At 39.3% G+C, this 144,179-nt stretch overlaps 4 protein-coding genes and 2 pseudogenes across 6 annotated transcripts; 3 read left to right on the top strand and 3 right to left on the bottom strand.

The window, feature by feature from the left end:
* Window positions 1-124: 124 nt before the first annotated feature.
* Window positions 125-426, bottom strand: LOC148365049 (U2 spliceosomal RNA; annotated as a pseudogene).
* A 31-nt stretch (window positions 427-457) lies between these two features.
* On the bottom strand, window positions 458-617 carry LOC148365048 (U2 spliceosomal RNA; annotated as a pseudogene).
* Window positions 618-40,770: 40,153 nt separating this feature from the next.
* On the top strand, window positions 40,771-42,076 carry LOC148365047 (immediate early response gene 5-like protein). The gene has a single exon (XM_088335014.1). The coding sequence runs from the start codon at window positions 41,111-41,113 to the stop codon at window positions 42,008-42,010; it is 900 nt and encodes a 299-aa protein (XP_088191140.1). The 5' UTR covers window positions 40,771-41,110; the 3' UTR covers window positions 42,011-42,076.
* A 5,930-nt stretch (window positions 42,077-48,006) lies between these two features.
* On the top strand, window positions 48,007-75,475 carry LOC148365046 (carnitine O-acetyltransferase). Its single transcript, XM_088335428.1, has 14 exons — window positions 48,007-48,316; window positions 61,120-61,389; window positions 63,997-64,115; window positions 65,275-65,328; window positions 66,793-66,958; window positions 67,036-67,210; window positions 69,951-70,129; window positions 70,220-70,320; window positions 70,406-70,525; window positions 71,329-71,451; window positions 71,524-71,659; window positions 73,286-73,348; window positions 73,415-73,552; window positions 75,023-75,475. The coding sequence occupies exons 1-14, from the start codon at window positions 48,290-48,292 to the stop codon at window positions 75,236-75,238; spliced, it is 1,887 nt and encodes a 628-aa protein (XP_088191554.1). The 5' UTR covers window positions 48,007-48,289; the 3' UTR covers window positions 75,239-75,475.
* On the bottom strand, window positions 73,236-110,482 carry adamts13 (ADAM metallopeptidase with thrombospondin type 1 motif, 13). Its single transcript, XM_088335427.1, has 29 exons — window positions 110,254-110,482; window positions 109,974-110,037; window positions 109,180-109,313; window positions 106,145-106,228; window positions 105,945-106,069; window positions 105,722-105,868; window positions 102,050-102,184; window positions 101,630-101,780; window positions 100,143-100,247; window positions 99,919-100,070; window positions 99,788-99,851; window positions 98,428-98,554; window positions 98,218-98,366; window positions 98,028-98,148; window positions 96,286-96,366; window positions 96,016-96,197; window positions 95,751-95,907; window positions 94,807-94,933; window positions 91,860-92,039; window positions 91,574-91,772; window positions 90,444-90,546; window positions 90,240-90,369; window positions 86,705-86,881; window positions 86,435-86,639; window positions 82,775-83,078; window positions 82,555-82,698; window positions 81,409-81,588; window positions 80,502-80,677; window positions 73,236-78,594 (listed from the first exon to the last, which is right to left on the bottom strand). Exons 1-29 carry the CDS (start codon window positions 110,353-110,355, stop codon window positions 78,439-78,441), a joined length of 4,161 nt encoding a protein of 1,386 aa, XP_088191553.1. The 5' UTR covers window positions 110,356-110,482; the 3' UTR covers window positions 73,236-78,438.
* A 13,011-nt stretch (window positions 110,483-123,493) lies between these two features.
* On the top strand, window positions 123,494-142,709 carry ncs1b (neuronal calcium sensor 1b). Of its 3 annotated transcripts, none has more exons than XM_088335426.1 (10): window positions 123,494-123,649; window positions 125,732-125,841; window positions 127,054-127,175; window positions 132,668-132,692; window positions 136,938-137,076; window positions 138,846-138,924; window positions 139,270-139,358; window positions 140,104-140,181; window positions 141,240-141,347; window positions 141,520-142,709. In XM_088335426.1, exons 3-9 carry the CDS (start codon window positions 127,112-127,114, stop codon window positions 141,336-141,338), a joined length of 573 nt encoding a protein of 190 aa, XP_088191552.1. In that variant the 5' UTR covers window positions 123,494-123,649; window positions 125,732-125,841; window positions 127,054-127,111; the 3' UTR covers window positions 141,339-141,347; window positions 141,520-142,709. The 3 variants fall into 3 exon arrangements, with proteins under 3 accessions (XP_088191552.1, XP_088191550.1, XP_088191551.1); XM_088335425.1 differs by adding an exon at window positions 125,617-125,643 and having other exon boundaries at window positions 123,526-123,649; window positions 141,240-142,709; XM_088335424.1 differs by having other exon boundaries at window positions 141,240-142,709.
* Window positions 142,710-144,179: the final 1,470 nt, after the last annotated feature.

The raw sequence follows: 144,179 nt of genomic DNA, 5'->3' as shown, positions 1-144,179 counted from the left end.
ATTCATTATCCATTATCCGTTATCGGTCAGTTCATAATACGCTACAAAGCCTAGGAGCCGGGACACTTACTCTCAGCCAAAAGGCCAAGCTAAGGTCCTAGTCCTAAAGCCATGCTGCGATCATTGCGAATGCACCGTTCCCGGAGGTACTGCAATACCGGGCCGATGCGTGGAGTGGACAGAGCAAGCTCATATTCCATCTCCGAAATGCAAAAATCAAAGATGGTGACTTCATAGAAAGTACACAAAAGGGCCAAGCTAAGAGGCTGCTTTTGCATCGTTCCTGGTGGTACTGCAGGGGGGGTTTTTAAGGGTTATTGATCTATCTTCGTTATTCATTATCCATTATCCGTTATCGGTCAGTTCATAATACGCTACAAAGCCTAGGAGCCGGGACACTTACTCTCAGCCAAAAGGCCAAGCTAAGGTCCTAGCCCTAAAGCCTTGCTGCGATCATTGCGAATGCACCGTTCCCGGAGGTACTGCAATACCGGGCCGATGCGTGGAGTGGACAGAACAAGCTCTTATTCCATCTCCGGATTGCAAAAATCAAAGGCCAAGCTATGGACCTAGCATCAAAGCCTTGCTACGACCATTGTTAATGCACCGAAAGATTTATTCGAAATGAAGAGAAACTACGCTGACGGTGATCCATGTTCACCCCCTTGACGTCACGAGCACAATGGTGTGCTCGGCAAATCGCGCTGTATATACGCGGAGAAAGGCGTTTGACTGTCACACGCGTAACACGCTAATTTCACGTAATAACACCGCGATACAGGCGCAGAACATGCTATTACCATGCTCCGCCCACGATTACCCGCTGAAATTTCCCGTCCTACCCATGTGTAACTACGCCCTGGCCGCGGCCAGAGCACGTCGTTCCGCGTCATTTCCGCGTCATTACCTCGTGTTGACCACGTGTGCGGCACGCGGTTTAACACGTGCTCAAACTTTTGAGCAGCTCAAAAGTTTTGAACGCGGCCAACCACGTGAAAATTTCCGACCGCGAGTAAAGCACTGCTCTATCTCGTCTATATGGCGGTCTCAAAACATCAAACAGCGACCAACGACATCTGCTTCACGGCCAGAAGCTTACGGCCGCGGTCCAGCCTCGATACACTCTTGAAAGGCTGTGTCGACGCACTCTCAAGAATTGAACAGCGCAAAATTTTTTCGCGCTGCCACCCGCGCGCAAATTTCCGACTGCGTGTTAAGCACCGCTGTATCTCGTCTGAATGGCGATCTTAATGCGTCCAACGACGTCCGCCTCAAAGGCAGACATTTCTGGCCGTGAATCAGCCGCAAATGTCTGTGTGACCGGCCCCTTACATCAATGTCCAGATATTTTTCGATACCCCCCAATAAATGTTCAAATTGTTAGGAATTAAATATTAAAATGTATCGTTTACCAAATCTTTCGAATTAGTTATCTGACTCGATTAACCAAACACAACTTACATTCACCTAACAATGCATGCTCGTTTCTTGATGGAATTTAATCGTATAAAATCCTTTACAGTAAAATGTATAAAATCCTTCAGTATCTACCGTTTTTCGTAACTCGAATGTTCGTAAGTAGTGAAGCGTCTGTATAGGATGAAATGCGGGACTAAAAATATGATGCTGGGTGCCAGAATTATTTGTCAGTGCTACAGGAGGGCACATATCCTAATAAGAAGTATTAATGATGTGATTTTTGAGTTAATGATGAAATACAGTGAACCAAATAGTATCTTAACCTAGTTGTATTTGCAAATCTGTAGATGTTAATTCCAACTTCATCTCTGATGAAATGCAAGTCCAACATTCATACCCAATTCATCCATCCATTAATTCAACACCGTTAAAGCATATAGAGCTGCACAACTGCAATAAAAATGGTATACCAATGCAGTTCAATTCTGAAAATCTTTAGCTGTTATTATTAACTGGGCCATCAAAAGCTGTGATTATGTGATTCTTTGTGTTGTCTGGTCGGGTGATAAAGCTAACAATCAAGCGCATCAAAGCCTTTATACATGTTTGGAACATCCATCCATCCATTATCTGCACCGCTTATCCTCAGTAGGGTTGCGGGAGCCCATCCCATCTTTTTTTCAGACAGTGGGCAGGTGACGCCCTGAACTGCTTGCCAGCCAGCCACAGGGCACACAGAGACAGACAACTCACTCGCTCATTCACACCTTGGGACAATTTGGACCGCCCAATTAACCTAACATGCATGTACTTGGAGTGCGGGAGCGAACCCGAGTGCCTGGAGGAAAGCCACGCAAGCACGGGGAGGACATGCAAACTCCACACAGGAGGTTCGATCTCATGACCTCAAAACTGTGCCGCATACGTGCTAACCACTGCGCCGGCGAGCTGCCCATGTTTGGAACATATCCTTGTTTTTTGTTTACATACTACAAATCACATTCATCTCAAAATGAGGGTTTTATTAGTCTGTCTGTGAAAGACCCTGATGTTGTTGACGAATTATGATATGCATACCTGTCAACCTCCAGGGCCCCACGCCCGTACAAACTGTCGTATTTTCCACTACAAAATAATCTTACACCATATTTTTTTATTCGGAATGATGCATGATGGGAAATCCCCAGGCGGCAGACGCATGTGCGCAGTAGCATCAAACCGCTCGCTTCGTTTGCAACGAAAAAAACGATACCGCGGCTTAGACTTGATTGATTTGCCGTTTCGTGATAGTCGGTGTTTACCGGATGGTACCCATAATTGACAAATTTGCGTTTTTCCGTACAGATATTCTTGTACGTTGTACACGTCTTAAAATGCATAATAAACGTACTTTGTACGGCAAAAACGTACAGGTTGACAGGTATGGATATGGCTAATCATAAGGAGCAATAATTACTCTACAATTAAATGGTTAACTTGATTAAAATATTAATGTGACGATTTCAAGTAATAAAAAGGATATACAGAAAACTCACTTGTCGTGGGGGTTCTAATAAAAACCCTTGATCTGTGAAATCCGTAAAGTACAAGCGTTTTCCTTCTATAATTATACAATTAAATTCTCTAGTAATGTATATGAAATTAAATGAAAGAACAAACCTCATTGTACAGGCCCAAGCATTCGTTTTACAAATAAAAGTACTGTATACTATACATGTAACAATGTGTTTATTTGATGCTTAAGGATTTTGTATTTTATACGATTAAATACAAGTTACATTTATCGAGTGCAAGGAAGATTTTCACTGAGTGAGCTTCAGGTCAGGCCTTTCCAAAAGCGGAATGTTTTGGCTGGGGAATTTTGATAACAGGACTCTGACGGAGAAGCCCAGACGCACAAGGACAGGCATCGCGACGCTCATCTCCGAGATGGTGGGGTCACGTGGGGGCTTTTTCCTGGCACGCCCATGGGAGGAGCCGGCGAGCCAGCTTGCTGGTAAAAACTTGGGCCGAGGGAGAGAAAGAAGTTCGAGAGAGGGAGAATCGAGAGAGAGAAGGCTTGACGGAGACTCGAGCGACACTAATTCGACTAATTCGATTGAGTTCACTTAGTTAAATACTTTAAATCTACCCCCGTGTGGAAATGCCGGTCTCTTGTCCATCTTTTCACATCAACGAACAAGGACATATTGTTGCAGAATGCAGGTTGTGTTTGGTTAATGGAGTCAGATAACTAATTCAAACAATTTGGTAAACGGTACATTTTAACATTTAATTCCAAACAATGCGAACGCCCACTCTCTTAGGGACTGTTTAGCTGTACAGAACACGATGCATTTCGAAAATCCATGAAGCAGCAAGACTGTGAAACGAGAACTGCGTTATAGCGAGGGGATAACTATAACAGGAAAACTCTCATAATTATGACTATGTCGTGTGACACATTTTAGCATTTTGACAAAGGCTAGCAAATTTTGTAAAGCGGTAATGCATAACTTTCCAATGCAAATGCTTAGAAACAATGATCTGGCGTTGTAAATTATTACACTCTGTCTCTTAAAAGAAGCAAGACTCGTGTAGCCACAATATGTCAGAGGTATATTTTTAATCAACATCTCAAATATTTCCTTTTATTTTCAGGTTCTACAGGTTTTGTCACAACAATAGGGGAACTTTTTTTATATATACCGCTCAGAGCCGTAATTTCAACAGTGGGTGGTAAATATGGGATGGTATATTGAAAACTATACTACTACTGCAACGTGTGCAGCTGTGAGACATCGTGTTCTACAGCGCCCCCAAACCCCCTCCCCCTTCCCCCTACCAGACACTCACATACACATTGCTTCATTTTTGTCTCAGCAACCTTATTTTTTCACAATCCCATACCTGTCAACTTGTACGTTTTCCCTTTATTTTATAGGTATTTTTAATCATTTTAAATTGTGGATGATACGTTTTAGATTTGAGGGACCCGTGTGAAGGAGCCAAAAACTGGATGCAGGGGTGATCAAAAAGAGGGATTGCATTTAATAGCGGGATGAAGTACAAAACAAGGAAATGTCCGAACAAAACAAAACCTGACAAAGTCCGAATCAGAAACAAAGACCAAAAATGGAAATGGGAAATGCAAAGTAACAAGGAAACCGAGAAAAAAAGTGTGATGGTGCAAATTACAAGAAAATGACCCGACGTCATATGATGTTCAAAATGTCCTTACAAAAGGGTTCAGGAGAGTTGGGCACACCAGTGCCCAGTTCGAACATCTTTGGGGGCCCTCTGGTTGTAGGAGTTGTATTAAACCCTAACAGTGTATCCTGTGTGCAATTTTTTGTACGGGACTTCTTTGATTAATAGAAATTATTTTTTTTGTTAGACCGACTGCGTCTTGCCCATTTTGGCTCTAATCCGGAAGACGACATTGTATATGTTTGTGTGTGTATGTGTGTGTGTGTTATTCTCAATCAAGCATTTATATTTTGCTTGTGATATGGCTTTTTTGATATAACGTGATACGCGTGTGCGCAGCACTTTATATCCATTTCTATTTTTTTTTTTTCAAGTCAGGCATTTGTGTTACAATGGAAGAATCAACCAGTTACAATCTTGAAACTAAGCATGGAAAAAGCGACTAGTAAGAAGAACTCAGGGATCGGTTTGACACAAAAAAATAATGGGAATCTTTCCAACGCGACTATGCTCGAAGAATTGTCAAAAAAGGACCTTGTTTTTTGTTCCATATTAAAAGGATGCAAAAATTGCTGCTATTGTAATAAGCTAGCGCCGTCAGCATAACAAGCAACACTACATTTGCTGCAAGTGGGGAAATAACTGAGAAAATATGCTGAAAGAATTGTGTTGTGAATCTGATAAATAAAATACACTTATTTACACAAATGATCTTAGTTGTTTGTTTTTGTTTAGTTTTGTTTGTTTTACATCAGGAGTCTCAAAGATGACGGCCGATCACGTCCCCCAGGATGATAGTTTTGGGCCCCCGCCTTAATATGATAGAGAGACGGTGTGCATTATTTTCCCACTAGAATTTTGTGAATTCTGTCGTGCCACCGAAAAAGAACGGTAAAAGCACAACGAAAGGAGACAAACTACAGAGACTCAAAGTGACTAAAACGCACCTTATTACTTTTGAAAAGAAGACACATAAGAAAAGAAAAAAAGACACAAAACAAAAGAGAAAAATGAAAAAGAAATAAGAGAAAAAGAAAAACTCAAGAAAAATAGGAAAATGGAGATGAAATAAAAAAGAGAATAAGAAAAAATGAAAAGAAAAAGGAGAAAATTGCATTTTTTGGTCTTTTCTTCTTTTAGTTTATCTTCTTTTTTTGCTTTTTCTCCATTTTCCTTTCCAGGCTTTCAATTCCACTACTTTTCTTTTTATTCCCATTTTCCTTTTTTTGCATCTTTTTTCTTCTTTCACCTTTCTTATTTTTTATTCCTTTTATTCCTTCCAGTCTCCGTAGTTTGTAGCCTTCCCACTACGCATTGCAGCGACACCTACTGGACCAATATAAAACACTGTCCCTTTAAGAACAGCAGAATGTTTTTATTAGCGCTGTATTTGTGGAAAACCCCATTTGGCCCATCCTCACCTGGATCCTAGCTTCAGTGACCCCCAACTCAATTGAGTTTGAAATCGCTGTTTTACAGTCTGACTTGCTGTGACCAAGTAGGTGCTGTGTTGCGTACGTAACGTTTATTACTGATTAATTAGAATTGTAATTGTAATTAATAAGGGGAGCAATTGGCTGAGGTTGACAGGTATGCGATCCCTTTGACTGTCTTTACCTTGGATCGTAAGTAACAATGCAGCTTGAAGCAATCGTTCATTTTTAAGTTTGTGTTTTCTCTTCGAGGGGGAGACTGAAAACGTTGGGCTCCAACTCCTATTTTAGTAGCATACAAACCCAAGTGACGCCATTTCACAAATTCCAGACAACTGGCGCCTGACTTCTGCCTCCGAGAAGCACATGATGAATAGGACACACCCTTGGTATGCTAGTGGGCGCTAGACTATAAGGCGCACTGCAGTGTTTCCAGCCCCACATTCATTACACCTTCTTATCGTAGCTTGCAGCTCTTAGGAATTGAATTTTCAGCACTTTTTCTCTTTCCCTCGCCTATTTTTTTCAAGCTCTGAATGTGACTGAAATGCTCTCAGGCACCAGAAAGGCAAACCACAGCAGCTCTTTCCAGCTTCTGACAGGTCGTTCAAGAACGATTTGGCTCGATGAGCCAGCTCTTTAAAGTGAAAGAGCGCCGGCTACCATTAATCTCCTTGACTCTTTTTTTCTCTGTCTTTCTCCCTCACCTTGTCTCCCTCTCAATCTTCTCTATTATCTATAGTTCTTGTTCTCTTGTTTCGTTTCTCTCTCTCTCTCTCTCTCTCTCTCTCTCTCTCTCTCTCTCTCTCTCTCTCTCTCTCTCTCTCTCTCTCTCTCTCTCTCTCTCTCTCTCTCTCTCTCTCTCTCTCTCTCTCTCTCTCTATCAGTATTTATCTCTCTTACTCTGTTCCCCTCTCATTTGCTCCTCTCTTTCTTTCTATCTCTCTCTTTCTCACTCATTTTTTCTATATCCCCTTTTCTCTATTTATTAATCTCTATCTCCTTGACTCTCTTTTCTCTGCCTTCCCCCTCGCTTTCTCCCTCTTGTCATCTTTTTTCTCTATCTATATTTCACTTTCTTAGTCTTTTTCCCTTTTTTGTTTTCTTATTTTGTTTCTCTTTGTAATCTTTCCTTTCTTTCTCTACCCCTCTCTCTCCCTTCGTTTCTCTCTCTATTTCATTCTTTTTCTTTCTTTCTCACCTACAATCTTTGTCCTTATTTCTCTATCTTTCTCTTTCTCTCTGTGTCCTTCTCTTTCTCCTTTTCCAACTGTCTCTCTTACTTCCCCCCTTTCTGTCTATCTCTCTTTTTGTGTTTAATTTTCTTTCCATCTCTCTTTCTCCCTCTATTTCTCCATCTATATTTGTCTCTCTCTCTCTCTCTCTCTGTTTTTCTACTTCTCTCTTTCTCTCTCTGTTTCTCTCTTTTGTTGTTTTTGTATCCTCTTTTTTTCTTTACGTACTTTGGTTTCTCTCTCTCTCTCTCTCTCTCCCTCTCGAAAGTGCTTGTGAATAGTTAATATGGGTGGCGTTATTTCTGTTGTTCGCTGAGCATAAACAAGTTGAATGCGTAAATAAGGTAAAAGTTCACTCTTGATCTAAAACAACAAAAGCTAATTTATCAACTTTGGTGCATCATTCTTCATTATTATTCTTCCTACTGTATATCATTCAAAACCAAAAACCTGAATAGCCGCTTGGGAGCCTAAAAAGCCAGCATTTTAGTGAGTCAAGCCGAAAAGGCCGTTTCTCTAAAAGGGGCTGGAATTTCCATCACCAGCTCTTTCCAGCGCTGGTTCCTGATCCTCCCCTTTGTTGTGGTCTATGCATGCCTGCTCCGGTCACATGACTGCGTTTCTATGGTAACTCGGGTTTGAGTAATCATTTGCGTTACGACCTTTATTCCCTTGAGGAAAAAAAGGGGAGGGGGAGAAAGGAAAGGGGAGGGGGAGCTGAGCCTGACTGGAAAAGGAAAGACAGGCGGGAGGGGAGCGGCGTTCAAGCGCACAGAGAGAAATGTGGGGGGGTGGGGAGGCGGGTGACCACGCGTTCTCCCTTTTGCCTTTAAATTTCGTCCTTGATGTTGTTTTCGACAACGCATATGGAGACTAAGAAAGAAAAGGAATAGCACTATAAAGCCTGAGTGACTCACTGGGCGACATTTGGTTAGGGGAAGCGGTTGGCATGCATGTTTCATAAGGCGCGCACACGCATGCGCAAACGCACGGCCCCTTCGCTTCTCAGAGGAATAGTGAAGAGAATTCCGGCTCCAATTAGAGAACTGGCTTTTTCAGCTCGGCTTACTGAAAAGAGACGGCTCCCGAACGGTTCATCAGTTTGTTTGTCTTCTAATGATATATTAATTGTAATAATCAAACACTATGCACCAGATAAATGAATTTTGAGTATGTATCATTAAACTGTATTATAATAGACCCTATTGGTTCAATATACAGTAAATGTTTACCCAATTTAAAGTTTTTGTTTAAACTAAGCAAACAACAGACAGATGACGCCACTTATACTGACCAGTCACGAGGGCCTTTGGGAGTGAGAGAAATAGAGAAGAGAGAATGAAAGAGAGAGAGGTGAAGAGAGAACGGTAAAGATAGGGAGAAACAGAGAGAACAAGACTGGTGAGGGGGAATTGGAGGAGAAATAAAGAGAGAGAGAGAGAGAGATGTAAAGAGAGACAATGAGACAAACAAAGAGAAAAAAAGACACAGGAAGAAAGAAATATGAAAAAAAGAGATGGAATAGTGAAATTGAGAGTGAAAGAGAGAAAGTGACAGAGAGCGCGCTAAATAAAGAGACATGAGAGGCTGAGGAAGAAAGAAATATAGAGGTAGAAGACAAGATAAATATATATCGAAAGAGAGAAAGATAGAGTTGGAAAAAGAAAGCTGGTGAGAGAAAAAAATAGAGAAAAGGAAAGCAAGGACGGGAGAGAAAATAGAGATTAAGAGAGAGGTAGAAAAAGACAGAGAAAGAGAGAGAAATAGATATATAGATAGCAAAAGAGATAAGGTGAGAAGGGAGAAATAATGATTGGAAAAGAGAAATAAATTGAAAGAGCCAAAGAAAGTGAGAGGAATGACAATATTGGCAAAGAAAGAGAGCATTGAATAAAGAGAGGGGCAGCGAAAGAAAGAAAAGAGATATGATATAGAGGGGGGAATAGAGATAGATAGACAGAGAGAGAGAGAGAGAGAGAGAGAGAGAGAGAGAGAGAGAGAGAGAGAGAGAGAGAGATAGATAGATAGATAGATAGATAGATAGATAGATAGATAGATAGATAGATAGATAGATAGATAGATAGATAGATAGATAGATAGATAGATAGATAGATAGATAGATAGATAGATAGATAGATAGATAGATAGATAGATAGATAGATAGATAGATAGATAGATAGATGAATGAATGAAATACAGAAAGAGAGATCGAATTTTGATGGGAGCTGTCTCTAAGAGACAAAAAGACAAAAAGAAAGAAAGAAAAAATGAATAAAAGAAAGAAAGTAAGAATGAACGAAATACAGAAAGAGAGATAGAATTTCGATGGGAGCTGTCTCTAAGAGACAAAAAGACAGAAAGAAAGAAAGACAGGAAGAAAGAATGAATGAAAGACAGAAAGAAAGAAAGAATTAATAAAAGAAAGAAAGAATGAATAATAAAAAGAAAGAAAGAAAGAAAGAAATAATCAAATAATTAAGTTCAGAGAGATAGAATTTCGATGGAAGCTGTTTCTAAGAGCCGTTTTGTTCGCGAACGATACATCAACACAGAGGAAAAACAGCACTGCGCCACATGTGCAAGTCTCAGCAGAAAGCGATTGTGTATGTTCCTGTTTCTCGCTCTCCCGGCTGTGTTGTCATGGTTACCGGGCTAGTTCACCAAAGGCAAGCTCTCTCTTGCTCTCTCCCTCCTCCTCCTCCTCCTTCCATCCTCCCTGGGCTGATTCAACCCATCACTTGGGTTGTGTCACCGCCTAGGTGAGGTTTGAAGCTCCAACATCTCTTACGTTCCATTCTGGGATTGTGGGCTTCAAACAAAATCTTATCTTGGGAAGGAAACGGGTATTGAGTTAGAGGGGGCTCGTGATATGGTAGGGGGTTGCTACCGTGGAGATGCTAGTGACGCGTTGCAAAGGATCTCAATTATTTTTCTCGGTAACGAGAACTCTTAAATGTATTATTAAAATCTTTTTGTAACACATCCGTCATTACGACATGGCGCGTTGCTACCTTTGAAGCAGTGAAGCCTTCACATTTGTTGGCTTGATTTCGTTGTTTCTGCATACGGCGCCCTCATCCATCCGCTGCCTACAATTTTCTACTAGTGACATAAAATCAAATATGCAAATAAAAACTTACCTCTGATGCCAGAATTGTATTTAATAGTTGTAAATACGACTTAGATGCAAGTATGTATGGTGAGATAATATCTCCATGAGGAGATATTCAGCGTACTCATACTCTGTCCTTAAGACGGCTCCACCACAACTTTATTCAATTGTACTTTGCACATAAATATAAATAAATAGTAAAATTTAAATATAATTTTACAAATCAAACACTCTTATCGTAAATTATATGCTCACATTTATCCCATTGATTTTGTTGTTCCTGTATAAGCCACACCCCATCCCCATGCACTGCCTACCATTGGCTAGTGTAACAAACTATCAAGTACGTGCATATAATCTGACCCCTTGATTTCATTGTTTTGTGGTATATTTGTAAATACAGTGCAGCTCAGATGTAAATTTAAATGATGTGTATTTATATAGTGCTTTTCAAGTCAATGAAGACCTCCCAAAGCGCTTTACAATGCGCTTCACACTTTTCCCTTTTACACACTAAATAACCGACAGCAGCGTTAGCCATGCAGGGCAACTACCTGCTATTGGGGGGCTTTAGGGATTCAGTGTCTTGCCCAAGGACACTTTGACATGTAAGTCGGAGGAGCCGGGAATCGAACCATGCGACCTCTTGATCCCAAGACGAGCGCTTTACTTCTTGAGCCAATATAAATATATACCGTATGGAGAATTTTAGAAATCTTAATTGGGAGCAGTTAAGTGACCTGATTTTGTAGGTACGTATATACAAGCCCATCTCCCTTGACAATTTCCAGTGATGTGTTGCTGGCGGATAGAGGGATGGATATACTGTAGCACTATGGAGAAAGACAAACCATCAAAGAACTGAAGTCAAAGAAATTTGTGGTCCGCTAAAGAAAAAAAAAAAGGAATGTACGACGTTTTCACGGCAGTAGAGGAACAAAATTGTATTGATAATGCATCACAGCACTCACTACTAATAAAAGTAGTTGCTTTCCAGGAATGCATTACTCCCAACTCTGTATATTACAATCTTTTTTGGGTAGGCGTGTTTATATTTACCCACAAAATACAACTGAATACAGTTACCGTGGTGAGTACGAGGACACATAACTTGTCCCTACTGATATTCTGATGTTCTTTCGAAAGTATATACTCACATCCAAGCCGTATTTACAACTATAAAATAAAAAACTGAAACCAGTTGATACGTTTATATGTGGATATTTGGTTGTGTGTCACAAGTAGCGAATGGTAGGCAATGTGTGGGGAAAGGTGTCTTATACAGGTAGAACAAGACCAATGAAGCAAATTTGAGCACATAATTTATATTAATGAAGTTCAATTTCTTCAATGTCTTTTTATTTGTAAAAAAAAATTGTTCGATACACCATGCCCGTAGAACAAAAAAAAACATCTTGGATATGACCCAGAAATGGAGAAGGAAATATTTGAGTGGTTCCAAAACAAATGACCAAATGCATATGAAGTTTCTCTGTTGTGTTAGTTTGTAAGCTCTCAAGGTTGCACGAACCAAGAAACAACGGGTTTACTGCTTCCACAGGTTGGTGTACAAGTTTTCTCCTTAGTTTTTATTGTATCGTGTGGCTATTGTCAAGCAGTTTTAGGTAGGGGCGGGCATTAATTTTGGTATTGTTCAGTTTCAAGGAAATACAGGGCAGTATTGATACTGATGGGATCTCATCTCATCTCATCTCATTAGCCGTACCGCTTATCCTCATTAGGGTCGCGGGGGGGCTGGAGCCCATACCAGCAATCTTCGGGCAGTGGGCAGGGGACACCCTGAACTGGTTGCCAACAAATCGCAGGGCACACAGGGACAGACAATTCGCTCGGTCATTCACACCTAGGGACAATTAGGACCGGCCAATTAACCTAACATGCATGTTTTTGGAATGTAGGAGGAAACCAGAGTGCCCGGAGGAAACCCACGCAAGCACGGGGAGAACATGCAAACTCAACACAGGAAGGTCTCATGACCTCAGAACTGTGCCGCACACGCGCTGACCACTGTGCTGCCGTGCAGGGGGCACCCTAGGAAATATCTTTAAATCATTGAATTTATGAACCCTTCCCCCATTTAGTTAGTTTATAATTACGATAATCAGCACACAAAAGTATTTAAAAACATAGAAAGATTTATATTACAACTGTTTAGAGAACAAAAGCCAGGAGAGTCAAAACAAAAAGCGGCAATGTCACAAAAGTACAAAGTGAAATAACTAAAATATATTCCACTGCACAATATTTTGAAAGTAAAGTCAGTAATGCAAATAAAGTGTGAATTGTCTCTCACTGACTATGTTGCTATACTGACCACTCATTTACAGGATTTTGTTCAGGAACAGTCACATCTTTATATTTTGGGTGAAGCTCGTTGCACTCTGCAGGGGAAGATTGTAAATTAGCCAAAGTAGCGGACCACGGCGGCGCAGTGGTTAGCGCATGTGCGGCACAGTTCATGTCTTGGGAACCTCCTGCGTGGGTTCAAATCCAGCTCCAGACTTCCTGTGCAGAGTTTGTATGTTCTCCCCGTGCTTGCGTGGGTTTCCTCCGGGCACTCCGGTTCCCTCCCACATTCCAAAAACATGCATTTCAGGTGAATTGGCCGGTCCAAATTGTCCCTAGGTGTGAATGAGCGAGTGAGTTGTCTGTCCCCATGTGCCCTGCGATTGGCTGGCAACCAATTCAGGGTGTCCCCTGCCCACTGCCCGATGATTGCTGGGATGGGCTCCAGCACCCCCGCGACCCTACTGAGGATAAGCGGTGTAGCTAATGAGATGAGATGAGCGGACCACTTTACCACACTAGGGACACCTGGTATTGTACTTTTCTGTAGTTGGGGAAAAAAGTCCATACTGTGCTGCGATTCCTGTTTGCCTCTGTCATTTTTAGCTTCTGGTAGGGTGTGTAAGCATAAATGTGGCAGTCTCTTCTGCCTGGTAGGCAGGACTCAGGCATAAATTTAGTGAGTGACTGAGCACGCTGGGTGAGCAAGTGGTGTCTTAAAGGGACAGTGTGTAATATTTAGTGCCTTTTAGTGGCACAAAAAAACAACATTGGTCTGAATATTGGGCAAAAATACACAAACTATCATACCAATGTTATTTTTATATTACAAAAAAAATCATAGGTTGAGAAATTTGCTTTTCTTTTTCACCATGGAAACCCTTCTTGGATTAGCGGCACGTTCTTCTGGCATCCTGCTGCCACGCTCCGCCGTGTATCACTGGCCCTCGATCGTACCAGACAATACAGTGCGATCTAGTGGTCAACAGGGTTTATACGGGTGCTTGAAATCCTTTAAAATGCTTAAATTTTAATGCCGTGTTTTCAAAGTTGAAAAAGTGCTTGGATCTTAGGTGAAGTGCTTGTTAATGATTTAATTTCTTGCTATGTATCTTAGGTTAGATGTTGAGGTAGTGTTTGGGCTTCAGATAAAGCTTTAAAACATATTTTATGCTTCCAAAATAGGATTGGAGCTAGGGTTTACAGCTTGAGGTAGGTGCAGGTTATGGTCAGGAAATATGGTTTGAGCTCCATGTGGGGTTTTAAACTAAACGTAGGGTTTCAGAATAGGTTCAAAGCTCAGGTTACGGTTCAAACAGGGTTAGAGCTAAGATCCAGGGTTTGAGCTCCATGTTAGGCTTCTAAACTGAACATAGGGCTCCAAAATAGGCTAAGAGCTAGGGTTACAATTTAAAACAGGATAAATGCTAGGGTTACAGCTAGGGTTAGATGTAGGGCTAGGGTTTGGGCTGCAAGTTCTGGTTTCAAACCGATTTTAGGGTTCCAAAATAAGGGTTGCTACAGTTGGAGTTTGAAACTAATGTTTAAGCTCTCGTTCTTTTGATATGTGCTGGAGTTCTTCCATTAATGCTACTGGAAAAAAATGAATATTTCCTTGATAATCCTTCAAATGAGCTTGATTTTAGCCATGAAAAAGGTGTATGAACCCTGGGTCAAATTTTACACAATGGCGCTTCAAAGGAAATTTGTGGGGGACTTGAGTATCGATTCCAGGACAATAGTATCGATTCGATCCAAGTACTTGCGTAGTATCGCTAATATCAATATTTGGATCGATCCGCCCATCCCTTGTTTTAGGTTTCAATGCAAGTATATACAGTAATTTGTTACTAGTTTCCTCCACTACTTTTTGCGTGTCAATAATCTGGACAATAGGGCAATTCTGTTTTAAATGAAGTAACTAGTAACTGTATCTAATGACTTTTTTTCAGTAACACACCCAACACCGATGCTAGCTGCTTCCAGGTGCCCGTGACTGGGGCTGAATATGAATGAATGGCTTCGGTTCTCCAGAGATGGCAGTTGGTGGAGAGAGCCGCTCAAACCAGGGACCGAAGAAGTCTGGCTGGCTGGCTTAGAGGCCCCCACAAGCTGCTGACAGGAGCTGGAGCTAGCCATCACGTTAATTAGCGTTTTTTTTCCCTCTCAACTCCAAAAGCAGCGAATAGCGGGAGTGGGTCAGAGAGATGTGGGGGTGGTATATGACTCATAGACACAGTATGGTTTATTCATGATGGAGGAAGGGGTGTGTGTATGCGAGCGAGAGAGAGAGGGAGAGAACATTTGATTTGCACACAGTCCAGTTTGTGTGCTTTTGTGTGTGTGCTGATTTGGTGGATTACTGATTGGCACCAACCCAAGCTATTATTAAGGTTCGAATATAATAACAATACTGTATGAAAGTTTAATCAACTGTTTTATATAGTTCCACATCCGGAAAAATGGTGATGTTATATCCTTTCACCTTTGTGCAGTTAAAGAACGCGCTTGATCCGTGGGCCTGCACATCCCATCTGGGGACCATTGGACTGATGAAACTGGTTTAAAGTAGAGTTGGGCGATACCGGGAAATTCAATATCAATCAGATACAATTAAATACAGGGTAGTATCGATTTATACCGATAGTTTTTGTTTGGAAATGTCATGGTCAATAATTGAGTATCCTCTCCCCTGAGTTAGTTTAGTATACAGACATTACAATCTTTCAAATTTAGGAGAAATTCCCAGTTTTGAAGTCAAAAAGGGTGACCTATGTGAATTGTATGCGTCCGAGGAGAAAATGTTTGAAGGTGTTGTGCGATATCTCAGAGTTTATCGGCCGTTAGAGGTGGTGTGTCCCATTCAAAATCTGGCAGGAGAACTGTATTTATTTGTGTGTAACACACATTAGATTTTATGTCATTAACACTTTCTTTTCATTCACAGTACCAGAGACGAATGTTAGCAACTGGAAAAAAATGAAGCTGTCCTGAGAGATGTAAATAAAGGCAAACAGTATGACAGGGTAAACAACTCTCTAGTGTATTTGATGATGAATCAGAATTCGAAGGACATGAAATAAATACATTGTAAGTTGTATGTTGGAATTGTGTTCATAGTTGTTCATAAAATAAATTAGAACATGGCCGTACACATTCAACAATGTTGGTCACTTGCAATGCCTAGTTTGAGCTGAGAAAATCCCAAAAAGTTTTATAACGATAGCGATTATGATGTAATAGTCAAAACAACGAACAATATTGAACAATAATGGTCAAAATGTGGAACTGAAATGTTTTTTGCTTTCGTCCAATATTAAAAACTGAATAAACTTATCATCCTTCCAGTGCACAATATTTTGAAGATAAAGTCAGAAAGTAAGAATAATGCACAAAATACAATGTAAAAAAAACCTTTGACACGATAAAAAAATAAAATACTTAGTTTAAACACCTGATTTAGCACAATAGTTAAGAGTCAAACCAGAAAAAAAAATGCAATGTAATGAAAATATAAATATTGTATAACAAATTCAGAAAGACAACTAAAATGAGCATTATTTTGAAAATAAAGTGAGCAGTGGAAATAAAGTATTTACACAATAGGTTTAATTTTGAAACTTAAAGTGTATGTATAGTCATAAAATCCACTTACATCATTAATATTGTGCTAATAAAAATGGGAAGACAGTATCGATCTCAGGACAATAGTATCTGTTCGATCCAAGTTCTTGCTCAGTATCAATGATATTGAAATTTGGATGGATTCGTGCACCCCAAGTTAAGAGGGCTACTCCCATTTGTGACCTGACGTTGTCGTCTCCGCCTGGGTCCCTGACAGTGATCCTTTACCCCCAAGAGATGCAAATTGATTAATAGTTCTGTCTTTGACTAGAACCGATTGGTAAAGGGTTTCCAATCCACGTCCACAAAATATAATGAGCCAAGGCAGCACTCACAAACCAGCATCTCGTCTTTTTTAATCTGTCCCTGATATTGGTTCAAGGGCGTAGTTTTGTCATGGAGGGCAGGGACGTGCCCCCACCAATGTCGAGCAATCATTGTTTTGTCCCCACCATTATTATGTGATCACTTTAAGGCAGTGTGTCTAAATAGTGTGGCGGGCCCTCCTGGAGGGGGGGCGCGATTCTCCTTCAAGGGGGCGCGTTTGACTTTGGAGATGTTTTTTTTTAACTGTCTAAGAATAAGGTGTTATTGCACATCCACTACACTCGGGGGCAGTGGAACACCTTTGGAAGGCGTAAGAGGTTACCGTCTTCCTAGAGGGGGCATGACAGAAAATAACTGAAAACCACTGCTTCGAGGTAATCCCAAATACTTAAAAACAAGCTAAATGAAAGGAAGGAGTACATGTTTTTGCATAAATTCTATTTACAGTATATATTCATCGGTATATTCCAATTTTTTTCTGAGATAATGCTTTTGAAGACAACCTGTCTTGGAGGGCAAGTCGGGCAGCCAGGACAGGAGACAGAGCGTGGTCGGAGATCGGAACAAGTCGGGTAGCCGGGACGGGAGAACGGAGCGTGGTTGGATATCGGAACAAGTCAGTTAACCGGAGATGATTGGGAAGCCAGGGACAGACGAGCAGGATACAGGAACAGATAAGAACAGAATGGGAGCCAGGGTCAAAAATGCTTGCCTTGCATGTGCAGAGGTTCGCTGACAGACTGACAAGGAGTGAACGAGAATGACGTGCGTAAATAGGAAGAGGACTAATTACGGAATGAGTGGCAGCTGGGGCTGAACAAGTGAGCGCAGGTTAGGGCAATTGGCAAATCATGACAACACCCACAGTTGTTTGTGCAAACTCGATGCCTGCACCATCACTAAAATATGATTTTTGTGCTAAAGTGAATTGCAAATACACTTAAAACCGCAGAATGCAGTTTAATAACACAAAATACATCTAGACAATGTTTGTGTGATTTTTGAGGTGCAACATCTTCGGTATATTTTACTGCAGTAAATATACAGTATTCACTCCGTCCGTCTTTTCTTCAGCCCATTACAAACCTGTGAACCTGTGACCCTGCAAATTGCGCTTCATAAAAAAACATTGCAAAATTACCTCCATAAAAAAGGGATAGAAACTTGTATTTAGATCGTGAACAACCGACCAATCATTTTCTAACATATTTACATAATTGTGAGGAGGAACACCGCACGTTCTGTGCCTAGTCTAAAAAAAAAAAAATCTGTTTGGGAATGCCTTTAATAAAATGCGCTATGTCCCCACCAATATCAAGCATTCACATTTTTCCTATGGTTCTTACAGGTGCTTGAAATCCTTGAAAACACTTCAAATATAATGCTGTGTTTTCAAGTCTTGAAAAGTGCTTGCATTTTGGGTGAAGTGCTTGTAAATCTTGAAATCGTTGCCATGTTTCACAATAAGTCTGCTGCTTAAAAATGTCGACACTGCTCAACACCTATTTGGGGAGAGATTTGTCTCCAAAATATTTACACACATTTTGTTCGGGTCAACAAATATATTCACAATTTACTCAAGATGTAAAAATCATGTACGTTAAATGTACACACAAGATTGAAAAATCCCATATGTAAATTGCAGATATATTTGTGGTTCCGCAAGATAAATGATTCACGCCGGATTTCTTCTAATGGTACTGCAGAAAAAAAAAATGGCTCTGAAAGTCCTTAAAAAGTGCTTGAATTTGGCCATGAAAAAGGTGTACTTTATAACTTTATATCATATTTATATTATAACCAAACCTACACCCTTGTGTCGGCAGAGGGAGATTCAGGCTGGTGGATGCGGCTGAGTGTGCCCAAAGAGGGTGTGCGGGGAGGTTACATTATATTCTAATTGTCTCTTCTTAACATTAGTGACAAGCATGACCTCTGTTATTGGCATATCTGCATTTCGCCTGCACTGCAGAGCCTCCACCACACGACGTGCTGCATTTTTCTCCCAAGAGCGGCAAGGCCCGTGCCTCATAAATACAAACACAATCTCTCCTACACCTCCTGACTGCAGGACAGGGCTCCACACATATCTGCCCGTGGAGCCGAACCCATTTGCATACATATTAAAGTGACGCCTCAGAAAAAAGGAAGAGAGAGAAAGGAGGGGGATGATGGGGGGAAGAAGGGGGAGAGAGAGAACGGGTATATGCAAACAAGGCTTTCATCTAATATGCAAGAACCAGCATTGCTCCAGCATAAATCTGCATCTGAGCTCAGGCAGAGAGCGCAGAGCCCATTTGACAATGAATGAGCTGGGAATGGCTGACAGATGCACTGCGCCCCTCAGAGGCCTGCCCCATTGATCAGTATGGTGTGCCGCATATAGCTGCCACTATGTGCTAGTGACAATAGAACAATAGGTTCAACGGATCAACATGATGACACAGACTAAGTTATGAATACGAGTGTTTTTGATCCTTTTTCTGGTTAAGGTTGATGTGGGTCAAGTACATGAAAGTTGTCTGTTTGTGTAGTACCCTATTTTCTGGACTATAAGACACACCCAAAATTCATTTGATGTGCGCCTTATAATCCTAGTGCGCCTTACATGCGGACAAAACTGGAAATGCATTATCATATTTGTAAAATTATTGATCCATCTGTAAATTGTATCGCTCACCGCGATTGCATAACAAATGATGGCATCGGGGATCGTACCGAATAGCAATGGTAAAAGCACAGAACCGAGCACTGAATTATAACCCCCAAACAGCTACGTACATGGAGGGTTTTTCCTTAATGCACAACATTGGATGCAACCGGAATCGAACCCGGATCCACTTGACCGGGGGTCGGCTCATGCGCTGCGGAGTGTCTCCCCGGCACTTTCCCCCAAAATTCTAATACATTTTTAAAAAATGGTGGAGGGAAATATATTTTGTTTTAATATAGTTTCTGTAGGATGACAAAATGACACAAACTAACTTTTTTTCAACGCTGTAGAAATGTGTACAATTGATTTAATATATTAACTACGTAACCATGAGACGAGAGGGAAGTTAGCTCCCTTGCTTGTTTGCCTTCCTCTCATCTTTACTGTTAAAGCCGATCGCAAGCTCCGCCCCATTTAAAGCGACAGCGTCACAATTTAATGCTGCTCTCCTAATTTCAACGCAGAAGTCGCATTCAACTGGTAAGAGTACAATGTTGTCATAAGCACATTTGAGTAACAAATTTGCTGTTTTTATGAAGTGATTTCAGATTTTTTTCACGATGTAATTTAAATGACACTTGGGGATACATTTTGTTTTGTTGTTCAGTCCAGAGGTTGGTATCAAAATTCAAAATTGCATAAACTAAAATTGTAGGAGACAAATGTTTTGAATGCATGTGACAATGTATTTATTTATATAATTCAGGACAAGCAAATTACTTCTCACAGTTTTTTCCCTTCACTTAGATCAGTACAAGAAAATTACTTCCCACGATGTCTTTCTCTGCATTTAAGCATTCAAGCCTGTGGGTGTTATCAATGCTCGATGAAGCTTGGTACAGTACTCTTTGGTGAGTTAAATGTACTAAAAAACAGTAGTATGTTACAGTTACTTGTTACTTAATTTATAACGTTATTCTGTTATTCCCCCAGGATACAAGCACCCAAAAGTAGTGTGTTATTCCAGTTACAAATTACCATATATACTCAAGGCCGACACCCCAAAACTGCTCAGTCACATAATAAAAGACATATTGTATAAAAAAACTGTACACAAACCTGTGGAAGCGGTTTTCTTGGCTTGTGCAATCTTGAGAGCTTCCAAATTGACACTTGGCTGAGACACTCCATACCCATTTTGTCTCTGTGATCCAAACAACTTGAAGATTTCCTTTTCCGTTTCTTGACAATGTCCAAAATGTTTTCATCTTTTATCTGAAGTCATGATGTTTGGTGAAAAATGGCCGAGTAGCGCACCATGTTGTAATGACAGTTGAGTAACAAGGTTACATTACTATCGCGTTAAAGTATTCGTTACCGCAAAAAGTAATTGTGTTCTGGGGCTTATTTCTTGTGACGTCAAGCCCGCTAAACCCAATATTTAATACTCTTATACCTTGTGTTCAATACGATGCCTTTTCTCATAAAATAAAAGTTTTGGTGGGGATGATTTTCACCCAGAAGTAAGACACTCGTGTTATGAGAACCACACCTCTCCTGGGAGAAGCAGCCCATCAAGTTCTGTGTTGCAATTGCAGTGTTTTTAAAGACCAAAAAACGTAGTAGAAAAGACAAAAGAAAACCTCTGGCATCTGAATGCTTGTTCTTTTAGTTATGTTTCAGACATTTAAATTTTAAGTGGATTTTTACATTACATGTTTTTCTCAAATGAGCTTCACTTGATAAACGTTACATGCCTAGCCGTTTTTACAAGATGGGAGGGGCAGAGTGCTGCTTGGAGTGCAAGAATGTGCTGGAATTCTCACACACGGGACATCGGAAAAATTCACCACATTAGGTCTGTTTTTAAAGAAGAATGGGCATTTTAAAATGTCCAAAACCTCCTAAGAGTTCAGTTAGCCGATTCAGAAAATTAAAGTAGTCTTGGTGAGTCACCTAATGGAAGTAGACATTGTCTTTTAAATGTCATCAGAGAGGTGTTAAATTTCATAAAAAAACAAATTTTACCCTCATGTCCATGTCATGAGGCCAAAACACAAGTTTGCATTATAATTAAATAGCCTTTAATCAAGCTTCAATTAAAAACTAATTCATGTGTAGGTATTTTAATCACTTTGGCATAGGGCTTTCCTTCTCAATTTGTGGAACATATTATGCCATCTATTTGTTCTTGACGTGCACCGTTAACATTGTTAATGCTAGGTATTGGTAGCAACTCTTTTCCTTCGGCTGATATCTTGATTCTGAACATACCATTTACTAAGGGGTGGTATCAATATTATCGATACTAAGCAAGTCCATGGATCAGATTGATACTATTCTCTTAGACAAAGGATTCTGAGGTGCCACACACTCAAGCCCCAAACAATACAATTAGTGATAATATTAGATGGCTAAAAGTATTTCAAGACATCCAGTATTTGTTTATAATCGTTGCTTGGACTTATTTCCTAGGACGAGCACATAGACTTAATTTAATTTATCGTCTACTTATATAATATGAACAATTGTTTTGTTTCTTCTGAATTTTGTGTGTGCATTGTTTGACTTGTCCCATTTATTGTGGAAACCCTTTTACTTAAGTCTATAAAGTTCGGTATTCCACTGTAAACCATATAGTTTACAGGTCTAACATTGCTTCTGTTAGACCTGGAATTAATGTTGTAGTCTATTAGTATGAATTATATGATTTGGGACGAGTTGAGTATGAGGATTGTTCCTCAGCGTTTAAAATGCCAGCCTGCAGGATGTTTTATTTTTCTATTAACTTTCTGTACCTGTATGATTCAATTGAAACACAACAAACCATAAAAATGGCTTTATAGCAGTGTTGATCTGATTTCTTACTCAACTTCAGCAACTGATACTTTACCATACCTACCTGAGAAAGACACCAAAATCCAGTGCAGTCCACAGTCAGGTTTCAAATTCATGGTCTGGGGGCAAGATCTAGCCCATACCATTTTATATGTGCCTGGCTAAAAGCAAATGTTACCTTTGTTGCTAAAATATACGTACTTTAAAACCCAGTGAGCACAAATTTTACACTTCCTCCAAACTATTTTATGTAGACCAGGGGTGTCAAAGTCAAAAGGTTCAGAGTTCACAGACCCATCAATCGCCCGGGTCGTCGGTATACAACTTCCTGTGGTGTGTCTTAGGCAAGTATGGCCTGAAAGCGCCTACTCATTTATCACTCGTTTATGGGTAAGCATTTTATCCCTAACATGAGACGGATAGTACTGGTTTCCATGTTACCTGTAGCTGGAGGAGCCTCCTGATCTGACTGAGACACAGTACCTTCATTATCTTGGCACTTTTTTTTCGGTGTAAAGCGTCATCCTCCTTTTCAGAGAAGAGCTGGACCTCAGTATTGACGGGCAATGGCGTCGCATTGTACTTTGCCCCAAAAGACTTCTGGTATCCGTCTGACAATGCTGATACCGAATCCCAAATCTGGGGGGAAAAACTCTTCCATTCCGAAATATTGAATATCACTCTTGGCGTTCATATTTTCATAGATAAACAAAACGGATAGAGGACCAAAATAAAAATCATGTACAGGTTAAAGGCCAGAATATTCATTTGTTGAAATGTTTTAAAATGACCTCTATAGTGTAGTAAATCTAATCGAAACTGAAAACCTAACAAATACATTGCAATATATTTTGAGAATATATATATATATATATATATATATATATATATATATATATATATATATATATATATATATATATATATATATATATATATATATATATATATATATATATATATATATATATATATATATATATATATATATATATATATATATATATATATATATACTGGACTGTCTCAGAAAATTAGAATATTGTGATAAAGTTCTTTATTTTCTGTAATGCAATTAAAAAAACAAAAATGTCATACATTCCGGATTCATTACAGATCAACTGAACTATTTCAAGCCTTTTATTATTTGAATATTGCTGATTTTGGCTTACAGCTGAAAAAAAATCCAAAATCCTATCTCAAAATATTAGAATACTTCCTCAGACCAAGTAAAAAAATAATTCTATAACAGCAAAACTAAATCAAACATTTGAAAATGTCCATTGATGCACTCAGTACTTGGTTGGGAATCCTTTTGCACGGATTACTGCATCAATCCGGCGTGGCATGGAGGCAATCAGCCTGTGGCATTGCTGAGGTGTTATTGATGCCCAGGATGCTTCGATAGCGGCCTTCAGCTCATTTGCATTTGTAGGTCTGGTGTCTTTCATCTTCTTCTTAACTATACCCCACAAATTCTCGATGGGGTTCAGGTCAGGGGAATTAGCAGGCCAATCAAGGACAGTGATGCCGTGGTCAGTGCACCAGTTACTGGTGGTTTTGGCACTGTGGGCAGGTGACAGATCATGCTGGAAAATGAAATCCTCATCTCCATAGAGCTTTTCAGCAGATGGAAGCATGTATTGCTCTAAAATCTCTTGGTACACAGTTGCATTTACTATGGACTTGATGAAACACAGTGGACCAACACCAGCAGCTGACATGGCTCCCCAAACCATTGCTGACTGTGGGAACTTCACACTGGATTTCAAGCAACTTGGATTTTGCTCCTCTCCAGCCTTTCTCCAGACTCTGGCGCCTTGACTTCCAAATGAAATGCAAAACTTGCTTTCGTCTGAAAAGAGGACTTTGGACCACTCTGCAACTGTCCAGTGCTTCTTCTCCATTGCCCAAGTCAGACGCTTCTTCCGTTGTCTTGAGTTCAGAAGTGGCTTGACCATGGGAATACGGCTATTGTAGCCCATTTCCCGGACACGTCTGTGAACTGTGGCTTTTGATACCTGGACTCCAGCTTCAGCCCACTGTCTTTGAAGCTCCCCCAAATTCTGGAAGCGGCTCTTCTTCACAATTTTGTTAAGGCTGCGGTCATCTCTCTTGGTTGTGCAGCGTTTCCGGCCACATTTTTCCCTTCCAACAGACTTTTTGTGGATATGCTTTGAAACTGCACTCTGTGAACAGCCTGCTCTTTGAGAAATTTCTTTTTGTGTCTCACCCTCCTGATGGAGGGTATCAATGATGGTCCTCTGGACAGCAGACAGATCAGCAGTCTTCCCCATACTTGTGATTTAGTTTACTGAACCAAGCTGAGTGTTTTTAAGGCTCAGGAAACCCTCGCAAGGTGTTTCGAGTTAATTGGATGATTCAGGTGATTAGTTGAATAGCCTACTTGTATACTTTTTCATGATATTCTAATATTTTGAGATAGGATTTTTGAGTTTTCTTAAGCTGTAAGCCAAATTCAGCAATATTCAAATAATAAAAGGCTTGAAATAGTTCAGTTGATGTGTAATGAATCCAGAATGTATGACATTTTTGTTTTTTTAATTGCATTACAGAAAATAAAGAACTTTATCACAATATTCTAATTTTTCTGAGACAGAAAAATTGTATAATTGTTATGGCTCTATCAGTCATCTTAAATTTCAAACAGAAACAAAACACACATTTCTTAAATAAATAAAAATCCCTGTAACAATAACGTTAAATGAAAGATTTAAACATTTCCACTGAGTAATAGTGCAATATTGTAATATTACTCAAGTATTGCAACATCCATTGCAGCCTGGTCATCCTGGAAGGGGGATTACCTCATGTGCGGTCCCTTCTCAAGGTTTCTTCATCTTCCTCATGTTGAGGTTTTTGAGTTTTTCCTTGCCCTCGTGTAGGTTTTAGATCAGGGGATGGAGTAATGTCTGTGGTTTGCAATAATCTGTGGACTGTGCAGCCCTTTGAGACTCTTTGGGATTAAGAGCTATACAGCTAAACATGACTTGACTTGAAAGAAGCTGGTAGAAATCAGTTGTTTATATTTTCTATTTTTAGCAAACGTGAGCTTAATCTAATTTTGAAAAATAATAGCAATTTTCTATTACTCACTCATTACTCTACTGAAATATTTCTAAAAATATAATTGGATTTAAATGATATTTAAATGATATAAAATAGATTCCAAATAACCAAATACAAAACGTTCTTTAAGGTAATTTAAAGAAAAAAAAAAGATGCAATGACTCTTGGCTTCCGTTGCAAGAGTGAATCAAGATCACCCTAAGGGACCGAAGAAAACCTTCCTGTGGGCCAGATGTGGCCTGTGGGCCTTGACTTAGACATATGAGATGTAATAAAATGAATTGCCTTTACTGTCGTTGATTGCATTGACTGAACATAGCCCGCAACGAGATTAGACATGACACTCCAGGATAAACAGGTAATAAAGACTAAGATAAAACGGTTGCAGGCTATAAAGGGAAACACATTTACATGGTAGTGTTCGGATACTAGCCTGAGTTGTAATGTAAAATCGTAATACTAGTGCAATGAAAACCAATGTCCAACATTGCTGTGTGCCAATGAACAAAGCAAGGCTTGTTTGGGTGAGTTTTGAAAGAAACTTTTTTCAAAGAACTAAAAATGGAACTAGAGAACTATATATGACTGTATTACATTATTGTACAGCATGCACCAGTTGGCGATATGATCAGGAAGTTGTGTTTTCTAGCTATTTAAGGTTACAGTAGTTTGAATGCTTTTCGGAGGCTCGGAACTAATTGATTGGTTTATAATTATATCATATCAGAAAAAAAAATGTTCAAGATACGAGCAGTTCTAGATACAAGCATGATCTGGGAACTAATTAATGTCATATGTGGAGGTATCTCTGTATAACAAAAATAACAAAAGGTTCTTGACATTTTTGGGGTAATTACTTCTCAATTCCACCCATCGGCATCAATATGGAAATAACGACACGTAGGAAAATAGTTTTGAGGTCAAAGCACTCTTTGATCCATTCATTTTTAGATGCTCAGACTTTTAAGCTCTTGCTGGCCATGTAAAATGATGCGGTGGAGCACACTGCTGAGACGCCTTATGATGAAAATTCTCAAAACAAACTAATACAAATACTCCAAAAAGTTGACAGAGCACCCAGAGCAATTTGATTGGGTGGGCGGTAGGGATGGGTGGAGCTATGCAAAGAGCACAGGTAGTCCCTCCCGTCTCTCGCCCCGTAGTGTCTGCGCTAAAGGTTTTTAGGTCGAGATCCTCGTTTGCAGAACTTTTAGACATGTTTATGAAAGAACTTTGATCGCACCTTTAACCATTATTTACGACAAAAATAAGCCATACCACGCTTAGGTAACTGTCGGAAGGAGACACATTTTAAGTGGTATATTTGTAATGGTAACACAGGCTCTGGCATTATTATTACTTCATAGATTCTATTAAATCATCAAATGTCACACAGTGAAATAATATGTGCTGAAGAATAAGCTTTTGCCTGGAGAGAAGGTTTGGCAGTTTTGTTGAATTTTGTCTCAGAATATATGGTGTGGCACTAACACCTTAGAAAAACTGGACATTGTTTGTATAAACACTCGAAAATGAAGTAGAAAATAGGAGCTAGGTTGAACAAATCCAATAGAGTACTTAACTTTGAACTCTTTTAATATTTAGCAAGCAAACATTGTTGGACTCTTCAAAGTCTGTGCTGCTTTTACATCAAACAAAACCTCCGCGAGCTCAACTAGGAACGCTAGTAAAACTTTACTTACTTTTCTCTAGAAACTGGAGTGCTGCCACGAGCACTGGATTTCCCCTAACTGGGAGCATTTCATGTCGGACACCCTTGAACTCTCTTTCCTGTTTTCCTGCCTGAGCTTGTCGCACTGAAGCACGCCATTCTGTCTGCACAGGTGATGTTACGCACGGCAAATGGAAACTCTGAGCGCGTTTTAGGGTATTTTCTGTGCTTGTGTACACGCATGTGAGATGCGTGCTCGGATACAGGGGCGGGGACAGGCATGAAACATGATATGTTGGGAACAACACAAAACTAAAAAATAATAATGTCACATGATCTGCAACACAGAGTTGATTTATTTGGATTCAAAAAGAAACTATTGCATGTGGTTTGGAGGAGAGAATGTTTTCTTTCGTTGCTTCGAGTGTGCTCAGACGCAACACATGGAAACATTTTCCGAGAGGCCGCTGTTATGTGAGTAAAAGAGGGGGTGGTGTGATGGGGCAGGGGACTGGAGTTTTATTCCTTCTCCTATTTTCGTTGTGATTAAATTAAATACATATGCTTGCCATATGTAAAAATATCTCCACAATGTATATCTGTGCTCAAAAGAGCAATTATAAGATGCGTAAAAGGTATTCCAAACAAGGGATTTTTTTTTTCAATTAGCCACGGAATGTGTAGAGTTCCTCCGCAAAATAATGACAACACGTTGCAAAATATTCCATGTGTCGGGGGACTCGAGAAATTTAGTCTCAAAGTACAACCATCTTGCTTGTTTGGTGGAGAGCTGTGATGTCATTGAAGGAACACAACACTTCCCGAATGGCGAATCCCATTAACACAATATGTGAGGCCGGTTCTTAAACAGCCAGTGTTAGTAGTGAGCAGCGATCGCATACCCCTTATTTCTGCTTGGAGGTAGGCGATTGTGACTGTTTGTGATTTTAACAGTGGGTGTCGCAGTTGATATAATTTTGTCCGGCTAGGTCTCTGTTGGCGCCGGGGCGACTGGAGACTTTCCTGTTTTGTTAGATCCTGGTTGGGGCTAATTTACTGCCCCAGTCGGTTGTTTGTGTCGCTAGCCTGGCTTTAGCGCCGATGTGGCTGTGTCCCTTGGTTTATTCCCGTCCGGTGTCGCGTTTATCCCGAATCCGTTGCTGCTTTTCGCTGTTGATTTGTGGTTAGCATGACTGCTCACTGCGTGTTTTTCGGCCTTGCCTTTTTCCACCAAGGCTGTGGCAGCTTTTTGTTGATTGGTCTCGGTTAGCCCCTGTTGGTGGCTCTGTGTCTTTCTTTTTCCAGTTAGCTGCTTTTTGGCTGGAAGACCTTTGTTGTACCATTACTATATCCGTTTGCCACACAACGCCTAGGCAAGTCTCCACAAAAGCAACCGATACTTGGCTTAAAACACCCTAAACCTCCTCAACCAATTATCACGTAACAATATGGTTACTTCTTGCTAGGGTGCTGCTGTTCCTCCGAAGATGTCTCAGCTTAGGATGACAAAGTCAAGACAATGCATTATCTAAAAACATTATTGGAATAAAGATTCTATGCAAAAAAAAACATGAACTATTTCCTCACATTTTTTATATTAAAGAATTTGGGATTACTTTAAACGGCTCTTTCCTCTATGACAGAGATTTATCAATAAACAACTAATTTACAGCCTCGATTTCAGCGTGTAATAAATAGACTTCCACTCAATTGAGACACTTGCATGTCTGCTCCATTGTCTGCCATAAATATGCTGGAAGGGTTGCTTAAATATTGATAACGCCAATTTTCTGCTTACCCCACACACTTTCCCTGCATCACCATCCCATACACACACACACACAGACAAGCCAGCTCGTCTGCATCACACACACATAGCAAACCCCTCCTTCTTTCTCTCCCTCTATCCGGCAGTTATTTCACCCTAGCAGTAACCTTGCTTATGCATATTGCATATGTAAATAACGCTACCCACCTTCTGAAGTAATCGGGCGCATCCTCGACAGAGCAACATTTTCCAGCTTTGCGTTCGGAGCCAGGAGGATGAAGTGCTTTTGTTTGCACGCGTCGTTCCTTGAAAGTCTCGACTTGCGTTTGGTGAACAGCATGGGCGTAACCAGCCCGTTTTTGGGGGTGCTCAAACTCCCCAAATTCAACACAAGCGACCCCCAAAATTGTAGCATTTTCAAAACCCTCTTTTTTCAGATAAACGACTGGATAGGCTTAAATATGATGAAAAATTTAGCTAAAATGTAAAAAAAAAGTAAAACCAAAGAGAAATGTGAACAAAGTAACGTTGGAAATACTCCAGTGTCTTGAACTGGTTCAGTCTATTTTATTCATAGCACCACTCTCAAGATTCTAGCTAATTTTATTTATTTAAGAAACATTTTTACCAAGATAAAAAATATAATAATAAAAGCAAAACAATCTATTATTTGCTTAACAAAATAATTTTTCTCATTTTGGTTTTAAAATGTCTTATTGTACTGGAAAAAACATAGCCAGTACATATTAAAATCATCCAAATAATACTTAATATAAGCAACATTTTCGGCCAATGGCGAATGAAATTATTTGTTTTAGTGTGAATAATCAAAATAATCAGCAGTATCTCAGTAGTGTCTGTCAAGCACTGCATTACTATTTAATGACAAAAAGTTTCTTGTTTCAAAATAATTTGTCCAGCAGCGTTATCACATTCGGCAGATGCTAGCTAATTTTGTTGATTTTAAGAAATATTTCCTACCAATATTAGTGAAAGAAAAATTAAAAAGCAAAACAATTTATCACCTGCTAAATAAGATAATTTTGCTCATTTGAGTTTAAAATGTCTTATTTTACTAAAAAAAATGAGAAAAAAAATGTACTAAACCAAACTTAACTTGAGCAAAATGTTCTGCCATTGAAGTAAGAATTCATTTTTTTCTTTATGTATTGTCAAAATAATCAGTAGTATCCCAGTAGTGTCTGTAAAATGCTGTATTACCAATAAAGGCAAAAATGATTCCAATATTAAAAGGCGATAAAACCTTCTATCTAAATTTTTTGGGCATAGTTTATTCACTTTAACTGTCAAGCAAAATTAAAAATCAGATGTGTTAATATGTTGATGATAATATTGCTTAAGGTACAAGTTATTAAAGTTATTTCACCCTGTTTAAAAATGACTCAACTCCAACCCCCACACATTTGAAGTTTTTTTTTTTTGTGGCAGTCATAGGAAATATCCAAAAGTGATTGCATTCAGACCTGAAATTACCTAAAAAAAGAGTCAGCACGAAAAAAAGAGGTGTGTCAATAGGCTTGTCAATCTCCAAGAAATGTATGGAAATGAATTGATTGACATCAAGTCCAATTGGAAAAGTTTTCAAAGTCATTTTTAAAGCTTCAGGACTCCAACGTATTTGGTTCTTTGGCAGGCAAAGCAAGCAAAGCAGGTGAACGTTCCTGGGAGTGTCCTTAACTCCGGAAATTCCTCCAAGAGCACAGCGATGACTCATCCAGGAGTTCATGAAGAACCTTGGGACAACATTTCAAGAATTTGCAAGTCTCCCTTACCTAGGTTATGGTCAAAGTTCACGAATAAACAACGGTGTTGGGCATGTTACTTTAAAAATATAATCAGTTATAGTCACTCGCTACTTCTTATATAAGATAACTGATTTAGTGACTGATATACTCTATAGGAAAAGTAACTAGTTAGCAGGGAAAGTAACTATTTTTGATACTTGAAAAAGAAGATCTATGTCAAAGAATTTGACATTGGACAAAACACTGCGGTGATGTCTTTGACCGGAGTTTACTTGAAAAGATGTGAATTTCGACTATCTTTAGGGAGACGTTTTTTTTTTTAAATTGATGATTGTTTAATGAAATGATCTGCATTTATATAGCGCTTTTCAAGTCAATGACTTCCCAAAGCGCTTTACATTTTGCTTCACATTTCCCAATAGCGGCCGTGATGTGTGCAGCCATGTAAGGCGCTAACCTGCTTATTGGGGGTAATTGGGGGTTCAATGTCTTACCCAAGGACACTTCGACATGTAACACGGACAAGCCGGGATTCGAACTGGGATCCCTTAATCCTAAAACGATCGCTCTACCTCCTGAGCTACTGCCGCCCCAAACCATGTTTCATTTCGAATTTTCAGTTTATGTAATATTTTTGTTACGTTTAGTTCATTCGAACCACCATTGACGGGTAAAAGAAATGACTTTTCTTCCTATGTGTGTTCGTCACACATCCAGGTTGGGAGACGGGTAGAACAATTGCCAAAACTGGGCAGTTTTGTTGAGGTTTTTATTACAGAATACTACAGGCACAAATGAAGTACAGAAATAAGTTGTTAGATTCACAAGTACGCAGGCAAAATGGTTCATAATCACTTGTGTGCTAAGACGGCAGGCTATGACTAAAACAAAACTTTATAGCAGAGGTCTCAAACTCAAATTACTAGGGGGCCACCGGAGTTAAGTTCAGGGCAAAGTGGGACCACATCGTATTACACATTCAACCATTCTCAAAAATCTTCTTTTTTACAAAAATAAGATCTAAAAATAAAAATTAACTATTAAGAATTAAACATACTAGTAATAAGTTAATAATCAAATTAGTCAGAAATCTGTCTCTCTCTGGCTCTCTCTACCTCTCTCTGTCTTTCTGTGAATTTCTCTGCCTCTCTGTCTCTCTCTATCTCTCTCTGTCCATCTTGTCTCTGTTTCTTAGTCTTTCTTTCTGTGTCTCTGTCTCTCTTTGTCTCTCTGTCCCTCTCCCTGTTTCTATTTTGTCTCTATATCTTACTCTCTCTCTCTGTGTCTTTTCTCTCTCTCTCTCTCTCTCTCTCTCTCTCTCTCTCTCTCTCTCTCTCTCTATCTATCTCGCACTCTCCGTTCTCTCTTTCTGTCTGTTTAGTTTCCTCGGTCTTATGCTTTCAATGGGGGCGGCCAGCCAAGTGGACTGAATTTCAAAGACTGTATTTAAAGCACACTTTAGACAACACTAACATTTGGCGAGCTAATGTTTTAATTTTTGTTCCACACACACTGTAATTTTGGTTACATTTGCATGGGTGTCAGTGATTGCAGGTTACAAAGCTGCAGAATAGGTTTCGCAGTGCTTTGGTTCATTATAAGAAAAGAAAGATAATAAAGACAGTATGCCTGAAAATAAATGGGTGTTTATTCATTTAAAATTACAGTAACTTTAATTTGAAGTGTACAGTAAGTGCTTATGTATCACCAACAGTCTCCTTTACTCTGTCACACCTCCCACAACTCTCCTTACGCACCACGCATACACTTCCTACATGTTAAGTGCTCAGAATCAACTCGCATTTTATTTTGCGGATATCATTTTATTTATATTTTGACTGTTGTTTATCTTCAATTCATATTAAAATGTTTTTTTTTTAGCGATTAAGGAGATGTTTTTATGACTATTTAGGGTTAACTTGGATGCTTTAGGGAGGCCGGAACAAATTCATTTAATTTATATAAGCAAATTGTAATACAAGTATGATCCTGTAATAAATTAACACTAGACGTCCCAGGAATTTTCTTACCGCTCCAAGATGACCAGCAGACAGCCATGAGGATGTGTCATTTAAAACTAAAAACTTAATGGCTCATCTTGTTACCATTGTTCTAAATGAAGCATGGTGGGGTTGTTCAAATGGAATATGGGTGGGGGGGATACGCTATTTATAGATGCATAAATAGCTTGTGCTCTATTACAACAGAAGTACTAGAACATTCAACTACAGTAATAGTAAAGACATTTTAAAGACATATTATAATTATACTTCTACAGCAATTACTGAGTTGTGTTTTTTTTTTTTAGTTTTCCTCATTTGCAGATCAATGGTGAAACAAATTAAGTCAGTTGGTTGTTCTTTAGGCATTCTATGTAGTAAGGCCAAATAGCTTGGCTGTGGTACTTTTAGTGCAGGGTTGGGTAGGGTTACTTTAACTGGATTACTTTTAATTACCTTTGGATTACTCCAATACCAAATATGTTAATAAAAGACAAAAGAAACTAAATATGAATAAAATTACTAAATTTTGTGCAGGCTTGGGAAGTAACGGAATACATGGAACGGCAAAAATGATGTTGGCAAGCTGTTTGGATTTATTTTCATTTTGTTTCTGTCGCATTTTATGTTAGTTTTGCCGGATATCAAAGAGATCAAAGCCAGGAGAGAAAGCTTACCACGTGTTGAGAGTCATAATTTTATTCATATTTAGTTTATTTTGTCTTTTATTAGCATATTCTGTATTGGAGTAATCCAAAAGTAATTGAAAGTGGGGTTTTTAAGGGTTATTGTTCTATCTTCGTTATTCATTATCCATTATCCGTTATCGGTCAGTTCATTATACGCTACAAAGCCTAGGAGCCGGGACACCTACTCTCAGCCAAAAGGCCAAGCTAAGGTCCTAGCCCTAAAGCCTTGCTGCGATCATTGCGAATGCACCGTTCCCGGAGGTACTGCAATACCGGGCCGATGCGTGGAGTGGACAGCGCAAGCTCTTATTGTAATCCAGTTAAAGTAACCCTACCCAACCCTGATCTAGTGTTAAGCTAATATGTAGAGGTATTTATCGTATGACATTGTCTTTATCACTGGTGTCACAAAATGGAATAATGCAGATGTCAAAGCAGAGGCCATGAGGATGTCTGAGGTGTTAAGCTAATTTGCCATCTAGCACTTTTGCATATTTGTATCAATCTGCTCAGCGCGCTTTCAGTTTGATTCCTTTGAGAGCCCTTGCACGCCAGATTTGTTTCCACTATTATCAGAGCATGATAACCGTAATAGCGGCTGTCCCCCGTTTACCTTTTTGGCATCAAATCAAAGTCATATCCAGGTGTTCACTATGATGTCAGCCATCTGGATCGCAAACACATGTGGGATCACAGATAGTCACTCTTCTAAAAGCTTTTAACTAACACCTCAGAGTTTTACGTGGTTTCTATTATTAGATGCTGTTCTAATGACATCATCGAATGTTCAGACTGTGCAGTCACAATTTATAGTATAATTTACTTAACTTGATATTTAAGAAGCATCTATGTATACTTACTAAAGAATGTGTTCTTTTTTATGTCAGGTTTACATTGTAATCCACTATCCACTATAGCCAAATATTAGCCAGGCTACACTCCATTGAAATCTATGCTATTCTTCAATATTCTATGCTATGCTATATAATTCTACACTGTACCCTTCTGTACTACCTGAGTGTTGTGCAGTCAGGGGAGGCTGGGCCTAACCTGTCATCCTGTAAATATGAAATTGTAAAATATGTTAAATTGTTATACTCATCCAGGATTAAAGTTATTTCTCAATGACTTCCGATTTTTTGCATTTTCTTTTTCATGATCGCAGAATTGTTATAGTATCTTATAAATACAATTAATAAAATTATTATGTAACGTGTTACCGTGCTGAGCGTCTGCAGATGCAGAGTGAGGCACGCAAATTTCTTGCCTCATGGCAGAGGGCAATTGTGAGACAAAGGAGTCAAAATTGTCGCACACCGCCTCAAACAATATAATTTGTCAAAGTATTAGGAAGCTAACATCAAGTCAAGCCACCCAGTCTTTTTTTCAGGGTGAATAGATTTTTTTTTTTAAATAATGAATGATTACCTATTCATTGATGCTATTTTTCAAAAGGAGTAACACATACATAAATTATAAGATAAGACAAAACAACGAGTTGCCAGCCAATCACAGGGCACACAAAGACAGACAACAATTCACACATTCACTTATACCTATGGACAATTTAGACTAGTCAAGTCAAGTCACATTTATTTATATAGCCCTTAATCATAGAAATGTCTCAAAGGACTGCACAGGATTACAATTACACCTTTACCTGATCTTAAACCAACCAATTAACCTACCAATTAACCTGCCATGCATGTTTTGGGGTTGTGGGGGGAAATTAGAGCACCCACAAGGAACCCACTTAGCACAAGCAAACTCAACAACAAGATGATGGTGGCTAGGATTTAACCCCGTACCTCTGAACTGTGAGGCGGATCTGTGGACCAGTAGACCACTGTTCCACCTAACAAAGCATTCATTTGGTAATAATAATGACCCAATGAAATAATTTGATCAATTTCCTATTTCAGAATTGTATCACACTGGAAGCACTTTGCCCTTCTCAGTAGCCAAAAAGTCGCGTTCTAATTCAAAGAAATTTGGACCAGGGGAGTCAAACCTATTCGAGCTTCGGGCCACATAGTAAAACAATACTCTCATGGGAGTCAGACTAGCATAATAAAGGGAGAGAGAGAGAGAGAGAGAGAGAGAGAGAGAGAGAGAGAGAGAGAGAGAGAGAGAGAGAGAGAAAGAGAGAGAGAGAGAGAGAGAGAGAGAGAGAGAGAGAGAGTGAGAGGGAAGGAGAGAGAGAGAGAGAGACACAGAGAGAGAGAGAGAGAGAGAAAGAGAGATGGAGGGAGAGGGAGAGAGAGGGATAGAGAGGGAGAGGGAGAGGAAGAGAGGGAGAGAGACAAAGAGAGAAAAAGAAGGAGAGAGAAAAAAATACAATGAAAGAGGGTGAGAAATAAAGAAAAAACGAAAGAACAAAAGAAAGAGAGAAAGAAAGAAAGAAAGAAAGAAAGAAAGAAAGAAAGAAAGAAAGAAAGAAAGAAAGAAGGAAAGAAAGAAAGAAAGAAAGAGTAATAGAGAAGAGTGTAAGAAAGAGAAAAATTTAAGGAGAGAGAGAAAGACAGAAAATGATAAAAGAGAGGGAGGGAGGGAGAAAATGAGACAGGAAAAGAGGAAGAAAGAAAGAAAGATCCTTCCCGTGGGCTGCAAGTTTAACGCCCCTGACGTTAGCCTATGCATTTCACATCCTTTTATATCTTTAGCAGGCAGAACTGTAGACAATCAAACCAAACTGACTTCATGAGTTTCTAATACATGAATACAATCAACTGTGATGCTATCCCCAAGTGAAATACTCAAACGGGTTTTTCTACCACAACATTCGACATAAATAAACTCACTCAATCTGAGTCGATTGGCATTGCAGAGTGACCCAAGCAGTTTAGGGTTCAGTACCCTGCTCAAGGGCACCTCTACTGTTTTTCCGAGGGAATCAAAGTAGTTTCTCCATAACCAGAAGTGTTTATTACGTCCGTAAAGAGACAGATCTCTACTGGCCACCTACCAGTCTACACTGGTCCAACCTGTGCTGTTTAGTCATCTCTACTGTAACTGTAGTATTGTTTAGTCATCGTTACATAAGAATTTACTAGTTGTAATACAATGTGATATTAAATGAGCCACAAAGAGATCTAACTATGACATATGTGGGTTTTTAATAACACGTGCTGTACAGTTCCACAAAATTGTATGGAATGTGTTTGCAATACACTTTGTCCCTTATAAGAAAATACTTTGTACTTATTATTACCATCTTGAATTGCATCTCATTTTGGGTGGATACACTGAGTTTCCCAAAATGTCTCTGGTGACAATATTGTTTTGATAATCTCCATATTGTTCGATTTTCTCTATTAATCAGATGTTCATTTACCATAGGTTATCAATACTCTTATTATAAGGAATTGAATGAGTACCAATACTTGGAATATGTTCTGTACCGATAAAACCCTTACTTAAATGTATCGGCACTTGCGACGTTGGCCCAAAATGTATCGCCTACTCTATAGTGGCTGTTTTGAGAATGAGGAACTAGATATTACATTAATGTATATTGTCATGAATCTCAGGTACATTTAAGCCCAAATAATGATATTAAGATGCACTCTTAGAACAATACGGTCGGAAATGATCGAATTTTGAATCAAAAATGGGTATTCTAATATCCATGTTGAGTCGGCCCATCTTCTTGCATTGTTTTGCTCGTCATGTTGTTTGGAACAATGAGCTTTTTTTAACCTTCGTATTTAGAATTACTTCATTTATTTGGGATACACAACAATAGTGTACAAGTTTATTTTAAGTAACACAAACAAAATTGAAGTACAGTACATTATATGAATGTAACCATGGTTCCAAAACCTTGGGTTGTGTTGTTTAAAAACCACACTTTCAATTTATTTATTTGTGCTGTTGTTGTTTTTTAATAAATTGATTGATTTCATTTGAAATGTACAATTAAAATGGTACACTTTCTTTGAAATGTCACTCCCAAATACCTGTCAAAATAGGTTATTTTATTTAAAACAACCCCTATGCAAGCCGGCAATGTCCTCAAGACTGGGTGGGAAGCAGCCATTGATCTTCCGGGCTGTGTTGATTACTCTTGTGTGTTGATTTTCTTGTCTGCTGTCATATTCCCAGAATAGCGCACTGAGTCTTTTATCTTACTGTAATTCTTTTCAGGGCATTTTCATGGACATCAAAAACACGTGGTTCTCCCTATCTTGGGGGAAAAACTAAACATTAATAATGGATTTTTAATAGATATCTGAGTGATCTCCACCTTTTTTAGTGAATAAGATATTTAGTATCATTTCCTTTGCAGTATTTTTTACAATTTCATAACACAATTTTAAATACAGTAATCAAGGTCTCTCTGTACAGGTATATTGCTCTATTTTTGATTGAATCCGTTTTATCTCCAAAGGTCCTTATATTGTGAAGTCTACTACTCTACTGCGTTTGTATAACAGTTACATCTGCCATTTTGTCATCTCATTTGTGACATTTATTTTATTTGCCGCCACATTAAAGATCCCTCCGTATGTCTTTTAACTCTCCTTACATTTGTCAATTGCAATGTGGCGTCTTTACTTTGTTCGGAATGTCTGTTTCAACAAAATAAACAAAAAACTTGTTTTCACTATATTATAAAATGCTCGAATGAAAATTGTTATATTTGTCATGTTAGGGTTGGTTTTGACATGGCTGGTAAAACAGATTATAAAAAAACTGCCACCAAAATTAAAATCAAAAGTGGACTGTCAGTCAACAGTGACAGCCTGCTCATGTCCCACTGATGTGAGCTTTAAGGGATTCTAATTTTGCTGTTTTTACAGTATACCTCCACAGATATAAAACAAAATCTATCTATCTATCTATCTATCTATCTATCTATCTATCTATCTATCTATCTATCTATCTATCTATCTATCTATCTATCGATCGATCGATCGATCGATCGATCTATCTATCTATCTATCTATCTATCTATCTATCTATCTATCTATCTATCTATCTATCCTGGGGTGACCGACAGCAAGACAAACACATACAAAAACAAAGAAAAATTTAAAAAGGGAAAAAGTAGCAAAAAACACACACAAAACTTTTGGGACCATGGCCAACCGAAATGCCCAAACACCCAAACACGTTAAGCACCTCGGCACCCAAGTTGGTCATGCTTTCGTCCCTCCGGTATAGAGTTGATAATTTACAGTATTTTCCGGGCAACAATATCACCTCACACTTTTCAGATAAAAATAAGCAAGGGGAGTATGGCATCAAAATTTGGGCAGCCTGTTATGCCGAAACCAACTATATCTGGAATTTACAGATCTAGATGGTTAAAGATGCAAGTGGCATCAGTGGGAAAAAACATGGGAAATGTGTGGTCCTTGATATGACTACTGGAACTTAGGACCACAATGTCACTTGTGACAATTCTTTTCACCAGGTATGACCCAGGACAAGAACTTCTGATCAGGAAATTTACCATAGTGGCAACATTGCCTCCCTGCTTGGCGCTCGGCATTAAGGGTTGGAATTGGCGGGTTTGGTTACTTAATGACTAAAATGGCTGCGCCCTGTTTGGCTGCGGCTGCATCGGCTCGCTACAGTTTAACTGTACGGGTCAGGTGTATCGACATTTCGTTCGGTGTGCATGGTTACAAAGAATGACAACTAAAAAAGTTAAAAAAACAACAACAAAAAAACAGTAAAGAATAATAAACCTGAGCTACCTGTTGAAATGATGTAGATGAAGGACAGGGCTCGATTTTCCTTAAAGCTTGCATTAGATGGTAGTGTGCCCGCTTTGAGACTGGGAGGTCGCTGGTTCGCGCCTCGGCCGAGACATACCTAATTGGTATAATGGCGGCGTCCTCTGTTGGCTGCGGCTGCATCGACTCGCTACAACGGGTCAGGTGTATCGACATTTCGTTCTGTGTACATTGTTACAAAGAATGACAATACAAAGGAAATTATTATTATTATTATTATTATTCATGGACACCACTATTGTCTCTGGTCAAAAAACGAATGTGATACCTCAAATATCATTAATGATAACAAAAACAGAGGAGGAGCGGACAACATGGCCAAGCTGACTGCGACCTGCATTTGCTAGTGAATAACCAGGAGGTGGCCAATGGTTGTGTTTTATAACATGCTTGATGTGTCTACATATAATGCTTTTGTATTGTGGACCGAAATTCATCAAGAGTAAACCTCAGCCTTCAAAAAGAATCGGAGGATATTTCTTGAGGAATTCAGAAATTACCTTTTCAAGCCACACATTGAGCCAAGGGAATGGGTGTTCCAAGACCCTGATGCTGCAGTGCTCCTCAGACAGCTGCAGAGTCCACCTAGCCCTCTGTACATATCATAAAGAACACAAAGAGCATCAACATCAACATGCCTTTCCTTAACAACAGCAACAACCCCACACAAGCCACCTGATTCAAGAAGAAAAAGATGCCAGGTCTGATCATGCAGTAAGGACAGAAAGAAAAGCATGTTGTGCTCAATTGCAAGACATGTAGCTGCAAAGAAAACACTAAACGTGTCATTTTGTTGCCACACATGCATCCAAACACATACTTGCATACACTTGGAAGTTCTTGGACATAGAGAATTTGACTCTGATTTGGTTATTTGTCGGTTTGGGAATGAGTAATTGATCTTGGTCCTTCTTTACTGTTTGTTTGGCCTTGAAAATGTATATTTTTTGTTTTGACTTGTTTGGCTTATATTTGTAGTCTAATTCTAGTGCTGTGTGATTGGCTGGTAATCAGTCCTCTACCCACTGCCCGGAGATAGCTGGGATGGGCTCCAGCAACCCCGCAGCCCTAGTGAGGATAAGCGGCGCAGAAAATAGATGGACGTATGGATGTATGGATGCATGAATGTATGGATGTATGTATGAATGCATGAATGGATGTATGTATGTATGGATGGATGTATGTATGGATGGATGTATGGATGGATTGATGGATAGATGGATGGATGGATGATGGATGAATATTCTAGATCTATTGCTGAAAAAACGTTTATTTAGTCTTTTTCATGTAAAAAGATCTGTATGCGTCAAAACCGACCCCAACACCATGGATCTCATTATAATTAATATGATTAACATCTAAAAAGAAAAAAGAAAATTTAGCACATGTGTTGTAACAGCCCTAAGTAGTAGTTTGGTGTCAGAAAACCCTTTTATCTATTTATATAATTATTTTGAGCTTGATTTCATATTTTTTAAAATGAAAATTGAGGGTATACTGGTATAAATAAAGGCTGAGAGACTGTATTTAAAGCCCCAACATGAAATATTTGACAACTAGGCGGCACTGTGTTGTCTGGTACGAGCGAGGGCTAGTGATACATGGCAAAGCCTGGCGGCAGGATGCTGGAAGAAATTGGCGTCGACCTAAGGTGAAACGGAGATACAGCTTTCTTTCGGATTTTTTTTTTTTGTTTAATTAAATTTACTGTCTGTATGTTAAATGATGTATTTTTGCCTGGTATTCATTTCAATGTTTTGTTTCATTTTCTTGCTAGGAGAAAGTTAATTGGAGGGATTAAATATTACACCCTGTCCCTTTAACTTACGGGTCGCCACTGACCGGATAACAGGGAGCGTAACACCTAAGAAGCTAACACAAGAGGAGGGTTAAACGACTGCGATATTAATCTGGGGTTTGGAAAAAAAAATACACGGGACACACTTCGTGAAAATCAGCCCGACTGCGCTCCTACGTGCGTTTTGAAATAGACATTTAGTGATGTTTGCGTATAAGAGAAGCGCCGCCTCCCTCCTATTGGACGGCGTTCTTCCGAGGGCGTGGCAAGGAAATATGAGAGTTGCAAACCCATGCCCTTACCGAGTAGACATGGAGCGCCATGTACGTGATCTACTCCAACCAAACACGAGTCCCAACTAGAACCCCTATCGTTTCCTTTTTGATCGTGGGTGAAAAATACCAAGGCGTTCGAAAAACCGGAGGCAAAGATCGGCCCGGTTGAGGATGGAGTGTGCTTTTGACGCACAGAATCTGATCTCCATTTCTTTGAGGAAAATCCAGAGCTCCAGGACGCAGCGAGGAGGCATAAAGCTCCACAAAAACTTGCTGGTGACCTACGTGCTGAGAAACGCAAGGCAGATTTACATGAGCAAGAACTTATCACCAGCTCCGAGGACGCACCATTATGAGGATGTCGCCGCAGCCAAGACTCAAAAATACCTCGGATTGACCGGGAGCCTTACGGAGTTGGGCAATGACTTCTACTGCAACTTTGGTGGGGTGGACTCGGACACTTGGCACTGCGGTGCGCTCCAGCAAAACCAGCATCAGCAGCACAATTGCCAGTCTGCAGTGGTGGTGCACCAAGACGCGCCGGCGTGCGTAATGGTTCCTCCGAGTGATTCTGAGCTAATGGGCTCGGAAAGCTTTTGGACCTGCGCGGAAAAACCCGCCTGGGATTCACAGCACGCCCAAAGCGCGCAAATCAACCACAAAACCGTCCTGGACCTGGATACGCATGTGGTGACAACCGTCACCAATGGATATTTTCATTCGGACTATTGCGCGCAACCAAGACAGTTTCAAGGCGCGCTGCAGTGCCACGCCAAAAAGCGACGAATGGACACCACTTACCATATTGTCGAACCCGAGTTTTATTTGTCAGACTTTGGGCCGCTGCCGTGTAAACGACCGAGAACTGACGAGGACTCGCATTCCGATTCCGAAGCGTTGGATTCCACGAACATTTCCAACCTGATTTCAGTTTTGGGTTCGGGAGGACTATCTGAGTTTGTGAGTTGGCAACACGCGGACCTAGAGCAAATATTCGGCTCGCAAACTATTAGTTTAAAACACTCTTCGTTTACAGGCAGCAGTTGGACGCGAGCAATCGAAGCATTTTGATTTGTGTTATTGTTGGATTTGTATCATTTCCTTTTGTTGTTTTCTAATAAAATGCCACAAACAATATTCTGTGCGTTTTTAATAAAAAATATCACTTGTCAAATTTTGAGATGAATAAAGTGATGGTGATGCTATAACATGAGATATCCTTGTAATAAATATATCATTATTATGATTTCGTTGTGCGTTCTAGTAGTTGCAAAGTCTCTGGGTTGTTTACCACCGAAGTGGTTAGTGCGGGCTGGTTGCAGCAACGCTGGAAGAGCGTCACCATGTGGCCAGTGTTGAAATCTGCATCCTACGAAATACGTAAGGGTGCTGCAGAGTGTAATTTAAAAAAAAATCCATCACTGCTTATTTATTTGGCACTTTGATCTATTTGCAACACATTACTTACAATCACACTTTTTTAATTGTTTAACCCACGCATGTCAAGCTCAGTTTGGCTTAACGTTCTCAGGCGGGCCGGATCCATTGGTGTCACCAGGAGTCCAGGTGTAAGTGGGCATTAGTCTTACCTGGGAGGGCAAAAGTTCTACAATGCCTACATATGTCGAAATCCAGCGTAAGGCTACTGCACCTTAAATCATGTTTTGATATTGTCCTTAATTGAGATAACTGTAGTTGTGATTTGGGCTAAACCAGTGGTTCTCAACTGATCTGACTTGAGGCACCATCGTTCCACCCCATAAAGACAAGCTGCAACCAAAATCAATAAAAAGAATCCACTTTTAAAATGTATAGAATGAAGGATTGTGCAGTCAAAATGACCCACCACTGTGTTGTCAAGGACGCAGAAAAAAAATCCCCTCAATTATATTTTATATGTTATGACTAACCAGTTTGGTTAAAGTAGAAAATAAAATAAGATGTCGTTTTCATTTTTCCTTGTAAGTTGTATGAACAAGTACTGAGATGATATTCAAAAGCATGACAACACAAGCGTTAAAGGTATTATTACAATTATCCTTTACGTTTTAATTAGTTTAAAAGAATGGGTTGTTTACTACCGAGGTAGCTCATGCGGGTTGGTTTCAGCGACGCTGGAAGAGCGGCACCATGTGGGCAGAGTGGAGACATGCATCCTACAGAATACGTAAGCGTGCTGCTGGATGTGATGCAGAGTAATACATTTTCATCAATGTTTTTTTTTTGTTCGGCACACTTGGATATATATTTGCACAGCTTCTACAATCACAATGTTGCTCTTTATACTTTTATACAGCTTACATGAAAAACTAAAACAGCATGCCAGGTTTTTCTTCTTCTGGGACACATTCAGAAAAAGTTATAACATTTCGAGTTAATTAAAATATAATTTAAGGAATCTTTTCTAGGTTTTTAAACAGTGCAGGTTTAAATCAATGACAATAAGAACAATTCATTGTAAAACTACAGCATATATTGTGTGCATTTAGATTTGAAGTCTCCAAATTTGCTTGTTTTTTATCACAGAGAGCTATGGGTGGGCAATATGCTACAAATATCATCCCACATTCTTTTCCAAATAAAATCACATTCTCAAGAATTATTTTAAAGGGACACTGTGTATGTAATATTTGACCACTGGCTGTTGTGCAACTGAAAACGAGTTCTAAAAAGCACAAGGAAGAGTTGAAACTACTGAGGCTGAAAGTGACCAAAAAACAATTTTACTTCTCTTTTTTAGGCCCAGCCTTTCTGAGGTTTTTTGGATAGCCGTAGCAGCAAAATTGTGGACAGCTATGTCGCTCTGTTTAGGTGAGGCTCCATCCATTATCTACACCGTTTATCCTCAGTAGGGTCGCGGGGGTGCTGGAGCCCATCCCAGCCATTCTCGGGCAGTGGGCAGTGCACACCCTGAACTGGTTGCCAGCCAGTTGCAGGGCACACAGAGACAGACAACTCACTTGCTCATTCACACCTAGGGACAATTTGGACCGGCCAATTAACGTGACATGCATGTTTTTGGAACGTGGGAGGAAACCGGAGTCCCCGGAGGAAACCCACGCAAGCACCTGGAGAACATGCAAACTCCACACAGGAGGTTCGATCTCATGACCTCAGGACTGTGCCGTGGACGCACTAACCACTGCTCCGTCGTGCTGCCCTAGGTGAGGCTCATGTTAAGTAAATTAGATGCTAAATGCTCAACTTCACAGTTTATAGATCCCTTAATTGCCTGGGTTGTCAGGGAATCACTGACGATGCAAGCCTGGACAGCTTTCCCCCTCTGCTGAGGGTTCCTGCCCTGTTTTTGGATGATGGCAAAGTTGGCACCAGTCCATTCCTTAATGTCGACGGCCAAATTATTTTTCTGTCTTCTTCTCATTCTGCCCTCTTGGACATGCCCTGGAGAAATGAGTATTTAAGAAAAGGCATGTTTATATGATAGTTCACGTAATATTGCTTATTATTTAAATCAATATTGTATTTTTTCCAATATTGAAGTTTTTACCACTAGAACGGGCTAAATAATACCCACTGTCCCTCTGAGGTTAAATGACCCTCAGTTATTTTTTCTGGGTCCTGGCCCATCAGTTGAGAAACACTCATTTAAATGATACTATAGATCAGGGGCAGGGAACCTATGGCTCGGGAGCCATGTATGGCTCTTTTCATGAGTACATATGGCTCAGAAATAAAATGTAACTATTGCACATCTCTCTGTGGCGTTCCAAAGTCAAGTGATTTCATCCCGATTTTGGTCCATATAAAGCCGAAGCAACTTAATGCAGAAGTTCGCTAAGAAACCATTTAAACTGCTAAATAAAAACGCTGACAAACGACTTTGATTGGGTGAGCAGTACAGGTGGGCGGATCCCTGCACAAGGCACTTCCTTCTCTCCCCCCCCCCCCCTCTCTCTCGCTCAGAGCAGTCTACACCGAAAGGGAATATGACGATATGCTTATCGTTTGCAGTCATTTGTGACATTTTTACAAAAGAACTTTGCATGCACATTGTTTTGAAACCGTTATTAAGGACAGATTTCATGGAAAAAAATGGCTTCAACACTCTTAACTGAAGGTTGAAGACAAATTGTAAATGGCATATTTACATTGATTTGGGATACAGGATTTGGCATTATTATCATTTCATACATTTGATTAAATCTTCAAATGACACATAGTGAAAACAATTGTGCTGAAGAATTAGCTTTTGTCTAGAGAGCTTTTTGGCAGTCTATTTTTTTTGTCTGAAAATATATGATGTGGCTCTCTCAATTTCTTTTCAAAACAATTTTTGCTTTTATGGCTCTTTGGGTCAAAAAGGTTCCCGACCCCTGCTATAGATAGTTCCTACAAGGTAATCTATACTATACATCCGGGCAACCTGAGCCTGTCTTTCAAGGATCCTCTGGTCTGTTTTTGGAACTCATTTCGGTCGGGAAACCGCGAAATATTCTCTCCTAGGGATTATGGAGCGCGCCCTCTATCTCCGAAGGGCGCATCGCAAGTGAGGTTCTCTCTCTGGCCTGCACTCACGAAGTAACAATGCATAGGAATAAACAGTAAAGTCACAAAATACAACGCATACACCAGGGATCGGAAAACGTTTTGAATTGCAGAATGCACTGGTTTAATAAAACATATCACAGGAGAGAAAATATAGCTGATTAATATATTTAAGTTTTGTATATGCCGATAAAAGGTCCAAGATTTGATAACTGCAATACATGAGCAAAAGAGATAATGCATGCCAATCCAATTCCAGTTATGTTTTATTATTTATTTCTTCATAGAGGTACTATTGCATCCAATTGGTTTTGAAAAACAAAAATATTACCAAAATAAATGATAATTTACAAAAAAAAACTTTGATTAAAGCCCCAATGTGTAATATTTGACCACTAGGCGGACCTGTATTATCTCCAGTTCCACAGAGCACAACATAGCAGCAAGTTGCCGGACAAACATAGCGGTGACTTTAGGTAGGGATTCCACTTGGTAAAAGAAATACAAATTTCTTGACCTATTTTATAAAAAAATAAACATTGGTATTTTTGCTCAATATTCAAATTTTTAAAAGGAATTGAATGGAAGTTTTTTTGTACCACTGGGAGGCACTAAATGTTACACACTGTCCCCTTAAACAGATATTCTGTTTTAAATCAAATTGAATTGTCTTTATTGTCATTGATATTAACGTTGTGAAACATTGTATGCAACAAGATTCGACATGGCAGTCTAGGGCAGTGATTTTCAACCACTGTGCCGTGGCACAATAGTGTGCCGTGAGAGATCGTCAAGTGTGTCGTGAGAAATTATCCAATGTCACTTTTTAAAATTTTATAAAACTATTATGAATCATTTTCTGAAAATAGTATGCAATTGTCAAGTGTCCGTGCTGTAAAAACTGGGGGTATTATGAATTATATTGTAATTAATCATACTGTTAAGTGTCATTTCATAACATTTTTGTTAGTGGTGTGCCACAATTTTGTTCCAATCTAAAAAGCATGCCCTGGCTCATAAAAGTTTTAAAAACACTGGTCTAGGGTAAACAATAAACAACAACAAATACATTTTTCAAAGAGAAAGAGAAAAAGACTATCAATATAAATTGTCAAAAAATATTTACAAAGTTGTGCTTAGAGACTGGCTTACGTTTTAAGAACAAAGCAATGAAAAATAGTGTACTGTAACAATGGTGCAATAACATTTAGCAGTAACAAAAATCCCCAAATAAGTCGGAAAGTTTATATTTCCATGGTTTTTTGCAATAACATTTGGCAACAGCAGCAGCAGCAGCAGCAGCAGCAGCAGCAGCAGCAGCAGCAGCAGCAGCAGCAGCAGCAGCAGCAGCAGCAGCAGCAGCAGCAGCAGCAGCAGCAGCAGCAGCAGCATCAGCAGCAGCAGCAGCAGCAGCAGCAGCAGCAGCAGCAGCAGCAGCAGCAGCAGCAGCAGCAGCAGCAGCAGCAGCAGCAGCAGCAGCAGCAGCAGCAGCAGCAACAACATTAGCACCACTACCAACAACAACAACAACAACCACAACAACAACAACAACAACCACGACAACAACAAAAATAAGTCGCAAGATATACGTTTTAACAGTTTTGTGCAGTCGTTTTGGGTGTTGAAGGCCCTTTGGAAAAAGGATAACGTCAGAATGGGCGTTTGAACTAATGTTCTCTGTTTGATAAATGGTAGTCAGCATACACAGCTACAGTGGGTGGAGGGGCACGTGGCTTGGGCACACGTAACGGCACGTGGCACGTGCCGTCTCGATTACTGTAATGCACTACTCTCTGCTCTCCCGAAGTCTAGAATCAAGTCTCTTCAGCTGATACAAAATGCCGCAGCGAGGCTTTTAACTAGGACAAAAAAGTCCGATCACATCACACCGATTTTGGCTAACCTGCATTGGCTCCCAGTTAGCCTTAGATGTGATTTCAAGGTTCTCTTAGTATTATACAAAATCATACATGGACTTGCTCCCTCTTATCTTTCAGATCTGATTTGCCCCTACGTCCCGGTCCGAAGCCTACGATCTGAGAGTGCCGGTCTTCTGGTGATCCCAAGAGCAAAGAAGTGTTCTGCTGGTTCGAGAGCGTTCTCCATCCGGGCACCGGTGCTGTGGAATGCTCTCCCCCCTGAGATCCGATCTGCAACCTCAGTGGAAATGTTTAAATCTAAGCTTAAAACTCACTTCTACTCTATAGCATATGAATAACCTACTCTTTTCGTCGGCTCCAGAGCAGGGGAATGTATAATAATATTCAGAAAAATAGTCTGTGTAATATAGTGTAATAATCTGTGAAGCCCTTTGAGACTCTTCGTGATTTAGGGCTATACAAATAAAAATGACTTGACTTGACTTCACTTGGCTTTGGCAACGTACAATGGACATATTAAAACCTCCATGTCATTGTTTGACTAGTAGAGTCTTCATTTATTTTCCTATGCTTCTCTCAGCAACGTCTAGCAGAAAGGATTAAATCCGTTGCCAGGCCCGATACAGCTCACGGGCTGCGTTTTGGTAACCCCTGTGACAACATCAAACTGCATCCGTCAGACCCATCCAACATGGCCGACTGCTAACATTCGGGTTTGCAAGTGGCGTCACATTAAAAACTATCAATAACAATTTAAATTGGGTGGGTTATTTTAGATATAACCATATAACATTGATGAGTTTGCACCAAAGCTAGAAAAAAGAGATATTTAAAGGACTCGCAGTTGCTCGCTTCGTCCGAAGGGGGCGGGAATCTCGGAATAGACGCGAGCTCGTCCTTGAGGCATGACAACTCGAAGCTGTTAAAGACATCTTGAAAGACATCAGCGCGTCTTTCTGACAAGATGTTGGCCGTGTTTGTCAGAGCTGCGGTGAGTTTATTTTGCGAGGCCTTGATTGAACTTAAAGTATGTAATGTAATGTGGGTGTCTGTTTTGGCTGCGCCAGGACGGTTTGACAGGGGGTGGAGCGATACCTGTTATGAACTGCAAGGCTTTGACACAATGTACTTATATTTTAGCGTGGCTTTCTATAATATTCTTTGTTAACCGTGATGCCATACAAGCAAAATTCTATGCGTCTGCGTCGTTATTTGCAAGCCTAGCCTGCTTCATAGGCCGTGCGTGTCCTTACGTCAGCTTACTTGTGTGATCGCTACTAAATTATTGCAATACCTGACGTAACGTGTAATCATTTTATGCCCACAAATAGGAGCGTTTTAAGGAAAACATATCTGTTTTTGCACGTTTTTACTTTCGTAGCAAACAGCACTCATTTTTTAAATATAATTTTATTCTGAAAAGTTCAACCGGAAGTTCTACAATACACGTTCTTAAGATTTTATATTCACCATAAATTCAGTCGTGTTGTTAAGTTATTGCTGTTTATGGAATACAGATATAATAGAATGGGATAGAATGGAATAGGATAGAATAGAATATTAGTTATTGTCATTGATATTAACGTTGTGCAGACAGGCCCAAAATTACCAAATAAGTTGCGAGATATGCGTCCCTTGTTAGGTTTTGAGTTCAGATGTCAGTTTTTTGTAGCCCTGCAGGGACATTCATCTGAATAGCATTCTCAGTAGAAAGTAAACAATTATTTATGAGTGAAATGTGTGTCAAGGAGTAGTCGTTAAAGTTGACTTTGACCGTTAGATAATCCCCGCAAGACAATAAAAATATCAGAAGACTGGTCTTAAAAAAATAAGTGTGATGGTGATAACCCCAAACTTGACTCAGCAACATATGCATGTGCCAGTGTTTGTGTCACTGTTCTAAAAGTTCATCCGTGTTCACCTTCTATTTTTGGTTATGGTGCGCACACACATTTGCTTTGCCACTTAGTTGTTTTCCATCAGTTCAGTCTTTTTAATAGATGGGAAGTTGTATGTAGATAATTTCAAAATCATGTTAACAGCACTAAACAATCTCTTTGCCCTCATTCCCATTAATATTTAAGAGCATGACAATATTTTAATAATGATCTTCTAATGTCAGTCTGATTTATAGACTGATCTCAAATTAAGATTATTATTGGATACATCAGTTACTCAACGGATGTGTTACATAGTGATAATCCATTCATCCATCCATTATCTGCACCGCTTATTCTCAGTAGGGTCGCAGGGGAGCTGCAGCCCATCTCAGCTATCTTTGGGCAGTGGGCAGGGGACACCCTGAACTGGAAACTGGAGTGCCCGGAGGAAACCCACGCAAGCACGGGGAGAACATGCAAACTCCACACAGGAGATTCAATCTCATGACCTCAGAACTGTGCCGCACACGCACTAACCACTGCGCAGCCGTGCTGCCACATAGTGACAATGAAATTGTCTTTTGAAAACGGTATACTTCAAAATAGAATCGATAAAACAGAAACGATACCAGGGATCTGTTTTCACGGCAGCCTTCTCAATGTTATTCAACAATCAGGAAATATACACTAAAGGAATGGTTCAAGGTTCTCGGACCCCTTATCCGCCTGAGTCGTAGGGGCACCACCTCCTTATGTGTGTCTTGGAGAAGTACAAGTTGGCGGTGCCCCTCCCTTTCCAGGTTGTTTTTTTGGATAGGGGTTCGTCCCCCAACTTGAAACAGATAGTACTGCTTTCATGGTTAGGAGAAACAGAAGAAGCCTCCTGATCTGACTCAGATAGAGCACCTTCAGCATCTGGTCGTGGTTGTTTTAGTAACGCGTCATCCCTCTCTTCAGAGATGATGAGATGATCTTGGCATTGACGGGCAAGGCGTGTGACAATACTGATACCTTGAATACTTGTTAAACAATTCCAAATTGTCTGACAGCTTTCTTTCATTGCTTTCCCACTGGTTAAGCTGCTTCTCGGTGTCTACTTTTATCTTTAAGCAATTAACTAATCGTATATCAGCCACTACTTGTGTCCAGAGTCAGAAATCTCCCTGGAGGCCTCCTGAGGCATAACAAGTGATGAGACTGTTGGTTGAGCCTATTAGACTTCCAATTGGTGACATTAAGGCCTTCTTGCAGGCATAAGATATTGTCAGGAATGGGGCGGTAATGCACCAAAGTCTAAAATCATTTATTGTAAATTATCGTTAATCAAGTTATTGATCGTGTGTCAGTATTGATCACTACGTACCACACAGCAGGGCGACAACATTATAAAGGACTCCTCTGGCCCTGGCCACTCTATCTTTGACCTGCTGCCCTCTGGTAGACATAACAGGTTCCTTAAAAGAAGAACTAACACGTACATGCCAAACTTTCGAAATTTAAAAAAGCTGTACATGTAATCACAGACTATTTTTACATGCGAAATGCAATCCAAAATACTGCTTGTTTAAAACCGGAATTGCCAAAACTTTTACCAAATCGGAAATCGAGTGCAATAGTTGGCCGGCTGACTCAGTCTTGCTCTAAAATTAAACAGCCATAGATTAAAATACAAGCATGGAGTCAAGATATTTTTAAATAAATTAGGTACATGTTTTACAAATTGGTAGGAGTTTTTAAGGGAAGAAAAGTGTAAGTCGTAGATCCTATTGGAAGGTATGGTAACAGGCCCAGAGACCATTAATTTTTCACTACCCTAAACAAGACGGTGAAAAATTTATGGATTGCCTTTGTATAGAAAATAAGTATTCATTTATTTTTGGACTTATTGTGGGATTATTTTGCTTCGGTGTGTCATTGGACTATTTGTATTGCAATATTAGACCAGTCTCACTTTCTTTTAAATATTATGCCTATTTATCCTGATATTCTGTTCATCTATTTCTTCTCTTTTAAGTCTTTATTACATGTTTATCCTGGAGAGCTCTGTTTAATTGTCTCTTAGACTATGAGCACTGAGTTCTTCTTAGTGACAAAAAAGACCATTCTAAACTTTCCTAAAAATACACAAATCTCTCTTGTTCAAATCTCACCAAAGAGCACAATCGCAGTTGTATTCATCCATATTTTGTCTAAGTCCATACTTTTGGTACATATGAAAACATCTTGTGTACAAAATTAACTTTTTAAAAAATATTTGTGTTATATATTTTCTTTTTTTATTCCAACTCATTCAGTGCAGAAAACTATAAATACATTTTCAGAAGCACAGTCCCTAGGTGTATGTTTTTTAAAATGTTATAATTAAAAATACAATTATAAAGGGTTTGGTTCAGCTCATCAGCAAGTACCAAGCCTCTGGGAATTATTTCAGTATGATAAATAACCAGTACATGGCAGTAGTGGCTATGATCAGATTTTTTTTCACTCACTTTATAATTTTGCTTTTGTTATTCAGCTATTGAGAGTGTGTAGGTGGCCCCAAAGTAGGCACACTAAAGAAGCGTGGTAAAAAAAATTGAATATATAGATAAGGACAGACACTTCAGTTTTTTTATTTCAAAAATAGTTGACAAAGTCCCTTCATCATTGTCGGAGCAGAGCTGCTTACGTTTCGTGCACGTCCGCAGGAACGCGATCGTCATGGTGTCCGAAATCGTGTGACGACATCATACGGCGATGAGAGTTCTTGCAAAGTTCATCCTTCGTTCATGCATATGTTCAGTGTTCTTACAAAATAATATAATTTTGCAAGCAAAGTGCCCTGGTCTTTATGGAAAGCATTGTTTGGAGGTATCTGAAATGCACGAAAAAAAAGCAGCACAATGAAAGTTTTGCTTGAAATGCACAATTTTACATATGGCTGTTCTAAGAAGTTTTCTTAACAACGAGGATTTTCAAGAAGCTTAGAAATGTTCCACTGTTGTTTACTAAATAAAACTAAATAAAAGTACTTTTTTTCTCACGAAAGATCAAGTCAAGTCACATTTATTTATATAGCCCTTAATCACAAAAATATCTCATAGGACTGCACAGGATTACTATTACACAATTACCTGATCTTAAACCACATGTGTCAAACTCAAGCCCACGTCCGGTCTGTCGGCGATCATATCCGGCCCGCAAGACAATTATACATTACTGTTATTAATGGCCCATTTTCCATCTCGCTCAAAACCTGAGCTATTAATCATTTTTTTTTTGGTTTGAACAAATTTATTGACACTAAAAACAGAAAACAATCATGACAATCTCAACAGCAATTAAGCACATTCACAATATTATATTCCAATATTACGTTTTTAACAGCAAACACAAAGTGAGGTTTGAACAAACCTTCTCGAAAATCAAACATATTCACAATTTCATTATATAACATCTTTGTTAGTGTCAATAGATCCGTCCAGGCCAAAGTCAATTGTCCTCGGTCTGAACAAATCCACCGACACCAACAGCAGCAAAACACAGCCATCAAGCATATTCACAATTTTTTTATATTTGACAATATGACGTGACGATATGACGTTTTATCATTTTTTCCTGACATTTTCAACATCAATTAAACAATTTCAGAGTTATTTTCTTTTAACAGTAGTTAACCAGCGTGTAAAAGGCAATACTATTGTGCAAGGGCATAGCTCTGCCATCCCACCCTCCCAAGCAGCATTCTTCCAGTCCTCTGTGTGGGTCCTTTCCCTTCTGCGTGGGTCCTCTCCCTTCTGGGTTCCACAACCCAGGCCGTTGCTGCCGGGACTCCCACAGTGTAGCTCCGGCTCCCCCCTCCGGGTGGGTGCAGACGAGTCTTCTTTATGGCCGCGTCCTAGGCCCGCCGCTCGCAGATTGTATGGTATCTGCAGCCATTTGGAGCACAGCCACGGGGGGGATCTGGCTGCACCTCCATACCAGCAGGTTTCTGGAGGTCCAGATGGCGTCCTTGATGGCGGCGAGAGTGAGCCAGTCCCTGGCAAAGTCGTTCCGATGCCTCCTCGACCGACTCACTCCATAAAGCACGTACTGTGCATCAGGGACCTCTCCTGCTGGCAAGTCCGGGAACTTTCCTAGTTGTTCGGCCATTGTCCACAAGACCTTGGCAGCGCTGCACTCACAAAAAAGGTGCCTCACCGACTCCTGGGCGCCACAGCCAGGTCGAGGGCACGTCGAAGTCGCTGACATTCCTCGGTGGTGCATTACAGCTCTGACTGGGAGAACTTCATGAGCCACCATCCATGACAAGTCTCGTAGTCTGTTTGGGAGGGCAGGATGATTGACGTTGCTCCAAACCGTTGTGGATTCGCCAAACGCAAGCCCCCGCACAGGGCTTACTGTAGCTCGCTCTTGCACAATAGCAATAAGGGCCCTGTGGTTTTGTAAAGTGTGACATTCTTGTGTTTCCAAATCAAACTTCTTCAAAAAATCCCGAATAAAGAGATGTGTTGGTGGCAAGTTAAACGAAACTGGAATCAAACGATTGTCTGGTACAAGCTTTAGCTTCCGCCAATATGAGCCCATCCAAAAACGGGTCATTGCTTGACTTTTCGGGTTGTTGGGTGGGCCCACAGCGTTTTGGAAGTGGAGAGAGACATATTTGCTTCCCAGGAAAAGCTGGAGGTCAGGCACTCCTTTCCCCCCTTTTTCCTTTTTCTTTTTCATTGTATCTCTTTTTATCCTTTCCCACTTTGAGCCCCAGACAAAGCGAAAGATGGCTCGGTCCAGTTGTAACAGCACGTTTCTTTTAGGCATAAAAATTAAACTGATTGACAAAAGCATTGGGAGGATGATCGCTTTGATGATTAGGACCTTCCCCTCTATTGTCAGTTTTCTTAGTGACCAAAAAACAAGTTTTTGCTTAACTTTCCTTGTCACGTCATCCCAGTTGGTCTCGTCTCCTCTATCCGCATTGAATTTTATCCCTAGGATTTTCTGGTCTGTCTTTAACACCGTCAGCGGGAGTCCTGCCTTTTCTGTCTCTTTCCACATTCCATAAAACTTCACTTGTGATTTTTCTCTATTTAGCCTTGACCCAGACGCCCTCCCAAACAGGTCAGTCAAGTCAAGGGCTCTTTCAACAGATGCGCGGTCAGTACACAAAATATTAAAATCATCCATGTACAAAACACACTTGGTAATTTGTCCCCCACTTCCTGGGATATTGATGCCTTCGACAAATCTATCTTTTCTTAACATTTGTGCCAAAGGTTCAATGCAAAGAACATAGAGAAGGGGAGACATAGGGCAACCTTGACGTACACCGCAGTTGATCTCGATTGCTTCCGATAAATTCCCGTTAATCATGAATTTGCTGTAGATGTCTCGGTATAGCAGTCCTACCCAATTGATGTATTTTTGGGGAAAACCACATTTTTGCAATACCCTGAAGAGGTATTGGTGCGAGACTCGATCAAAGGCTTTTTCAAAGTCTAGGTTTAGGACCGCTAGTCGCATGTTTCTGTCTCTTGCATAACAAATGGTGTCACGGATCAGCATGAGACTGTCGCTGATCTTCCTTCCCACAATGGCACAGGTTTGGGTCGCCAGTTTTTTTAGTTTTTTGTCTCCTTTTTTGTGCAATAGAGTAACTATCCTGATTCTGAAACTGTCTGGCATATGGTCTCGACTGGAAAATTCGTTAAAAACAGTTAACAGATCTGGTGCTAAAATATCCCAAAAAGTCCGGTAAAATTCGAGGTTGAGTCTGTCCTCCCCGGGTGATTTGCCTTTTTTCATAGTCTTTATGCAATCATTCAGTTGGTCTTGGGTAAAGTCCGATGTTAAAAAGGGGTCTTGACGCACTGATCTTGAAATATGATCTAATACATGCCCCATTTCATTCTCATATGTTTCTTTCTTTTCAAATAATTTTTTGTAGTAGTCTTCGACCAATCTGGTTATTTCACTACTTTCCTTTGTTATTTGCCCGTTTTCGTTTTGAAGTTTAAAAATCCCCTCATTTTTGCCCATAATTTTTTTTAAAAAGTAGCGTGTACATTTTTCCCCTTCTTCTATTTCTCTTTCTCTGCTTCTTATTATGATGCCTTTGCTCTTTATTTCCGCCAAAGCGTTTAGTTCTTGTTTGGTCTCTTTGATTTCATCATTAAAGTCCATCCCCTTTTCTGTTAGGATGAAATAGCGTTGGAGTCTTCTTTGTAGTCCCGACATGCGTTTCATCTCTTTGAGTTTCTTGTTTTTCCCTGCATTTTTAAAAAAGGTCTGTGTTCGTTTCTTTGTCATTTCCCACCATTTTGCTCGTGAATCATACGAGTCTTGAAGGGTCTGCCAGTCTTTGTACAGCTCCCTGTATTGTGCGGCTAGAGCCTCATCCTCCAGCAGGGAGCAGTTTAACTTCCACAAACCCTTCCCAACAGTCATACCTGAAGGAAATGAGAAAGAGCAGGACAGTAGCAAGTGATCCGAAAAAAAAACTGGAATTAATCTTGCATCACTCTGTGCTAAACCCCTCGTAAATTTGTAGTCTATTCGAGAGGCTCTGGCATTGTCACTACTGAACCAGGTGAAGCCCTCCTCTCCTGGATGTATGGATTTGAAACAGTCCACCAGTTTAAATGTCCGGCACATGTCTTGTAATAAAGTTGATGTTTTATCTACTTTAAACTCCTCATCGTTCCTCTTTCTATCCTTCCTACTTAGGATGCAATTAAAATCTCCTCCCACGATTAGTGGTTGATGGCCTAGCATATGCGACTGGATGTCCTCTAAAAGTTCGTACCTCAGTTGTCTGTCGGCATGGCCGTATATGTTAATGAGGTTAAAATCATTCCCTATATAAGAAAGTCTTGCTAAGATTGCGCGTCCGTCTCTCATCACAGTACTCCCCTTTATGATGAGTTGAGGGTTGTTTATTAAAATGGCTACCCCATCGTTACGGTTTTCATTTGAGCCACTCCATAATGACAGATATGGCCAAATCTCTTCCCACTGTTTATAATTTTTTAGAAAGGGGATGCAGCATTCCTGTAGTAAAAACACATCTGTTCTGATAGTTTTTAAGAACGATAAAACACTGTGAGCCTTAACCTTTGATCTCACACTTCTCACATTGATAGTAGAGAATGTAATGTTCATAATTGTTGTTAAAGTATTTAAACTAGTTAGACAAAACCGGGGGATCTGAGTCCATTCTTTGGTGATCATCGAGATCATCAAGAGTGTCACCTGTGTCAGACACATCACTTAAGAGTAGTACCTCATTTTGAGACTCACCGGGGAAAACTCTGGGACCCTCTGACTCTCTGTCTGTGGTTCCAGGTCTTCCCCTTTTTTCTGGGTTAGGGGGTGAGCCAGAGGACCTATCAAGGGGTCTCTTACTTCCTTGCCCACTAACGGTCAGATTTTTTCCCTCCCCGACTTTCTCCGTCTCAACTTCATACAGTTCCCTTGTGGGCTTATTCACCGGCAATCGGCTTTCTTCTAAATCTCTTATCTTTGTTTCTGTTTTTTTCACCACTCCCAATTTTGTCTTACTTTTACTCCTCTTTCCAGTGCCCGTATGGGTTTTTGGAGAGTCATTCGCCTTTTCGATTTGTTTGTCTTCTCCAAATCCCGGCAATGGCGTAGCAAACAAATTTGCTAATTTGAACTCTCTTCCAGGCCCTTCCTGATTAATATGTGTTTTCGGAGTGGCAGTTGCTTTTTCTATTCGTTTGTCATGTCCAAATTCAGGTATTTTATGAGAAATCGAATTAGAATTTCCAGGTTCTTCCTGTTTCAATTTTGATTCTCTGGTCTCTGCTCCAGGGGTTTTGGTAGGTACATCTGTTTTTTCAATTTGTTTGTCTTGTCCAATTTCTTTGTGCATTTCTTGATCAATTTCATTGGGTATTTCCATAACTTTATTCATTTCCTGTTCATCTTCATTGGGTATTTCTATAACTTCATTAATTTCTTGTTCATTTTCATTTTGTATTTCCATGACTTTATTAATTTCATTGTCTTTGTTATCTTTATTCACTTCATTGTCTTTGTGACATTTATTCATTTCATTATCTATGTTGTCTGACATCATTTCATTGTCTTTGTTGTCTTTGTTAACTGCCTTCCTAGCTTTCAATTTGTTAGCAAACGAATTCGGGCAGTTTCTAAAGAGGTGATTCGTTTCTCCACAGAGATTGCATTTTCTGCTATTGCTACATTCCTCAAAGGAATGTCCAATTGTTCTGCACTTTCCACAAAAAATTCGATCACATACCTCAGCCAGATGCCCATGCTCACCACATTTGCGACAGAGTTTCGGTTGCCCTTGATAGTGGATAAAGCCACGGTTTTCCCCCAGGAATATAGTCGACGGAATTTGTTTCAGTCCCTGAAAGCCCTGAGGATCTTGCCGTAGTTGGACTGGTACCCTCCAGGCACCATTCCAATAGCCTTTCTCACACCTCACCTTCATAGCCTGGCCTTTTACTGAGCAGTATCTACTCAACCAATAACAGACGTCATCAGCACTGATTATTTCACTAAACATTCTAACAACGACAATCTTGTTAGCATTATCAGTCAGCTTCTCCACTGTAAATCCTGAAAACTGGGACCTCACTCCCTCAAAGCGATTCCAAAACTCTTGATAAAGAGCTGCCGTTTCAAAACTCACATCAAAGCCTTTGCCAGAAGTCATTTTTATGACAGCATGTACCTCCTCCTTTTTAAACTTCAGAATCTTTTCAACAAACTTGTTAATAAAATCCGTCCTTGACATTCCCTCCGAAATTGCCACAACATCTTTGAGCAAGAATCTCACGCAGTTACGTCTCCGCCCGCCGGTATAATGCCCGGCCATGGCAGGACTCGGCTGCTTTACTTCTAACTATGTTAAAATGGTTAGAATTGTAAAATTAATAATTAACAATACTCTTAAAACCGACGCCAATGACAGTATAAACGCATAGAACGAGCAGTGCTAACCTGATGCGTCCACCATCAACCGCAAGCAAGCTATTAATCATGTTCAGATAGACACAAAGCCAAACCAAAACTAAATTGTAAAGCAGTACTTTTTAAAATATATAGGGCACGTTTTCACTACGATTTACAGTCAAGGTGCCACACAAAAAAAAAAAAAAACGCGTTTTGGCTGTACAATGCTAAAGAATCCTTTGTATAAAAGCTCACTATACAATCTGTGTTCAGTGTTCAGACACTTTTTGATGAATCCACAGAACAAATTGTAAATATGCCAAAACCCTGGAAGAGAATTTAAAGTGATTTGATTGGGTGAGTGGGAGGGATGGGTGGAGCTATGCAAAAAGTGCAAGCACTCCCTCCCATCTCTCGTCCAACTCCGTCTGCGCCAAAGGTAAGCACATCAGGTTATTTCTGAAAAATACATGTTTTATGTGTATTTCCAGGTTTTGTAGCATTTTCATATTTCTACTTTTGACAGGAGATACAGGACTGTCTCAGAAAATTAGAATATTGTGATAAAGTTCTTTATTTTCTGTAATGCAATTAAAAAAACAAAAATGTCATACATTCTGGATTCATTACACATCAACTGAACTATTTCAAGCCTTTTATTATTTGAATATTGTTGATTTTGGCTTACAGCTGAAACAAACTCAAAAATCCTATCTCAAAATATTAGAATACTTCCTCAGACCAAGTAAAAAATAATTTTATAACAGCAAAACTAAATCAAACATTTGAAAATGTCCATTGATGCACTCAGTACTTGGTTGGGAATCCTTTTGCACGGATTACTGCATCAGTCCGGCGTGGCATGGAGGCAATCAGCCTGTGGCATTGCTGAGGTGTTATTGATGCCCAGGATGCTTCGATAGCGGCCTTCAGCTCATTTGCATTTGTAGGTCTAGTGTCTTTCATCTTCTTCTTAACTATACCCCACAAATTCTCGATGGGGTTCAGGTCAGGGGAATTAGCAGGCCAATCAAGGACAGTGATGCCATGGTCAGTGCACCAGTTACTGGTGGTTTTGGCACTGTGGGCAGGTGCCAGATCATGCTGGAAAATGAAATCCTCATCTCCATAGAGCTTTTCAGCAGATGGAAGCATGTAGTGCTCTAAAATCTCTTGGTACACAGTTGCATTTACTCTGGACTTGATGAAACACAGTGGACCAACACAGCAGCTGACATGGCTCCCCAAACCATTGCTGACTGTGGGAACTTCACACTGGATTTCAAGCAACTTGGATTTTGCTCCTCTCCAGCCTTTCTCCAGACTCTGGCGCCTTGACTTCCAAATGAAATGCAAAACTTGCTTTCGTCTGAAAAGAGGACTTTGGACCACTCTGCAACTGTCCAGTGCTTCTTCTCCATAGCCCAAGTCAGACGCTTCTTCCGTTGTCTTTAGTTCAGAGGTGGCTTGACCATGGGAATACGGCTATTGTAGCCCATTTCCCGGACACGTCTGTGAACTGTGGCTTTTGATACCTGGACTCCAGCTTCAGCCCACTGTCTTTGAAGCTCCCCCAAATTCTGGAAGCGGCTCTTCTTCACAATTTTGTTAAGGCTGCGGTCATCTCTCTTGGTTGTGCAGCGTTTCCGGCCACATTTTTCCCTTCCAACATACTTTTTGTGGATATGCTTTGAACCTGCACTCTGTGAACAGCCTGCTCTTTGAGAAATTTCTTTTTGTGTCTTACCCTCCTGATGGAGGGTATCAATGATGGTCCTCTGGACAGCAGTCAGATCAACAGTCTTCCCCATACTTGTGATTTAGTTTACTGAACCAAGCTGAGTGTTTTTAAGGCTCAGGAAACCCTCGCAAGGTGTTTCGAGTTAATTAGATGATTCAGGTGATTAGTTGAATAGCCTACTTGTATACTTTTTCATGATATTCTAATATTTTGAGATAGGATTTTTGAGTTTTCTTAAGCTGTAAGCCAAATTCAGCAATATTAAAATAATAAAAGGCTTGAAATAGTTCAGTTGATGTGTAATGAATCCAGAATGTATGACATTTTTGTTTTTTTAATTGCATTACAGAAAATAAAGAACTTTATCACAATATTCTAATTTTCTGAGACAGTCCTGTATATTAGGGTGGGCAAAATCTCTTGGGATATTTTTTTTTTATATATTTACATTGACATAGGAGCAAAGGAATTTGAATGTTATTTTAATGTTAAGTTGTTTAAGTTAAGTTCTAAGTTGTATAATTTAACAAGCTATTTTTATTTAGAGCAAAATAATAAATACTGTATAAGTGATTTAAGGTTTGAACGTGATATTCTTGTCTGTTTTTATTCATATCTATGTTCCAAAAACATTAAGTTTAAGTGTGTTCAATAAATGTTTATCCTGGTTGGCCCGCGAACTTAGGTGTTTTGAATTTTGGCCCCTTGTGCAATTAAGTTTGACATCCCTGTCTTAAACCAACATGCGGGCAAGGAACAACTCAAAAACAATAAGAGCGTGAGGAAAAAGAGAATCCTCGAGAAGGGACCTCACAAGTGGTAATCCCCCTTTCAGGATGACCAGGGTGAATTAGATTTAGCATTACAGTACACAAACACAGTAAGCACTAGGTAACAGTTAAAATTGGTCCGGAAAGTGCATGACAGTAACGACAGTAACGATGAAGGTTGAAGCTTTCTTTTATGTTCATTCCTCTATAACTACAGAATTAAATTTGCTATGGCCTTCAAAAATGAGTCAAAATGGCAAAAGTGGGCTGGCACTGGCTCTTCCCATTTGAGAGAAACGGCTGGCATTGAATGAGTAAACTATTGTGTGCCTTTGTATTTGGCGTTTCGGGTTGTTAGGTGGGGAAAAAAGGAGGGGAATTGATTTTCTTATTGTACATACAATGTTTTTATTATGCACTTTGAGTTGCAATTCATTGTCTTAAAAGTGCTTTACCAAAACATGTTGATTGTCTTTTACAGCTGCGGCCTGGTATGGTGAAGCCGTGTCGTCTGTCGGGGCCCGTTCCGCACATCCAGGAAAGGTCCCTGGTTCACCAGGAAGGTCTGCCTAAGCTGCCCGTGCCTCCCTTGAAGCAAACATGCGATTCCTACCTGGCTGCTCTTGAGCCAATCGTCAGTAAAGAGGAGCTGGAACACACCAGGGAGCTTGTAGAGGAGTTCCTTCAAGGTGGCGTGGGGGAACGGCTCCAGAAAGGTCTGGAACGACGGGCTCGCAAGACAGATAATTGGGTACGTGGCAAATTATTGTGTTTATGTTGCAGCATTAAACTCGTGTTAGCTTTTGATAACAAAAAGTATCAGCTCTTGAAGTCAACACAATCCACCCATTTTGATTCATCTCAGGTTGGCAAATTTGTCACTTGCTGAAATCGTAGTTGCCAAGAGCCCTGATGAAGATGAATAAAAGCTCATTTATAAGTGTTGAGCATGCGTGAAATTATTTAGGGTGACAGCATGTGACAATACGTCCTTTGGTCTTATTAATCAATTCCTATACCACATAATGCAATACTGTATTCATCAAAATGCTTTATGAGGTCAATAAAAAGTGCACACACTACACTGTAAAACATAAATTCTTCCACTGGCAGATACATTTTTACTCATTTTGCATATAGTACCGTAAATTTCGGACTATAGAGCGCACAAGATTATAAGCCGCACCCACCACATTTTAAGAGGAAAACTGATTTTGTACTCACACAAGTCGCACCTGTATATAAGCCGCATGCGCCCACATTAAAACATGTAACACAATCACGAAATTAGCCCAAACCCGGCTTTGAGTCCTGCGATTGTAACTGAATATAAAGTACACAGTCCAAAAATTACAACCGGCAAAATGAACCGAAAATGATACCGGTACTTAAAGTTTGATGCAGACCTGCAGAGTCCGGGTATCCATTGAAACTAATCCAAGGAAAAAAGTCTATATTTCCAAAGGTAAGGGTGGGAAAAATATATAACCACTATTGTCCGCCGCGACAACAGGTCTCACTCACCTTTACCCCACTTCCTGTCAGCCCGCGTTTGCTCCGCCCCTCTTTTTTAATTCGCAAAACATATCAGCATAAGTGTCTCAAATAAATACATTACAAAAATATACAGGTGGAAATACATATTATACGCCGGTTACACATATTTACAAAGAAAGACGGTACACCGAGAGAGTTTTCAAAGCTTTAATTATAATATTATAACTTTCATCCCAAACCGTGCCTGTGAAGGGTAGCAAAACGCTACTAGGAACATGCTCGCAACACAGCCAACGGGTCTGTTAAAAAAACATACCGTACTTGTAGAAACCATGGTAAACTGTCCTCACCTTCCTCCTTATAACTGACGTCATCAAAGTAGTCTTCCCCAGTATGGGAGAGGTTTTGTCATATAAACGTCGTCCCACGCTCCCTTATTCAAAATCACGCTAGCAACACGCTCGCTAAGTGAAGTTTACGTGCAGTAGCTCTGTTTCCTACTTTATCGGACTGCTCGTTTGCTTTTAGCTTGAAAGCTACGTAATGTGCCTTTCTTTTAGAAATTTGCATGATGAGGATATGTCTACGCTAATTTAATTTGTGCACAGGCTAAGAAGTTGCAGTCTTCCTCGGTGCATATATTCCACCGGTCTAAATCTTAACTTTTGTACTTGAGCGCCGCTGGCGGCTGTTAGAAAAATTACATAAATTGGCCGCATCACTGAATAAGCCGCAGGGTTGAAAGTTTGGGAAAAAAGTAGCGGCTTATAGTCCGGAATTTACGGTAATCCCTTTTTAATAATAAAGTAAAATTGTCAATATTCTCAAACCTGGCAAATGGCAGAACTGTTTTAGCCATTTTAAGGGGACAATGTATAAAATTTGACCACTAGATGTCACTGAATTGTCTAAAGCAAGACAAGTGCTACAAACCACAAAGAAGTTTGAAAACTGCGGAGACTCAATGTGACCAAAACGCTTTTTTTTCTCGATTTTTGCCCGGCCTGTCATGAGATTTTCGGTTTTGCGGTGTAACTGTAGTAGCAAGATGGTGGACGATCATGTCTGCTCCCTCTAGACGAGCTATATGTCATGTAAAATGAACACAAACTTCTTGACCAACAAGTAAATGCATGATGATATGATAGGTCATATTTGCTTACTATTATTTTTCTATATTGTTTTTTTTTTTTTTTATGATTTATGTTTTTTTTACCAATAAAAGGCAATAAATAAGACACAATGTAGGATAAACCATCAAAGAGCTGGAAAATATGTTTTTCCTTTTAATTGTGAAAAGTATTAAATAGTCACCTACTTATATGTCAAAAACCTTTTCCTTGAAACATTGAATTGCTAAATGGTAAGACTTTCAATTAATTATGAAATTTCAGGACTTTCTATTGCTATTTGTTCTTATGACAATAAAATATCATTTTTAAAAAAGAACAATTGTCTGCCGTCAAGTGAGATAATGTTCCTAGTTGTAAAGATTATTTCACTAACTCAATAGAATTAAACAAGGAAAAAGTAGTTTTGGCATGGATAGAGAAGACTAATCCCCACCAAAAGCGAGCAATCATTGTTTTGTCCCTCCCAATATTATGTGATCACTTTTTAAAAAGATGTGCCATTTTCCCACCATTCTCAAGACCAAACCTTCATCCCCAGAATCAATTTTCAAAATATAGGTTAACGGGAAAAATAACACCCTAAATGGGCAAAAATATTCTACCAATTGGCTTATATTTTATTTGTTTAAGTTTAGCAAAACTATTTACACTTCACTTACATGTAATTTGGTATTTTCGCTATGAATAGTTTTATAATCCCTGCTTCCCCCTGGCTCTTAAATCCTCAGCTATCGGAATGGTGGATGCAGTCAGCCTATTTGGACTGCCGCATGCCGGTGGCAGTTTATACAAGTCCCGGTGTGGTTCTACCACGCATGCACTTCCAAGATCGCCAAGGACAAATGAGGTGAGCCAACAGTCCTAAAACTGGTCTTGAAATGCCACCACTATAAACATAAGTGTCATCATCATATCCTTTCCGCACCATATCAAATATGTATCCTGTAATCACTTTAGATTAGATTCATTATGTAGGTTTATTGTAAACAAATTCTCATGTAGCTGGAGTTTCAAGCCGACCTTTACTCATGCTTCCGTCGCCTTCCCGGCTATTTAAAGCGGGGTGCTCAAAGCATTGCTCAGCTGTTTTTGACTACTCTAACCCATGGGAAATGCCAACATGGCGGCTACATACAGTCAAGGACAACACACAGGGGCATTACCGGATGGGGGATGGGGGAGGGGCAGAAGGGGGGCAGTGCACAACCACGGACATGCTCTGCCCACCAAGATAACTGGTTGTAGTAGTGATGGCAGTCAGGGCATTGCATATGTTACCCCATTCATGTTAGATGGTGTATGTCAACATACACTATTGTGGATTCTCCTGCGTCCTACAGCAAACAGTATGTGTGTCAGTCCCCCCAGAGGGAGCAGGCCTATTTAATTTTCAACTTTTTAAGGACACCTTAAACAATGCACCCCACTTTACCCCCTCCAAGAAGGGAGTTGTTAATATGCCTTTGTTGTAGTGATGGGAATTACATCTCTTTTAAGAGAAGCGGCTCTTTTGCTCGGCTCAATAAGAAGAGCTGGTTGTTTCGGCTCCCTAACAGCTCTTCAGTTGATATTGATGCTCAAATCCATATATTACCAATCATTGTGTAACATTATGTCCAAAATGACTTAAAAAAGGAGAAAAATACAGCAAAAAAAACAAAAAGGACAACAAAAAAGAAACAAAAGAAGAAAAAAAATGCAAGGGAAAAGGAAAAAGTAGTAAAGCAAGGTAAAATAACTGAAAAGCTCAGAAAAAGAAACCAAAGAATAAAAGACAAAAGGAAATTGAGAAAAAAAAATTAGGAAAAATAAGAAGAGGAGGAAAAAGCAACAAAAAAATAAGTCAAAAGAATGATCAGTGCTGTGCAGAAATCGTTTCTGGGGGTAATGCAGCAGAATAATATTTTATTCTGCAGTGCACTTTTACTCCATTAATTCGGGCATGAGGTCAAACTAGTGTTTGTTGTTCTTCATGTGTCAATAACACTTTGGCTTCATATCCGCAGGTTTGCAGCTAAATTGATCGCCGGAGTGTTGGAGTTCAAAAAAATGATTGACAGGTGAGTTTGACCATGATTAACAATGCGTATTTTGCTTTTGCATGACATTTGTTTTGAATAAAAACACTCCAAATGTGGAAGATTTCATGCTGTAATGCTATCGGCCATTTTCACCCAGGGCCACAGCAGCATAATGGCTGTCCTCAAAAGGCTTGATGTAACTTATGAACATAATTAGATGTATTTGGTATGTTAAATAATTTGTTTAACTTCATGTAAAGTAACTCAGAATGTATTAATTATTCTTGTCACAAACACAGCTGCATTTAAAAAATATGTAATGTGTAAAAAAATAAGTACAGTCATAAGATATGAAGATTTCTTCCGGGGAGAAATTTTACCCTATGTTCGAGAGAAAATCCAAGTTATGAGAATTTCTAGACGTTACCACTAGAAACCGAAGCTTTAAAGTAATTTTATCATCTTGGTTATTTTATCAATGTATTTCTTTGTTCAATTACCTTTTGTTTACTTAGTGATCAGCAAGTTGTGTAGCATTAGGAACAAATTAATTGATTTTCAGTTATTTTTTATTAAGAAATTTGCTCGAGATATGAGCAACTCAACATACGAGCACGATCCGAGAAAGAATTCATCTTGTATGTAGCGGTATCACTGTATTACAAAATAGCAAAATGTTCCTGGACATCTCATTAGCTACACCGCTTATCCTCAGTAGGGTCGTGGGTGTGCTGGAGCCCATCCCAGCAATCATCGGGCAGTGGGCAGGGGACACCCTGAACTGGTTGCCAGCCAATCGCAGGGCACACGGGGACAGACAACTCACTCGCTCATTCACACCTAGGGACAATTTGGACCGATCAATTCACCTGAAATGCATGGTTTTTGGAAAGTGGGAGGAAACCGGAGTGCCCGGAGGAAACCCACGCAAGCACGGGGAGAACATACAAACTCCGCACAGGAAGTCTGGAGCTGGATTTGAACGTTCCTGGACATTTTTATGATAATTTATTCCTAGTCAAGTCAAGTCACATTTATTTATACAGCCCTTAATCACAAAAATGTCTCAAAGGACTGCACAGGATTACAATTACACAATTACCTGATCTTAAACCAACTCAATTTCACTCATCGACATCGATAGGGGAATACCGGGGTGTTATTTTGCGGATATGGTAGTCAATAGGCACCAAGGGTAATGTAGTTTTCAGGTCAAAGCAATCTTATTTGTATATTTTGATGACTATGTCAAAAGATTGTGTCATGCACTTAAAACAAGTGCTAAAAAGCTCACTTTTTTTTAATTACCACTAAGCGGTGCTAAATGATACACACAGTCCCTTAAACAATGATTAAACATATTGATGCAATTTAGAAAGAGAAATATACAAATCCAAAATTGAATTTTACATGGGATTAATTATCCTAAAGAATATTTGTTGGAATGCCATTTTCCACTCTTTCCAGCAATAGCCTGCAAAACAATATATTTATATATCACAGTGACACTCTACCAGTTGAGTACTTGAGCAAGAAGCCCCTCTGCATGGACCAATATTACCGGATCCTGTCCTCTTGCCGCATCCCGGGTCCAAAAAGGGATACCGTTGTAAACCATGCCATTGGGAAAACACCTCCCACCCACATCACCGTAGTTCATAATTTCCAGGTATGCTGTTCTTCTACTCATACACTACTGCTAAGCCCATAAAAAAATCGACTGATCCTGCTTGTTTTCCCATTCAGTTTTTTGCCTTGGATGTATACAACAGTGACGGCACTCCACTGACAGTGGATCAAATTTACATGCAACTGGAAAAGATTTGGAACAGCTCTTTGCAGACCAACAAGGAGCCTGTCGGTATCCTAACCTCTCAGCACCGTAACACGTGGGGGAAAGCCTATACAAATCTGATCAAAGGTAAGGAGAAAATTTGCCTTCTTTCTGTTTCAACATTTTCCTTCAGCTAAGATCACAACCAGTTATGTGCGGTGAGGTTCATGTTAGGCGAGGCACTGTCAGATTTACAAATACATGAACCAAAATCGTATTCATCATTTGATTAGCAGAGCAAGAAAGCATATGTGGCATAGAAAACGGTTTTTATTGTTTTACATAACTTATAAATGAAGTCTATGCGCTGCTCATTTTCCATAAAAGTATCAATAGATAGGTAATCCTCCATTATGGAAAATAGAAGTGTCACGGACCAGAAACATACACGGGACCCAATTGCGTTCGTTTACTCAGCTTTATTTAAAAGGAGGAAAGGGCTTGCACCCACGGTCACAGGTAGGAAATCGCTTGGAACGCGGAAGTGGCACTTCCGTGTCGAGCGAAGGTTGTGTCTAGAGCGAGGAAAAAACAGGTCGATGGCCAGGGCGGACGAGCAAAAACGTCAACGGGTTCAGAAAAGAGGTCAGCAACGGGAATCAGATGGAAAACAGGGCAGGATAGAGTCAGGAGTCAAAAAGGGCTTGCCTAGCGTGTAGCTGAGGTTCGCAGACGAACTGACAATTGTCGACAGGAAGGCGGGGGTTTGAAAAGAGGTCAGCAGCCAATCAGCGTCCGTGGCTGTTGGCGCCAACGGAGCAGACTCAGGTGCCCTGCATCAGTAATCATGACAAAAAAATCCATGCAACAATAAATTACTGGATAGCTTAACTTACTATCACTTATTGTATTGTTAAAAACATTTTATTGTCATACCTTATAAATTAAAACTATGTGCTGCTTCTTTTACAGGAAAACAGTAGAAAGGTGATCTCATGTTATGGAGGAAAAAGTCTATACAATGTGGAAAGAAATTACTGGATGGCTTGACTTGTTTTCATCTTGCTAATTCTATCACTACTTCTATTGTTTGGGGTTGAGGTGTGCACCAAATAAAAAAACCTTGGTCTCACTATCGCCCTCTGCCATGAAGCAAGAGAAGTCCGTGCCTCATTCAGCATCTGCAAAAGTTTATCACAGTAATATGGTACATACTAGTTATGTTAATAGTATTCATAATGTAAAGTAAAAATCCACAGAGATTTTGAAAAAGAAAATCCCCACATTACAAAGTTAAACTTTATATATTTATACCATAATTTTATATTTCTATGATGAGAAGTGAGACACAGTCTCACCTGCCTTCCCTGATTGCATGTCACAAATCACAATGATCATTTCGATGTGCTATTTCCTGCTTCATTCTGCAGAAAAGACAAATAAAGACTCAGTCCATGCTCAGCACAGTAATACGTTACATACTTATGGTATCAATAATATTCTAGATACATAGTGAAAATTCAGCGATTTTGAAAAAGAAGATCCCCAAATTGTGAAGTTAAATGCAAAATAAATTTCATATCTCCATGATGAAAGGTGAGGCACTGCCTAATCTGCCTCCCTTGCACCTCACCGATCACATTTTTGTGTGTTGTCTTTGGTCTTTATTGATTGTTTATCTGGATTATCCTGGAGTGCCATGTCTAATCCCTATGCAAACAATGTTCACTACATCACATGTGTCAAACTCATAGCCCGTGGGCCAGATGTGGCCCGCCACATAATTTTATACAGCCCGGAAAACATTGCTCAGGGAAGCACAAGAGAAAAACAACGACCTTCGGTTTTAAATATGTCCACTGGATGTTGTCAAAGTAAGGCGCCACTTGCAAAGCACCTATTGTAACTGTATTTGCTGACTACCATTAATCAACCAGAGATCACTGAGGAAATACGAGTGTGATTTATCTTGAAATAAAAGCTACGGGCATGTTCCTTAATGCAATAATGAATTTTGAAAAATAGAACCTAGGTGTCTTTGCAGAAGTTTAAAGAAGTGTTACCATTTTTCTATAGTAGATATGAAATCTCACAGAAAAAATCCCATATTCGGGTACCTTTTTATGTAAAAAATAAAGCAGAAATGCTTATAGAATAATAAATCAATCATTCAAATTAGTGTTTGTGACTTTATGATTTTAGTCACTTTCCAGTCTGCATAAATTTCCATGAGTTGAATAACCTTTAGTAGAAATAGATTAAATCGTCTTTTTTTAAACAAATTCACAGTTGATAAACACGAGAGATAAAATTTTAAGTGAAGAAAAAAATATTGAGGGGAAAAAAAACTCAACAATCTCTTTATAAAAATATTTGCATCTCTGAATCAAAATCTCATCTTGAGCCTCTGAAAAGACCCCGAGCTGAAACACATTTATCCGTCCATTGAATCTGCACCACTCATCCTCAGTAGGGTCGTGGGGGTACTGGAGCCCATCCCAGCTGTATTCGGGCAGTGGGCAGGGGACACCCCGAACTGGTTGCCAGCCAGTCGCAGGGCACACAGAGACAGACAACTCACTTGCTCATTTACACCTTGGCAAAATTTGAACGGGCCAATTAACCTGAAATGCATGTTTTTGGAATGTGGGAGGAAACAGGAGTGCCCGGAGGAAACCCACGCAAGCACGGGGAGAACATGCAAACTCCACACAGGAAGATTTGATCTCATGACCTCAGAACTGTGCAGCGGACGCGCTAACCACAGCACATTTATTATGCCATTACCAGTTCAGTTTGACACCCCTGCTCTGATTCTGTTGTGTTCCATTTACCCCTATTTGATCATATTTTGTTCTATTCAACTATTTTCTCCCTCTCTATACAGATAAGACAAATAAAGAGTCAGTACGTACCATTCAGAAAAGTATCTTCACGGTGTGTCTGGATGCGCCGATGCCCCGCGTATCAGACCAGCTTTACATGAGCCGTGTTGCCGCACAGATGCTGCACGGAGGCGGAGCTAGATGGAACAGTGGCAATCGCTGGTTCGACAAAACCTTACAGGTGAATGAGTTTTGCCTCAATGTGGAGAAATAGGGGAGGATTTGCCTCCGTAGGAAAGACAATTACAATTTTTATTTTAATCGTTTTCAGTTTATTGTCGGTGAAGACGGTACATGCGGACTGGTGTATGAGCATGCGCCGTCAGAAGGCCCGCCAATCGTCTTTCTTATCGATTATGTTGTCAAGTATATGTAAGATTACATTTTTTTAGTTTGATTCAGATTTTGTCATTTTTCAATATGAGTGATTTTTATGCTTTTGTTGTTGTCGTTATAGGCAAAAGACAGAAATAGTTCGTTCCCCGATGGTTCCTCTAACAATGCCTCAGAAACTACGTTTTAACATCACTCCTGAAGTCAAGCGAGACATTGAAAAAGCCAAGCAGAACATGAACATGTATGTGTGTAATTGAAACAATTATAATCACCTTTTTTGTTGGCTCTGGGGCCACATTTTAGAAAAAACATTCTTGTGGGGGCCGGAGTAGCAGATGAAAGCAAAAAAAAAAAAAGAGAGAGAAAGCAACAAAAAGCGAACAAGCAAGACAAAGAGAGAGAACAAAAAGAGAAAGAAGTGAGAGGAATTGAAAGAGAACAAAAGGAGAGAAAAAATAGGAGCATGAAAGTGATAAGGAGAGATAAATAACTTGCAAGAGTAAGAAAGAGAAAACAAGATATAGAAACAGAAAGAATTGGAGAAAGTGAGAAAAAGGAAGAAAGAAACCGGAATAAATGCAGAGGGAGAATAACAAAGAGAGAAGGAAATAGAGAGAGTGAGAAAGGGAAAAAGAGAGATAAAAAATGGAGAAAGAAAAAGAACAAAAACAGGAAAATAAAAAAGGGATATAGAGAGAGAGAAAGAAAGAAAAAACAAGAGTGAGAAAGAAAGAGAAAAGACATAGAGAAAAAAAATGAAGACAAAGATAAAGAGAGACAGAAACAGAGAAAGACAAAAAAATTGAGAAAAGAAGAAAATAGTATAGAAAGAGCGTGTGAAAAGAGAGAAAAAAAATAGCTCCACATGTTTTGTGACTGGCTTGACTTTAGTGACATCCAACGGGCATATTAATAACTGCAGCTCGATTTATTTGCACTTTACCCAACGTCGTCTCAGGGGCTGGATTATGTTGGCAGGCCTAAACCGTCCCGCAGTCGCGTGTTCGACATCACTGTATTTAAGTCTTTTTCTTCCTTTGCTAGAATGGTACACGACCTGGATGTGAACGTTCTCATGTTCTCCCATTATGGTAAAAAATTGCCAAAGCAAAACAACCTGAGTCCAGATGCCTTCATTCAAATGGCTTTCCAGCTTGCTTATTTCAGGTAGAAAATCACTTAAAGCGCCTTAAAATTTGGTGACGAGTGTCAAGTTTTCTCAATTTTTTTGCATTTCAGGATGTATAACACATGTTGTGCCACATATGAGAGTGCATCTTTAAGAATGTTCAAATATGGAAGAACAGACGTTTTGCGTGTCACCACCAGGGAGTCACTGGAATTTGTTCAAGCGATGCAGGACCCAAATAAGCAGGTGTGGTTAAATGAAATACACCGTAATTTCAGCAATCTAGGGTCCACCGGATTATAAAATGCACCTCCCAAAAATGGTGTCATCATTTTTTTATATAAAGGCAGAACAGTGACCTTCTACTGGGACAAATAATTATGAAGAAAACATTATTTATATCTAATTGATTAAACATACACGTAAACATACAATTTAAAAAAAAAAGCAAACGAGTGGATAGAGAGCCCTGCTAATTGGATGAAGACCAAAAAACACTATTTTTGCATTTTGGTTACTATAAGAACCCCTTTAATCATTGGTTGAATTGTAACAAGCATGTTTGTAAAATTAACATGTAAACCCCAAAAAGGTCACTCCAAGGCTATTCTATCCACAACTATTTTTTGCACCGCTTTTCCTTAGAAGGGTCGCGGGGGTGCTGGAGCCCACCCCAGCCACCTTCGGGAAGTGGGAAGGGGACACCCTAAACTGGTTGCCAGCCAGTGGCAGTGCACACAGAGACAGACAACTCAGTCGCTCATTTACACTTAGGGACAATTTGAACCGGCAAATTAAAATGCATGTTTTTGGAATGTGGGAGGAAACCGGAGTGCCCTGAGTAAACCCATGCAAGCATGGGGAGAACATGCAAACTCCACACAGGAAAGTTTGATCTGATGACCACAGAACTCTGCCGCGGACGCGCTAAAAACTCCGCCGCCAAGCTGCCCAGACTAGTCTATCGGTTTCTCAAAGGCAGAACAGTTGCCGTTTGCAGTATCATTAATTATAACTATGCATTTCTAATTTTTTTCTCCCATATTTTCTGGTATACAAGGTGCACCAGATTATAAGGCACATTTTCAAATTTCTGGACAATTTGGGGTTTAGAGGTGTGCCTTATAGTCCAGAAAATACTGTACTATGACCATCGAAACTGTTTTGTTCAAAATCTATTGTGTTGTGAAAATATGGAGCACCATATATAGAAAGAAATACCTACAAATATATGACATAAATGAATGAATGAATGATGTAATACCTGAATATATGTAACATTCATGCAATTTATTTGTTTATTTATGCATTTCGAAATTTAGTTTGTCATTTATTTTGGTATATATTTTGTCGTTTATCTATACTCTTATAAATCAAACCGGTTTTGTTATATATTTATTAATTCTCATGGAAATAAGGAGGACCAATCTTGCTATATGTAGAAATAATTGTATAAATACCGAAAAATATATGTCATATGAATAAATGAACACATAAATTGAGTAATACCTAAATATTTCACATAATGTCAATGTATTCATATATTCATGTATATTCATGTCCTTTGCTTTGTCATTTTTTTGTGTTTGTTTGTAATGTGTTCTGTATTTTCTAGCATAGTTTGTTGTGTATTTTGTCATTTATTTTTTGGTGTATTTTGAGCTTTTCACCTATTGGTTGACCAGTGCACTAGTCATTTTGTTCATCCAATAGGTGAACAGCTAACTGAACAGGTATTTTGTAGTGACAAAATATACAAAATGAAAACAATAAACTGAACACAACAACAAAAAACACGACAAAATGGATCACAAAATAAAGGACAAGCTACCAGACCAGATTTATTTCAGTATTTTTTTCTACCGTTTACAGAACACAGAGCGGTTAGAACTACTGCGGAAGGCTGCTCAGAAACATAAAGAAAATGCATACCAGGTGAGAATTGAAAAACACAATCTCCAATGAATGTACTTCTCATGAGCAAGAATTCTCTTTTTAAAGGCCATTCACGGACATGCTATTGACAGACATCTTCTGGGCCTGAAGTTGCAGGGTATTGAAGACCTCACATCCATGCCCGAGATATTCATGGACACTTCTTTTGCCGTTGCTCACCATTACAATCTTTTAACCAGTCAGGTATTGACGTCAATAACTGGTTTTAAAGGGACAGTGTGTATTGTTTGACCACTACATGTCACTCTATTTTGTCTTGAGACCAAAAATCAGTGCTAGGAAAATACAAGGAACAATACAAACTACCGCGTCTCAAAAAGACCAAACCTCACAATCTTTCTTCTAAATTCCTTTACCAACCCTCACAGTTTTTGTTTTTTTTGGTACCTGTTGTAGTAAAATGCCCCAGTTTTGTCGCTCTTTTGGCTCATGTTATTTCACGATTTTTTACTCTTTTCAGTCAGAGATTTTTTTTCTATTAAAAGTGACTTCTCTAAAAGCTTCTCTAACTTTGTTTTATAAGAAAAATAAATCTGAAAAAAAAATCCCCAAAAGCAATCAAATAGTAGACTAAATGAATGACTGTGCTGTGATTTGAAATACATTTTACAAAACCTTAAAGGGACAGTGTGTATAATTCACCACATCCTATTGGTAAATTAATACTTAAAAGAACATTGATTTAAATAATAAGCAAAAAACATTAATTATTGTATGAATGCGCAATTTTCGACGATACTTTGCATTTATTTTACATGACGTAAAACTCAACAAGGAGCTGACTTAGTTATCCACCATCTTGCTGCTACGGGTACCCCAATAAAAAAAAGCTAAAAGTTCTGCCCCCCCCAAAAAAAATGAGAGGGAAAATTTATTTTTAAGTCCCCATATTTTGTTTTCTTTCTTGAACGTTTTAGCACTCTTGTCCCTTGCCCGAAGATATTTGGGATGGGCTCCAGCACCCCCAAGGTGCAAAAAATGGATGGATGGATGAATGAATGGATAAAGGAGCTGTAGAATTTGGAACTTTGTCATTCTCTTCTGCCATCTCCTGGCTTCTGTCATCATTGCAGCCTCAGTCCGCTCATTCATGTTGCATGTGTAAATACTTGTATTTCTTAGATGCGCTTTTCTTTTTCATCTATCTTGGGTTTTGGGTTGGCCCTTGGACTATTCTAGAAGCAAGCCTTTTCTCCCTTCCACTAACTTAATGCTACACTAACAAAAAACTGCAGTGAAAAAGTAATTCCCCCATCTTTCTTAATGTGCTCTACAGCCAGAACAGCTTTGCTAAAAGGGGACTCTTATTTCCCACCACTTCTGCACTACATACTCTCTTAGTCAAATGGCCTTCATACATTCTTTCCAAATGTCAAAACCATCGCAGAATATTATTATCAACCCTCTCTGCAAGGTCTAACCACACCAGTTCTTCTCATTACTTCCTCATTCCTTAACCTATCCAGTCGTGTCAATAATGTCAAACTGTTGATTATCAAAAGGACAATTTAATCAAATATTTGGATTTATTGCACAGCCCTAACAACTAGTTTAAGACTCCTCGAATCAAGTCTTTATCTATTTTTTGGAGAGGCTTCCTGTTTTATTTACTCATATTGGAGCTGTCATCTTCACCATATCTGTTGGTTTCAGGTTGGTTCCAAGACTGACTGCGTGATGTGTTTTGGTCCAATGGTGCCAGATGGCTACGGAGTGTGTTACAATCCCATGGACGAGCACATTAACATTGCAGTCACGGCCTTCAACAGCTGTGAAGAGACAAATGCAGCCAAGTATGCTCAGACTGTAAGCAATGCTCTGCTGGACATGAGAGCTCTGCTGGAGGACGCCTCTGCAGCCAAGCAGTGACTTCAAAACCAAGCCTCGAGTGTTTTTGGAGTTGGTCGGTTGGTCGAACCAGGCTGCGCAAAAGCTCGGAATTAACTGTCATTCACAGACGAGGAGCTGCTCTGCACTGCAACCAAGTGTTTGTTACGTTTTTGAGGAACTTGTAGCAAACACAAGTCTCACTGATATAAGTGATATATTTTGTTTTATAGTGTTGAATGTCGATATATATATGTATATAAAACAACCTGAACGAAGTATGCAACTTTAATATTCTGAGTTTGTCAGCTTTGCTTTTCACAACTTCCGTATTCTCCGCACTATAAGGTGCACCAGGTCACAAGGCACACCCCCAGATAAGAGTCTTTTGTCATATATTTTTTCATACATGAGGCACACCGGAGTATAAGGCGCATGGAATTGGGATGATGTACGAGCTACCGTGTGTATTCGTGTGTTACCGTTGGGCTTTTTATACGCTTACAGGGGTCTCCAACCTTTTTCAAGCTAAGAACTACTTTTTGTTTCTAATTAGCTCAAACGGCACGCAGTCTGATATACATTTCTAAACTAGCAACTTAGTTAGATGGCATGCTAAATAGCTAAAAAGGTAGCTTGATAGTTAGCTAAGAAAGGTAAACAGGAAAAACTAAAGGGAAGGTAGATAGCTAGCTAAAAGAGTATAAAGCCAACGAAATACCCAGATAGAAAGCTAAAAAAGGCTTCATGGTTCGCTAGAAACAGCATTAGGAACATGGATTGCTAACCATCAAAAAAGGTCAAATTTAAGAAAGCATGCAAAAAATGTAAAACGCTAGATGTTTGCTAAACGGCTAAAGAGGTAGGACAATAGGTAGCTTGATAGTCAGCTAGAAAAGTAAACCAGTTAAAAACTAAAAGGGAGCTAGAAGTCCAGCTAAAAAAGTAAAAGGCCATTTAAACAGTCAGACTTAAAGCTAGCTAGCTAGCTAGAAAGGAGGCCAAAATGTAGCTTGATAACTGGCACAAAAGGTAAAATGTTAACTAGATAGCATGCAAAAATGTATTTAAGCTAGCTATATAGCTTGCTAAAAAGGTAGGAAGATAACTAGCTACAAAGCCTAAAAAGTAGCTAGATAGCTAAAGAAAACTGCAGTTATTTTGCACATAATTTGGAATTCATTTTGTTGTATTTACTGTAAAATTAATCAATAAAAAGACAAATAAAGACATTTGTTTTATAAACAAATTATCATTCTATTCTCTCAATTAATTACCATCAATATTTGCTTTCTCTGTGCATGAAGCCAATCAACTGGAATGTATTTATTCTAATTTATATCATATCATTACTGTGTTGTTGCTATATTACAAGGTTTTTAAAAATTTAATAGACTTAGTCAACCAATAAAAAAAATCTTTTAGTAGAAAAATCTCAATGACCCAGCATTAGTAAGCTATTTCCAAAACAAGTCCGCAGGCACCGCAACTGTCCTAAGGGGGCACCCTGGTGCCCATGGGGCCATGTTGGAGACCCCTGACTTACAGTATATATTTAAAAAAAAAAAGATAAGTCAATAAGTGTAGATGACCAAAATTGCAAAACATTGCATGCAATTGCCCCGTGACCCCACTGAGGTTAAGTGTTGCAAATAATGGATGGATATATGCAATTGAAATCAAGCCAAAGTGATTAGATACTTCACTACCAGACTACCAGGAGTATAGATGACATGAAAAGGGATTAGAGATTGTCTCAATATCAAACTTTTTTTTTCATGGTGCCAGAAACACTGATTGTTATAGTGCATTTTATTCTGCTTTTTCACCTGTCTGTCGATAAAGTTGTGGTTTAATATGTATACTTATGTAAAAGAGTGTGTATAGTATTTTGTATTACTGTATTCTGTTTTCTCCATTCTTTGACATCTTTTGGTGAAGAAGGAGAAAGACTGGTTAGCCCAGTCTATCAAACTTACGGTCTGTGGGCCAGATCCAGCCCGTTGGATGATGTAATCTGACCCTCCATAATTTTCTGAGTGTGTCCAAAAGAGAAGTGTCTGTAGGTCAATTCTATTAAAAATAAATGAATGCAAACCGGCACGGCGGGGCAGTGGTTAGCGCGTGCGTAGCACAGTTCTGAGGTCATGGGTTCAAATCCAGCTACCTGCCTTCGTGTGAGGAGTTTGCATGTTCTCCCCGTGCTTGCGTGGGTTTCCTCCGGGCACTCCAGTTTCCTCCCACATTTCAAAAACATGCACGTCAGGTTAATTAGCCGCTCCAAATTGTCCCTAGCTGTGACTGAGCGAGTGAGTTGTCTGTCTCTGTGTGCCCTGCGACTGGCTGGCTACCAGTTGAGGGTGTCTCCTGCCCACTGCCCGGAGGGCACCACCGCTACCCTACTGAGGACAAGCGGTTCAGATAATGGATGGATGGAAATGCATACCGAATGCTCTCTCTGACCGCAAGATAGCGGCGTTTAGTTCGTATAGTGTAGTGAGTTAGTTTAGGTGTAAAACAGCAAGTACTCAATGGTTATCATAAACCTCATATAATGCATCGACATCTTTTTTCCCCCATTGTTTGTGAATAAACGTGTTCTGTTTATAAAAGATCCTTTGCCATCAAAGATTACAATTTGTCGCTTTGGATACTTATGTTAGCGGAATGTTAAAGCATAATACTGAAAAAGAAAGCTAAAAACATGGAGTTGAGATTATTTAACAGAAACGAGCCACCTGAGAACAGAAAGTCTGGGTCTGGCCTCAGAGCCAAATTGAGTTTGACATCCTTGGCTTAGCTTATCAGAATGCACTTATCAAATCAATGTTTCTGGCACCATGAGTAAAAATAATGCAATAATGAAATTCTTATATATATATATATATATATATATATAAATTAGATATAATTAAGAATAAATTAAAAAGTCACCTGTACGACTGGTGAACTAGAGGAAAGTGCACTCTCACCGCCGTTTCTCGGGTTTGATTCTCACTGTATAGGCTACAATATTTATAGGTTTTGCACAAATACATGTAAAACTCATACAGGAATGCATATCTATAATCAGTACCAATCTTATCCACTGGGTCGCGATATATGAGGCCAACCCCTTTTCAAGGCGCACTTTCAAAAGTCTGACTAAATCAGGGATTTTAGGTGCTCCTTATAAATCTGGAAAATATGGTACATTTAATGTCCTATAAAAGAATCAGACATCTTTAAAAATGGACAAAACCCTAACGTTTTATAAAAGAGTATTCTGCTCTGAAGCTTCCCACTGTGTGCAGGTAATCTCCATGGAATTCAACCTCGGCCACATTTAAAGAGGAACGCCACTGGAACAGTTGTGGTCCTTTAAACACGTTGGTCTTCAGCATACCCATGTCCCGGATCTAATCAACACACACAAAAAATGTACTAAATGGAAAAATATGAAAGTTTTTGTACAGTACTATAATCTCTAGACTATTAGTCATATTTTTATTTTTACAAGATTGCGGTTTCTGCGATGGATACTCCTTAGAGAGTTACAGTGCCGACCAAAAATAATTGCCTTTTTGTCATATTGCCACATTTCAGGCTTCAAACTTCTAGCTAAACATCTGAAATTATTTTCCAAGAATACACAACATGTGAGACACAATCGTGAAGTAGAAACAAACAATTTTAACATTCTATATTATATTTACAACAACAACAAAAACTGAAAGTTAGGTGTTTCCAAAATATAGGACCCTTGTTCTCTCAGCCCAGCCAACGGACTTAAGAAGTTCCCTGATGACTTCTGACTGGTCTGATGTCAACCAAAATGAGTAATTTTTCAATATTAACACATCTCCCAAAGCAAAGTGGAGCAATAATAAAAAATTGGAGAGAGCATAAAACCACTGCAAGCATACCAAGACTGGGCCATTCCTCTAAACTTTTGGCTGAAACAAGAGAAAACTATTTGGTGAACCAACCAAGAGGCCCAAGATCACATTAGATGACCTGCAGGTATACACAGCTTAAGTGGGAAAATCTGTGCATGGGACAATTATAAGTTGTACTCTGCATAAATCTACCCTGTATGGATCAGTAGCATGAAGAAAGCCTTTTCTGTAGGAATATCATAAAAAGGTTAGTTAGGTGTTTGCTAGAAGCCACTTGGGAGACAGAAATAACATGTAGAAGGTTGTCTGGTCAGAAAAAAACAAAATCGGGCTGAATGTAAAGGGTTACGTTTAACCTAGGTGTAACACAGCACATCACCCTGAAAACACCATCCCCAGTGTCAAACATGGCGATGGCAGCGTCATACTCTGGGTCGGTGGTTTTTAAGCAGGGACTGGGAAGAATTTTAAGAGTTGATGGGGAAAACGATCATAGCCAAATATTATTGGCTATGATTAGATAGATAGATAGATAGATAGATACTTTGTTCATCCCCGAAGGGAAATTCACATTTCCAGCAGCATCCCTGAGCTGAGAACAAACAATCGAGAACAATCGAAAATAACACGGGAGCTGCTGGAGTGGCTGATTATGCTGTAGGCTGCAAGAGACACGAGAATGGCTTAGTCTCGCTTCAATACAAAGCAGCTGTATACTAAAATCACGGTTCATGATTATCGGATCCCTTAACCGCCTGAAACGCCAGGGCACTACTGAAGATGCAACCTTGAAAAGCCCTCTCCACTGCCGACAGTTCTGATGATCTTGGGACGTGACCATACCACTGCAGTTTTCGTCCGCGTACTGCTGACAACAGTTCTTCGTAGGGACCAATGTTCCCTCTTATAGTGTTGCACACCATCTAATTTGTCACATGGTTATGATATTTAAGCTCCAAGATATTTAAATTTGGTGACAGGTTCAAGCTCGGTGGCTGATGGTGATGTTGAGGGTTGTTGGTCATTACTGTTTTTTTTTTCCTGTGCTGATTTCAAACCTAATCCAGGTTGATTATTTGTCTAGGCAAATTACCAGATCTCTGAGTTCTTGTTCTTCTGCAAGCCGGTAATATCTTTAGCAAAATGGAGGTTGGTGACATTGTGCCCCTCAATGCTGACTGTACCTTGATGTCTGTCCAGGGCTTTAGTCATGAACCTTTCCAGAAAAATGTTTAATACAGTTTGAAGACAAAAATATGATTCTCAAAAAAGTTAGATCAATTTCATAAAGTGGTAGATTGTTTGGAAAAAAGTGGCAGGTGCTCTTAAGGGGCAAAAAAAGCGGTATTTTAACCCATAAACTGGAAGTGCTTGCAGGTATTAACCCTAACCCTAATTCTTATGTGTAATAATACCAAAATGCCTACCATAATGTATGAAGACTCTGAATTTGAAGAGTTGAACCGCAATCCTATGTGCAGTGCTTGGACTCTTATCTTCAGCGAGGGAGGGGCATTGATAAGCACCCGGCAGGTTCGGTTAGTGTCAGACGTAGTCGGATTCACAAACACGCCACTGGAGGAAAACAGTTGTTTGTCGCAACCTTTTAGAGGAAACAGACATCAGTGCGAAACACTTGATCAAAAAATTGTTTGTCATTTGCTTTGTAACACAGTGTTTCCCAACTGGTCTGACTTTCGTACCCACCATCCTAGAGACCCAAATCAATTTACATGATGAAAGGATTGTGGTGTTCAAAGCAGAGAGTAAAATATATAGCCCTTTTTTCCAAAGAAACAAAACGACCAGCAAAACCAAAACAAAAACAACTGCCACATTCAAAAAGAAATATGTACACAAAATATTTATTAACTTAAATATTGATAGTTATTTCATTATGTAGATATTAGTCATTAATGTACTGGTAAAAAGCTAAAAATAAAACATTTTTAAACCATGTATTGATCATAATCGTTTTCCTCTTTGACCCGATTGTTGTTTTCACTGTTTTCCACTTTTCCTTTCCCTTATCACTAACCCTCTTGAGAGCCATTACAATGGGAAAAAAGCGAAATAAAACAAACACAATCACAATAAAATGAGATATGGTCCCTCTCAAATACTATCGATGGTGCTGATTGACTAAACAGGAAGAAAAGAGTGAGCAGGGACTCAACCCTATCTACTTTTTAAGAATTTGTAATGTGCCCGTTTGTTCTTCTTCTTGACATTATTTTTCCAAGGCAAAGGACCGCGATCCACTGAAAATGGCTTGACGACCAACTTTTGGGTCCCAACCCAGCATTTGAGAAACACTTTTTTAACACATCATACTTTGACTACGGCTCTTTTTCAAGTTTTTCTGTGAGCTGTAGGTGAAGATGATGCCGTTTCCAAAAGTCAGCAGATTCTGGCGCACAAGAAGGACGTTGGTTCTTGAGGTCAGCATACTGCCTGCTGCATGCTCACACTTCTTTACAACTGTCAGTCGGTCAAAAAATGAAACATATTCACCTGTAGGGGAAAATGCAATTTGTTTTGCTTTTGCTAATGAACAGAAACAACATGCTAGTGCAGTGGTCCCCAAACTAGTCATGCGGTCAAATACGGCCCGCCTCCACATTTGGTTCAGCCAATACAAGAGAGCATTTTTCCCCGGGGTTTTTTTTAACCTAAAAACCTGCTCCAAGTCTGGATACACGTTTTGGTTGTAACAGGATTTAAATCCTTGAGACTGGCGTGAGAGCTCCAAACTCTTAACCCAGTGATATAAACAATGTATAGAATTTATTTTGTTAAGCATTTCATACGTTACAATAACAATGAATAGAATTCATTGTCATTGTCACATGTGAAACACACAATGAAATCAACATTTGTCTCTGGTACCGTGACTAAAATATGGTGATAATAATAAGGTGCACGTTAGATTTCACAGGACTCCATTTTCTTATTTTGATTTTTATTGTCCACTGTTGTTTGTGCTTTGACTATTACATCTCTGTCTCAATCTGCCAATCATCTTGTTTATTGTAACCTTGAAGATTTAAAAAAAGAGGGATTGGAGGAGGGTTTTTTTAAAATTTGAAAGCACCTTGCCTTTCTTGCATGTTTAATATCTATTAATGTCTTCTCGCCTTACTTGGGGTGGGTACTTAAGTTTAAACTAAACAACCTTTAAAGACTCTGGATGGCGTGAGGGAATTTTCTTATGGGAATAACCCACAGAGTGTTATTTGGTTAATATTTATTTTATAAATATTGTTATGATTTCTTTTTGGATTTTTGTTCTGTGAAGAATCCAGAAGGGTTACTTGGTTGTGGCTTTCTGGAAAAAAATACATTTCTACACTTTGGCGCTCCTAAAATCGTCACACTTTTTCTGTTAAAAACTGACCCCGGCCCCTCATCAGAAAAGCGAAAAGTTACATGGCCCTCTCAGGAAAAGGTTTGGGGACTCCTGCGCTAGGTAAGCCTCACCCTTTCTGCAGTTTAAGGAGCTTGACTCTATTTTGATGTGAATGACCTCATCTAGGGGTCGGCCAATGGCCACCATGCAAGTCCCGGCAACGTCGGTCAAGTTGACTTTGCCGGATTCTTGCAGCAGCAGCTCCCCGCATACAGCTGGGGAGGTGCAAAACACTCATGAAACACTATTTTTTGCGCACAAAGTAACAGAAGATATTTAAATGATCAATACTAGGCTTAATGGAAGAACTGGCTTTTGTGGATTGCAGAATGCTTCTGGCTGTTCCAGACAGACTTGGTGCAGGTCCGCCCCTGTGGTTTTGTTTTGTAATCGTATATGGAGCTTGAGATTGATGAGAATCCTTCTCCAATTGAGTTACTACTGGCTCGTCTGTGCAGCTGTCCATACTGCAGCCCTGGATGGTAATAGGCTTGGGTATGTGCATGCATAGCTGTGGGCTGACAGATTCCGGCTTAGCTGGGCCCATGCATGACGCAGTTCTGGACTGAATGCCGTGGTCACAGGTCACTGAACACTGCATGAAGAACCAGCAACAAAAGATGGCTTAAGAGTTAATATCAGGGGTGTCAAACTTAACCTCTTAACGTTCCGACGGCCTACTGGTGGGCTGTCAGACGGTTGAGGAGCAAAGATGTGTCTGTTTGATGTCGCTAAACACTGGTCCTTTTGGAGTGTCCAAATAGCCACTCTTGGAAATGCCTAGACAAACCTTAGAACGATGTGTAAAATACTAATGTTTAGATTTTCAGATAGTGATTACCTTTGACCCGGGACGATGTAAGGCTGCATGCTATTGAACTAGCGGTTCTCCAGCTAAGATACCCATGCTACACTCATATGCAGACATGTGATTGTCAAAAAAAAATTCAGGCAAGAATAAGAACTTGCTTCTGTGTGTCTCAACTTAGATTACTCAATGTTAGTAGCACTTGCAGTGATTATTTCAGTTGGGGACAAAACCTCAGAGTGTTACCTTTCAACTGAGATCAAAACTGTCCAGATTTTCCAAACAGTTCAACAACATCATTTAATTTACTTTGGGCACAGCTAGGATTTGGATTTTGGGTGAATTTTACAGGATTGTTAAGGGGATATGGTCTGCTGGCTGGATCAGGCCTGCCAACAGATTGAATATGGCCCAAAATACAATTCTGAGAGAAGCACATGACAAAAATGAGCAACATCATGTCAAACAATGACCTGCAGTTTTAAATACGTCCACTGGTTGTCCCTAAAGCCACGCGACACTTCAATAGCAAACCACCAATTGTAGCTGTATTCGTTGACTTTCATTAATCAACCAGAAAACGTTTGAGGAAATACCTTGATGTTATTTTACTTTAAAAATAAATCATGGATGAGCTGTTCATGGCAATATGATTGCACTCACGAATGGTGCATGTGGATGTTTCTCTCCTCAAATCGCAAAATTTGCTTCAATACTATGCTTTTTATCCTCGGTGATTGAAAATGTGCTTGCAGAAAGAAGCTAAAGATACCGTATTTTCTGCACTGTAGGGCACACCAGATTGTTAAGTGCACCCCCCAAAATAGTCTTTTTCAAATATTTTTCCATAAATAAGGCGACCTAGATTGTAAAAAAGTGAAAAGACTGTTTAACTTATCACAATGCACTATGCAAGTCTGTGTTTCTGGCACCGTGAGTGTAAAGTAAGCTACTTTTAGTTGTGTATTTCTCAGATTCCTATGCTATGGAATCAACTCGTTTAACCTCATCTCATCTCATTAGCCACACCGCTTATCCTCAGTAGGGTCGCGGGGGTGCTGGAGCCCATCCCAGCAATCATCGGGCAGTCGGCAGGGGACACCCTGATCTGGTTGCCAGCCAATCGCAGGGCACACGGGGACAGACAACTCACTCGCTTATTCACCCCTAGGGACAATTTGGACCGGCCAATTCACCTGAAATGCATGTTTTTGGAATGTGGGAGGAAACCGAAGTGCCCGGAGGAAACCCACGCAAGCACGGGGAGAACATACAAACTCCGCACAGGAAGTCTGAAGCTGGATTTGAACCCACTCAGGAGGTTCCCAAGACATGAACTGTGCCGCACATGCGCTAACCACTGCGCAGCCGTGCTGCCCTTCGTTTAACCTGTTTTACTATTTTCAATATGCAAGTAATCATCACACACACACATAGTCACGTTTCAAAGATTCATCTTTTCAGTCTAATTCCATTGTTTTTAATACGTTTTCAATGTTTTTGCATTGTATGAAATTTAATACGCATGCGCCATTGTAGTCACTGCGCATGCGTGACCTTTCAAAAGATACGTCTGCTGACCGGGATGTAGTAGATCGGCCTGGGCGGCCAAGCGGGATGGCGGCCGGGCCGGGCTCCTACATTTGCGAAGTAGTAAAACTTATTTAAATGCTATTATCTGAATGCTATGGCCAGCAATGGGTTTATATCTTTATAAACTCGACAGTGAGTAAAAAATTGTGTGATGATGCAATAAGCTTTTTAGGAGCGCCTTATATAGTCTGGAAAATATGGTACTTTCTATAATAGATGTTAAATCTAACAGCGTGGTTCCCAAATTCAAGGAAGCCTTATGATAAAAAAAATAAAAAACAGAAAAAAACTTTTAAATACTTCGCTCTTAAATTTGTGTTTGTGTACATTTTTTTGTCATGTTCTAGTATGCATGGGTTTTCATGAGTTATTTAAACTCTAGTGAAAATTAAGTCAAGTCTTGTTTTGATTATTATTTGTTGTTACATATGCACAGTTGATAAAAAATACAAGAAATCTTAGTGAAAGAAAAAAAGATTGAGGAAAAACAACACTTCAATAATGATTTTATAATCGAATCATACGCCACTGAATCGGAATTTAATTGATAGTGTTAGGAAAAAATCCCCAGCTAGGGCATGCATTTTCTGCCATTAATTTACCAGTAAGATTGTTTTTTTTCGACCATGTGGACCCTGAGGTAAAACAAGTTTGACATCAGAGGTAAGAACAAGCCTAACAAAGTCCAGCCTGACCCAGGCCCACAAGTCTTATAGCCTGACCCAAACCGAACCCGACCAGTAAAATTTTAACCCTAACCCCTTACCCTAGTCCTAACCATGACTTTAACCCCAAGCTCAAAACAAACCCCTAAATTTTAAATTTTATTTGTGAAGACCCGGGAGGTGGAGAGATGATTTATGATACCAAATTAGAGTGTGTCTTTTGTAAAAAAAACTGACTGTATAAACATTTACATCTCCAGACATACATACAGTATATGTATAAATGTGTTCGCTGAGGTTACATTAACTGACAATTTTCCATCATTGACGGATTTTTCTTCGAAGTTGACCTTATAACTTAAGGATGTCCTATTTTGACGTGTTGAAAATCAGGCCATAAACCACAGCATATGTCCTTAAAGCCACAGTGAGTAATATTTGACCACTAGATGGCACTGTTTCCCAATGCACACAAAAACTAGTGCCACAGCAGGCAGCAAGATGGCAGACAAACAACTTCTAGGTGGGGAATCTTAACATTGTTTTGATAGTTCATGTATTTTTGCCTGGCATTCAAATCAATGTTGGGTTTTTTTGTTTTTTTTTGTTTTTTGCACAACTAGGAAGCACTAAATATTACACATTGTTCATTTAAGAATCTAGTACTTCAAAAGAGAGAGAGAGGGAGGGAGTCAACAAAGAACAATAATGGAGATAATTAAAATAATTTGAAAAAATAGCGAGAGAGAAGCTCGACCCTAACATAATGACAGACATTTTAGGGCAAAACCCGCCCCAAAATTTGGGTTGAGCTCAGGCTCCAAATCTCAGCTTTGTTTGACATCCCTGATTTATATGATTAGAATCACTTCTGTGTGAATGTACCTGGCTCCATGACTTTACCTCCCACCTATAAGTGCAAATTCGCACCAGACAGGGGACAGTGGTGGCGGGTTTGACAGCTGTATGACACCTTTTCTCCAGTACAACTCTTTCTTTGCCTCGGACAAACTGGACACAGGACACATTCCTGAGAACCAAACCCAGGTTGCAAGACACGGAGCAAGGTGTCAAACTCTCAACCTTCCACCTGAACACACAAACAAATTAGTGAGGTGTTGACAGAGACATTGAGGCTTGCTTGTATTGTGTCACCTGGCCGGGCAGTCGTGTGTATTACAAGACACCACGGCTGGTGGTTTTGCAAAGCCGCTGCACTCGGAATCCTCCAACAGCTTCTCTTCTCCTTCTGTCGCTTGAGAGCAGTAGAGCACTACGTTGGCAACCCCTCCACCGCATGTTGCGCTGCAGATTCCTAGCTTAGATCGCCACCTGGTTTTGCAAAATATTCCGTCACTTGCATCATTGCTTTCCAAAATATAGTAATCCCTCATTTTTTCCCAAGGGAACCCGCGATAGTCATAATCCGCAAAGTAGAAATCTTTATTATACATTGAAAACAAAGAACAAACATTTTTACAAGCTCAAGCATTTGTTCAACCTTCCAGTTATCTTGTGGACAAAATGACCAGCCATTGTTGTTCGGCTTTGTGGTAAAAAATAGAGAAGTCCTCTTTACAGTTCAACATGTTAATTGTTTTGAAAGACAAAATGAAAGCAGTATGTACACGGAGACTGTGAAGCACTACAGAAGCACGGTGTTACACCCTGGGAAAATTCTTCAATTTGTTGTGGCGTTGGACAATTATTGTCTGTAAGTATGAAACCAGTGTTCTTGTTTGCCCGTGTCCCTGCGTCCTAGTCGCATCATTTTTGCTGGGGACGCATAGTGTCAAATCAATGTGCGTCCCGGGGACGCAACTCTTTTGAGACAAAATTGTCATTATTAACTGATTACTTTTTTTTTTTTAAACAAAGACTTACCGAACTCTAAACTTTTTGTCAGGCCGATCTGCCATTTTTGTTTTGGTCTCGCGGTTCGAGTTTTTGTCTGCACGCCGATCTCGGCAAACGAGATCTCGTTGCTTCGAGATTACGTCATTGTTGTGGTGGTTGTTGTTGAGGGAAGGTGAAAATCAGTGTCATTAATAAGTCGAAACATAATGCAGAAAGTGATAACAACGGCAATAATTCCGGCACGAAAAAACGGCGGAGAAATTCTTCGGAAGTTCGCGGAGACTAGGAAAACATGTGTGCTGAAGCGAACGACTCGACGAAAGAAATTAAACAAAATACTCCTAGCAAGAAAAGGACTTTTCTGCCAAAATGGACTAAATTATATTCCTGGTTACGCTATGAGGAGGATGATAATGGATTGGACCTTGAGAAGGCATTACAACTGTGGTGGGACAGCATACCACGAAGAACATATGAACTGAAAAATGTGATAAGTGATAACTTGCTTTGTATTACCAATTAACTGTAATGATTAAAACTGCATGAAAATATAGACTATTATTTCAGCAATATTATTATGTATAATGTACAATATTGTAAACTGAAAAATCTGAAGTGATAACTTGCTTTGTATTACCAATTAACTGTGATGATTAAAACTGAATGAAAATATAGATTAAAATAATTAATTCAGCAATATTATTTTGTATAATGTACAATGTTGTTGTGAACTGAAAAATCTTGAAGTGATAACTGATTTGTATTACCAATAAACTGTGATGATTAAAACTGAATGAATATATAAATTTATATTATATATTTGTCGCCAATTTACAATTTCAACCTCGATAACACATTTTGGGGACCCATAGATCTCTGTTGGGACCCATCACTTTTCAGAGGTAAAATGAACACTGATGAAAAAGATTGTGATGACTCTCGGGAAATACCGTTTTTGTTTATTTTAGGATTTTGTACACATTTACGTTCTGTTGCGTGACTCTGTATTAGCATGTGATAGCTTAGCACGAAGTGTTTCTGTATAGTTAGCAAGCTAACTTCACTTTTTTGTACTTTTGTTTCACTTTTACGAAGACCCTTTAAGGATAGTGGTCGAGGCCATTGCCTGAATAAATATCATTGAAAAGCCAAAAATTCTGGTCATTCAGGACATTGTTGACTAGCTGTCTAGTTTGGCCGAATCGGTGAAACTTGGGCAGCATAGATGATATTTTAACTTTAAATTGTTTGAATTTTCTGAGAATGGCCCCAACAGTAGAAAAAATTAAATGTTATTTTAATTCATGTTTCCATGGAAACTTACAAAGATTGTATTTGGAACAAAATGAAGCAAATCAAGTTTAAATTAATGTCAGATTTTTACACACTAACAAATGTTAAAATGTTTTAGTTCTGTCCTAGATCAATCAGTAGCAGAAGTGTTTTTTTATATCTTTGTATTGTGTTTCACTGTCTTGTATTAACATAAATTGTTAATTTGAAGAGGGAGAAAAGACGTCAATCATTGGAATTAATAGATATGCAAACTAATTTTCTCAAATGCTTTCCCTTTTTTTAACTGTCGAAATCCAGACGAAGAGGGTTAATTATACAACACATATTGTGCTGAATGACAAGTTAATTCTCCAGGCAATATGAAAATTGGTGTTTACAATGTAATCAGTCTGCTTATATTAGGGGTTTAGTGATTTTGACCAGGACACAGAGTGCATACAGAAAATGAGGACAACTGGAATGATAACAAATACAAGTACCGAATTTTATCTACAAATGTTGGCAGAGGTACAAATAGATCTCTCTCTCTCTCTCTCTCTCTCTCTCTCTCTCTCTCTCTCTCTCTCTCTCTCTCTCTCTCTCTCTCTCTCTCTCTCTCTCTCTCTCTCTCTCTCTCTCTCTCTCTCTCTCTCTCTCTCTCTCTCTCTCTCTCTCTCTCTCTCTCTCTCTCTCTCTCTCTCTCTCTCTCTCTCTCTCTCTCTCTATATATATATATATATACAATTGGGTGGTAATGTCTTTAAGTGTCAGCTTAATTCATTTAGCTTTGTGCTTTCCATGTTATTTTTTGGGGTTCAAGGGGTAACATAAGGGCTTGCTACACTTAGTGTATACACTTCATACTTGATGCTTTTACTCTGTGCTATATGCTATGTGGAGGCAAAATGTAGACTAAACACTGTCACTGAGCATGCCACTGACCCCTAATGTAGAGGAGGTGTGATTACACTTTACTCTGAGAACGTTATAAAACAATTTCCCAAAGTCAAACATGACCAAGCCCCCGTTGTTGGAGCCTCAACTCACTTTCAGTCTTCATAGTTTGTTGTCTTCCTAGGACTCATTTTTGGTTACACTTCACACTACCGCGACACCTACTGGACAAATATAAAACACTGTCTCTTTAAGAACCGCAGAATTTTTTTTATTAGCACTGTTTTTGTGTAAAACCCCATTCGGCCCAACCTCACCCATATCCTAGCTTCAGCGGAACCCTACTCATTTGAATTTGAGATCCTCAGTCTAGAGTGTTTTGCTGACATAAAAGCTTTTCGAGAAATACAAAATTGAAAGATTTGCGCGTACGTAATGTTGGTTCGGCGAGCTTGTTTTACATATGGGTACAACTTAGACGGCAGGCTGGAAGGCAGAAACAGGTAGAAGGGACACGGCGACTGTTTAGCCAATCAGAATGCAAAACACAATACATTATAAAATTCTGGCAAGTAGAAAAACTGCAAAAAGTAAACCGCAATACAGTGAGGGATTACTGTACTCATTTTTTTTGTATTGTTTTTTGTATCTGCGGGTGACTCACACAGGAGGGCACGGGAGTGTATTACAGTTCTCAGATTTAGGAACAGGTTTGCTTGAAGGGTCACAGTTGATATCGGGTACCATCCATCTGCTTTGATGGTCCACACAGGAAAACCACACTTGCATTGTTCCTTCAGAAGATGATTTGTATGAGTGTTAAAACCACATCTCTTGTTACTAGGTTTGATTTGTGCAGGTTTCTTACCGTTGCCACATGTCTTTGAACACTGAGTCACAACCGGAGCCCACACATACACAGGAGCTTGTCGAGACCGTGGCATTAAGCCAGACGTCAAAGCAGGCTGGACCTGTTGATAAAAAAACGATTAGATGGGACTCTCCCCTAGCAGTGTTGGGAAAAACACATTACTTTTTATTACATTTCTTTGTAAAAAGTACTGTTATGACTTGTTAATAAAATGTAACTCAAGAGGCGTTACAAGAAGGTGCGTTACTCTACTACTACTTAAAAGCAGTCCATCGATTGCAATGTCTCCCATTCTTTGACATTTATTACTTTGCTCCTTAAAGGTACATTGTGGAGTATTTGACCATTAAATGGCACTATATTCTAATGCCAACGAAAACCATTGCCAAGTGAACACAGCATAACGGCAAAAGGCCAGGCGATTACTAAGTATGGATTCTGCTATGTAAAAAAATACAAATTTATTACATACGTATATATAAAAATAGACAACGGTATGATAGTTCATGTATCTTTGCATTTTTGTTATTACTAAATTAAGGTTGTTTTTATTTACCAATAGGAGGCAAATAATATCATACACAAAGCTGAATAAAATTATGGCAAAGGGTGGGCATGTTTATTTACACTTATAAAATAGAAAGGAATACAGTTCTGGTGGAGTCGTCTCAAGTACGAGAACGTGTCATTTCTCCTTACTGATATTCTTCCTACCTTATGTAATCACATCCAAGTTCTATCTACAACTATAATATAAGTCAGCAAAAATCAAATCTCCTCACAAATAAAATGTCAAAAGTTGGGTTTGCTTTGAGTTTGGTCCTTCAAATCGAGTTAATTGGTAGAATTTGGGCTGCACAGGGTTTTAAATAGCCGCGTGCCTGGGCCAGGGTCAGGCTGGATTTTTTTAGGCCCGATCTTACCTTTAATATGAGTATAAACGGTAGTTTGTAACTCCATAGTTACTTTTAAAGTAACATGCTCCTTTTTAGTGTCAGTAATTTAAGGGGAAACAGAATTACTCTAAAAATGAAGTCAATAGTCATTGTAACTATTTTTCGTTTTTCAGTAACGCGCCTAACACTGATCACTACTGAGAAACATTGAAACAAAGTCTCTTTTTTTACCTCCCTAGTTACGTCCCATCCAATAGGACAGACGTCGTCTACACAGGGCACAGATTCAGGAGGTCGCTTTTGATTTGAGCAGAAACCTTCATCAACTTCCACCTCCTGGCTGTCCTCTTGTCGTACACATGACACATTTCTTTTCATTTCTCCTGGGCCACAAACCGACGAGCAGCGTCCCAACTCTGACACACGCCACCTTTAAACAAAGTTTGCTTTGTCTTCACTGAGTTAAGGATCCTCATCGAAATAAAAGGTGATGTTGATATAAGAGTGCTCTTACTACCTGGCAGGGCAAAGTTGAATCTCACATTTTTCAACAGCTATTGGTGCTGATTCTGCTGGGCAGTCTGAATTTGGAACCGTCAGTACATGGTTGCCAAGATTCTGAACGCATCTGACGGAACGGATTCTCTCTCCTTTACCACAGGAAGCGCTGCAGGTTCCAAACTTTCCCGTGACCCATCTGCAAAGCACCGTAAGTGTATTTTTCTATTTTTTTTAACAGATTTTCCCAAGTAAAATATTAAGAAAAACAAAATACATACTCATTCTAAGTTTTGTGTTATATATTTTGCTTTATTTTAACTTTTCTACTTCAGTCATTTTGAAACACTGCATCTAACAATACCATGTTTTATGTTTATTTTCATGAGGCGAATGGTCACCAGGGTGACAACGATGACTTCAGACTCGCGCCGGGCCTGCTCCATCGGACGGTGCGTCCCTAGCAGGTTACCTCAGTTAGAGGCTAGCAACAGGCTTTGAACTGGTGCGGCCCAGAAGAATCTGACTGTTTAAGTACACCAAAGCATCGCAAGAGCACGCAGTAGGTGATGTTGCTATGTGATTTCTGCCCAATGCTCTGAATATCAGAGTGAAGAAATTCAATCAAACACAATTAAACGGCAGGAGTAACTATGACTAGCTTTTGGAGCCAAGTACCTCGTCATCTAATTAGTGACAGGCATGAATGGATGAACTAGATTCCCACTGTCCCTATAGAGTAAAATTGCAGTCTTGGCAGAATCAACAAGGAAATGTCTAATGTTAATCAACTAGCACAGCAGTCAATAGTAATTGAATTGGAAATTTCAAATTGCGTCATATGGGTGGCTAAAATTTTAGTCAGTACATTGAGTTTTGTTTTGAAGTAGATTTTAATAGTACATACATACACTCAGGGGCAGCACGGCGGCGCAGTGGTTAGCGCGTGTGCGGCACAGTTCTGAGATCGTGGGAACCTCCTGCGTGGGTTCAAATCCAGCTACTGGCCTTACTGTGCGGAGTTTGTATGTTCTCCGGGCACTCCCACATTCCAAAGACATGCATTTCAGGTGAATTGGCCGGTCCAAATTGTCCCTATGTGTGACTGAGCGAGGGAGTTGTCTGTCCCCGTGTGCCCTGCGATTGGCTGGCAACCAGTTCAGGGTGTCCCCTGCCCACTGCCCGGAGATCGCTGGGCTCCAGCACCCCCGCGACCCTAATAAGGATAAGCGGTACAGCTAATGAGATGAGATGAGACATACACTCAGGTAATGTTGCCATTTTTGTAATTTGAGATCGAACACATAAGCTGCCCCAGGACCCTTCGTCAAAAGTGTGCAAAGCTTTCTGTCAGGCTGGTCCCATGTTGTTGATGGGCTGCAGCCACATGGTATCCTGCATCGGCTCGCTACAACGGGTCAGGTGCAATCGACATTTCGTTCTGTGTACATTGTTACACAGAATGACAATACAAGGAAATTATTATTATTATTATTATTATGTTGTTATCGGAAGAACAACATGACTGACGATCTGGTTAACCGCGCAATTCAATAGACCTTCATTCCAACAAAATAAACGGAGAATCCTTCTTTGCCAACATGTTCAATTTTTATCCGATCGGACCACCTCCCGCCACACTTCCGTTGTGAGAACATTATTGTCGCACTCCTGCGTATAAGTAAATGTGAAGTTAGTTAAAATTGAGAACTACACTACTTGATTAAGATGCACAGCTGCTGACGAAGTCCACAAACAAGAGTCTTAATCAAGGTCCAATGTGCTACTTTTCTGTCCTAGACATTTCCCTGCAAATACTATGCCAGCATCCATTAATCCTGTGCGGCTGATACAAAAAAAAGTTGAGTTCCTTCCTTAAACTCTTTCTTTAAACTGTGTTTTATCTTTTATCTTTATTTTTATCTTATTTCCCTTGAATCATCTTGAGTTCATCTTGTATTTTTATCTTTTATTGATTGTAATATTCCATGTACGTAAATAGTTTCTTAGTTTCTGTCTTTACGCTGGCAGCTGTGTGGACAGCAAACTAAAATTTCATTGTTCATGTAAACGTGGTTTATTACTGTGCATATGACAATAAACACTTTGAAATTTAAATTTAAGTTTGCTTATGCGGCTTTTAATCAGGTGTGCTCTTTAGTCCGGAAATACCAGTACTTTATTTTCCCTTTTTTAGGATATTTAACTATTATTTTTCACATATAACGGTGTTTTGGCTTTTTTACAGGAAAATCAAACACTCATTCATTCATTATCTGCACCGCTTATCCTCAGTAGGTTCGCAGGGGTGCTGGAGCCCATCCCAGCTATCTTCGGGCAGTGGGCGGGGTACACCCTGAACTGGTTGCCAGCCAGTCGCTGGGCACACAGGGACAGACAATTCACTCGCTCATTCACACCTAGGGACAATTCGTACCGGCCAATTAACCTGACATGCATGTTTTTGGAATGTGGGAGGAAACCGGAGTGCCCGGAGGAAACCCACGCAAGCACGGGGAGAACATGCAAACTCCACACAGGGGGTTCGATCTTATGACCTCAGAACTGTGCTGCCCTGGAAAATGAAACACTAGGTACTAAATTTTTTTTCTTAGAATTTTACTTTTGAATTTTACTCGTTGGGGCCCTTTGAAAATCTTTGTGTTGAAGAGGTGATAAAGATTATTGTGACTTGATTTAAAAAAAAAATCAAATGATTCAAAACAATTTTTCATTTTTTTAATATTTAAACAAGAAAATAATGGGTGAAATCATACGAACATGTTTTGGTCAATTAAGGTTAATATAGAAATATGTAATATTGTTTTACTTGATGCTACTATTAGTAGAAATAGTTTACCGTATTTTAAAATCTCAAGTACCCCTTAGATTACCTTCAGGGGACTAGTACCCCATTTTAAACCAGCAAAAAGGGTTGTACTGCCTGTACACTTTGTTATACTAACCTTGGTGGGCAGGCTGGGAGCTCACAGGGTGTATGCAATAAAGGGGGAGGAGATGCATTACAATGTTGATCCTCCAGATGTGTCTCAGTTGCTTTGTCCAGACATACATACTGATGCTTTTGCACACCTATAAGAAAACATTTCAATCGTATTTTAAATGGGAATTAAGAGCAATTCTTCTTTAAAATACGTTTCATTCCCATTTCAGGCGAAGGAACCGGATCACTTTCTAGTCAATATTTTTTCCCTGGAATGCAAATACCGGTAAGTTCAAAATACTGTTTGTTAACAACATAAGGTAGCGGTCACTTTAAATCAATTGTTTTATTAGACTCAAAGCCAGGCATGTCAAACATACGGCCTGCGAGCAGCATCTAACTCGTTGGATGATTTAATACAGCACGCCATAAATTTTGAGGATGTCGAAGAAGGAAGCAAGTCTCTAGGTCATTTTAATCAAATGTTATGATTGTTTGGAACAAATGCAAGCCAGATGCTCTTTTTGCCCGTAGGAGGGCAGTGTTGAGCTTGTATCGTGAAATGGGTCTGGTGTAAAACTGCATTCACTCGACTGTTAAAATAAACCAGTTAAATCATTGAATGCCAAACATGAAAACATGAAAATTTTCCCAATTGTTTGAGAATACATGAGTTGTGTTCAGAAAAGATACCTTGTAATCCAAGATGATAATATGTAGGGTAGGTTATTAATGTAGGCAAAAAGCATAATAGTGAGAAACAAAGTCCAAAATTTGGAGTTCACATTCCCTTACTGATCCAGCCTGCCACAGAACAGCCCCATGGCCCAAATGAGTTTGACATACCTGCTTTAAATCAACTGCAACTCAATTGCTTTACCATTTGCCAAACAACAATAGTGGCAGAGAAATAGAAAACGTGATTTTAGTGAATGGATTTATACAAATTTGAAAGCTGTGGCCTACCTAAACCACAGGAGACAGAGCACGGTGTTGTTGAAATGCCCCATTTGCCTTCACCTTTGACTTTTGTTGAGTCACTGTGATTGTTTGGAACATAAAACTGATAACTTATGTTGGGTTTTGTTTTCTCTCCATATTCGTTCCCATACTTGCGATAAACCTGAAATAAGTACAAGCACATGTTTCAACAAATAAAAGTTTTTTTCCAGTGTCAATTTCCACTCATTTGCAATCAAAATTTTGACTAAGACAAATGAGCCGTCCTGACCTGAATGGTAATTTGCTCTAGTACTGGTCCTGGCAGCAGTAACTCTTCCATGTCAGGTAACAGGTCATGAGTCAGATGAAGACGGTACTCTAGCCCATTATCGTCCAATGGGGATGGGTGGGTCTTATTTAATGACATTCTACCCATCCCGGAAACAACGTATTGATCTCCTAATTTTACAGCTACCAACGAAGGAAGCAAAAATAGTCCAAAATAAATTTACTATGCTCTTATGGAGAAAAGTACAAAGCTGAAAAGGGTGTTACTCACCCATGTGAGTAAATAGTGGTGCCCTGTTGACAATATAAATCTGTGTTGCATTTAATGGCAAAGACAAGAAAGTGGTGTACACTGAAAGGGAATGCAGGAAGTCATGAACAGAAATCATTTCTGTCAGAAGAACAATGCTAACAATAGCCATTTTAAATCCTCAGAAAAATATAATAGCTTGTTCAATGAAAACTAATACTATTACTACTACTAAGGGTGACTATATGCACTCCTGTTCAAAAACTTGGGGTCGGTAAGAAAATTCCTTATCCTTGAAAGAAAAGCACTGTTGTTAACGACAATAAATAAATAAATGAATAAATAATGATAATAATGATGATAATAATAACAATCATTATAATCCATCCATCCATTATCTGCACCGCTTACCCTCTGTAGGGTTTCGGGGGTGCTGGAGTCCAGGTTGGCGTATTTCATGGCTGTCACCGCTATTGGTTTGTGTAGTGTGTGTGTGTGTGTGTGTCTGTGTGTGTGTGAATGGGTAAGTCTGGAGCACATTGTAAAGAGCTTGGAATGTCTTCAGTGACTTAATTATCTGCACCGCTTACCCTCTGTAGGGTTTCGGGGGTGCTGGAGTCCATCCCACCTATCTTCGGGCAGTGGGCAGGCGACACCCTGAACCGGTTGCCAGCCAGTCGCAGGGCACACGTAGACATACAACTCACTCACTCATTCACACCTAGGGACAATTTGGACCGGCCAAATAACCTGTCATGCATGTTTTTGGAATGTGGGAGGAAACCGGAGTCACCGGAGGAAACACACGGGGAGAACATGCAAACTCCACACAGGAAGGTTCGATCTCATGACCTCAGAGCTGTGCTGCACATGCGCTAAACACCACACAGCCGTGCTGCCCATAATAATAATAATAATTAATAAATAGGCAGGTTGGCGTATTTCATGGCTGTCACGGCTATTGGTTTTTGTAGCGTGTGTGTGTGTGTGTGTGTGTGTGTGTGTGTGTGTGTGTGTGTGTGTGTGTGTGTGTGTGTGTGTGTGTGTGTGTGTGTGTGTGAATGGGTAAGTCTGGAGCACATTGTAAAGAGCTTGGAATGTCTTCAGTGACTTAAAAAGAGCTATACAAATGCAGGCAATTTACCATTTAAATTACTATTGCGTTTGTTTAATGTCTGTTTTTAATACATATGTGCACAGAGGCCCATTTCCAGCAAACAGCACTTGAGAGTTCCAATGGGACATTTTGTTTGCTAATAGCGTTAGAAGGCTAATGTATGATTAGAAAACCCTTGTGCAATTATGTTAGCACAGCTGACAACAGTTTAGCCTGTTAGTGAAGCTATGAAATTGACCTTTGTTTTTGGCTAATCACATATCTGGATAAACACATTTCTGGGTTTGATTAATCTTTCAGAATGGTCAGAAAAACATGCGTTTTTTTTTAGTTGTTGCTGCTCAAGGTTAGTGCACTTCTTTCATTCCACTATTGTTAGGTGCACTATTCTTTTTCATTGCATTATCATTATTATAACTTAGGCCAGTTATATAGAAGAGACTGTCAAACAAAATAAAACAGAGATTGGACAAACCATTTGATAAATAAAGTGTGACTTTATCATTAAAAAAAAAATCACAAATTTTTCTGGGTGACCCAAAACTTTTGAACAGTAGTGTACGTCAGAGATCCAATATCGCTAGCAGTTAATGAGATATTGTTTAGAGGCATTTCAAAAATGTTTTCTAAAATTCAGGATTCTTACCTTTCGCCCGACCCCCGATGTAAGAGTCAGAGATTAGTGCGCAGGATGAACCGTCCCCCCCACACAAACCGCACACGTCTCTTACTTTTCCAGAGTGTAACACCCCATCGCAACCGAAGAGCTGAACAGCAGCACATGTTTACAATACCACATCAAATTATGTTTCATCTTCAATGAAAATGATCTCTACCAGACATTTCCCTTGCAGACAAGCAGAAATCGAGCCCGGTGGTTGTCGGCCTTCGTATTGGCACCGAGTACCGTCTTCAAATTGGGGTCCACGGCTCACTATGAAGGCTTCTCCTTCGGACTGGCACGTGTATCTGCATAGCTCATCGCCTGATAACATAAAAGTATTTCAAAAGTAATTTCATAAAAGAAGCATGTTTGCTGGTGCTACCATGTGAGAAGTCCACTGCGGGGATCCAGGTGTAAAAGGAGGCCTGGTTGGGATGAAGGTACAGCGGTTGGAGGTTTGTTTTGGAACATTGCTCAGCCATGAAATCCAATTGAAGGTGTTTACACGGCTACAATGACAACAAGCAAAACAGATGTTGATAAGTATCAGACCATTGGGAGCACTTTGAGAAGCTGCGTTGAGATGAGGAATATAAAGACTACAATGATTGCAGAATTCTTGGTGAAATAAGACAGCTTTGATGATAAGACCACTTTGCTTGCTCTTGGATTTGTACCCACTTACAAACCAATGCTCACAGCATCATTTGATGTTGTGTATAAGATCACAAAGCAGGGCAAGCCGCACACTGTTGGAAATACACTTTATAGCCTACTTCGTTAAAAGGGTCATCTGAAACTCAGAACAGCAACGAAAGGTAAATTATCCCAAAGTCCTCTTTCAAATCACACCATCAGATATAGAATTGAGACATTAGTAAAGACAACTTGTAGATCTGAGAAAAAAAAAACTGAAATTGATTTCAAAAAATTACACTCTATTTTGTTCTTAAGTAGGGTTCGGTGAATGCACATATGAAATTGGTGGGGTTTGGTAACACCAACAGGGTTAGAAACCACTGGGCTTGAGAGTGTCCAAATTAGAGCCCGGCTTCCATTTGCAGCCTACCTATCCATTTTCTGGCGCACAGGGAATACAGTACATTGAACTGATGTTTGAATTGCACTTGTTTCTATAATACGCTTATTAGACTGTATAGCTTATTTCACAAATCCAAATATCAAAATGACCAAATCATATAGACTCTTGAGTGCACAACCATTTGGACAAACAAATATATAATGACCAATCAACCTATTTTTCATTTTCCCCACTGAAAAACAATAAGGAAAACAATGCATTTGAGGTGCTTTGTTAGAGTTACAATCAAAAATATGATGTAGCCTTGGTATCATTCGATGTCATGGCATCTGACTTAGACCATACTTGGACCAATAAGTGCAATTCCTACACTAGTAATTTCAGATCCTAAAAACACAGAAAGATATTGGCCAGGCTTGCAAAACTCAGTACCTTGAAACAAAATTATGTATAGGTTGTCTCTCATTCAAGAAAAAATTGACATTATCGTAATTTAAAGGTCTACCTTTATCGACCAACTGTGGAACTCAATTGGGTCTTTTATTGACATTTACTTGGTTATTATCTTAACCATCTGAAATATTTGAAAGGCTTTTAAGAAGATTTTGGCCCAAAACAGTTTTTTTTTTCAATGATCTATTGTGTAAATAGGACTGACCTCCTGTATTGTATACATAAGCAATAAGAACTTTGCAATCACCTGCAGGTTGCAAAGTTCAGCCTCAATACCTTTACCCACACACTCATTTCCTCCAAAAGTAGGTCTGAAAAACAACAAATCACATTATTATTCAGTAACTTGCTACAAAATGCACAGCATGTGGTGCTAACCTTGGGTTGTTGCACTGCCGTGTGCGTTGAATGACTCCACCTCCACATGTTCGTGAGCATACAGAGAACCCAGCCCAGCTGGACCAAGAACCATGCACCACTACAGAAGTGCTTAGCTGGTCTGTGGACTCACAACGGCCTTTCAGACACCACTGCCAAACAGAGAAAAGTAGCTAGCAGGAATCACACTTAACCTTCTCTCATATTGTAATTAAAGGTCTTACTTGATTAGGTGCACATTGGGTCCCATCTAGTAGCGGTACTAGAAGACGTTTGCAGGAGCTGTCATCATTTGGGTTAGTGTGACAGGATAGAAACCGACAGATTGGCTGATTGAGGAAAAAAAAATATTTGTAAAATGTAAACTTATAAATATAAGGTGAATAGAAGTTTTGAACAGTTTCCACGTAGACAAGAAAAGCCTTGATGATGTCATGAACTACACTTTTTAATGCAAAAATGCAAAATCTGCAGTAATGAACCCCATTTACCTGCTTTTTCCTCTCTATTTAGTGAGTATAATCCCCATCTCTATTTACCTACCCATCCTTCCATCCATCCATCCATCCATTTTTCAGTACAACTTCCCTTTTTGCACTACTGGCAGTTCTTTATAGCTTGCCACTCCTTGCACAATTGCTCTCTGCACTATTGTACTTACAGCGTTATTGTTACAGTGTTAATGTTACTGTTTTCCTGACTTGTTAACCTGACTGCCCATTTTGCACATCTGGTTAGCTACTCCTCTTGCACTATCGGCACTATGGTAAAATACTATACGTAGCCATAATACAATACAACTTTTACTTATATCTGTACATTCAAGGAAACTGGGCGGGTCAGATGTATCGACATTTCGTTCTGTATACACGTGTACTAGAATGACAATAAAGTAGATCTGAATCTGAATCTGAATCTTCTGTCACCATTATTCTTGTTATTCCCAACTGAAGTGTTTTCATGAATTGCCCTCTGTTAGATTAGGATTAAACTAATTTCCTGAAATATGTGTCTTTATTAGAATATTAACATTAATTACATTAACCTCTATTGAAAGCCCTGCAACAGGCTGGCAACCAGTTCAGGGTGTCCCCTACCCACTGCCCCAAGTTAGCTGGAATGGGTGGCTGTATTGGAACCAAACTTCAGATTACAAAAAGGATTACGAGGGATTCATCTATTCTCCTTATAAAACTATCTAAAAAATGATATGGTGCTCCGAAAAGGCAAGACGATCTTAATAGAAATATTAAACTCGTCTCTTCAGATTAATTTGTCAATCAATTCATCCATCCATCCATTATCTGCACCGCTTATCCTCAGTTGGGTCGCGGGGGTGCTGGAGCCGATCCCAGCTATCTTCGGGCAGTGGGCAGGGGACACCCTGAACTGGTTGCCAGCCAATCGCAGGGCACACAGGGACAGACAATTCGCTCTCCCATTCACACCTAGAGACTATTTGGACCTTCCAATTAACCTGACATGCATGTTTTTGGAATGTAGGAGGAAACCGGAGTGCCCAGAGTAAACCCACGCGAGCACGGGGAGAACATGCAAACTCTACACAGGAAGTTTGATCTCATGACCTCAGAACTGTGTCGCACACTGCGCTAACCACTGCGCCGCCGTGCTGTCTGTCAATCAATTATCTATTCAAATAATTTATAAACACTTAAATTTGCCGCATTAACCTGTGAAAAATATATATTACCATATCCGGATTGGTGAAGGAGCAGCCTCTTGCAGTACTGCCAAAGGCTATTCGACATTGGTCATCAACCCCGTAATAAAGACCCGGCTTCCAGTCCTGTAGTGAGCTTTCGAATGTTGGTAGATCCTTTGCACACTCAGCTTTCCCTTCCCTTGAAACATAATTGCATGTGAGTCTATTTTGTATTGGATATGTGAAACACAAGATACTGACAAATTAAACCCCAAAAAGTATATCACCAGGCAATGTTTGATACTTTGCTGGAAAATGTCTGGAGAGTAGTAAATGGGTAATTTTTGTCAGACACTATGTTGAAGATTTAAATGTTGAAGCCATCAGAATATGTCATAAGGGAACTATAAACTGTGTGCTTGTCTGTGTGCTTGTGCTTGTGCGTGTGCAGGCGAGAATTCTCCTCACCTGAAAAAGGTGAGCAGCTGATGTCTGCTGCAGGGAGACCAAGTCAAATCAACACTGTTGTAGCCTCCATCAGCGGCCATTATGAAACCACTCCTTCTGCAGGTGTTTTCTATTCCATCGTGATTGATGCCAAAACTGAAAAAGATTGCATGCATTGTACCACGATAATAATGAGAATTTAGATCAACTCTAAATGGAAGTATTATGCACAAAATTCTAATTTTTGTTTTTAAAAAATGGTGCCAGTTTGATTGGAAGAGGATTTCTATGCAGGCCCATTATTCGTAGATTTACTATACAATATTATACCTTTAAAGAAACAGTGAGCATTTTGGGCAGTAAATTACACTGTATTGTGTAGTACAACAGAAAGTGGGTGCTAAATAGCACAAGGATGAATGCATCCTATGAAGACTCAAAGTAACTTAACCGCACAATTCATTCATTTATATTTTTGCCCAGTCTTTTGCAAGGTTCTCTCTAAGTGAGGCCCTGCATGTGTGGGAGCAAATACCTATGTGTATTTAAAAAAGTTGCTCATTTATGATAGTTTATATATTATTTGGTTATTATTTGAATAGACATACTAGGGGGTGCTCAAAAATGCACACTGCCCCATGAAGGTCTACAGCAAAGTAGTCTCCTAGAAACAACTGAGAAGTCTGAGTACTGGTTCTGAAAATAGCTCACTAGTGATGGGTCATTGTGGATCTTTCAGTAAATGTGATTTTTAACTGGCATTAAGAATCACTGACATGATCAGTGTCGTCAAATACATGATCAATTCTTCCAAAAATATTTTGAAATGACCCGATAATGCAGGGGTCTGGAACCTATGGATCGCAAGCCATATATGGGTCTTTTCATGAGTACATACTGCTTAGAGGTGATTTAGAGATAATTTTTGCATTTTTATTGTATCGATACATGCTTAGCACATGTAGATCATGCAAACCCAAAACAATAGTAGTTAAAATAGGACACAATTTTAACTACAGTTTGCAGCAAAGGTGTCTCACCAACAGACCACGTTTTGGTTGTAAATGGCTAAAGAAGTCTTTTTATGGAAGTTCATAAAATAATTTAAATTTACTGTTGGGGCACTCTATGATGAAGCTCTAGCAAAGCACCTAGGGCAATTGGATTGTTTAAGCAGTAGGGATGTGAGGAGCTATACATAAGACAGGACTTTTTCACCTTTGCACAGCCCTGTCTGCACTGAAAGTAAATACAGTACGCTGGTATACTCATTTGTAGTATTTTTTAACATTTAAAAAAAAACTTTGCACTTTTTTTTGAGACAATTATTTAGGAAAAGATGTCAGTCAAAATAAGCCTATACACTCTTGAGTAACTGCCGGAGGGAAACGAATTTTAAGGTGTATATTCATATCCATATGGAACACAGGCTATGGCTTTATAGTATTATTATTTTATAGATTTTACGAAACCATCAAACATCACAAATAAATGAAATAAAATGCGCTGAAGAATTAGCTATTGTCTGGAGAGCAGGTTTGGCGTTTTTATTGAATTTTGTCTTAAAATATACGGTGTGCCCCACTCAAAAAAAACAAAAACAAAATATTTTAGCTTTTATTGTGCTTTGGGTCAAAAAGGTCCCCAGCCCCTGTTATAATGTATAGATGTAAATTACTCAGTCCACTTATGCAGCTGTTTTAGTGGTTGACTGAAAATAATTAACCCTATTTCTAATCATTAAAACCTAGTAATAAAATAATAGTAACATCAAAAGAAGATGTAAATAAAATTATACACTGTTATCTCTTCAATGCATAGCAAACTGGTGGCCCTTTGTGCTAATCAGTACTAAAAGGTATCTTTTAGCTACAATAGGGTTGGTGACCCAGTGTTCATTTTACCTGTAAAAAGTGATGCTCATAAATCTATGGGTCCCAACAGAGATCTATGGGTCCCCAAAATGTAGTGTTATCGAGGTTGACATTGTAAATCAGCGACAAATATATAATAAAAATCTATATATTTATTCAGTTTTAATCATCACAGTTTGTTGGTAATACAAATCAGTTATCACTTCAACATTTTTCAGTTCACAACAATATTGCACATTATTCAAAAAAATATTGCTGAAATAATTATATTAATCTATATTTTCATTCAGTTTTAATCATCACAGTTCATTTATAATACAAAGCAGTTATCGCTTCCGATTTTTCACTTCACAAAAATATTGTACATTATACAAAATAATATTGCTGAAATATTAGTCTATATATTCGTGCAGTTTTAATCATCACAGTTAATTGGTAATACAAAGCAAGTTGGCACTTCAGATTTTCCAATTCATATATTCTTCGTTGTTCGCTGTCCCGCCACAGTTGTAATGCCTTCTCAAGGTCCAATCCATTATCATCCTCCTCATAGCGTAAGCAGGAATATAATTTAGTCCATTTTGACAGAAAAGTCCTTGCTAGGAGTATTCTTTTGTTTGTTTTCTTTCGTCGAATTGTCGGCTTCAACACACGTATTTTCCTTGCCTTCGCGATCTTCCGAAGAATTTCTCCGCCATTTTTTCGTGCCAGAATTATTGCCGATGTTGTCACCTTCTGCATTAAGTTTTGACTTATTACTGACACTGAAGAAATTACCAATTTTGTGTTGATTTTCACCTAATACCAACTTTTTTCAGAGGCATACTTAGCCTTCACCTTCCCTTGACGACAACCACCACAACAAATTCTCAATTGATTTAACCTTGTTAGCATATTAGCCAAATCTGCTAACCAGGATAAACTGATGCAACGTAGCAGTCAAGAGCACAACAAAATGAAAATGTACTGTTGTAAAGTTGAAATATGTCACTGCCCATTATTATATTATTTTGCTTCATTATTTCAGACATGTATAAGTTTTTCATTTATGGAGTTGTAATTAAATAAATTCTTAGTTTATTCAGTTTGGATTATAAAAATTCTCTATTATTTCAGATGTGCTTAACTTTCTAGCCTGGGGTGTCATAATGGTACATGTTATAACCAGTTTGGACAAAGGCTTTCTGTACAAGTACAAACATTTTTGGTTGTCTTTAGGAAGAAATTCCATCTATTCAGTTTCATTTCGGCTCTAGCACCCCCCTTCTTCTGGTGTTGGTTTAAGATCAGGTAATTGTATCATTGTAATCCTGTGCAGTCCTTTGAGACATTTTTGTGATTAAGGGCTATATAAATAAATTTGACCTGATGTGAGCCTTTTTTGCTTGCACACTTGTGAATTGTCGCAGACATTGTCTGTATTTCAATAGTGTCAGGATTATTCTGTGAATAAAATCTTCAAAGGAACTACTCATTTGCTCCAGCCGTTATTTTGATAACCAACTTTCTCGCTATGAACAACAAAATTAACATGTGCAGAAAGAAAATGCTGATTTACAAAAGCACCTATATAAAAAAAACTTCTGATATCACCACACAACAAGAAACATTTTATGATTTCTGAAATTGTCAGATTTGTGGTTCCCTCGCAAAAAATTGCCACCTTTGAGACAGAAGAGCCGCACTACTGTTCACTTCTATTTGGTACGATACTCAAAGTGCGTTCAACAACCGTTTGAAGCATAGAAAATCTCAAATGTTGACAAATCTTTTCAAAACCCTTGTTGTGTTTATATTTCCCTAGTGGGCGCCGTCATACCTGTGTCCAATTTCATGTGCAATTGTGATCCCAAGGTCAAATCCAGTATCCTCGGTGATCACACAGCTCCATTCACTGGAACAAGCACCTCCTAGCTGTGTAACCCCTCTGACCTGCTTGTTTCCATCAGGCAACACCAAGTCATACCTGTGTATTATCACAGTCACACATAGTAATACGAAGAGCTTTACTCAGGCTGTTGCATCAACAGCGTTTGTCAAACCTTGTGATGTACAAAAATAGATCAGCGTGCAGAGGGTCAGTATCATTGGTTGGATTTAAACGGGAACCCCAGTCGCACACGCTTCGCAGTGAAGACGTGATGTTTGGAGACATTTGGATTCCTGACTAAAGTAGGGAGGAAATGTAGGATTGAATGAGAGGGGGGGAATGTTCGCCGAAGATCCGCAAGGAGTCACCGACCTCAGGTTTTGACAGGATGATCATGCGGATCAGGTGTACCCTCATGTTGGCGCCCAGTGTACTGTCTCTCAACAGTTCGGAGGCCTTTGTGAACAGAGCACACACACATAACTTGATTAATTAAAACAAATACAGCTAAAACAGCCTCCCTGTGTGGAGTTTGCATGATCTCTCTGTGTCGGCGTACGTTTCCTCCGGGGACTCCGGTTTCCTCCCACATTCTAAAAACATGCATGTCAGGTTAATTGGCCAGTCCAAATTGTCCCTAGGAGTAAATGATTGTCTGTCTCTGTGTGCCCTGCGACTGGCTTGCACGTGCGTCATGAACAACTGAAACATGCTTTAATGATGACACAAGCCACCAGATAGGAGACGCAATTAAATTAAATCTAATTTTCCATACAGCTCCTTTAACTTCCGCAAAGGCTTCCCACTCCTCCTGCCCAGCGAGCACCAGATTGCTGTCTTTTTCCTCTCGTCCTGACTTCCCCGATCCCGTAATAGAGCATTGTGTGAAACATTACGCATTTGGGTCCTCTGCTTGTACCGGTCCTGGCAACTGTTGCGTATCGGCTATCTAAAATAAGATTTAATAAGTGGAGTGATTAATATTGGAGTGAAGACCATTTTGAGACTGGTCATGGAAAAATGGCATCAAAATTTCCCAAAGGTCAAATAATGACCAATCATGGTTAAGCTTTAGAAAACAGGTGATTGGTTTCTCGCTGAGCCTTGAACAACAGTGCTATCATTTAAAGTCATTGGTAAAAGGGCTGCTGTGAGCAAACGGCTGAATACTGCTTCTCTAATTCTAATTTTTCATGTAATGTTGATTGGAAGGCCCATGTACTGTATGTATATACGGAAAAATAATTGTGTTTTATTCCTGTGACATGCGGGTGAGATAGGGGCCAGTCAGATTTACAGATAAATAAATGTACATCTTATCATTAGATTGCTAGAGCAAGAAAGCATAAAAACGTCTTATTATCTTAACTTATGATAGAAGTCTATGCAATGCTCATTTCGACTAAAAAACCTCAATTGATGGGAAATTATCCATCATAAAAAATACTGGATGACTTGGCTTGCTGTTAGTTTGCTGATCACCAATTCTATTGTTTGTGGCTAGGTGTGCGCCTGATTAGAATCCTTGGTCTCACTATCGCCCTCCGCCACGAGGCAGGAGAATTGCGTGCCTCACTCTGCATCTGTGAACGCTTAGCACAGTAAGACAGTACATATTAATAGTGTGAGTGGATAAGTGTGAAATACATTTTAAAGCATTTCAGGAGCTCTTTAATGACTTGAAAAGTGCTATATCAATGAAGTCCATTGACCATTTATTAATAATAATTATATGTTGGGAACATTTTTGATTTTTGAAAGAAAATCTCAAGAATGGTTAAGGAAAATGAGCAAGAAGTTTAAAACTGAATAAATCTTAAAATCTGATGTATTTTTAATTTATTATGTCCATGATGATAGGTGAGGTTGTGCCTCACCTGCCTCTCAGGACTGTGCGTCACTTGTTGTCTGCTTGATAGCAATTTCTGAGGACTCTTCAATGCCAAATTTTACTTTGAGACTGAAATGTTTCATAAACTCTAGCATGAGTTTTCTATGTGTTAGTCCTATTAAAAAGCAACTTCTGATAGCCAGTTTTTTTGTCATTGCTTGCTGTGGGCAGAACACTCACGCCAGCCTACATGACAGACAGGACCGCGGTAGTATTAGGGTTAACAGTTAGCAAGACTTTGCTTGGAATTGGATGGCGAGTGGCACGTGGGGAGGGGTAAGGGAATCGGAAAATAACATCTCAAGGGAACGGAATTTCAATTTTGATAGGATTTGTTTAGGATATTCATTGCACCGGCTATTCAGTTAAAGTAACCCATCCCACAGAACTCAACAGCAGTCGTCACCTTGGGGAGGTCTCTGACGTATTGTGGTTTTACGTCTCGACCAGGACACAGCAAGGATGGCAGCTGGGGTCAAACAGTCTTGCAGTGCGAGACCAAGTGCCGATGATTTTTTTTTTTATATGGTCTTTGTGGCAACTCGCGTTGTTTGCCCGGCAGGCAAGAAGAGAAAACAAATCCTGTACGCGGTTCGCTTTTAGAGGACCAATGACATGTGTTTACAATGGGTGTGATTTGGGGGGAAAGCTGACACTTTCCCAGTCGGTTTCAGTGGTAAACCGGTTTCTAGAATTGGGGGCAGATGAAAACCTCAACCCCAAATTGTTTTGAGGCCGCCTGGGGGCGGACAATTAAAATTGAATAGCTCAGGGGTGGCGGACAAGTTTGACACAAAGAGCCGAAATCTGTCTGTGAGAGTCAGAGAGCCACACCATGCACTGACCTGCCATGACAGAGAAACACACACAAACACAATTAAAAACATATTATTTCCCATAACACACTCCTCTCCTTACAATACAACAAGTATTGTTCTTATGTTGATTTCAAGGAAAGTGTCCACCCTCAATACACACAAAAAATACTAAACATGAAACAAGGCAAAGAGCCACAGTATATAGAAAATATGATGAGGCAAAGAGCCACATTTGCCACCCCTGGAATAGCTGGTAGTATAAATATCCTAACCCAACACTCGTTATAACAACAATTGGCATCATCTGTCAAGATTCATACATAGTCTAGAATGTTTTCATTACAATCTCAAGATTCATGTTATCAGACTTTGTTGTAATCTACAGATTTGCGGTCTCTGTAATAAACCAAGGTACGTCCAGGGAACTGTCTATCTGGGGGCGCCGTTGTTCCACCGACCCCAAAGTGCTGAGTTCCTTAAAATTGGATAGAATGTACATCTTCAGTTCTGTATGTGGAAACAAAAACACACAACCAAAAGACTGGATGGAAAAAAAAATGGGAAAACGTGGTCCTGACGAAACAAAGACGTACGTAGTCCGATAATCCAGTGGAGATGAAAATAAGGAGGGTCTGATTCATCCTACATATGATACTTTTTGAAAGAGCAATTCGATAATAATTATTGCTCACACTTACGATATTTAGGTTGGTGAGTATGTAGCGTTCAGTGTCTTGCTTGTGGGCGTGCTGAACATCAGGTCCAACCACGACCAATAGTTCCAAGTGTGTAACATCAGGCATCGGAATTGAACGACTGGGTCGGTGTCCCACTGTGCACAGTGCATATTATGTTTTTAATGCCTTGCATACAGCTGAAATTTTTTTTTTAAATTCAAAAAAATATATACAGTAAGTGAAACAACAATATATAAATACATTTATTTACTAATCAGCTTTTTTCAGGCTGGTTTTTATTCATTTGTTTTCGCATATTTTGTGTGATAAATTGTTGTCATGCGTAAGACATCTATCTATAAAAAAATATTTGCTGTTGGGGGGACTAAAACAGCCCAAATAAACAAAATAAAATAAAATGAATTGTATATATCATAAAATTATAAAATAGTTTTTCCTGAGTATCAGTATTGTAACACACCGCTTCCCGTCAATGCGGTCTGTTTTATCTCTGAAGAGTAGGCTGACGCTTTGCACTGAAAAGACCAAATGATGAAGGTGCTGTATCGGAGTTAGATCAGGACGCTTCTCCTGCTACTGGTATCCATGGAAACCAGTACTGTCTGTTTCATGTGTGCGACCAACACCCTACCCAAAAAAGGCCTAAAGAGGAATGGGCACCCCGAGGCTGTATCTGCCAAAGAGTCAGACACACCACAGGAAATGGTGCCCCTATGACCCAAGGGGTTAAAGGATCCCTGAACTGTGCATATAAAGTAGATACTCTCTAAAATCTCATAGAAATAATCTCATACCTGAAATATCTGAAGAAAGATGATCTGAAAGCACATAATTTTGTCTGGTAGAATAATCAAAAATCTGTTAAGCAAAACACACAAAAATAAATGTTAATTTGGGATATGGAAAGTGCTTATATCCCAGATTCCAGGTAAAAAAGTGGAAAACTCCACAGGATGTGGGTGTTTGACACATGATAAACAGTTTAAAGTTGAAGAGTCCAATGTACTTTGCAGGGGCCTGGGCCAATGGAATCACAAGCCACAGCATTCGCCTCGCCATGCACGTCATTCTTACCTCGGCCGATGGAGATCTCATTAGTGCGCAGGAGCCAGGTTGGAGCAGAAGCAACCCGAGGAAAGTCATGAACGCCATCCTGGCTCTCCTTCTTGACCACATACCTGATCTGCTTCAGTGATCGAACAATATGTGAACATCGACTCCCACACTGCAGGCAGGGATCCTGAGAGGGGACGACGAACAACCTGTTTATGTAAACAACAGGGACGAGTTGATGGACGAGACTTTTCATTTGCTGTCTTTCCCATGAGCGGAACCACAGAAAGACACTTCATTGGTTGCCTCCTGTGAGTGTGTTAGTTGTGTGTGTCTCAGCAACATCTAAGAAAATTGAGCATTGGGTTTCGCTGTGATTTATTTTGTCATTGAGAGAATGAGTGATTTCTGTCTGAATTAAAAAAAAATAACTTGTTCTATATCCAGTCTTGAATTCACCCTTTTTTCAAGTAGGAGGAGCATTCTGGTGCCGTTATCTACTATTGCCTGTAGAGGGCAAACCTGATCCTCAAAATGTTCTATAATAAAAAGATATAAATGGAGCTGCCACTTTATGTATGACATGGCTTTTAGTAATAATGATAACAATCATACTATATTATCAGAGTATAAAACAATATGAGTGTCTCTTGTAACATTTGGAATGGATTAAGAGGGTATTTCTCTGAAGTAATTGATTTACATTGTATGTTCAGCAATCAGATTTTTTCCCGATATACTTTTATTCTTATGCAACATAAAATGGATAATTGGGCACTTTAAAAAAATGCTATTATAATGATATTTTCTAAGGAACAATTAGGATGTAAGCACTGATTCTCTTTTGTATTATTATTTTTGTATTAGTAATATTTAATTAAGTGATTAAACGTTAAAGCATTAAAGCTTCAACATTACTGAAAACGTTTACATTTCTAAATATAAAGTCAACGGAGCTTTAAAGCATTAACACCGAGGGTATTGGTTGAATTTCAATAGCATTGAATATAAATAAAAAAAACCCTTGTGATAAAAAATGTATAATACAATAGTTGGGCAAATGTGGAATTTGTTTTTCAGGAGTTAGAGCATTTGATGTGCTGTATTATTTCAGCCTTGCCAGGGCTGTGGAGTTCTTTCACACCAAACTCATTCGAGCATGTCTCTGCAGCTCTTTTTGCCCCCGAAAAAAAAAAAAAAACAAAAACAAAAAACAAACGGACAATAAACAAACCAGCATTCCTGTCAACCTCCACGGCTCCATGCCCGTTCCAAGTGTCCTATTTTCCCGTACAAAATACTAAATAATCGTACACTATATCTTTTTTTCCCCTGAATGATGCATGATGGGAAATCTCCAGGCGGCAGAAGCATGCGATTGACAAATTTGCGTTTTTCCGTACAGATTTCCTTGTACGTCGTACTCGTCTTAAAATGCATAAAAAACGTACTTTGTACGGCAAAACTGTACAGGTTCACAGGTATAAATCAGGGTCCTGATTTATACCTGTGAACCTGTCATTATCATTAAATAATTGAACTCTTCTCCTTGAGTTTGTGTGTATTTACAATAAACTCTGCACACTACAATTCAATTTGTTAACAACATAAAAAAATAAACATAAATGTTTCTAGTACAACTGTTTCAGGACAGAAACCATAAAAAAGAAATTCCACTACAACAGCTGTCACAGAGCAAAAGTCAAGAGAGTCAAACAACAACATTAGCAATTAAACCAACAAGCCCTTTTGGCTCTGTTGCCAGGAGACAACGGATTTACAGGTTTTCGGACAGAACAAGTAATATCTTTACATTTGTGGTTGAAGCTGTAGGGTGAACTTTTTCACATGTTCATGTAAACTTGTCACAGTAGGAGACCACTACTCAACATAAATTACACTTGGCATTGTCCTTTTCTATTGCTGAAATAAAAAAGTCCAAACCACGCAGCACTTCTGATAAGGGTCCACGTGCAGATTTGGCCCTCTCTTCTGCCTGGGAGGTCAGATGCAGCAGCAGGCCAGAGGTGCTACAAGTGTGCCTGTCAGTCCCAAAAACAGGCATAAAGTTAAGGTGGCCAAGGGTGCTGGGTGAGAGAGAAAATGACTGTGCTACCTCCATATAGAAGCAGCACTTTGAGGAAATTGGTGAAGTGGTAAAGTATTGATTTCAGGACAATAGTATCAGTCTGATCCAAGTACTTGCTTAGTATTGATTATATCAATATTTGGATCGATCTTTTCAGATTTTAGTTTTATGTGTACATTACCGTTTTTACCCTGGGTTTTCGACCAACTTATCGTCTTTTAAATCCTGAGTGGGATGTTATCCCCATCAAGTTTGGAGTCAAGCCCCAATTTAAAATAATAATAATGTTACAGTCATCAGCTGTGTGACACAGGCATTACACACCAACATTACTGCACGTACACCCCTTTTCAGGCTTCCAGTGCACAACCGACTGTGGCCAACGTTGTTGGACTCTTGTGGTTTTATCTGCTGAGCGTTGGGTAAAGGATTGCATATTTATGATATCATAAATAATATAGCACAAGCCATATGGGATGCTCCAACGGGCACAACAGATAAGCTACAGGAAAACGGGATTGTTTGCTACAAGTAGGACATTCGGTAACATAATGAATATGTTCCAAAATGCCCAGTTTCTTTCCTATGTTTTGGATGAAAACAAATTTACATGTATTGAAACTATTAAATGACAGTAAGTCTCTCAGAGATTTGTCTAAGGGTTTCTCCTCTGCCGAATGCCTTATTGCTCTTGTCACATCTTCACCGACATTGGCTAGCAAAAGTTTGCACTGCAAAGTCCAAGCTTTCAGTATTTCATTCTGAGATTATTTTAATTGGGAAAGTTCTGACTTTTGCATGAAAGTATTCTTGTTCATCTGCTCCTCAATGGTGATCCCTCCATCTGTCATGCGAGTGAAAGATTCATATGTTCACTGCAACTATATATGGATGATGAGGACTCCTGTTGCAGCATTTCCTCTCTCCTTAACCCAAGACGCTTTAATGATGAAGTTAATTATCTGGAATGTGAGTCCTACTTTAAAGGATGATTGGTATCTATTGGTCCTGCTATTTTCTCATCTTGTCAGACTGTTCCCTCTTTTCGGAGGTGTCACTGAAGCATATCTTTTATCTTTACAAGTATTTTTGTTCAAACTTAGGCAGGCATGTATTTATAAAACTGTCAGTAAGATGAATATTTTCAAGACAAAGTTCAAATGATGTGGAAAACACAAAAAGCAAAAGCTACGTTTTTTCCAATTCTCACAATCTTACTTGCTTTGAAAATATGTGCAATTGAACATTTTCCACTACTGTTTTTTAAACGTCTTTCTAATGTTTTCTCTGTTAGATTTGTTCACAAAGTTATATTGTTAAAATGTGTCACTGAAAATGTAGTCATGATTGCATGACTTTTTCAGCTACATTCTTAAAAATAAGGCTGTTTTGAAGCTTGGACTTCCTGTTTTGTTCTGTTTTGTCACACCACTACTCTTCCGAATAAAAACAATGATAAGCTATCTTGTCGAAACTTGTTTGGGAATAATCTGTTTCTTACGTTATTTCTTTCACTGTAATACAAGTCCTCAACAGAACTGCCCTCCTCAGCTATCGTTTCTTTGTCCAAAAATCTCATGGGAATCAGGATGTTGATTTAAATAAATGACAAGACACAAAGCGTCTACAGCCTACACTTAAGTAGTAAGTAAGAAGTAAAATAAAACAGATTGACATAGTAGCTGACTTTGTCAGCACATCCACCTCACATTTCAGAGGTTCTGGGTTCAAATACAGATATTAGCCTGCCTGAGTGTGGTTTGTATGTTCTTCCAGTGCCTGAGTGAGTTTTTCCCGGTTTAACTCCCACCTTCAAAATACATGCATTGTAGGTTGATTGGCAGGTCCCAAATTGTTTGCTGAGACTGGCCAAGGTGTCCTCTACCCTCCGCTCATAGTCAGCTAGGATGGGCCCCAGCACACACATGACCTACATGACGACAAGCAGCTGGAAAATGAATAGGAATAATAGTTTTCTGCTACAACTTTATGCATGACAACATATCCAAGAATAATGAATTTCAGCAGCAAATAACCACATACTGTGACCATTCCCAGAGGTTCACAGGATGGAATCCCATAACTATTTTACCATTTGTTGATCCAAATGTTCTGGTGAAAAAAGAACGGACTTGTTTCAGTAATGTAAAAATAGAAATACACGTAGATTTTTTTCTATTTAAAAAGTACGTATAAGAAAAAAGGCAAAGTACTAAACACCAATTAATTCATAGTTGTTAAATATAAAAAAAAATACATACATGCAATAGTTGAGTCCAGACTGAAGGAAATATAGTAATCGTGTATGTTGTTAGGTAGTTTGTTAGCTCTCTTGCTATACTTTATTCAGTGATGTTGTGTCATGACAAAAAATGAGAGGAAAAAATGTAAACACAATTTAAGAAAAAGTAACGTCAAGAGTACAAATACAGTACCTGCTATCACACGTAGTAAACGTAGTAAAGTCAAATAAAAATATTTTCAATTAATTTACTCAAGTGAACTACACTAACACTTAAAAATGTTACTTAAGTACTTTTAATTTGTTACATTCCACCATTATGATTTGTGTCGTAAAAAAAACAATAATACGGGACAGTGTGTATCTTGTACCACGAACAGACTCAAGAGATCTTTTCTTCCTCATTCCATGAAGCTCTTTAACTCCACCCGGCGGAGTAAAGGCCCACATTAAACCACCACCCCTACATTGTATATTACCGTAATTTTATTGCAGTGTGTATTTTATGTAGCACTATTTAAATACTCTATACAACACGCTACAGTGGGTATTAGCACGTCACATTGGGTATTTGTATATTGTATTCCTTTTGCTTTATTATTGTATTGTTCTCAGCGAAGGGATGCTGCTGGAAATGTGAATTTCCCTGCGGGGATGAATAAAGTATCTGTCTATCTATCTATCTATCTATCTATCTATCTATCTATCTATCTATCTATCTATCTATCTATCTATCTATCTATCTATCTATCTATCTATCTATCTATCTATCTATCTATCTATCTATCTATCTATCTATCTATCTATCTATCTATCTATCTATCTATCTATCTATCTATCTATCTATCTATCTATCTATCTATCTATCTATCTATCTATCTATCTATCATTTAATACCTAAGGCTAATGCTAAAACAAAACCTTTATTCGTTGAAAAAAAAAAAAAAATACTCGTAGGGCGAGAAATTTGTGGTCATTTTACATAACATGATTCTCACTTTGAGGGAAGTGTGACAATTGTCCATCATATACCCAAAACCTCAAAAACCCAAATTAGAAGAAAAATAGTACGGCCTGGTTATTTTGAGTCTCTAAAGTCTGTATTCTTCCTTGTGCCCTTTAGCACTCCTTCTCAGTTGCACTACAAAATACAGTAACATTTCGTCGTCAAATATGCACTTTCCCTTTAAGTAAACTTTTAGTTTGAATGCTTTGATTATTTTGAAAGTGAAAACACTCAAAGTACTGTACCAAAAACTTTTACATGTTCACATGTTAGAGTTTTCAATATAATCTTATGTGTTTCTTATCAAACTCTTGAAAATTCTTAGTTTAACTGACTTTTGGCAATAAGCAGACTGCCACCCGTCAATCACAGGAACAGAACACGTATGTAGACAAGCAACTAGACTCATATTCACACTGTCAAAGAGTGCGAACTGTACCCACGCTTGGAAACTGTGCGCCATGAAAGTTAAGTGAAGCACCGCACTAACAGTGGAGCTCATGAACAAAAAAAATATCTGGAAATTATTTTTGACAGGCTTTAGAAATGTATTTTGAGGGCTCTGCAGTCATCCTAAAGACTGTGTATCTTATTTTTTTCAGGAATATTAAATACACTATTATTCACTTGAAAATTAATATTCAATAGTTTTTTGTAATCAAAGACAACAAAATATTAATGATGGCCGACTTAGAAAATTATTAATGAAACTTCAAATTGAGGGCTTTTTAGAAAATGATCAAAAAAAAGCAATTTTGGAAAATGAAAAATCACCTAAAAGACCACATTAATGGTGTCAACGCTAAAGATTTGCAGCTGCTGCAACGCTCATGTTAAAGCATTAACTCCTTTAATGCCATATCGTATAAATACGTTTCCAAAAGTTTTGTCCCTCAGTGCTGAAAAGTAAAAATATGTTTTGTTTTTTAATTTTAAGAAAACTATTATTAAGCTTTTGGCATGGCTCATCAGTAGGTCTCAAGCCATTGGGAATTATTCCATGATAAATCACCATTAGATGGCATGAGTGGCTTTGATCAGAACTTTGTCAACACACCAATGGAACCACCACTTCCTAATTTTGCTTCCTGTATTCAGGGATTGAAGTATGTAGGCATCCCTATTTGGAAAGTAGGTATTAAAGCTAGATAGGCAAAGCAATGGATAAGTACATTGGAGCTTTTTTCTTTCTAATAAAGATGAAGTCCCTTCGTCATCGTTGGAACACCGAGGGATGACATTTTCTTGCATGTCTGGAGAAACACAATCCCCATGGTGACCGAAATCGCGTGTTCATTTAGCTTCATTTAATTTTCTTTCTCCTGTCATGAGTACTCATTGCACTGACCTGTGCCCGCTCGTTTGGCGCCAGCTGCTGCTAGTTACGTCTTCATCCGTATCCTACTTGTCTGTTCCTGATTTCCCGTTTGCCTCCGGCTAATGTCCCGTTTTTGACCACCGACCACACTCTGATCTTCCACTCCGGCTATCGACCCGTTTTGCCCATTTGACAGCGCTCTAATCTCCCAGTCCGGCAAATCCACTTCCGCATTCCGATCATTCTCCGATCCCGTGAGCTGCTTACTCCCCCTGTACTGCGAGCACCGGATCGCTGGCGTTTGTTTCCTCGAAATCCTAATAATCTTTTGAGCGAAACATTACGCGTTTGGGTCTACCATTTGTTCTGGCTCTGACATCTCCTGGTTTAGCTTCTTCCTCAAGTGTGCTTTTATATTTAAGCACTTAACAAACCACATTTAGCCATTACTTGTCGCCAGGGTCAGAAATCTAACTTGAGGGCTTTACAAACTTCTGCAGGCCCTGAGGCAAAACATTAGTAGTGATAAAGCTGTTGCTTTAGCCAATCATATTTTGAGGTAGCGGACCAAGGCGTTCTAGAAGGCGTAAGGGAACGTAGGCGGTTTCACAAACTATGATTGGCCAGGGGGGTGGTAACGGAAGTTTAAAAAAAAAAAATTCAAAAGAAAATCCCTGTGTCCACTGCCTCTGTCGAACGGACTTTTTAAATCGTAAAAAAACATATTCCAGAAATATGACAGGGCAGGCTCAACTTTCAGGATTAGCGTCGATGGCAATAGAAAATAACTTCTTGGAACTGGAACACACAGATAATCTGTACGGCAGAGTAATTGGAATCTTCTTGAAAGTGTCACGGTTGCCATGGCGCCCAGTTGGTCCCAGCCGTGTGGCACCGGATTCTGTCGCGGTTGCCACGGTGCCCATGGACACCGGCTGAGACGCGGTGACTGATTGCTCCTTGGGAGTACTTGAATGCGGTCCTTTGAGCCGTTAGTCGTCTGAGCGTCTGTGATACTTCTGTGAAACTTCTGCAAGACTCCTGTTAAACTCTGTAAAATGCCTAGTCTGTGAATTTGCCTGTGTTTGATCCTGTTTTGTTTTTTGGCCTGGTTTTGTTGGGATTTCAATCTACTTCTGCGACCATCGATCCTCAGATCAAGTGTGCGCGCATTCCTCCTCTCCCTAATAAATTGTGAGTATGTTACGCTATTGGGTTCTGAACTTGGTTTCCTGCCCTGGTTCGTGACAGAAAGAAAGGAGGATGGATTTTTGGCAAGTAGAATTTGGCTATCTTCCTAAATACCAATGCCAATTTATGAGGTTAATGTTTATGATTTTAGATGTGTTACAGCTGCTTTAAATGATTTATAGCCATAAAGTAGTTATTGAAGGTTGGATAGTTTCAAATGTAGAACTACTGAAGGCCTAGGTGTGAAATACAAGCACTGGGTTTTGACCGCACTATCTCAAGTTATTGACTATATGACTTGACTTATAGTCCATCTTCTTAAAACATTAGGATTTATGCTACATGTCAGATTCCTGAATACTGAACAAAAAGTCCACCTCACACAACTCCAATATTGTGAAGCACATTCATAAGAATTGAGGAGATCCCACTGATCTCAGCATGAGAGAGATTAGAAGTCTCTGATTAATTTAACCTCGCTCAACCCCCATTTTCCCAGCCTTGCTCCCTGCAGATGCTTACAATAAGACGCAGCAGGTAAGTGCAGTTCCAGGGATTTGGATGGGAGCCTATGATGTGTGGGTGGAAATAGTCCTGTTGGGAGAACGCCTTTTTGCACGCTGCTGAGGGAATTGCATTCTGATGAGCCGCACATGAAAAATGCTTCGCTTTAAAGTTTAGGGATGGAGGATTGTTGACTTTACTTTTATGTCTTCACAACACTATGAATGGCGGTACATTTTTTAAGGCAATGTTAACATTGCCTAAGGATTATGGATATCAAAGTAATAAGCTAATATAATATGATATGAGAGGCCATTTGAAAAATCAATCATACTTGCTCTCACATATAACATCATACTTTCACACATGCATACTTTTATACAGGTACAGTCACCAGGTGCACACCATGCACAAACACTACTATACATATTACTATAGTCTCATACACACACTACTATGCTGTCACACTCATACTACTATGCTGTCTCACATAAACTACTACACTGTCTCACACTAACTACTATTCCGGTTAGTTGAACTGTACAACATATACACACAGATCAGTGTGGATCACCATGATTACCAAGAGTATCCAAAGTAAAGCAATACAGAGAGGTAAGAATATCATTACACTAGGTGTGAAAAAAACTATATGTTGTGTGAAAGTCTATAGTAGCGTGTTTGTGGAAGTAAAGCGGCATGTGTAAGAGAGTTTAATAGTGTGAGTATGAGAGTACAATAGTATATGAGATACTGTAGTAATGTTTGTTTATGGGTAAGACTGTGTCTGTATGAGAGTATGGTTGTCAAATGTGCATGTGTGAAAGTATGATGTTATATGTGAGAGCAAGTATGATTCACTTCTCAAACATCCTCTCATATATAGACTTATTTTCTTTGCGATTGATGAAAAGATGTTTTAAAACAGGTATAAGGTAAAAGGCCCTTTCTTGTTGAAGCGTGGCTATGTGCTTCAGCGCACAAGAGGGGAAAAGAGATTAAATTGGTGTGGAGTGCATTGTGTGTGCAGTAAGTATATTGCAGCGTTCCCCTTGTTGGAAAAAATGTTCACTATGTTGTTATAGACAATTTTAATTCTAATCTAAACCTACTGACATTTGCTTATAATTTCAAAATGTTTGTAGTTGGTGCCTCAAATTCTATGTAATTCATCAATTATAATTGTCCACATCTCGTCAACAACTCAATGCCAAACTCAAAATGAAACACAACATTAAAGTGTTATGTCTGATTTTCCTTTTCAATTAAACGGTGGAATCTTTCTCTCATTGGCCATGCTGTGTCCCCGAAACCTATCTTACCATCTGTTACCACATTTCACTCCTTTCAAGCAATCCAGCACTTTTGCCATGGCCATCTCTTAACACAGTATAGCAGAGCAGTTATTAAAAAGACTCGGTAACATGTAAAATGTAATTCATGTAAAACAAAATACCTGAGAAAAGTAGTGATGTGCCAAGTTTTCCCAATTTTGGAAACTCACAGAATGTTATTGTGAGTATGTCTTTGCCATTTGTGACATAATAAACAAATGTTTTTATTTCTGATTTGCATCCAAGAGAGCACTGAATAGACAGAAGAGAACACAGGAATAAACGTTGACTGTGTGGCTAATCCTCTTCCTTCACTTGGTCAATTTTATGACCTAAGTAGATCTGAAAAATCAATCATATTTCTTCAGACAATACTGCTCTCACACTGGCCATGAAATAGGTGTTGGAAACTGAATTGAGAAAAATGAGAGAGCTACTCACTCATTTTATAAGATTACAGTTTTATAATCTGCTCCAAAGGGACCAAAAAGTGGCAAGTTTGCAGGATTTTATTTTACTTTGGATTTTAGTAGCATTAAAAATGGCAGATTGATGTATTTAATTATATACCGATACAGAGTCTTGAATCTGATACTTCGGTACTACATAAAGAAAAGGGTAACATTAGCCTCAATTTTTTTCCATTTGCATTTGTATTTTCAAGTTATACTTCATTGTAAATTTGTTCATAAAGGGAGCGTTTCATCTGATTGGTTTAAAACTCTCGAACTTTAAACATAGTATAAAAACTTTAAAGGCTGCACGGCGGCACAATGGTTAGCGCATGTGCGGCACAGTTCTGAGGTCATGAAATTGAACCTCCTGTGTGGAGTTTGCATGTTCTCGCCGTGCTTGCCTGGGTTTACTCCGGGCATTCCGGTTTCCTCCCACATTCCAAAAACATGCATGTTAGGTTAATTGGACAGTCCAAATTTGTGACTGAGCGAGCGAATTGGCTGGCAACCAGTTCAGGGTGTCCCCTGCCACCCGCCCGAAGATAGCTGGGATGGGCTCCAGCACCCCCGGGACCCTACTGAGGATTAGCGGTGCAGATAATAGATAGATCTTTGTCCGTAAACAAACCACTCTGCCAATCACATTCGATTTTCTTTTGGTAAAAGTTTGCCAATTCTGGTTGAAAACATGCATATGATTGATTTTTTTTTTTTTTTATATTCAGGAGACAGATGGTGTTTCGTGTGTCAAATCGTGATCATCGACCTCTTTTTAATGTCAAAGGGTTGACACGTATAAATTATCACCGCATTGTTACGTCTTTATATGAGGACCTCTAAGCACGAGAATTTTTATGTACGAATTTTATTTGAAAGCAAAATCTTGCCTCGCATACAACTGAAAATCCAGGTCACCAGCATTCCTTGAGACAACTCAAGACGGGTTATTGCATGTGACTTCTCAACACCAGCAAACGTTTTTTACAGTTTGCACATGCAAAAAACTACGGGCAACAAAAGGTGTTGGACCATCTTTTTGTGTGTTTACAGTTAACCACCTTGGTCGCCAAAGCACCATTGAAGACTCAACTCTGGACAGCTTTCTCCACTACTGTCGGTTTCTGGCCGGTTTTCGTGTCGTGGCAACCGTCCCTTCCTGATGTTGTGTGTACGTTCATCGTGTCAGCCAAACTCACCCCTCTCCTTCCGAATCCTGTCAAATAAAATACGAAATTCAGGTTAGCTTTGTGCTTGGTCCCACAAATTCAGTTAACTTGTTAGGCTGGGGATGAGTCAGGCTTTAATACCCGCGGGCCCCGGTCAAACCGGATATGTTTAGGCCCGATCTCATCTTTAATTGGGACATATCAATTGCATAGTGGGTGGCACAATTGCAATGGTGTGCCGTGAATTTTACACTTGGGCCTTCTCTTCAGCCTGAATTATTTCAGGAAATCTGTGTTGTTGACTTAAATTTTGTGTAAAATGCCATTAAATATGTGAAGCAAAAAACTAAACTTAAAAAGCAAAAAAACAGTGCGCTCTCCTTCACTTTTGGATGCAACCTATATAGTCCAGAAGACATGACAGCTGCACTGTCATAACACTCCAACAGCTTTATGCAGACAATCGTTTTCCCCCCCAAAATCGGAGTATAAGACAAATAATGTCATGGGCTCACATCACCCGATTATTTTTTTTTCTTCTGTATGTCACAAAAGTGAAAAAAAGGAACATTTTAAAATATGATGAAGCGCTTCTTGACAGCTGTGTCCATGACGTAACGCACAATCCATCTGTCGTCTTATCCACCACGACAGAGATGAGCGGTGCTTTATTATCTGATCTCTTCCCCCATCACTTTAGCAATAGCAGTTATCACTAAGCACTTTATTAGTAGACAACGTAAATGTTAAGAGAAATTCATGTCTCTCTTAGAAATGTGTGAAAGAAGCTCCACATAGTTCCCTTGTCAAGGACCCTTTTGAGGTGGCGCGGAAGCACATGCAGAAGCAGGTCCAGGTTCGGTACTCAAATGGGACCAACAAATATAATAACTAAAAATCGTGGCAACAGTATCTTGATCACCAGAGGCAGTTGTCGTGGGCCAGGGGCAGGCAAGGTATCGGTTATCCAAAAACGCTAGAACAAGACAAGAATGACACACATGCTCAATAAAAAGGAGTGCTTAAATAATGAACAGGAGAGGTGATTGGGGTGCAATAAGCCCCCAATGCCCCCAATAAGCAGGTTAGTGCCTTACATGGCCGCACGGCCGCTATTGGGAAATGTGAAGCACATTGTAAAGCGCTTTGGGAAGTCTTGACTTGAAAAGCGCTATATCAATGCAGATCATTTCATTTCATTTCAGGTTATATCCCACATGGGGCACGAGCCCTTATTGGGGGACTAGCCCCCCCTGATGACCAGGGGGTGTCCACGACCCGCCCCCTATGAATTTGAGGGCAACCCCACTAGCCACCCTGCTTGCCAGTATATTGTTAGATTGTTGAAACATCAGCTATGCATATAATCCCAAATGCACAACCAGTCAAACTGTTGCTCCTTACCTAGAAAGCAATGTGGACTATGCACATTAAATCATTAGGAACATCAAATATTACACAATACACTAATCTAAATCAGAAACCGTGTCCTTACGTCTCTTAGAAAGTTTTCCCCTGACATTATTACTTATTACTGAGGTTTTTGAGTTGTTCCTTGCCCGCATGCTGGTTTAAGATCAGGTAATTGTGTAATTTTGTAATTGTAATCCTGTGCAGTCCTTTGAGACATTTTTGTGATTAAGGGCTATATAAATAAATTTGACTTGACTTGACTCTACTTCAATAACTTCAATAACCTGCAATTAGGGTTTTATTTTCGGTGTGCCACCCCAAGATTTTAAGAGTCCCCAACTGGCCACCCCAATGAAGTTTCCGGAGGCACCCCTGCCATAGCAACGTCTGTGCGTACCGGTAATGAACAAGCAGAAATCAATGTCCTCTCCTCCCTATATGACAAAGACCAGTTGAGAAGGAAAAAGTTTGTAATTCCAAATTTGAACATTATGACCACGCATACGCACGAACGCTCACACTATGCACTGAGTCACGAATGCACGCGCGCGCACACGCGCTCTAGCCAGCAGCAGTTCTACTGAACGAACGAGCGTCACTCCCTGTCGGCGTCTGTCCCAAGGAGAACACACACTCGCGGTCATGCGAGCTCTTCATCCCTGCTGACGGAGGGGTGCTTTTTTCTCTTTCTTACGCCAGGTAAATCGTCCACTATCTACCAAGGCTGTGTTTTAATCTTCTGTTTGGTGTCTTCTGGCTTGTTTTGGAGGCTTAACCGCTTGAAAAGACTGTGTTTTAGTGCTAAACGTGGCGAGGTCCACGACTAGCAAAACAGGCAGCGGTTGTTGTGCTGTGGCCATAAACTGTGTGTTGCTATGGCATTGCCAGGCAACATCTGATCGGCCGCTGCCGCTGATCACCATGTTGCTAATTCTCTTTTTTTTTAACGCACGGCTTTATGTTAGTCGACTTTCATACATCTATATATATTACTACACGTTGTCCTGGCAACTACATATTCTCTATTTCCTTTACATGCCTGCTCTTGCAAGAAATTACTTGAGCGTTTCTTGTCACCTGTTTCCACTGAATTGCAATATTTTCTAGATTATAATTCTCAAATTGGCAAAAAAATTAAAAAATGCGCCATAAATACCGCATTATACTGTGGATAAGATTGAAAATGAATACAATGTTTAGGTGTACGTCACTAAACAAGGTTAAATGGTACATCTCCACATTTGTGCAATGATAGATCAATAATATAAACATCGCTGACTAAAACTAAAACTGTGGATAAGATTGAAAATTAATACAATGTTTAGGTGTACATCACTAAACAAGGTTAAATGGTACATCTCCACATTTGTGCAATGATAGATCAATAATATAAACATCGCTGACTAAAACTGTTGTTGCTGTCATGCATTTTCTGGACAAATTTCCAATATGTTACCTCGTGTTTTCTATGTTTGTGTACTGCAATTCTAAATCTATTTCACCCTGGTCATCCTGGAAGGGGGATTACCACTTGTGAGGCCCCTTTTCAAGGTTTCTCTTTTTCCTCACGCTGAGGTTTTCAGTTGTTCCTTGCCTGCATGTTGGTTTAAGATCAGGTAATTGTGTAATTGTAATCCTGTGCAGTCCTTTGAGATATTTTTGTGATTAAGGGCTATATAAATAAATGTGACTTGACTTGACTAAAACTGCAACCATTGTATGGAACAGGATTCAATCCCCGGTGACAGCTCTAAAGTTTTGCCACTAGACCACCAGTGGTATAGATGAAATATATAAAGGCATTAAAGTTTAGCTCATTATCACACTAATTTCTAGTCACGGTGCCAGAAACTAATGTTAGTGAACGGATAAAACAGAAAGCATTTTAACGAAACACTGTACAAGCTATTTTGCGAACATATGCATATTAAACCGCAGTTTTATTGTTGCACAGGTAAAGAGGTGGGAATACTGTTTAACCCACAGGTCGGCAACCCAACATTTTGAAAGAGCAATAACGAACCAAAATAAGCCTAAAAAATATATATTTTTGAATGAAAAGAAAAGTTGATTCATGCATAAAAGTTTTCTTATTTAATGTTTACTCTAAAGAATCCCATCACACAAAGAATACATACATTTTCCCTTTTTCGTCTTTTTCTATTTTCAAATGTTTTGGATAAATCCTTAAAGAGGTACTAGGGCAGTGCTAAATAGCCACATGCGGCTCTAGAGCCGCAGATTGCTGACCCCAAGTTTAACCTACAAAAATGCAGAACAGAATGCACTACGCAAAGGAGTGTTTCTGGCATGATTAAAATAGTGTGATAATAAAATAACTTCCAATGCCTTTAGTATGTCATTTGTACCACTGGTGGTCTAGTGATAAGCTTTCAGTGCCCTCGAGACTGCAACCTGTGTTAGATTCCTGTTGTAAACAATGATTCACAAGTTTATTCAGCAACACTTACAAACTGATCAATTATGCACTATAATATGCCGTAAGTGCATATAGAGCCCACAGGTTGTACACAAATAAACTGTAGTCATACTGTATTCTCAATTTAATGCGCCTTATAGCCTGGTGTGCCTTATGTATGTAAGATAATTGACATAAGACATTTTTTTAGGCTATGCCTGATAATGCCGTATACCTTATTATGCAGGAATATTTCCAGTCAGTATGATACGAGGTGAGCATAAGGCTCATTTCCACAACATCATCCTAATCTGTTCCTGCTCTATCATCACCCTCTTCTCTCTTGTGTCTTATGTCCATAGGCTAGCAATACCCTGCTGCCCTGTTGAGGACACGAGATGATCATTCTCAGTGAGAAAACCCTCATCTGGATATCATCGACCAGTGACCCGCGCAGATGTTTGCAGTGAAGGTGACAACACACATCAGTGGGGCTGTAGTTAGGTGTGAGTGTTTCTCAACAACGGGTCTCTGCGACAGAAACATTCTATTACCCTCATCGCCTCCTGTCTGCTGGATTACTTGTAGAAAGGAAATCACCATGCCATGTTGTCTTGAATCTAGCAGCGAGGGAGAATTATGAGTCACAATGGAGGAGGAGAGAACATCACTCTTTCAATGTGCTCATAAGCTTGACAGACAACTGGTGTGCTTATTTAGGTAGCTGGGAAGACTATTTTACGCCGTGATGCACCAATCTGGCGTCTTCTGGTTTTGTATTCAATAAATCAGTGTTTTGCAACCTTTTTGGAGTCAAGGTACCTTTTTTTCATTGCAAAAAATGAGGGCCACACTGCCTGTTAAAAATGTTTTTGACAACGTAAACGATGAACACAATTCCAAAACAAAACTTACAATGTATTTTTATTTAATATCCTTGAAAGTCCAATTCATCATCAGTAATACTAACGATTTATATCCCTCATTGTGCTCTTTTGCGTTTGCTTCTTTTTAACATTCGTCTCTGGTATTGTGAGTAAAAATAGTGTGATGATGAGATAAATCTAATGGCTTTTCTTACATCTAATAGCTCTCTAGAGGTCTAGTTATTATTATTGTCATTATTTTGATTATCAATGTTAATATTGAGCCAGGCCGCGAAGACATTGTCTGACTTTAAAGTATTCAATGGGTCAGAGAAGTTTAAGGACGATTGCTTTAAATCGTTGCTACATTTTTTTTCTTATCTTCCTCCCCTCTACAGATCACTCAGTAATATTCATTGATTTCTTTTCCTCTGACACCCCCATATCTAACTGTCAAAAGTGTGTGTGTGCGGAGGGGGGCAGACACGATGAGAATGTTGGACGTGGGAGGGTGCTTCACTCACCCGCTGAGTGGTGACTTGCTTCCAAGGATGAAAGGAGCAAGGCATCAGAGCGCCACTCTTCTCTTGCGATCTGCTGTGAAGAACAGAGCAGACACACTCTGAAATATTGGAACAGCATGACGACCCTTCATTACAGAAACCTTTGGCTTTACGGAAAGTGTCCTCATTTAGATCTGAGCTTTCTTCTCTTGGTTTGGCAGGAGATGGATTCGCTCTTCTGCGGCACACCTCGCTAATGTGTGTTTCTTTTAGCGTCAGCCCTAACTGGACTGCCTTTGTTTATGTTTCTGGCAGAGGAGCATATCAAGGTAATACGGAGTGGTTTTGAAGACGTGGAGGAGAGCTAAAAACCATGGGTAAATCGAACAGCAAGCTCAAACCAGAGGTGGTGGAGGAATTGACGAGAAAGACCTACTGTGAGTGTCCTTTCTTTTTTGCTTACCTAAAGTTTCTTACACATTTTTGATTTGAATGATAATTTGCACAAATGAAATACAGGATGTAATAATTATTATAATAAATATATGTATATCCATGTACTAAATCACCAGGAGATACTTTGTATATAAAAGGAAAAAAACAAAAGTAATCCGCTGGAGGCTGTTACCCAAGACTGTATGCTTCAGCGTGTTTGGCAGGAGCTGGATTATTGAATTGATGTATGTCGCATCTCAGGCAATGCGCATATTCAACATTTGTGAAATAGTTTACAAATCCCACATGCTTTTGAATTTCTCATTTAGATTTGAAAGAATGAATCCTAGGATCTTCAATATTAATACGTTTTAATTTAATTTGCCCTAGACATGTACTTTCTGTGATATTTACATCTTAAAGGTCATCAACTTTTTTTGCATGGTTGCATCTTTATTTAGTATTGTACGTTTTACAATCAGTGCTTCTATTATAATAATTAAATTCTAGCAGAAGAAGAATAAAAATTCCATCCATCCACCCATTATCTGCAACGCTTATCCTCAGTAGGGTCGTGGGGGTGCTGGAGCCCATCCCAGCTATCTTCGGGCAGTGGGCAGGGGACACCCTGAACTGGTTGCCAGCCAGTCGTAGGGCACACAAAGACAGACAACTCACTCGCTCATTCTCACCTAGGGTTAATTCGAACCGGCCAATTAACCTGGACTGGACTACATGTTTTTGGAATGTGGGAGGAAACCAGAGTACCCGGAAGAAACACGCAAGCACGGGGAGAACATGCAAACTCCACACAGGAAAGTTCGATCTCATGAGCTCAGAACTAACCACTGCGCCTCCGTGCTGCGAATAAAACATCATTCAGAGAATTTTACTCTGTGACAGCCAAGCTATAATTTTCTTTACTATGCAGAATGCTATTTTTACGTTGTCTGTTTGAGGAAATATGGGTTTTTACATGATTTATGCATTAGGTTTGTAAAGAAAAGAAGCACATTATAATCATGTGTTATTAACAAAGAAAAATTATTAATTTCAAACAATGTTTTTAATGATTTTTTTTATTGAGCTTTTGGAATACAAACTGAACATTGTTAAACTCCCCCTAGGTTTTCAATCAGATTTCACGCTCAGTTTGATAATTATCAAAATGCTGCTTACCCAGGAATACGCCATTTGCGTGTTATTGTGGCAGCATATAATGCCATCATCAATTGTTATTCTTATCATTATTGTCATTCGAGCAGCGAATAGTGCAGGTGTGAGTGGGTGGGAGCTAACGTCCACTGGCTGCCTAATGACCGTGTTATTTGCGTGGTGGCACTCCCCACAGCAGAGGCAAGACGTGCTGCTGCGGCAGGAAATTGCTGTGGAGGAAGACGTGGTGTTTTCTTGCAAGGGCCGGCCTGCTTGCTATTGTACTTTAACCCTTTTTCGCACTCAGCCGTTCTCTCTGACTCCATCCCCTAATTGCCCTCTTTAAGCAGGGAAGGGATTCGTGTAATTAGAATCTTATCTGGTAAGCATCTCTTAGAGGAGCATCAAGCTGCCCTCCATCCAAATCTCCTTTTTTTTACCTTGACTGCTAGTTTGTTTTTGGGCTGCCACGAGAAGCTTTGTTTCCCTTTTGGTCATCACTTTCCTTTGGTTCTTGACAGATTGAGGAATGAGTAAAATATCTAATTAAATGTCTCCTTGATCCAATAAAAAAAAAAAACGCTCATAGTGAGAGGAATGTATCTCTTATGCGAAATAAATGCTTGTGTTGACATAAGACCTGTCAAGTACTGTCCAGTAGTGAGTAAAGTATTTGATTGAGATGCATATACTGTGTTATCCAGACTATTAGGCACACACGAAACCTGCGCCTTATTTGCAAATAAAATTGGAAATTTTACATATTTGTTCAAATATTGATCAGTCAAAAGGTTTGATGGCTGACCATAATTGCAAAATAATAGTGGCAACAGGAATCGAACCGGGAATCCTAACCACCAAGCTGCTGGGGACATGGATGGTTGTTCGCAATTGCATAACATTAAATTAAATGGGAATTGAACCCAAATCTTGGCAGGAAAAGTGCCGGATCATTTTCACGAGACCACTAGGGATACAGATGACACATACAAAGACACTGAGCCTTTTCTTTTTTTTTTTCATAACATTTTTTGTCAGAAAGTAGAGAGAGTACTGTTTTAATTTTTCGCAGCTCAAACTAAGCATAGTAAGTAACAAATTGTTTGTATAAGGGTGGCCATGTGTTTTTTTATATATATTTCGGGATGGCCAAGTTACTTCCCTCAATGCAGTTCTCTTCAATTAGTTCAGAATGACCGAATTACTTCCCACATTGGGCTTATCTTCATTCAATTCAGAACCTTGTGCACTTCGTAATTACTTTGCGAGTTGGCTGTACCACGGACTCGTTTTATGTGAAACAATATTCTAGTGTCTAGGCCAAATAATAACTTCAACAATTTGGTTCTGTGACTAAAAATAATGTGATGATAAGACCTAATGCCTTTTCATGTGTTGTCTGTATCCCCTAGTGGATAAGATCCAGTGCACTCCATGCCGCGATGAGTTTGAGTCCCGTTGGATCCAATGTTGCATTTTTATGCAATTGTGATCAGTGATACATTCTGCCTTATTAATCAATGCAGAAATGCGGTAGCCTTCTCTGAAATTTGAATCCCATTAGCAATATAGCCTGGTGCACGGGCAACATGGTACTTATTTCTACACACATCATGAAGGCATTTCAATGAAAGACTCCAAAAGTACAAGTGCGCTCGAAGACATCCAGATTTGTCCGGAATTAGTGCTCAGTCTCACATTACATGGAAACACTAGCGGTCATATAAAAATGTCTCAGTGGCAAAGGCGTGGCCTATTTAATAGCGTGATGATTCTTCTGTGTTGTCAGTGCAATGAAGAAGCTTACAGTGACAGAGTGCAAGAAGGGAAGGGTTTTAGCAGACCCTCCAGGGCCAACCACGCTTTCTTGCATATACCAACTGCATTATCGCACATTGGCTCTGACTGGGTTACATAACATTTCTAAAGTAAATAGTCATCATGCTGAATGACCTCCAGTTCGGACTACATGGGCATTTTAATAGCAGTTTATCTGGGCTGACAGTCGTGAGATTGACTGTGACATTCAGTGCCAGAGGCACAGTGGGCCTTTTCTACATGAGTTGCGCGGATGAAAGTTAGCCAGCTCAGCCCGCTTTACATTAAGTAGCCTTTATATGAGCAGCAACAAGAGCATCTTTCATATTTTCATAAACCCCTATAAAGCTAGTGTCAAATTTCTCACCCATTTTGAAATGTTTTCTCAGTTTTACTTTTATTCACACAAGCTAGTGCTTATTATATTTAATCAACTGTATTCCATTTTATTTTGTCAGGTTGACTATAAATCAAGATTTTTTCTGTATTTTATTCCAAGTTGTGTAAATGTGTTTGTCCAGTTTTAACAAACAATGAACATTTTAGGCTGGTTTTGACAAACGTTTGAAGTTTTTAGATTATTTGTCATTACATGGTACAGAACATTTACATATGATCTAAAACAAGTTTACCTGCTATATTCATAAAAAAATATGCACAATACACGATATACAATATACTCCAGAAAATGGCATTTTGTCTTTAATGTGTATCCAAACAGCGTACAGTAATCCTTTGCTTTTTTTAGGGGTTGTGTTCCATAACGTCCTTTAATAGTCAAAACCTGCCACATTAGACACATTAATTTATTAATTTGATATTAAAAACATACATTCTATACAACTGTAACAAATTAACAACTGTATATCTTCAAATAAAAACACAGAATACAGAATTGCAGTTGAATGAAAGGTTTTTATTGTCATACAATAGTAATACGAAATTAGAAGGCTTCTCCTTTCAGTGTAAGAAAGCGATGTTGAGAGCAGGATTCTCTAGTTGAGCCAGGTCTCCATGATGAATGAAATACAAGTGTCACCAATGAGTGGTTTCCCAGCAGATGTAGCTCCAGGTCTTCCGTTTTATGGGTAATGGATCTGATGTTGGTGAGATACAGGGCTGCCTCAGTCTCTTCCTGCACCAGATAACAATCCACGGAGAACCTGCTGGTGATCAGCATTTCTTTGCGCTCTTCTGACTTTCTTCAGAGTCCGATTTAATTGATGAATGTCTTTTCAAAGTAATGAACCGCTATAATACTAGGTGGCACTTGCTTCGCAGTTTGTTTTAGGGGCACTAATTGACTTGTGCGCCGGCTTGGCTGTTTGACTTAAAGCACACTCCAGCCTATCACAGTCGCGCACACGGACAGTCACACCCTCATCAACACACACACACACACACACACACACACACACACACACACACACACACACACACACACACACACACAAAAATCCTCCACAACCTGCTTCTGTGTTAGCATTTTCTGTGTGTTGTCTGCTGCAGAACACAATGCATGATGACATTCTTCAAAGTATTGAAACTATGAATAGTTAAGAGTGATACAGTGAGGTATTATTTTTTTTTCTTTTTTTCCAGTGCGAACCATAAAATATAGTTAAGGACTAAATTAAATAACTGCCTGAATGTTTTATTTTAAATAATGAACTCACCTTTAATGCAACTGCATGGCAATTTTGTCATTGCAAAATAAACACAGACAAGATTGCTCTCTCCACGAAATGCGTATTCTTCGGTCCATTTTGTTCTTGATTATACGATACTCATTAAAATATTTTATTTTTGTCATTATCTTTGCTAATATTTGAGCTCTGACGTAATTGATAACATCCCTAACAGATTTGAAAGGCTGAGTTTACCTTTCCTGCAACCGCTAACACAAACTGTTGTTTTCATTTAGATATAATTGCTCTTTTTTATTTACGAACTAAAATGTCCGTGGATTTTATTCCAATCGTTTATGTGGTGAGCTACTTTCTGTTTCGTATTTATTGGACAAGGAAAATAAACTCTGATTTTAGTCCTAGTTATTGTTTATAAAAAGTGTTAAATTTGGTCAAGTGAAAACTGGGTGTTAAGAGTATTATTTTCCACTTAGTGTTTTTTGGACAAAATGAACACTACTACACGATGCTTTAAAACACACCTTGTAATGCTGCAACTTTCTGTTATTATTGCAGTTTGATATTAGTATAAAAGCTTTTTAAACTGTCTTTGTTAATGTTGTGGCGGTCCATTCTATGTATTGCCTAATTTGTCGTCGTGCCAGATCCTGAGGGTTTTCATGCACCAGTTATCTTCTAAATGGCCTGAAAATATATAATTATTTCATGAAACCCTCTGTTTTGATAACATATTCCCATTACTGTCTACACGCGATAAACTGGATCCCTGCTATTGTCCTTTGAGTGCTTTACTGTCCAAGATGATGATTAAAATCTTTAATGAATCTTTAAGTTTTATTCCTAACTTATTGTGACTCTTTTTCTTTTTGCAGTCACAGAAAAGGAGGTGCAACAGTGGTAAGTGTGGAATTTCCTTTTTTTCCATTTGACCAAATTACATGTAGATAATTTTGCCAAAGCTTGAATTTGATTTATTTGGAATTGAATTAGTAAGAAGCCCTTCTAAGACTACACATTTGTCAGGGTTGGTAATGCTCTTGTTTCAACTACCCTTGTGCTCCATTTGGAAAAGGCATTTCTGGTAAGGGAAAAATAGAGGGGGAACAAAACAATTATCTTTAAAAAATCTAATCACAGCAAAACTCAGTACTTCACATGGCTTCTTGGATTCAATACTTCCATCTGTTCCCCTGGAGATGATGTTTCATTTGCTTACATTGAACAAATGTGAAAGAGGCTCTCAAGACCAGAAGAAGTCGCATAACAGTCGCAAAAGCGATTATTGCTGTGGATGTGTGAATTTCTGAATGTGATCGTGAAGGCACAATTTGACAGTCGAGAGCGCTGGTGTAGCAAGCAATTCACCTATATTACAAAGATGATTCAAGCATGATGTTCTCTCATTTGTTTGCTGAAAGCTAGTGCTGCTGGGCTATTGTTGAGAGTCATGGAAAAACAATGACTACTGCATTGGATTAAAAAGAAGCACTCCAATAATGCAATCATTCTTCAATGTTCACACTTCAATTCTCACGCTCTAGCTTTGTTTTACTCAAGCTCAATCAGCATGCTTGAAAGAAATCACCCCTAAGAAATGGAAGGTCCAGAGCCTCGAAGCTAGCTTGTGTGTTGGTCTGGTTTTTCAGTGCATCAGGGAAGAATTCTATCCCTTAATTCCTATGAAGGAAGCTCACCAACAACCGCTCGCTGTTTTTTCATGGCAAAGTTTGCACACATTGTCACTTGGAGATTAGCAGTAATCAACACTGCTGAAGGCGAGGAATGAGGGAGAATCTTACCAGGTGAAACGCCAGATGGGTTGTAATTAGGCACTGACACAAGACTGAGCAGGGTTAGAAAAATTCCTGTGTTGCACAGAGAATGCCTTCCATTTTCCAATTATGTTTAAAAGAAACTGAATTATTAACCCCCGAAACAGAATTGTGGGCTGAACTTATTGATGAGCGGAGTGCTACTACCAGCAATTAATCCCTTTACCTAATTGCCATTCTTCCGAGTTTTAACTTTTGCTCAGCATTCAAAGTGCATCAGAACTCAAAGCATTGGTGCGCATATGTCTTGAAGTCTAATGTTAAATATGAACTCCTGTACTTGACAAGTCAAGGTGATTCTGTGTAAGGCTGTGGAGACATGCTGACACAGCTGACTAAGTTTCTTATAATTTCTCATTATTTGCTTGCTAAAAACCACTGATGATTTGGTGGCACACTTGACTAACTCATGTGAAGAAACTGTGGGTTCAGTTCCCACTCAGTGATATTGTGGAAGTAAACTTGAATTTTTGTTGATCTCTTTAAGCATGCTGTGGATTGACTGGCTATCAGGCCGGAATGAATTTTGTCCAAAGTCAGCACCCTGCGATCTTAAACTTGTTAAGTGACGCAATAATGATTGGTAAAACAGAACAAGGGACTCGTGCTATGCTGCCTCTACTAATCTAGTTTCTCAGTTTCGGTTTCCAAATCATTTTTCCCCCACATTTGGATCTTGACTCACTAGTCGAGCTTCACCACTGTGGACAACAAAGTAATCAAGAGGCTTGAGCCAAATCAAGCTCCTTGATGTCAGTAGTCTACTTTTGTAACCCATCTATTCCTTTTGAAAATACTCTAATAGGGCACCACTGTGTTTCTTCAATAATTTGTGCTTGTCTAGTATGGTATAATAATCATTGGTTGCTATTGCTTCATTGGTTACTTCTGCCGCAGGAATTTAGATGACTTGCTCTGGCCTTGTAATCTAAGGGGCCGGTCACACAGACATTTGCGGCTGAATTTGCGCGCGGGGGGCAGCGCGAAAAAGTTTTGCGCTGCTCAATTCTTCAGAGCGCGGGTACACAGCCTTTCACGAGCGTATCGAGGCTGAACCACGGCCAGAAATTTCTGGCCGTGAAGCAGATGCTGTTGGACGTTTTGAGACCGCCATATAGACGAGATACAGCAGTGCTTTACTCGCGGTCGGAAATTCACACGAGGTTGGCCGCGCGCAAAACGTGCCGCACACGTGGTCAACACGAGGTAATGACGCGGAAATGACGCGGAACGACGTGCTCTGGCCGCGGCCAGGGCGTGGTTACACATGGGTAGGACGGGAAATTTCAGCGGGTAATCGTGGGTGGAGCATGGTAATAGCATGTTCTGCGCCTGTATCGCGGTGTTATTACGTGAAATTACCGTGTTACGCGTGTGACAGTCAAACGCCTTTCTCCGCGTATATACAGCGCGATTTGCCGAGCACACGTCAGTTGTGCTCGAGACGTCAAGGGGGTGAACATGGATCCCCGTCAGCGTAGTGACCTCGTCTTAATCCATTTTTATTTCTTGACATTTCTTTTCAAGATAATAAAATAAAAATGATGCCATAGCTTGAAATCTTGATCTTCACGGGACTGTGTCTTGAGCGGTTATGATTTCTACAGCCCGGTGTTATCCGAGAAATGCATCCCTGCCGAGATTTGCATCCCCTCGCTACTACAACCACTTTTACCTCGTTTTATCTCACTTTTAGGGAATGTAATGGCGAACATATAACCAAAACCACTTCGTCTTGCATTTGTTGGGAATGTAATACAACTTAAACCATTCCGTCTTTGTTTTTGTTGTGAACGTAATCGAACGGTAAATCCTCCCCCACTCGCGTGAACGCGCATTCTGCTGCGCTTCCAACAAAAGCGATCGTATTCTATATAAAACGCTTATTAAAACAATAAAGCGAGCTAATTATAACAATTGGGAGATCCTAGTCTATATAACGCGTTTATTTAAACAATAAAGTGCGATCGTATTCTACAAAATGCGTTTGTTAACGCGGATGAAAAAGTCAAAAGCGATCGCAGCAGAATGCGCGTTCACGCGAGGGGGTGGGGTGGTGGGTCTGTTGCGTAGGAGTCGGATTTGGGCACAACACCGGCTCGGGAGCTTTTATACCCGTGGTCCACACGAGAAAATGACGCAGAAATGACGCGATGAGGAAGCGGAACAGTCGCCGGCGTCTGTTTTGCGGGCATACCACCGATGAACAGTGGGTTGGCCAATTTTGCGCATTTTCCATCGCGGGCAACCACGGGCAAAAAAAAAACGCAAAATTTTAGTCGTGATTCAGCCGCAGACGGCTGTGTGACCGGCCCCTTATATGGATTGTAGGTAGAAATGCAAATGTGGTTATGGTCTGCATGTATGTGAGCCATGCTTTCATCATCCCCCTTTTTTAAAATACATTTTCAATTTTCCACTTGTAACAAAAGAGCATTAAAGGCCTACAATCTGGATGCATTAAGCTTCGTTTATCTTCTCTGGAGTAAAATGAAAAAGTGTGGTACTTACATTTGTCATCTTCATGTATTTGGTGTGGTTTGGCTGTTGATAAAAATGAAGATCTAAAAAAAACAATGAAAAAGGACACAATAGTTTTGAACAGCAAATACATCATTATTTTTGGTTTCTGCATTAGGTTTGCTGATTGCTGCATATACACTAATTAGCTAATCCACCCTTCCCCACTCAGTTTTGTGCTGAAGAAAGCTTATGAGAGCCAGTCAGTTTCTGTGCTTTAAGGTAATGAGTTTGATTTCAAAAATGTATATCAACAGATGTTTACCTTCGCAGCACATAAATTGTGCAACACGTTGAACATATGACCAGTACACAGTATGTCTTATGAATACAAAGCAAGTTGATACATATGCAATTGATGAAAAAGAGTAGACTGATTAATGTACTATTTGCTTGACTTTTATTATGCAATTAGTGTTCTGCCTTTTTGTTTGAAAACTACCGAGCTTTAAATAACTGCACTTGATATTTTTTATGAATTGCTTCTATATTTAGCCGAACATAAAGACTCTCTTGACCAGCAATTTCCACGAGTAAGGGAGAGCGCTGAGACTTATCTATCAGCCATGCATATTATCAAAAGACAAGATAGTAATTTGATTACAGCAAAGCACTCTGGGTTTTCAATTGGATTAGGGTGATTGTCTTATCTGTAAATGTGACAAATAGCTTTGCATTTCACTTTGTCCTAAATACATTCCCATTGTGGACATTTCATGTTTTCTCCTAATTGTTCTCTGTCCATGTCTATTGTTTTCTTATTGTCTAAATTTGTCTGCTTTCCTGATAGGTACAAAGGTTTCATCAAAGACTGTCCCAGTGGACAGCTTGATTCTGTGGGCTTTCAGAAGATATACAAGCAGTTCTTTCCTTTTGGAGATCCCACAAAGTTTGCCTCGTTCGTCTTCAATGTGTTTGATGAAAATAAGGTTTGAAATCTACTTTATTATCAAAGCAACACAGAGCAAAATGTAAGACTAGATCATATACATGCGTTTAATTGTTTGGTTTTTTTTAGTCAATTTATAAAACAGTTTTTTGGGGGATGAGTAACTTGCAAATTGCATTAGAGTATAATATAGGCGTCAGTAGATGTACAATACCCTTTATTAGATCAAAACACGTTTTGACAGCTCTATTCTCAGTGATTTCCCTTGCTATATTTTTCACACGCATCTAACCCATCAGATTTGCTTTGTTTTGTAGTTAAGTATCTTGTTACTGTTACCTTTTATGTTATAGCACATAGGGGTTAAGCATACAGCCTGTAATGGGCGATTCATTTTATTAGAACCTGCACACACCTTTAAAATGTAATTTGCCTTTGGACATCTCCCTTTAGGTAGAAAAGCTCTGCTGGGTTATTGCCGTTGTTCAAAAGGCTTTGTCCTTAGGCCGATATTTATTTCTGACCTACACTAGCACCAAGCACCCCATTGTTGAATACTGCGCTGATTATAACTGTTTCTATAATGTTTGCAACAATAACATTTCTTTGATATACATCTATTTTCTTCTTTCCAGTTCAAAGCCATGGAAAAAGCTTAACTGCCTTTTTGTTTCTCAATGTTAGTCACAGACGGGCTTATATTTAGGTTACTGACAAAAAGGATGGATAAAAATCAGTCAAGTGTGATATTATTTTTATTAATGGGTTCCGGTCCGGAGCCTTCACTCTGAAAATGCTGGTCTTCTAGTGATCCCAAGAGCTAAGAAGAGATCCGCAGGTTCGAGAGCATTCTCCATTCGGGCCACGGTGCTGTGGAATGCTCTTCCCCCTGAGATTCGATCTGCAACCTCAGTGGAAATGTTTAAAACTAAGCCTAAAACACACTTTTATTCATATGAATAACCTATATTTTATGTTGACAATATCTGTGTATTATTTGCCCTCATGTAGGTTTTATATCAGGGAATGGTGTCAGTCAGAATAGTCTGTGGTTTACAATAATCTGTGGTCTGTGCAGCCCTTTGAGACTCTTTGTGATTAAGGTCTATAAAAATAAACATGACTTGACTTAACTTGACTTGAATAGAACGGTTTACCAATGTCTGATTATGCTACCCAAACAAATCCTCTTCTGAACTTCTGGACTGGCCACAATCAGAACATATTCACCCTAGGTGACAACGGCTTAGAACCACACTTTTGTCTAGCTGGCGCCTTAATGCTATGAAGAATGTACCCAGGAAGTTAGACTGACTGCTAAAGCATTAGGCAAGCCTTTTTATCAGAAACGACCAATGGTGCATGCATCCTGGTGCTACAGAGCGACGCCTTGAGCAATGTGTCTGTCCGAATCCATGGAACGTGACCTTCTTGTCCAAAAAAAAAATATAAAGCACAACTGTATGTATAACGAGTGAACTTAAGTCATGAATATTTGCATCATTTTAGGTTTGATAAAGTGGAAATCATATTCTCGCCATCCATAAAATGACTTCCCCCCGTAGACATTGTGTGTCTGCTGCGGGTAATTTGGATTTGTAAGCTACTGGCATCCATCTAACTAATGACCAGTGGTGACATATTACTGCCCCTGCAGAGAGTTGGGATAGGTGCAGAGTAAAAATAGCAAAAAAACTTGAAGCAAACGTCTGACCCTGTTTTGTGCACCATGAATCAAGGACACCTCTGAAAAAGTGTAAATATGAAGTAAGTGTCCTCTTTTTCTTCCTTGCCCATTTCATTTTCTAGGACGGGCGCATTGAGTTCTCGGAGTTCATCCAGGCATTGTCGGTGACATCTCGAGGGACTTTGGATGAAAAACTTAGATGTAAGATGTACTTTTTTCACTACTATTGATATTTACAAATAATTGTGATTACCACTTTTTAAATGAGAAATAATAAAGGAATCAGGTGATGGTGTAATAATAGTCTGTGGTTTGCAATAATCTGTGGTCTGTGCAGCCCTTCGAGACTCTTTGTGATTAAAGGCTATACAAATAAACATGACTTGACTTGAATCATTTCTTCATGGAAGTTGCTTTGATGTTCAAATCTTTACTAATTCCTCTGATTGGTTTATTTTATTCAACACAAACACAAGCTAATAGTCAGAATTGTGATCCTATTTGCTGTATTAAACCATCTAGATTAATAATTTAATTTCTTTACAGGGGCTTTCAAACTCTATGACTTGGATAATGACGGCTACATAACCCGTGATGAGATGCTCAACATAGTCGATGCCATTTATCAGATGGTGGTAAGTCGACCAAATATATGGAATACAACACAGTACTTCTGGTTCTAACCATTAGTTTTTAATAACATTATTACTGCACATGTTTCAATCGATTACACAGTTTTGTGTTTTAGGAGCTGAGGTGAGGGAATTGCCACTCATTTAAGCGAGATAATATGCCCCCCAAAGCCTGCCCATATCTGGAAACAAATGGTTGCTTAGCACCAAACATAAAGTAGATGAACGTGTTTCCTGTTGACATGCCTTCTCAGGTCACTACAACACTGCTCTCTAGTTGAATGCCACCTAACTTGATGTCATGTATTGTTGTTACCATCCATCTTACCTTGGCAAAAAAATAACACGCTTGTCTATGAAAGGCTTGTTTTACAGTATACTGCATGTTTGAAGTGCATTTTTGTTAAAAGACCTTGCATCTTGCATCCATCATTTTTTTGTACTCATAAAGGACATGGATGAGCTAGAGTCTACCTCATTGAGTTTAGGAGAGAGTCACAGGACACCCTAAACTAGTCACTTGCCATTTTTAGGGAACAAAGTTACAAAACAATCACATTAATTAATTGTTTCTCATTTAATGGTTAATGAGCCTAACAAGCCACATTTTTGAAAGTGAAGTAGTGTACGTGGAGAAAAAAAGTCTATGCACAGTTAAGACCACTTGAAGTATCGTAATTTATTGTGATTATTATTTAGATTATGAAAACTTGGAAAGGTTTTTTTGCATAATGAGTTGCTATTTCAGGGAAACACCGTGGAGTTGCCAGAGGAAGAAAACACACCGGAGAAACGAGTGGACCGCATTTTTGCAATGATGGACAGGGTCAGTGTTTGTATATTCCGGGTTCGTATGGGTGCTTGAATTTGTTGAAAATGTTTGAATTTAAATGTTGTGTTTTCAAGCATTGAAAAGTGCTTGCATTTTGGGAGAAGTGCCTGTAAATTATTGAAATTGTTGCCATGTTTCTCAATAAGTCTGCTTAGAAATGACACCAACACTGCTCTCTTGTGGCATTGTTTTGCCATTGCATTTCTTCTTCCCACATTATTAACTGCAGCTGATATGAGTTTGTGCAGCATTTTCCTATGAAGATTTATTGCCCGGGTACAATATAATGTGTATTATTTCAATGATTACAAATCGATTCTGGACATTAATTATGGGCCATGCAAAAAATAAGGTAGCGTTTCTCAGTTTTTAATTGGAATGCATAAAAAAGCTTCGGCAACTACACATTACCGTTATTTTACACAACACCTATATGGGGATAGAATATTTGCATGTATATTGCTCTCATCCAAAAATATAGTTGCCATTTACTCAATATCTAAAAAACATATGTCTAGATAATTGCACATGTAATATTTTAGGTAGTATATGTAAATTGCAGATACTTTTGGGGATCTACAAAATGCATGATTCACTTCTGATTTTTTCTTTTAATGGTAGTGGAAAAAAATGTATATATTGGCTTTGAAAGTCCTTAAAAAGTGCTTGAATGTGAAAAAACGTGTGCGAACCCTGTATAATACAAATGATTTAATAAACATTGTGTAGGAGCAGTGAGTAGCGGCCCCTCCAGGGTATTGAGTTAAACTGTGTTCAATTTATAACTATGAGCTGCATTAATCAGTGCCATTCATATTGTCAGCATTTTGTGATTGTCTCCTTCCACACTCGTCCTCAGAGCAATTGCCTGCTCTCTGTCTTCAGTGAATGATAAGCTATAAATGTTGGCCAAAAATAAAAGTGGTGTGTCAATAAGGTGACTAAAATTCAAGTAAGCCCACTAACAGCGTTAGGTGGGCTTCTGTGGGACATTGTCTGCCCTCTGCTGGTAATAAAGTGGTAAATGCGCCTTTGCCCCACGTCTCTTCCAGAATTCAGACGGCAAACTGACTCTGCAGGAGTTTCAGGAAGGCTCAAAGGCCGACCCTTCTATTGTGCAAGCACTATCCCTCTATGATGGTCTAGTCTAAGAATGTAAGGTGAGTGGAGTATTCCCGTGAAGCCATATCCACACTTTGCCAAGGGGAAGTTACGACCATCCGATTTTATGCCATCCTTGTAATCTGAGCCAAAACAAAAATCAGTGAATGGCGATAATCCAAAGCAAAGCAGCTGCTTTCTGCTCTCAGTTTGTTCTTATGAATTATTCAGGCACCCCACTTGTTTGCTGGCAATCAAATGGTCTTTCAGTGCCGAGCGAAGAGCCTCTTCCGCCGCCTAATGTAATCCACCAGCCCCTGCCAATTGTTGCTGACATCGTGCTCAGCGTTTTGTCAGCTGTGAAGTGAGCATGTAAATTCATATTTTGAACACACAATTCAAGTGATTGTTCTGCATGCTTTGAGAAAATACATCATTTTCCAAAAAAGTATTTACTGTAATCACACTCCTAACCTCGTTTGACGGATCCGATTTATCATTGGAATCAAACCCATCAACAAACATTCGATCTCGCACATCCAGGTGTGGACTGACAATCACCAGACACTTGTTTGTGTTTCTCACCAACATTTTCCAACACCTTTCAAATCTAGAAGCGAAACCCCTCAGCCATTTGAACACGCTTGTGCTTCTACTATGTGCATCTGTACAAAGGTGGCTGCTTCCTTTCCCTGTGCAGAGATTGACATATTTCTTTGGAGGCTTTTTCAGACCTTAAAAAGTAATGACAGAATGCTGTGCTGTTATCATGGACACTGAAGTTGGACAAAGTGATGGAGTGAACACTAATTTAAAGTTACAAAGCAGTGTATTGTACTATAGAATTGTAGTAATTTAGTACTTGCTTTGCTTTATTCAGGAGTTTTCCCTTCTTAAAATTGGAGTGAAGTTTTATTTTTATCAAAGTTGTTGAAATGTTTTGCACTACATTTTACTACTGTTGTAGTATTTCCCCTCCTGAGAGAATTATCTTTTTTTGTCTAACAGTATTGAAGGAGCAGGGAACTTTCTAAAGATTTTTTTTACAGTTTGCACCTTGTGAATCCTGTTGTTTTCACTTTTCAGTGAGCATGAGTGTTAAGTGTGAACAGAGCAATGGCTGAGAAAACTAATGGCCTGAAGCCATCACAAGCCTTATTTCCTTTCACATGAGATAAAATCAAACACCTAGTCTCATTGTAAAGCATTTGCAAGATCTATTGTCAGCTTTATATTTGTCCCTATTTGTGGAGCGAGAGCATGTGATCATGCCCTTTGACAATTCCTAAAGCTTTTTTTGTCGGAGAAGTCACTGTCACTGATGGTATGCCTTATGCAAATAATCATTTACTGAATGACAAATGCTGTTGACCTGTCATTGATCAGTATCGGAGCACATAATAAAATGCATTTAAATGACACTGTACTCTAGTGTTTTTGTCTCGAGTCTATGAGATCGTAAACATTTTCTATTATTGGTACAAAATCAAATTTACCTTTTTCTGACGAGTTGAATAAAGACTTGTGTTAAGCGATGTTTTAGTGTGGTTGCATTATTTTCCTTCTATGTGCCTGTGTTTGACCAACAATAATAATCATCTGTTTCTACACTAATTTTAACACAGACTTCTGATAAATATAAAGTTATTGGAGTATGATTTTAGCAATATCATGTTTTTAACTTTAACATTTGCAACTTATCATTGAACATGGCATCATTTAACAACTTTTCTCAGTTCACGTGTTTTCTGAAGCTAAGGCGTGATAGGTTTCTTCTGTTGTAATATTAAAAGGGGTCACTGCCTTTATTTAGTTAGGATTGCATAATTTCTTCATTTATAACTTCTTCATTTTGGGGGGGAATATTACAACATTTTTATTCAATCCTGAATATACAACTTTTCTGTTATTTCAATTGTGCTTTATTTTGTAGCCAGATTTGGCCTATGAGCTTATATCAAACTTGCTCGCACCAGATCAGACAGTCACTATGCAGTGGAAATTTCCACCCCTGCACCTTACTTTTGTTTTCCTCTAAGTTTAGGTTTCGTGTAAGGTTATGAACCACCCTGTTAGTACAATTATGATTATAAGCCATTTTGTCTTTGCACTTGAGATGTGCTAGCCATTTTTTAACTAATTTGTGCCTAGAATATTCTTCACTCCAGTCTGAATTAGTCATTTTTTTCCAGGGATTCTGTGTCGTTGACTTAAAATTTGTTGAGTTTAAAATGCCATTAAACGTGTGAAACAAGGGTGAAGGAGGGTCAATGAAAGGAAGCTGACAATTTGGAATTACTGTCTTCTGTGTTTACTATAATTTGTGGCTTTTTTAGGAACAGCACAAGAAAAAAAACGCATCAGTCATTTATTAACAAGTATTGATGGACAACATATAATGAACATCACATGATTTAGATATTTTTGAGGCCAGCAGAGAAGGCCTTGCATGGACTACATAAATGGATATATTTTGGCAACAAGTCAATAAAACATTAAGTAAATAAGTCCATAAGACTATTTGGAAAAGTATAGAGTGTATTAATTACCACTAAATGATTCATTTGGTTGATTGACTTTAATATTCTCACAGACATGAACAATGATAGATTTCCAGTCACATCCATTGCAGTGTTGTTTTTATGTGCTCAATTGAGATATCTCTGCAGAGGTCGAAGTTTCAAATTCAAAGGTAAGCATTTTTCTCTTATTCGTGACTGCTGCATGTGGCATAGAGCGTTACTGTAAGCACAAGCCACCCGACTGCGACTGCAGATAAATTTTAAAAAAGGCGTAAGAGGTTTTTACTCGTCCATCGATATTAGTGATTAATTACTTTGAATTTAATGTTGTACCCATTTTGCTGCGGTTATTTTTTTTCAAAGCTCATG

This window comes from Urocampus carinirostris, chromosome 5 (assembly GCF_059441175.1).
Source record: "Urocampus carinirostris isolate Australia breed hairy pipefish chromosome 5, RoL_Ucar_1.0, whole genome shotgun sequence".
Classification (NCBI taxonomy): domain Eukaryota; kingdom Metazoa; phylum Chordata; class Actinopteri; order Syngnathiformes; family Syngnathidae; genus Urocampus; species Urocampus carinirostris.
The sequence above is the reverse complement of the archived record's forward strand: the minus strand, read 5'-3'. Positions and strand labels throughout refer to the sequence as shown.

What these genes read in the sequence shown, in the direction of transcription:
- LOC148365047 (XM_088335014.1), top strand. Translation starts at nt 41,111, where the DNA reads ATGGAGTGTGCTTTTGACGCACAGAATCTGATCTCCATTTCTTTGAGG.
- LOC148365046 (XM_088335428.1), top strand. Translation starts at nt 48,290, where the DNA reads ATGTTGGCCGTGTTTGTCAGAGCTGCG. An exon ending in CCGTGTTTGTCAGAGCTGCG is followed by an intron (nt 48,317 to 61,119) that starts GTGAGTTTATTT and finishes TGTCTTTTACAG; the next exon opens with CTGCGGCCTGGTATGGTGAA. An exon ending in GGTTCGACAAAACCTTACAG is followed by an intron (nt 70,130 to 70,219) that starts GTGAATGAGTTT and finishes AATCGTTTTCAG; the next exon opens with TTTATTGTCGGTGAAGACGG.
- adamts13 (XM_088335427.1), bottom strand. Translation starts at nt 110,355, where the DNA reads ATGTGGTCAAGAAGGAGAGCCAGGATGGCGTTCATGACTTTCCTCGGG. An exon ending in TGAGATCTCCATCGGCCGAG is followed by an intron (nt 110,038 to 110,253) that starts GTAAGAATGACG and finishes TTTGCTTAACAG; the next exon opens with ATTTTTGATTATTCTACCAG. An exon ending in CGGCAGTGCAACAACCCAAG is followed by an intron (nt 99,852 to 99,918) that starts GTTAGCACCACA and finishes GTTGTTTTTCAG; the next exon opens with ACCTACTTTTGGAGGAAATG.
- ncs1b (XM_088335426.1), top strand. Translation starts at nt 127,112, where the DNA reads ATGGGTAAATCGAACAGCAAGCTCAAACCAGAGGTGGTGGAGGAATTG. An exon ending in ATTGACGAGAAAGACCTACT is followed by an intron (nt 127,176 to 132,667) that starts GTGAGTGTCCTT and finishes TTCTTTTTGCAG; the next exon opens with TCACAGAAAAGGAGGTGCAA. An exon ending in TTTTTGCAATGATGGACAGG is followed by an intron (nt 140,182 to 141,239) that starts GTCAGTGTTTGT and finishes CGTCTCTTCCAG; the next exon opens with AATTCAGACGGCAAACTGAC.